General features: G+C 44.7%; 5 protein-coding genes across 10 annotated transcripts; 4 read left to right on the top strand and 1 right to left on the bottom strand.

Moving 5' to 3' along the window:
* Positions 1-11,563: 11,563 nt before the first annotated feature.
* LOC147432276 (histidine-containing phosphotransfer protein 1-like) lies at positions 11,564-18,164 on the top strand. 4 transcript variants are annotated; one of them, XM_086492236.1, is made up of 8 exons: positions 11,568-11,797; positions 12,132-12,296; positions 12,684-12,758; positions 12,868-12,998; positions 13,110-13,178; positions 16,582-16,653; positions 16,868-16,940; positions 17,707-18,164. In XM_086492236.1, the coding sequence occupies exons 3-8, from the start codon at positions 12,699-12,701 to the stop codon at positions 17,755-17,757; spliced, it is 456 nt and encodes a 151-aa protein (XP_086348362.1). In that variant the 5' UTR covers positions 11,568-11,797; positions 12,132-12,296; positions 12,684-12,698; the 3' UTR covers positions 17,758-18,164. The 4 variants fall into 4 exon arrangements, with proteins under 4 accessions (XP_086348361.1, XP_086348362.1, XP_086348364.1 ...); XM_086492237.1 differs by lacking the exon at positions 11,568-11,797 and adding an exon at positions 12,026-12,059; XM_086492235.1 differs by lacking the exon at positions 12,132-12,296 and having other exon boundaries at positions 11,564-11,797.
* A 17,199-nt stretch (positions 18,165-35,363) lies between these two features.
* LOC147432272 (uncharacterized) lies at positions 35,364-134,306 on the bottom strand. Of its 3 annotated transcripts, none has more exons than XM_086492232.1 (11): positions 134,094-134,306; positions 133,850-134,023; positions 114,527-114,611; positions 114,315-114,390; positions 92,586-92,759; positions 91,890-91,992; positions 91,300-91,368; positions 91,073-91,197; positions 90,922-91,002; positions 36,469-37,383; positions 35,364-36,295 (listed from the first exon to the last, which is right to left on the bottom strand). In XM_086492232.1, the coding sequence occupies exons 1-11, from the start codon at positions 134,284-134,286 to the stop codon at positions 36,203-36,205; spliced, it is 2,088 nt and encodes a 695-aa protein (XP_086348358.1). In that variant the 5' UTR covers positions 134,287-134,306; the 3' UTR covers positions 35,364-36,202. The 3 variants fall into 3 exon arrangements, with proteins under 3 accessions (XP_086348358.1, XP_086348357.1, XP_086348359.1); XM_086492231.1 differs by having other exon boundaries at positions 91,073-91,165; positions 91,259-91,368; positions 134,094-134,302; XM_086492233.1 differs by lacking the exons at positions 133,850-134,023; positions 134,094-134,306 and adding an exon at positions 116,096-116,237 and having other exon boundaries at positions 91,073-91,165; positions 91,259-91,368; positions 114,527-114,604.
* On the top strand, positions 108,759-109,256 carry LOC147432275 (uncharacterized). Its single transcript, XM_086491484.1, has one exon. It carries the CDS (start codon positions 108,759-108,761, stop codon positions 109,254-109,256), a length of 498 nt encoding a protein of 165 aa, XP_086347610.1.
* Positions 119,625-122,183, top strand: LOC147432274 (uncharacterized). The gene has a single exon (XM_086492229.1). It carries the CDS (start codon positions 119,625-119,627, stop codon positions 122,181-122,183), a length of 2,559 nt encoding a protein of 852 aa, XP_086348355.1.
* Positions 126,136-133,254, top strand: LOC147432273 (uncharacterized). Its single transcript, XM_086492234.1, has one exon. The coding sequence runs from the start codon at positions 126,138-126,140 to the stop codon at positions 127,779-127,781; it is 1,644 nt and encodes a 547-aa protein (XP_086348360.1). The 5' UTR covers positions 126,136-126,137; the 3' UTR covers positions 127,782-133,254.
* Positions 134,307-144,179: the final 9,873 nt, after the last annotated feature.

Raw genomic sequence — 144,179 nt, 5'->3', positions numbered from 1 at the left:
GAGTCTTCTACGTCCTTTTAAAGGACAATTGCCAGAGGATGAGATTGCTAACAAGCAATCTGAACTTGAGGAAACAGAGGAAATCCTTCAAACCCAAATGGATATTGGCACACAAGGAAAGAAAGATTAAAGGAAAGCTAATTTGAAAATATTTGGTCAAGTTTTGGAATTATCTAGCCTTCAATGCCAAATGGGTGGGGAAGGACTGTGCAATACTCATCAATTATTGGAGCTTTACCTTGAGGGTGGATTGGCTCCTACATTGCCACCAATAATCACAATGATTCAGTGGTTGAGAATGGTGCAAGACCTGGTGCATAGAGGAGAGCTACTACACTCTCTTGTCACATATCAACACAAATGATTGATAGTCATTTGTATTGATTGGTTGTTATCCTTTTAGAGGAGCTGTGTTGGGTGGGCATATGTCCTATGTGGGCCCGACCTAGATTATTAGATTGCAACATCTTCTAGATGTCGTAGCTTGTATGGCATGCTATCTAGAATGGTATCCGAGATATTGTGTGCACCTTATCCGATGATGTCATCCTATATGTAATCTCTTTAGTATGGCTAGTGTAAGGAGAGATGCCATGACTCCAACTCTATATAAATAAAGCCTATGTTGTACATATAGTTAGTGTGTTATTTTTGCTTTGTAACTTGAGCCTACTTTATTGGAAGTCATCTCTCTCTCTCTCTCTCTCTCTCTCTCTCTCTCTCTCTCTCTCTCTCTCTCTCTCTCTCTCTCTCTCTCTCTCTCTCTCTCTCTCTCTCTCTAACTATACAAGCTATGGCTGCCTTCACTTTAAAGCCTCCTCAAACACACACACACACACACACACACACACACACGCACGCACTCCCAACAACTAGTATCGGAGCATACAATTAGTAGTACCATTAGCTTAGCGATCTCGAGAGCACCACTAGGATCCCCTATTTGCCAAAGTTTCATCAAGATTACAAAGGATATTTCTACTCGAAGCCACTAATCTGCTTTTTTATTCAAAGAAATCGAGAGCTTTGTTTCAAATTGATTCAATCAGCCCTTATAAATGCTTTTTTGTGCCAGGGCAACTCCTCTCCCATGCTTTGTGCATGTTGTAGCTCAAGATTATCATTCCCTTGTAACTGAATGACTTTTGCTACTTTGGACACTTTCAACAGCTCTCTTCTCGACTTCAAGCACGTGACAATCGGGCTTCATGGATGATGATGCAAGGCCAAGGCGATCCCTTCTACACCCTCAGATCATAATAAAGCTGCAAATTGGCATCCCCCTTCATTTGGACTCAAAAGTTTGCGACATTTCTCTACTTTTAGCCCCTTTTCAAATTATAAGTGGTAACATTTTTAAAACTAGCCCTTTACTTGTATATCGCCTCTAAACAAGCATAGCTTCACACAAAGCATAGTATCAGTGGACATGTTCAACATCGTCAAGACCACTTATTTGGCCAACTGAATTGAGCAGGCCAAGCTCCCAAACTTCCAAGATTTTCCATAAGCAGATTTGGCCTTTATCATTTTGATCACAGTCTTCATTAAAGCAGCAGCCAAGTGGGCAATTCTCATAAACTCTTCATCCAAATGCTTCAAAGTAAAAGTCATTCACTCTGCAGGTGACTTGAAGCTTTCAAAATTATCTAAGTTTCAAGGTGAGATTCCAAGGCTTGTGGCAAATTAAGACTCTTAAGTAGAGCTTCAAATTGTGGCCGACTGTCAAATTGTTCAAGGTGGACTTTAAATTGCCAGTTGTGAAGAGGTGCTTCACGAATTATATGTGAAGAGTAGCTTCATGTTTGGCCATTTTTCTTTGTTCCTGCATTTGTGCACCCACATCTACACAATTTCTTGTAAAGAATGACCTTGGAACACCATCAAGTGTTAAGAACCCTCTCCCAATGCTATGGGAGAAAAGGGAATTGAAAAATTCAATGGCGAGGATCTCCATACGTGGCAAACCAAACTTCGAGGTTACCTCATGTCAAAACACGGGCAGTTGAACCATACATAGTTGAAAACACACTCAGCAAAGCCCAGATAACACAAATCCAAGCCAAAGATGAGCAGGCTCTTGGCATAATTATCACTTCACTACATGATTTTTATGTGCACTTCATTGATAATTGTACCACGGCCATCCAAGCATGCACCATTTTAGAGGAAAATTTTGGTGCCAAGCAGAAAATGAGCAAGATAAGCCTTAAAGCGAACCTCTACAAACTAACAATGAATCAAGAGGAGGAGATTTTCAAGCCTCATGAATAGGTTAATGAGTATCATCACTCAATTAACTTACATAGAATGTCAGATCCCCGAGGAAGATAAGGTTGATGTGCTCTTAAGTGTTGTTCCCAAAAATTTTGATAGCATTGTCACAGTGCTAGAACAAAAGAATCCTACGCCCACTTTCCAACATGCGATCAATGCATTAATTTAAGAGGAGAAAAAGCAAACAAAGAAGACCTTAGCCAATGGAGGGAATATCAGTGCATCATCATCATCTAGGACTACATCTTCATCAATTAGGACAAATAACAAAAAGTGCTATGAGTGCGGCAAATTAGGGAATTTTTCTAAAGATTGCTACAAGAATAAATTGTATAGCAAATGCGGCTCAAGGTCATCCATCGACAAAAGGACAAAATAACAACAATGATAGCAAAGACAAAATCAACTTTGCAGAGGAAGAAGACGAAGACAAAGATCAAGAGGAGGGGAACTTTCTCCATGTCTGTACCACCCTTGATCACTGTTGTGATTTTACTGATATAGTATATATGTGGATGGTCTTTTGACTTTATTGTTTGAGGGGAGGATTCTTTAATCTGTGTGACACCATATCAGATGAGACCTATTTTAAGTTTGTGTGACTACCTCGGTCTCTATGACTACTATAGTTTGTGTGACTACTAGTCAGTGTGGCGTTGAGTCTTGATCCAACTTACTTCAGTATAGTCCATGCCCAAGGGGAGGATTGTTGAATGGGCATGTCATATGCCCACCTAGATTGTTAATGTGCAACATCTCCTAGTTGTCAAAGTTTATGTGGAAGATAAATGCATGTGTGCATGCTATCTAAAATGGTATCCTAGATATTATGTGTACCTCACCAATGACGTCATCCTATATGTAAGCTTTTTAGTATGACTATGTGTAGGGAGATATGCCATCCAAATATATACTTCACTTGTATATAAATAAAGCCTATGTTGTACATATCTTATACTAGTGTGTTATTTGCACTTTGTAACTTGAACCTACTTTATTGAAATCCATGCATTTGTGTGTGTGTGTGTGTGTGTGTGTGTGTGTGTGTGTGTGTGTGTGTGTGTGCACGTGTGCGTGTGCGTGTGCGTGTGCGTGCAAGCTATGGCTACCTTCACTTTTAAGCCTCCTTGAACACGCGCATGCACACACGCACGCACAATTATTCCCAACATTGAGCTAACGACACTCTGCCATCACTATGTATTTTGATGAAAGTTGCAACAAGAATGATATACTATCTCATTTTGATTGATGTCTCACTACTTGATGAACAAGAATGATTTACTCCCTTATTTTGATTGATGTTTTACTATTTATTGAGTAAGATTGGATGAAATGACTATGGAATTTTATCTTATTCATTAAAGACATCGGTGGAGTTCAAGTTAGAAGTGGATGTGATGATTAATATGTATAATATTGCTACTTCAGGATTTTAAAAGTTCTGCTGTGAAGATGAGATTGCTGGATAGAATTCTGATTGATTCTAGTGCATATGGAGTATCTCAAAGTTCAAGATTGAACTAGGTAATTATGCCTAGACTTTTTCAAGACAGATACATGCGATGCACGCCATGTGGTTTGTACCATTGATGCATGGACTCTCACATAAAGCTTCAGTGATCTGTGAGCCAAATAGGAAATGGGGCTTGCATGGAGGAAGGAGGCAAGACGAGGTGCACAAAAACCTAGAAGAGTGGATCTGAACAGGATTTCCATGCCATTATGAGACTTTTTCACTTCATTATCAAGCCAAGCTGAGGTCCACAAATCACGTTGCGAGTCTTTCTCTCTCTCTTAGTGATGTGTGTGAACACACATAGGACCGCCGTGACATTTTTTCCCTCACTAGGAGGGTCCCCCCCCCCCCCCCCCCCCCCCCCCCCCCCCCCGTGAATTGTATATACTCCCATCACTCTAGGGCTAACTTATCTTTCCATCGCACACTATGTAATACACTCTCTGTTGTGTGCCTTGAGCTTCCTTCATATTCTCCATGCTGTGTGTGTTTTCCTGTAACCCTAATTCCAACAAGTGGTATCAGAGCAAGTTGCATCCTCTCGGGCTTAGTCGTCAGTAGCTCCTACTCACTTTCTCCAATTTCTGTGAGCTTTGGCAAGCGTCCGCAGGCTGACAAATATTTTGGGTGAGCTCGTAGACCTTAGTCTGCTCATATTTCTAATTTGGACTCATTTTGGCCTTCATTTCCACTACAGGTAGTACTGCACATGCAATTTTGTCATTTTGTGCAGAATTTATATCAATGCCGCTTTTTGCATAGCAAGTCCCTTACAGGCTTCTACGGTTTGTGCTATATAGCACATGTTGTTCCCACCTCGTTTCTCCTCTTTTTGGGCAGTTTTCACATTAGGTGCAGCATTCGCCATGGCTGACAACAACACAAATGTGTTCAAGATGTTTGCTATTGAGGATAGATTGGATGGGGACAATTACCCTATGTGAGCTTATATGATGCAGCATGTCCTTGTGTCAAAGGGTGTTTACAATATTGTACAAGGCATTGATGTACGTCTTGGTTATTTGGATATAGGTGATGTTGAGGATGCTGTTGGTTTTGCTACAAGGATTGCTGCTTTTATATTTGTTTTGCCTACCGGCTTAGCAAGCTCGTTGAGATGTAAGAGATGCGCATGCTCATACATTGATTGCATTGTTTGTGAAGTGCACTATTATTCCTCACATTCGTTCAATAAAATATGCAAAACAGGCTTGGGATATTATTGCTGGTCTTTATGCAAGTCGCAATGAGGCAAAAATTGATTGCTGCGTAAAGAGCTAGAGTCGAAGATTATGCATGAGGAAGATGAAATGGACACTTTTCTTACTGGTGTCAAGGATATAGATGAGCAACTTATTTCTGTAGACAAAGTCATTTCTGACAGTTCCCTTGTGCAAATTGTTCTTGATGCTTTACGAGATTCTTACCACACTTTGGAGACTTATGACCCAAGGAAATCGTGAAGTTGTCAAGTTCGATGCATTATGCATATTGCTATTGAAAAAGTCACTTTTGAGAAAAAAAACAAGGCTAAACAGCGTGCTATTGAACATGCTATTATTGCTGCTCAAAGAAAAGGTAGTAACAGTAATAACACTTCTCATGATTCTTTTGCGAGCGGAAAATCTTATGTTCCTAATGCTTCTACTGGCAACACTTCGTCTGGGAATTCTGGTGATAAGGGCAAAAAGAAGATGCGTTGCCTATGTGGGATTATATGATGCAGCATGTCCTTGTGTCAAACGGTGTCTGGAATATTGTGCAGGGCATTGATGTACGTCCTGGTTCTAAAGATGTAGGCGATGTTGAGGATGTTGCAGGTCTTGGTGGCAGGGTTGCTGCTACTAGAGCTGTTATGCCTATGGCTGAGTAAGCTCGTTGGGATGTAAAAGATGCGCAAGATCATGCATTGATTGCGTTGTCTATGAAGCGCACTATTACTTCCCCACATTAATTTAGCAAAATCTGCAAAATAGGCTTGGGATATTTTGGATGGTCTTTATGCAAGTCGCAATGAGGCAAAAATTGCATTGCTGCGTAAAGAGTTGGAGTCAAAGAGTATTCATGAGGAAGATGACATGGACACTTTCCTTGCTGGTGTCAAGGATATCAATGAGCAACTTATTTCTGTAGGTGAAGTCATTTCAGACAGTTCCCTTGTGCAGACTATTCTTGATGCCTTGTCAGATTCTTACCAGACTTATGCTAGCACTTGGAGACTTATGACCCAAGGAAATCCTGAAGTTGTCAAGTTCTATGCATTATGCACATTGGTGCAACAAGAGTCACTTTCTAGAAAAAACAGGATTAGATAGGGTGCAATTGAGCATGCCTTTATTGTTGCTCAAAGAAAAGGTGGTAACAGCAGTGTAGCCACTTCTCATGGTTCTTCTACGAGTGGTAAATCAATGTAGGAATCTATGCGGTGAGTGCAAGAGAGGAAGAAGAGAAGGGGGAAGGAGATGAGGAGCAGACACAGTCACTTAGGTGGAGCATGTGAGAATAAAGGTCTTACTCTCCTTATTAGCATTATATCCAAAGAACAATAATGGGCGGGTGCCTGGACACGACCACGTGACCTGAAACATTAAAATCTCCCACTTGAAGGATAACGTGGCCCAAGTGACTAAAGAATGTAGGGGCTATTATGTACAGCTGTACCAAACATGAAGCATGACTGTAGCTTCAACCTACGCCCATCATCTTTATGCAATGTGCAAACCGCTATGAGGCTAAGCTCGTTGTTAGAGCATCTGCTGGGTTTCCATCCATGTGAACTTTGACTAACTCAATCCGTTTGCTAGCCAAAATATCCCGTACCACATCATACTTGACCTCTATGTGTTTTGACTTGGAGTAAAACATGGGGTTCTTTGCTAACGCAATCGCACTCTGACTATCGCAATATAGCATTGGAGTTTAGTGTATACCAAGGTCTCCCACTAGGTGAGATAACCACACAGCTTCCTTACTGGAACTGGAAACTGCAACATACTTTGCCTCAGTGGTGGAAGACGAAGTGCAATTTTGGATACATGATCTCCAAGAAGCTGTCGCTCTAGCGAACAAGGAAACATAACTAGATGCGGATCGCCTAGTGTCCAGACAACCCGCATAATCCAAATCAGTGTATCTAGCTATGGATGCATCACCGTTCCCAAAGTGTAAGCACTTGCTAGCTGAGCCCTTGATGTATCTCAAGATCTGCTTCACTGCTTCCCAATGCTTTCTGCCTTGATTTACCATAAACCTGCTGACCACTCCCACTGCATATGCAATGTCTGACCATGTGCTAACCATGGCGAACATGAGACTGCCAACTACTGAAGAATACGCCACCTTTGCCATCTCTGTCTTTTCAACATCTGATTTGGGACAATCAAGCTTGCTAAGTTTTTCGTATGCAGCCATTGGGGTACTCAATGCTTTCCCCCCTTGCATATTAAAATGTTGCAAGACCTTGTGAATATACTCTTCCTATGAAAGTTCAAGTATATCACATTTGCGATCTCTCTTTATACGCATACTAAGAAAGTGATGTGCATCGCCCAAATCTTTTATAGCAAACTGCCTGCTTAAGGCATCCTTGAGAAGTCAAATGTCATCTTTTGACTTCTCGGCTATGAGAATATCATCCACGTACAAAATTAGAATGATGAGGGAACCATTATTCAACCTCCTTGTGTACAAGCAGTGATCCTCTTGGTTTCGTACGTAACCCTGGGATTGAATGTACTTATCAAACTTGATGTACCATTGCGTTGAGCCTTGCTTTAACCCATACAAAGCTTTCTTGAGTCTACACACCAGTTCTATCCGTGTTGGCTTCTTAGGCTTTATTGCAAGACCTTTTGGTTGTTTCACGTAGACATCCTCTTCAAAGATCCCCATGAAGAAACCCTGTCTTCACATCCCTTTGGACCAATTCCATGTCCTCGATGGCTACTAGACCAAGCACAAGACACAATGGAGTCATCTTGACCATCAGAGAAAAGATTTCATCGAAATCCACGCCTTTCGTTTGCTTGAACCCTTTAGCAACCAATCTAGCCTTATACTTAGGCTCATGATCATCTTCTTCTTGTAAACCCATTTGCATGGCAAAGCTTGTTTAATGCCATTCAAGTCTCTAGGGGGAGCATTATACTTCCTAAGATTTATAGATGAATCTTTTGAAGCAGAAGAGTGACGTCTTTAGTGTCTTTCAAAAGTTCTTAACATTGGTAGAGAACCAATCAAGTAGAAAGCTTAAAGCTTTGTGAAGTGACAATGGAGGCGAGCACATCTCCTCCGAGTTCAAGGACTTTTGGAGTAAACGAGGCACTAGAAGACAATTTACCACGCCTTAGACAACCACCTAAAATGGTGTGGCTGAGAGAATGAATAGAACCATTAGGAACGGGTCACTTCTATGTTGTCTACAACCAACTTACCTTAAGAATTTTGGGGAGAAGCTGTTACATGACTGCTTATTTGATCAATCGGTCACCTAGTACACCACTAAAGTACAAGGTTCCGCAAGAGATGTGGACGGGCAAAAAGCCCAATTATGATAGGTTACTTGTATTTGGGTGTGAGACATTCTCACATGTGCCAAAAGAGCTCAGACAAAAACTGAATCACACAAGTGCATCTTCATTGGATATGGTGTGGACCGAGGGATGGATATCGTCTTTGGCACCAAAAATCTAAGAAGGTTATAAGCAGCTCACCTGTGATATTCAATGAGTCTAAGATGCATAGAAAGCCAGTGAAAGACATTGAGTATCGCAGAGTACGGTTTGAGGATGTTGCCTCACCACCAGTTACACATAATGTTGGACATGCTAGTGATGCACCTTCCACTAGTACACACACATGTTGCTCCAGAGAGAGCGAAATCTAGCAGTCAGGCACTTTGAAGATCTACTCGTACATCTCATGCACCTAAGCATTTTGATCCAAGATTGGACTACTTGCTAGTCAATGATTGCGGTGAATCCACTTGCTACAAAGAGGCCATTCAAATGGATGATAGCATGAAGTGGGAAGAGGCTATGCAATCTGAGTATAACTCGATCTTAGCAAATGAAACTTGGGAATTGATAGAGTTACATGCATCGCATTCTGCACTTGTCTCACCTCAATCTCCATTGTCGTTGACTCTATAAGTGGCCATTTTTGGATGGGCCTTTAGATCTTCCACTCTTGTATTAGGCTCAATTAGGCGGACTTCAACTTCCTCAATGAGTCTTTTCTACTCACACAACTTAGTTTGCACTGCTACCTATTGGGTAAACCCTATTTGCTTCCATCTACAGTTGTCATCTTAAAATTTTCCTTGAATTAACATCCTTTTCTTATTGCTACTTCATCAAACATGACATGTGCCACCCCGGAGATGCAATAAGGTCTTTATTTGCATCCAAGCCCTTCAAGAGTCCACACCATAGACACTCTCTCAAGTCTGCATCAATGTAGTTGCTCAACTTGAATTCAAAAGCCACCCACACCATACTGAACGTACCATGTCAAATTGGCTAGGTCGAATCAATGATGCTGTTGCTTCATCCTGTGGCAAAAAACATCGCTCATGAACCGGGGCACATGTTAACTTAATTTCATGGGCTCAAATATGCAATGTTAGTGGGTTAGCATATGTGCTCAATTCTTGTATTAAGGTCAAGGTGTGGGGGTGGGGCATAATATTTTGCCTGCCAATCAACGTAAGTGCAGTAGGCCCCAGTTCGTCGACTAGTCTATCATGTTGCTTTACTCTCTATACAATGTCGATGCCATCCTGCACAAAACGCTTAGGGGATAGTTGGTCTTTTGAAAGTTATTTTGAATTCCCCAAGTAATAGCTAAGAGTCTATGTTGATTACACCAAAGGCCTCTCGGCTTTGAGGAAGGGGAGCAAGCCTTTTTGAGGGTTTGGACTAGCGCAATACTCAAATGGTGCCATGCCCAAAGCTTTACTAAAATAATTTGGATCTTTCAAAAGTAGAAGATATTTGGCTTACATACTTCTAATAGCGTTTTACAAGTGGAGCATATTCAAAATTTCATGTAAGTAGAGACAAAAGTGTTGATTCAATTTGATGATCTCACCAAGATGACAAGAAAATGCGGGAGTAGGGGTTTTGCATACGGCTTGGTGTGCTTGGCCTATGAGGATTAGAAACGCTCCAAGGGGTGGCCTATGACAGGAGGCACGACGATCGCTCTCAGTTTGAGGAGACTCTACAAAGCTGGCCACAATCGAAGGGATAGGGATCTGTCCTGGGGGGGCGCCCAACTACCCCTCCCACACGTGTTCTCTCTGCTCCGCCACCCTTATTTTTGCAGGTTAGAAAGGGCACCCTTTCCACCTCTCTTTGTGGAGGAAACGGTGGGTTGGTTCTTCTTGTATGCGGCTCGGCCCAAGATTATTGAGGGTGGTAGCCATGGCCCTGTTTTGGTGGCAATGAGAGGAATCTTTGGATGGTTCTTTTGTGATGGTGCAAGGCTCTCTAGCAAAAAGCCCATTCGTGCTCTAATTTGATGTGGTGTCGAGGACAGTGGATCCTTGAACCTCCATCACTGGTGATGGAGCGTTTGGGCTCCCATGTGTACGATGAATGGCTCTCTTAGTGTTTTTTTTATGATGCTTAATTCATGTGTGGTTCTCCTTCATGTATGTGTATCCTGGTAGTTTGGAAGGGTGGGGGTATTTAATCACTTGAAAAGATTGTGTCAATGGAGTTCAACATGAGAGCAATAAGCAAGATTAAGAGGATGAAGATACCTCTTAGGCTCACTTGCTGTGAATGTGCTCTTAATTATAGTAAGCTAGAGTGGTACATACATACATAGAAAGTTTGATCCTTATCGCTCCCACTCTATGTCTCTCTCATACACCTTGTTTGGAAGGAGATTTTTCTACCCCATGTCAAGGAGGGTTTTGCTTGAGCTAAGGTGTACCTAGCCAACTTAGGCTATGCGTGAAAAACATTGGCTTCCTATGAGTTAGAAAATCTCTTGAGCTCCTTGATGTCAAAAAGCTCAAGGAAGGAGTCATGCTTTCTGAATTGATGATAAATTCATATAGGCTTTTGCTGCTTTTATGAAACATCTTTACCACCCCTCTCGGTGTGTCTCTCGCTCTCTTCATTTCCTCTTCCTCTTCACAAAATGGGAGCCAACAAATGGAGCTACACAACGAAGAAATCATTTGTCGTTTGAGCATGAATGATTGGGCCGATAAACTTCTGCACATCTTGCCTCAACACTATCTAACATGGGGTCATTAAGACCCAAGGGCGGTGGGATCAACGGTTGCGGACGGGCTGGAGGGATCTCGAGGAGGACGAAATAAGGAGAAAAAAATGAACATTTTGACCCATGACCCCCTGATCGGAGACTTGAACCCGAGACCTCCTCGTTGGTAGGCTGACGCCCTAACCACGCGCCCGTGTTAAATAGTGTTGAGGCACATCCTGTGTGCTTTTTATTATGTAGTGTCCTATGTTGTTTCCAAGCTCTCGGACGCGCCTAGTTGCGTTTGGATAGTCTCCGTTCAATCTTGTATGTGACACAAGCCTTAGAACTCCAGGAGAAAAGTATATGTTGCTCTAGGTGAATGGAGGATGGAGGATGACGTAGTGGGATACGTAGGGGAAGATCGGATCTTGAATGGGGCCCAATCTGGTAGACACAAGAGCAACAGCACTAGGCTACGGCGAACAGATATGCTCCTTCAAAGTGCAAACCTTTTACATTATAGTAAGTTCTGAGTCCTGACTCTTGCTCCTTGGAGAACACTGGCCACTGGTGACTGCAGATGGGCTAGGTGTAGTAGTCGTGATTCGAGCTCAGATCGTGGACGTCGCCATGTGCCGGTCGCCTCTGGAACTCAGAACTGCAGAAGGAGTCGTCCAATTCAGGACTCTCATTCGGACCTCCAACAGAAAGTTTTGTGTGCCGCATGTTAGTTTCTGATTCGCTTTGAAGGGGGCGCACACACACTCTCTCTCCCGCATGGTAATTTCGTATTCGCGGTGAAAAGTGTGTGTGTGTGTCTCTCTCTCTCTCTCTTCACGCCCAAATACGTATTATGCCCATGTCGTTTTCCTGTGAATAATTTTGTTGCTCTTTTTATCCACAAGAGCATCCGGACTATTATTTAAGGAATTTTCCAATAAGGGCTTCTCATTTTCTGCATTTTCCCGATGTGGGTTCTCAAGATTTCTGCTTTTCTGATGTGGGGTTTTTTTTGGGGTCAAGGAGAGTTTCTGTTGCGCAGGTGCAGTCCTGATTGTCGTGAGTTTGTGTGCCTTTTTGGCCATCTTTAATAGATGCACATTTACTGCTACAGTGGAACAGCGCCCTCCTCCTCCTCCTCCTCCTCCTCCTTGCAGATTTACAAGTTTACTGTGCATTTGCTGCTTTCCTGTGTTGATGCTGGAGTGAAGCTGTTGTAATTTGTGGCCGCTCGAGAGCTTACAAAGCTTGCATTTTTCCCCAGACAAGCAGTACCCCCGTAGGTTCTTCTATCCCTTTCTCCTTGTGTTGCTCTCTGAAGTGGGTCTTAGTTGCTAGTGGACGGGATCGAGGCTTGTAGTTGTAGGACTTTAGGGACTGTGCCTTTGTAAGAGAGAGAGAGAGAGAGAGAGAGAGAGAGAGAGAGAGAGAGAGAGAGAGAGAGGCTTCACCTGTGTAAGTCCTGTTTCCGTACCTGAGAGGATTGATCAATTCTCTTTCTTCTCGTTGAGAGAGAGAGAGAGAGAGAGAGAGAGAGAGAGAGATTTTGCCTCTTTCTGTCTTTGTTACAAATGACCTTCTTATAAAGGCTGTAGTCTGTAAGTCATAGCCAAGCCCCTTACCCCAGTCACCAGCTGTTCTGTATTAGGCCTCTGCTGCGTTTCAGGTTGGTGCTGTGAAAATGGAGGTTGTCAGACTACAACAGCAGCTAATTGAGCTTACAAATTCCTTGTTTCAAGAGGTATTGTGTGTATTCTCTTCACGGTTGTGTATAACTTTGAATTACTTTTCAGCATGTCATGTGCTACAAGGGGACTATGAGCAAGAGTTTGCTGTTGTTATCTTGCTAGGGTTTTCTGGATGATCAATTTACACAGCTTCAAATGCTTCAAGACGCAAGCAACCCAGATTTTGTGCAAGAAGTTGTCAATCTCTTCGCAGAAGACTCAGAAAGGATTCTTGCAGAGCTCACCAAAGCTTTGTATATATCTGGCACTTTCACGCTCCATAAGCTGCATTACCTGCTCCTTTAACGTTTGTGAGTCTTTAGCTTTTTAAGGTTGTTGACTACGAAGTTTGTGCATTGTTGTAGAGAGATAGAACCTGTTGATTACAAGAAGGTTGATGCTTATGTGCATCAGTTCAAGGGTAGCAGCTCCAGGTGAAACATTTTATTAGTCTATCTTGCTCTTGGCAAACTTTATAGTACCATGTTGTGATGTGGGAGCAACTTTGGTCCTGCGTTTTAGACTTCAGTACTCTTCTGAGGAGCTAGTTTTGGTTTTTCTAGTGAAGGTTTGTGTGTTATGAACGTTTTTGTGTTACTGTGCATTTTCTCTGGTTGGAAAGCTTGCTTGTGGAGTCTTCTTCACCTTGTAAGGCCAAGGTGGCCTGCTCTCTTTGGCAATGAAAACTGAACAAGCTGGCTACATTGTCCTTACCTGTGGTTTGTACACTTTTGTTGATGTATTTATAGCCTACAAACTGTTATTGGCTGGATTACAGCTTGATTTCTTCAAGAGTCGTTTCTTGAAGAAAATCCAGATCTGCCTTAGTTTATTGCTCAGGCAAGTTTATAGTGCTACACCACCTAAATTTTGTCTCATTTCATACATAGAAAGCAACAAGGTTACTAACAGTTGGCTCAAATTGAAAGTCAAATTATTAGACTTTTGACTGCACACTGTTTAGCCAGCAACGCCAAGATCAACACCAAGATGGTGAGGGGTGAGGCTTGCTCCTTTGGGAGGGGTGTTGAGCTCAGTGAACCGACAAACCAGTTTGCACTAGGTAGACTTCTCTTTGGTGTGACTATGCTTGCTATTATCAGTCGAGATATATGCTTGCTATTATCAGTCAATTATATCTCGATGGTTTCTCTGGTCAGCTTTTTTGTGGAGACTTGTGTAAATTACTGTTTGTTATCCTTCTGTTAGGTATGCTTTCCCATCCTCATTTACGCCCAAAATACTACATACATCTGTACCGTAGCAAGGGTTGGCAGGTCCATTCTCACTGATTGTGAGATACTCTGGCCCAAGTAATGAATCTCAGCTTAAAAAAAGCTCACTTTTCTTGGCATTTATATGTAACTCAAGCTTTCGCCCTTCTTGAAACATTGTATCCAAGTGCTTCCAGTGTTCCTCTTCTGACTTAGAGGACTAGATTGCCATCAAAGCACACTCCAGTGAAATGCTGATAAGGTGTAAAGATTCTATCCATTATTCGGTCTATCCATCATTCGATTGAATGTGGCACAGGTGCTTTGGTCGAGCTTTTCTTTAGGTGGCGGGGCGAGGGTCTTTATACATTTTTCATTTATCCTTATTCGACTAGACCCCCAGCACCTAGGGAGGGGCTTTTGCCACTAGGTTCACCTACTCTGTCCGAATGTGAGTCTTAGGAGCTAGCTTTATTCCACTTTCATTTATCCTTATTCGGCTAGACCCCCGACACCTAGGGAGAGGCTTTTGCCACTAGCTTTACCTACTCTGTCCGAATGTTAGTCTTAAGAGCTATCTTTATTCGACTTCCTTAGGCACTGTCATCGAAGACCCTTACCGTATGCATGATTAGGGCGAGGCAGCGACTGAGACTTGAGTACCCCTTTGCGGTGACCGTGGTATTGTGGACTTGCTTCAGTCATACAAGCTTACACGTCAAATGTAACCTACGGCGCACCTCGTTGAATTGCCTTTCTCATCCGATGGGTTCTTGATTAGCCAAAGGAATGCGATACCCAAATAAGGGGCTTTGGTTAAACCAAATGGCTTTCCAAAAAATGCATTTAGTTTGAAGGTTGTGTGAAAAGCGTACTTACGCACGTCTTTCAGGAGCTATATGTATCTGATGTCATTCACTCTTAAGATCTATGCGGCTAGTGATTTTTTTATGTAGTCTATGCAACATACGAAACGTGCCATCCTTCTTTCTGCCTCAGAAGAACTGGAAAGCAATAAGGAGAAGTGCTCGGTTGTATCAGACTCTTCTGTAAGAGCTCTTTAACTTGCTTAAAAATCATCTCTTGTTGACTCGAGCTTTACTAGGCTTGGGGCTGGTTTGGAGGAGAACTGCCTGGTACAAGATCAATCCTATGATCTTTCATGCATTTATGAGGTAGCTTATTTGGAAGCGAGCTGTGACTCAGGGGAACAATCTTCACTCTTCAATAAATTGAAAACGACTCATTGAGACTCAAGAGTTAACTCTCTTTAGAGGTATCTCTCTTTTGTACGAAAATAAAAAAGCAGAAATGTATTTTATTTCGTTCTTACTAGAAATATGGCTTGCAACAGGGAACTTCCAATCCCGAGCACTGGTGTGATGTGGAACGTTTGTGGTTTTGTTTGTTTTGCGGTTTTGTGGTTTTGAAGTGTTTTGTTTCAGACAAGGAAAAAGTGAACGGATTTTGTAATAATATGTATATATTTATATATTTGTTCATATTTATTTTTATACACACACACACACACATATATGTGTGCACATATGTATGTATATGTGCTCTATGTGCGCATATGTATGTGTAGTACTCTATGTTCATAAGCACATACATCATGTATAAGTAACTATGGATACACACAAAGGTACTATACATTTATATATTTCTACACATGCACGCACTTTCAAATTATTGTTGAAATGTATTTAATTCAAAGAGACAAAGGAAGGTAGAGATAGAGAGATTGAGTGTCCATATGTCGGAAGCTTGAGAAAAAAGAAAAGGAAATCTCAATTTTCTTGCACGAGGAAAGCAAAATCTATTGTTTCATTCATTTCTACGAGAACTCTCTACTTTTGTATCATTATATCGCTAAATATGGTCCAATTCTAGTTGAATTTAAAGCTCTTGTTACAGAGGTTAAAACCTTAAAATTCAGTTGTTTCAATAGGTTTCTGGTTTTGCCAAAATGTTTCGAGGTTTCAAGGTCTCAGAGTTGTGAAACGTTTTGTATGTTTCGGGTTTTGAGGTTTCAGAGGTGCAAAATGGGTTTTCATGTCACACTGCTAGCGCCAGCATAATAAACCTTATTATATCACACTGCCCAGTGCCAGCATTAACCTTTATCTGCTTGCCCTCTACATTCAATGTGAGGGACTGCTCAACATAACCAGGGATCGGATGGATCCTGTAGTGCCATGGCATATCTAGGATAATTTCGTATCCTTCTATGGGTGCCTTCAACTTTGATTCTCGATCCTTGATTTGTGAAGCTTTGATTGAACATAAAGATATTTGTGCAAGTTTTGCTTAAATATTTTGGAAGCAGCACATTCTTGTTTTCCTTCTAGCAGTCACGACTCACGTGCATTGGGAAGTCCCTCATTTGGTTCGATTAGAATTGCTTCAAAGCTAGTTTTGCATGTATGTGGCTTCTTATATTCTGGGGCAATTCTCTGGCTGTAAAGTGCTTTATATCTATCAGGAAACAAATTTCTGTTTTTAATCTGGTCTGCTGTTGCTTGCCTATATGCTGGTGCAAATGGAATCATTTCATGGACATCGCACCGATTATCGATGGCTGAAGTTTGACGATTAAAACCTTTTTACATCATTTCTACAGCATAGGAGCTCAAAGGATCAAAGCTGTCTGTGTAGACTTTCGTGCTTATGCTGAAGCAGAGAACAGAGAAGGGTTGGTATTTTCAACTTGCAGGAGTTTTTTTAATCATTGTTTGCGTTAAGGATATTGCTTGATTCACCAAGGACTAAGGTTTCAAAGATCAGGCCAAGGCTTCCAAAAGATGTCATTCTTGAAAGATGACTTTATCTAGGTTGCTTGATTCTGAGAAAATCTTAAATTTGTGTGTTTTTTGCTGTTTCTGATGCTAAATCTGCCTTTCTAACAGATGCAGACAGGCTCTACAACAGATCAAACAGGAGTTTTTTTTGGTCAAGAACAAGCTGGAGGCTTTATTACAGGTGTTTAAGTAACCAACTAATTGTCTTAACTCGTCTCTTAGCTGACTGCCTGAACAAATAAAGTATTGAGAATGAATAAATGTTTCTGCTTTTATTTCAATCAGATAAAGTTGACTCTTTAGTGAATTGTAGTGAATATTAAGGCATGAAACTCCTCTCATGCGGTTATTTTTGTTTTTGCATTTCTACTGTTTATCTGTTTTGTCTTTTGTGCTTTTTGATCTTCTCATGTGTTTCGTTTTGTTTTTGCATTTCTGCTGTTTATTCGTTTTGCAGTTTGTCTTTTGTGTTTTTCTAAATCAATACACAGTAGAAAGGGATTTTTTCAAAAAGTGTGTGTTTTGTGTTTACATTACTAATTGTTTTGTTTTGATGATATGTGAAAAGGTTTGTAATTGTTGTGGATTGGGTTCTTTTCAGATGCATTTGATTTAGCATCTGAAAATCTGTTTTCTGTATCAAAAAGGGTGACGGTGATAATCTTGTCTAGGAGGGATCCTTGATTTCAGTATTGGTGGTTGTCTTTTGTTTGTTCGCCTTGTAGTTGTTGAAAGCATGTATGCTACTATGTCAGTTTTTGCATGTCGTATTCTCAAAGGACAAAATTCGTTCTTGGATGTTGTTGAACGATCGAAACTTGTTTGTTTTGGGCATCAATGTCTGCTGCGTTTTGTTTGTATCGGGTATCAATGTGTGCTGCATTTTTCTTTAAAGGGTAACTCAACATTTAAGTCATTAGTTTGATTCATTCATACTTATCGTGCAGCTTGAACAACAAATACTAGCAGCTGGAGGTTCCATTCCTATGATGGAGTAATTTCAGATGAAATTGTGCTTCCACTATGAAGGCATCATCTATGCTTGGAAGTGAGATCGCATTTATACAGTGGTTTCTAGACTTCAAAGAACTCAAGATATTCATCATGTAAAGGGAAAAGAGGGGATCTGAGAAGTTGATCCTGGGCTCAACGATGTGGGTTGGGAGTCATAAAATAATGCAAGTGTGGTGAATGGGTAGTTATGATGAGTACATAATGCAATTGAAGTTGGGTCAAATGTCTTTGAATCGTTTGCATGCAACATGAAGGGTGCGAGTCACTGCGACCGGTGGCGGTGTCTTGTTTTGTACACAGTTTGCTAGGGATACTTGTGTGGGCTTGTCAATACAATACTCAAGGGGGATTGTATGTATATTCTCAATGTGAAATTCAGGATTATCGTGCTTGTTGCTGTGTGCTCTACTCGTATGTTTGCAGATGCGATGCAATGTCAATGTCGTTGTGCTGAAGACCAAAGGCTGGTATAGTGTGATACAACTTTCGTCTTTTTTGCCTTGTGTTTTGGACAGTGTAGATTGCCTTGTTCTGCAAACTGTTGTTGTTTCTAAGCAGTTAGGGTGTGACCGGTTTCTCATTCGAGCAATTGGATGAAGCTTAAAACACTTCTGGTAGAAACAAGTAAGCAGTGAGAGATTGGTTTATGTCAGTTCCCTCTGGAGTATCACGTCTTGGGTTCAAGACTCGTCGGATAGATCTTTGAGGTATCTTGGGATTGTTCCTACAACGGTAAAATTTCTCCCCTCCTCTTTTGGTCTGTCTTTGAAAGTCGCGTGGACTTTGGAGTTAATGCTCTCTCTCTCTCTCATGGTGCCGCGTTCACCTCATTCAGCCAACAAGAATCCTGTCCCGTCATGCCCGAGTTTCCCAACGGGTGAGCTGCACAGTCGTACCATTAGCCCATATAGGTAGGGGTGTATGGATACATGATATTGAATGGAAGCAAGGTTAAGGCGAGGGTCAACTTGAGCTGCAGAATCAGAGCTAAAATAATTGAGAAAGAGAATACATAATGTATTGCGAGTTATCTTCACCCAGTAGTATATGCCATATGTTTCCGTATGGCTTAGACACCCTGTTACAAAGTTTGTGCCTTGCTCCGGAGAATCCAATCCCTCAGTTCGAACTTTTTCGGCGCCCCTCCCCCCTCCCCCGTTTTTTTTCACGTGAACATGAATTTGTATCACTTGCAGGAAGGAAGAAGGGCGGAGATGGTCTGCAAAAGCTGCAGCAGGCTGATGTAGCGAATACTGCAGTACCTTTCAACCTGTGGGCATGTTGTCAGCAGGACGTCAGCTGGGAACGAGCAGCAACCAACGCTAATTTCTGCAGCTCATGTGCGTGAGTAGGGGTCCGGTAGGATGCGTTCGTACTGCCATCAAACGCACGAATGACCGTGTCATGTGACTCTCTCTCTCTCTCTCTCTTTATCATGTGGCAGACAGGTTATATCCCAGTTGATTAACAGGTCTCGAGTGCGAAGACTCATCGGATAGATTTTTGAGGTTGCTTGGGTTGTTTCTACAATGTTACAAACCTCTCTCTCTCTCTCTCTCTCTCTCTCTCTCTCTCAGTGGTTAACCCATCTTCCATTAGTGTAGTTTATCTTGAGGTTAATCAATAGCCGTGAGGAGATGACATTGAAGGTTGTGCCTTCCAAGCTATACAAGCACATCTACATCCCATGACATGTTCTGTACTTTTGCAAATTACATAGATCTCATTAAATTCTCTGACGTGGCTCATTTGAGTGAACTCAGCAGAGTGCATTAGAAGCATATGCTCTATAAGCTAGAAGTCCTGTCAAGCTCTGGCAATCCTTGCCTGCAAACCTTATGTGTGCTAGTGTCTAGACTATTTGATTGATGTCAGGGAATAGGCTTTCGAGATGGGTCCTTGCTTCATAGATGAGGGATGCTCTATCATTGAAACATATCGAGGTGAAATTACAGTATGGAAGCTATGCAAGTTGTAGACGTTCACAGATTTTGCATGACTAGGCAGTCATTGTTGGATCCATAGCTACCAATTGGCTCACTTCTATTTGCACAGTACATCTCAAGCAAGACAGGCTTTATGGAATTTCATAAAAAAGATAGGATGCTTGGATGTTACTCACTTGGAGCTACCAGGTTTATGCTTTGACCACCTGTTGCTCATGCTTGGATGTTACTTGGAGCTACCAGGTTTAAGCTTCGACCACCTGTTGCTCGTTGTTTGCCATTCTTTTCATGAGGAATTGTCGTTGTGCAACTTTCTGGTCCCTATGTTCCTTCTGTGTGAATTAGGAGTTAACTCTATGCAAATTTACCAAGCTCTTGGTTAGTTTGTGTCAAGAGCTTGTATTTTATAGATATATTCAACTTTTATATGTTAAAATACATGCATGCATGTCGTCTCTTTACCTTGCACACAACACAAATTATCAAAAGCACACAAGAGTACATAAAAATGAAAAGGTGATACAAGCAATGAAACACGTTGAATCGACGCCATTGAACCAAGGCAGCTCTCACCAAAGAGTGCTCTCAACAAATGAGCTTGAGAGCCCTATTGTCTTTTACACACTACCTTATATACTTAGGGTAAAAATATGCAATGGGAGCAAGAATACCCACATAGGTATGTGGATAGGGCACTAGCCTACCACTGGCGAGGTCGAGGGTTTGAAATTGAGGTTGTGAGGGAGCTAGGCCAAGGTTGGCAATTTTTCGAGGCCAGTTGTTTGCCTCATGATTTGTGCGAACTATGGCCCACCATCGATCCCACCACTCGGGATTTATTTAAGACCCCTTGGTATATAGTGCAGTTGGGTGACACTTGACAAAAGGCTTTGATGCTTTAGTTTTTGCTATACTTGCTAAGAAGTTCCTCTAGAAACTTTAGTAACCAAAAATATATTGCATATGTTCATGATTGACATTTTTTACCCCAATGATAGACAATTTCTTTTCTTCTGTAGGGAGTCTCGTAATGTACATAATAGTTCTCATAATGTAAGGTCATTGCTTGCAAAGCAAACATGTGTCTCCCATACTGGCTCTTCTTTTAAAAAATTTATTAACGCCGAATATTCGGCTCCCCTCATGCCAGCCCATAAATGAAACTCCTTTGCCCCCCTCCCACCCCCAAAACCCCCATCGTCGCACTACCTTGACTCCACCCCTTTGCAGCAACTCACACCCTAGCTTCCATCACTCTCCTCCACACTTTCTCTGTGTAGCCTCACCTCCTATCATGTCTGCCCACATTTTTTGCATGCTTGCGATTGCTACACATATGGAATGATGGAGAGGCGAACAACCTCTATGTGCAAGATGAAAAAGAGGTGATCATCCTTTGCAATAGCAGGCCAAGAGAGGGGAGAGAGAGGGAGAAGGGGTTGCCGTCGCGTGGATGGGTGGGGTGGGGGGGGGGGGGGGGGGGGTTGTGAGAGATCAAATGGCAGGTGCTTGCCATTTCTACTTTGGCAAACCTCCACCTTTCACTAAAATGCGCCTTCCTCCCTTGGCCTGTCCTCCTCCCGTCGCCCGTCAACAATGAAACCCTCCCTCTCCCCAAGGCATTGTTGACACCCTCCATCCAAGAACTGTGAGAGAGCGAAAGAGCGTGTGTTGCAGCATTGCCTACAGATCTTGCAATAATGGCTAATTACTTTGTAGTGATCCAACAAGTGTGTCAATCTGTGGATATGTACCTAGGCTAGGCTTGGACAATTGTAGTTGATAACTCGTACACTGACTAGTAGTGGGATTATCCACCGGTAGAAGTTACAAACTATCACCGTTGTGGAACCTACATACACCCATGTGCAAAACATGTAGATCATTGCAATTACAAACCTTTAAACCTATGTAGCATCTATTTGATAATTCTTGTAATGTTTTTCTTAATATAAGGAGCCTAAAAATCACAGCCTAATGTTGACCACTTTAGGAAGGGGCATAGAAACATTTACTTTACATTCTTGGAATATGAGGGACATTGTGAAATTTTAAGGCTTTGGCAAAAATGCATCCATATTCTTCATTGAAATCAGCTGATAGGTGATTACAAAAAAAGGGAGGGATTTATAGACTAAGAAATATGAAGCTAGGGATAATGCAATTTGTAAGGACCAACGTCTCATAGTTACTAGCTAAGTGGAGCATGTCAAAGGTAGGACTTTATGGTTGATTCAACAAGATTTCATGGTTGTGTGAGATGTTACAAAAAATTTACGTAAGTCGACAAGGGGAAAAGAGTCTCCAGCCCCGTTGGCAAATTGGTGGGGACAAGAGGCAAGTTTCTCCCTTGAGGAAGCAAAAAATATTTTCATGCCATGTCATTTATTCTATTGCCCCTTGCTAGTCATACCATCCAAAGGTGACATGGAATCATTGTAGAGTCACCCCACACAATGATGCACTTAAGGACCAACACCAAGAGGGGCATCCCATTTTCATCCTAGTCCTCGTTGGATCTATCCCCATAATCCGGGATTCTCATCCGGTAGAAAAAAGTCCCCATCCATCGAATGTCAGAAAGAACTACCAAGCCCAAGGTGGGCGTCGGCTCGAATTACATAAGATTCTCCTTTACCAATGGGGAACCTCAAGAAAACAAGACCCATGCTACGATCTTAGTCAACATTTCGAGAGCAACTACAATCCGACACATGGATGTGACCAAGGAGACTAACATAGAAATAATGCCTATGTAGTAGCTATCAGAGGAATGCCCCAAAAATGGCGATCATTGCACAAGAAATTATAGGCCAGTAAGAAGATTTCACTTTCCAAAACCCCTAATCTTTTACCATGCTTTCATTGTGGAGGAGAGAATTTACGTAAAAGTGTGTACATTTTATCCAATTGTTGGCCATTAGTGATGTTTTTACCCGAGATGCCATGTCAAAACTTTGAGCAAAAGGCTTACAAAAAATCAAATCCATGGAAACCACAACCACACAAACAATGAGCAAAAGGCTTACAATATTCAATCCATGGAAACCACAACCACACCAACAATGAGTCTAGCTTTGTAGGAATCCTTTCATCCCCAAATAATGAGAAAATGGCATGAAGGTTACCGTATGGTAACACATGAATGTAACGAAGGACGTTTTTACAAGGGAGGAAAGGTGCATTTTACAAAGAGTGGTCTCGTGTATAAGGGTATAAAAGGGGTCATTTCATGCACGCAGGTGACATCCCCTTATCATTACTAGTGAATCCCTTAGGTCTAGTTGGGTAACACATTAGTGGAGACAAGGAACAATAAATGGTGCCAAAACCCAAGACTAATGAGAGGAAAGATATTTGCCCAATTCTACAGCAGAAAGAATCGGGTAAAACAAAAATTGACCCTTGAACTAAAGAATTTTAGTACCGTAAGAACACCGAAGAGATTGATGCCCTTACCTTGAGAAATTTATCTGACAATGTAGACAATTATTCCCATAATTCAAACGTTATGTCCAGTCTCCCATGACCCCGTGAACTCCAAAGAGAACTTGCACATGCCTTTTGGTTAATCAAATGCAATGATTAAACAAAAGATTTGGTTGAGAAGTGTTCGAACTCTGGATCTCTCAAACTTGAGGTAGTATTTGCTTGCACACAATGGACATTTAAACATATTTGTCTTTGAACATATCTTGTGTGTGCCATAAACAAGGGATAACATGCTTGAATAGTCTCTCCGACCTACATGTAGACTGAGTCGTTCAATATTTATCTATAGCTGTTGGGGACAATGCAAAATCATTTGGTACAATAGAAAGATCAGACTTTAGTATTATGAGCACAACTTTGCAATTGCAGACTTTGTCCAAAATAAAGGAGTGTTTAACAAAGCATAACTTTGGATATCAACTCACAAAAAGGCAACTAAATATGAGGAAATAAACGTAAATCAGTGATGTCTTATTTTGCATAGGCAAAGAAAAGCAAACAAGATAATAAGATAACTAAAGTGCACCATAACGGAGAGAACACTATAGGGTAAAGGGGCCAATATAAGGCCACTTAAAACATGGGGGCCAATAGAGGGACATTCAATCTTGAATGATATGAATTATTTAATAAGATTGGCAGTTTTCAATGAAATTGATACAAAAAGATAGCTCATATTAAGCTCTTGCCATTCCTAATGCCATCCCAATCATAATTCTCATATTTTTTGGTGGTATTTTCCATTTACTTTGACGGTGGCCTTGTTTTGGACCCCGGTTCGTTATTGACCCCTTTACCCTATACACTTTAAGCAGTGGCTTAGAAAGAAGCATATCAACAAAATGCGATTGGGAAAATAGGGTCAAAGGCAAGTGAGGAAAATCCCCATGGTGTTACATCCGGTGCGGGAAAAAACCTAGAGAACCTTAGGTGACTATTCATGAGACAAATCATGAAATTACGCAACTTATACTATATTTGCCTCTATCTTTGCCATAATGATGTCAAGATAAGTTTATAATCCATAACATCAAGAGATGACAAGCTTCTGGTAGTAGATTTGAGTCAAACCACAACCGTGGTCTTCACAGAGTCTAGGAAAGTTTATGGTAGGAAAAAAATTCAGTATTTGGAAGCTAAAGACTTGCAAACCATGTTGGATTTTTTGAAAACAAATCAAGCTACTCACAAATCTGATGAGCTTGCTCCAACTTTATAACGCTTTCATCGCAGCTTTTCCTTGTGATTATCTCAAATATGCATATCATTGCACCAACTAAACCTTAATTGCAACCATGTTAGGAGGCTATATTTGATGGTCTATAATGCAAAAGTTTTACCACCACCCTTACATATTCCCCTAATCAATAGGCTTCCCATATGCATCCTTCAATGTATTTTTCAATTATGCAAGGCCCATGAAAACTCAAGGTCAATGGTTTTGTGAACATGTGGCCTTTAGGAAGGGGGATTTGTACTATAATTTTCATGATGGGAAAAATAAAGCTAGGGTGCCGTAATGGAGTTCTTAATAAACAACAAGATTTGAGGCAATCTTCAAAACATCCATTGTGACATTTTTCATATCATATTTCCACTATTAGGCCCCCCAATCTCAGAAAAATAAAAATTCTTTCAAAAAATATTAAGTGCATGACTAGAGGGCGAGTTTAGGAAATGAAAAGACAAATGAAGGTGGAAAGTCAAAAGACCTTTTGTGTCCATATAAGAGGTGTTTCTCTTCTCCTTTATTTTTTTTTTAACGTTTTCTTCTCTTTAAAGTCTCTCGCTCTCAATGTTGTATCCGTCCTTCCCGGCTAATACTGTTGCAAATCTACGTGCTTTTTCATTGCCGGTTGCTACGTGCTATAAACTAGCACATCGTTTTTGTTGTTATTGGGAGAATCTTTGAATTAGGAACACCTTTTATTTATTTTTTGAAACCATATGGAATACCTTTTAATTTTAAGCTTTAGACACGTTACAAAGTCCAAAGTAGTGCCAATCAAGAAAATTATTTACTGCATGTATGAATTGATGGTTTCCTCAAGGCCTCAAAGCATTACTAAGTTGATACCGTTTGGAGTTAGATATTGCATATGTACGTAGACATTATTTGAATGCCTTACATGAAATGAACTAAAAACTTTGAATACAAAGGCAAGCTTAAAAGTGTGAACTTGCATTCTTATGTGACCTTAGAGATATGTGATTGGACTTCTTCCATTGAGAGGGTTGTGTGTAGTAGGGAAGCTATAAGATGCATTCATAGCTTTTGTAGGTGTCGAGCCAAGGAGTTTCAAGATGAGGTTAGATAAGTAGTGTCACCATGAGGCTAGATAAGGAGAGCTCCTTACTACCTTAGCTCCTTAAAGACTCCTTCACAGGTGAACTTTTCCGCTCTACACTTGAGCGTCTTGCTCCTCAAAGACTCCTTCAGAGGTGAACTTTCCCGCCCTATACTTGAGCGTCTTACTCATATGATGGTATGTATAATATCTAGATTTTGATGAGGGAGGGACTCAAAGAATAATGTCCTCATCTTGTAGTCATTGACTTCCAAAAGTGCAATGATTGGCCCAATCTATTGCATCCCTTCTTTGAAGATCTAGTATAGCCTCTCCCTGTCACAAACTGACGGCGTGGCATGATCACCCACCGCGGCAGAGACTGTACGGACATGCCGCAATTCGTGTTGAGAGGCTGTATGGACAATCGAAATTTGCACTAACATGTTAACGAGGAAGACAATGTGGATTTTCATGTTTTGCCCTAATATGTCACGTGGCAGGTTGTAATCTGTGCTGGCTGCTTTTTGGTAATTTTTGGGATAAGATGCTTTTGGGACAAGTTGCTTTTGAGTTTAACTGCTTTTGGCATCCCTTGTAAATTTATAAGAGCCCTCGGGGCCTCACTTTGTAGAGTATTTGGATGAAGAGGCTGAGAACAGAGGTCCCTTGCGAGTTGTACTTTGCAATGATTAATAAAAAATAATTACCGGTTTAGGGTTAGACTTTACCTATGGGCACAAAACTGTGCCGGGCCATGTCGACTCTCTCTCTCTCTCTCTCTCTCTCTCTCTCTCTCTCTCTATATATATATATATATATATATATATATATATGAAGTTTTTTTTCGTGTGATTATGAAGTTTTTGTTCGTGTGTTGCTATTGATTTATCGCTTGGAGTGTCCAACTTTTTGCAGCACACAAAGTTTTTTTGAAAGAATCATCGTGTCCCAACCCCGGACTTATTAGCCACTCCCACCCTTCGTACATCGCGCATTAGGCGTGCTCCCGTCTTCATCGCTCTGTCTTACAGAGTATAAGCCATAAAGAATCCCATATTACACATGGGTTCTCACGGAGAATCTGATAAAGATAACACTTCTTTGTGGGTAGACAGAGAAAAGTTGAAATCCGGCGTGGGAACTAAAGAAAAGCATGAAGATTTGGACAGATTCTTGGTGGAAAATTTTGCCAGAGCGGAGTAAAACGTCAACTGCTACTAGTGTGGATCAGTGCTACTAGTATTAAAGAAAAATGGATCTTGGAGAATGTGCATCGACTACAGAGCTCTCAATAAAACCACCATCAAAAGCAAATTACCTATTCCTAGGATAAATGATATACTCGACAGACTTTAGGGATCCATTTGTTTTGGTAGAATTGATCTGAAGAGTAGATATCATCATATCTGAATAACTCCTGGAGATGTCTGCAAGAAAACTTTTTAGGAAGACTTTTTGGCTTGTATGAATATTTGGTGATACCATTTGGTCGTACAAATGCACCAGCTACATTCAACTATATGATGCAAAGAATTGTCAAAGAGTATTGATTATTTATGGGCACTTTCTTTGACGATATTATCGTCTTCTACAAGAGTGTGAAAACATAGATTGGTTATAAATGCAAAAAAGACCGAGTTTTTCTTGCCAGAAATACACTTTTTTGGGACACATTGTCTTAGCACTAGGGGTAAAGATAAAGCGGCCAAAGTAGCGACCATTTCGTGATTGGCCTAATTTGGAAAAAAAAAAAAACATTTAGAGGTTCGACGTTTTCTCGGGTCGTGCTCATCGGTAGTTCATTCAGAAATTTGCAGAGAGAGTTTCTCCTTTGCATATGCTAGCTCAGAAAGGAGTTCCTTTACTTGGGACCGACAGAGATTTCAGCCTTTGAGACTCTCAAAGAAAAGTTGACTATTGAACTCATGTTGGCCTTAACTGACTTGCAAAAGCTATTCAAAGTTTACTATGATGTTTATAGTCACAGCTCGGAAGTGGTCTTGATGCAAGAAGGCCATGTAATTGCTTATGAGAGCAGGATGCTTTTACGTCCAAAAATGGTTGCACAGACTTATTGGCAGTGATCCATGCTCTTACTTAGTGGCGACACTATTTACTCGGAGCTGATTTTACAGTCTTTATGGATCATCAGAGTTTATGCTACTTCTTGTCACAGAAGCAGCTTTTGAAAAAGCAAATGAAATGGGATAACATCCTGTCACATTTTCACTTCTAGATTGTCCATCTTCAGGGACAAAAGAATTTAGTGACAGATGCATTGTCTCTGAAGCCCTTGGTTCTGGCTATTTCTACGATTCATCCTAGAAGCTTCGAGGATATGGTTAATCAGTATGCCACAAATCTTGACTTTTCTGATATTTTTACCAGGATTCAAGATGGGGAGAAAGTTTCAGGCTATTCCATACGGGATGGCTATTTGATGCGGAAAACGATGTTGTTTGTTACATAGCCTTTGACGGAAAAAGTTTGCCATTGTCCACCTTTTACTAGCCACCGCAGCATAGATACCACCTTGAAGGGTGTGGAGCGTTACTTCTATTGGCCGAGGCTTAAAAAGATGTGGATGACTTTGCTCGCAATTATTTAGTATGCCAAAAGGTCAAGTTTGATAGGCATAAGGCACAAGGACTCTTACAGCCTTTACCCTTTCCCACCCACCCTTGGGAAAGCCTTGCTATGGATTTCATCTTTGATCTCCCCAAGACTCAAAGCGGGCATGATGGCATTTGGACAGTCATCAAGAGATTTAGTAAGCACTTCTTTACGGTAAAGAAGACAGTTAAGCCCGATCATTTGGCGAAGCTGTTTGTCTCACAAATTTTCCGAATATATGGCATGCCTAAGTCCCTTGCTTTGGACAAAGATCCTCGCTTTACTAGTTTGTTTTGGAGGGAAATCTGGGAGAACCTTGGCAAACGGTTGTAGTTCTTGTCCTCGTTCCACCCGAAGACAGATGGGCAATTTAAGATAGCTAATTCAATGGTTTTGAATTTGTTGAAGTCTTATTTTTTGAAACAAAAGACTTAGTGGGAAAAAGTATTTGCCCTTGGTGAAGTTTTCCCACATTGGGAAGGCACTATTTGAACTATTCAAGGGTGCTAAGAAGGTTCCTTAATTTCTAAGCACCTAAGTCAAGATTCTTCTGAAGTGGATTTTTGGAAAAAAAAGTCCATAAGGCATGGAAGGCCATCTAGCCGTTCAAAGGAGGAGAGCTCGTCCTCTTTTGACAATGACCAGATCAACAAGGAAAACAAGGAATTCAAGGAAGGGAGTCAGGCAGTCAGGTTTGAGACGTTTTCACGCTACTAGGACACCCATCGAATCCTTGAATTTGTACAACAGTTTGACGTCGCCTTCTCTAAAGGACGGTTCTCAGAACATTCTAGGTGCGAAAGGCGGCATCTTACTTGAAAGGGACTATGCAAGCATGGTGATCTACTCTATTGTTACACAGAGAAACACATGCGACATGGTTAAAATTAATTTTCACGTCAACTTGGATATTAGATGAATATGCAAGACATGCCATAATGGCTTGGCAACACTTGAAAATGACTAAGAATGATACATTGAATGAATACTGCCATAGGTTTTGGGATACTTATTTGCTAGTATCTTTTTTTTCGGAAGATTACTTTGAAAGATACATTGAATGACTACTGCCAGAGATTTTGGGATACTTATTTGCTAGTGTCTTCGTCTCGGAAGATTACTTTGAAAGACCAGATTGAGCGGTTTTGTTGTGGCTTGCTAAAAGAGATTCGTTGTTTTCTAAATCAAAAGTCTGACTCTATTCAGAGACTTATACAACATGCTAAGGAACATTTTGAAACGCATGCCGGCTCATTGACTTATCTTACGAACAAGATAGTATCCACCTCAACAGGGCAAGAGTCCGCCAGATTGAAAAGAATGAACCACAAGAACCGGATGACAGCTCATCATAGGATTTTGGAGAATCGAAGGGTTCCAACGAACTAAGGGAACTAGATGCAGGTTCATTAAAGGAGTTCAGAGAAAGGGGATCAGATGATAATGCGTCTTAGGGTTCCAATGATTGAGACTGATGTGCCAATGGACAGGGGAAGCGACAGACGCTACCACAGGTCCCAGGACACAAGGAAAGAAAGAAAAAAGGGAATCAGCTGCTAGAACAAAGAATTCCCCAATCCTAGGATATGATTTTTGAAGCAGATTAGTATGATATAGATCTGGATACTGCTTTTGCCAAGGTGCACAAGGCTCTTGAGAAGTCTCAAGCACGACATCACAAGGCAGTCAACAAGATTTTTCACAGCTGAAGGAAGATGATTGGGTGCTTTTACGATTGGAGAAGGCACTCCTAAGGAAACAAAATGGAAAGGAGCGGCTTTTTCCAAAGCTAAGATACTATGGCTCTTTTCAGATTAAAGAGAAGATCAATGATGTAAGGCTTCAGACTGAAGTTGCCAGAAACTTAGAAGATGCATAATGCTTTTCATGTGAGTCTCTTGAAAAATTTCAAGGGTGAGGTGCTAGTCAACAGAGAGCCTGAGGTGCAACCTCGCATGGAAGAGAGCGAGGAGATTCTTGTTTTGGAACAGATACTAGCTCACCAAGAAAGAAAATAGAAAGGTAAAGTGAATGGTGGTTCTTAGTTAAGAACCATCTGGCATTGAATGTGAAATGGATGGAGGAGGAGGACCTAGAAGATACCCCTCAGATTTGGAACTTCACCTTGACACTTTTGGACTAGCTTTGGCTATTCCAAGAGTTCCCGGAGGTTAGTGGGTGGAATCTGTTAGGAAATAGGACGTAGCTAAGAAGATAATTGAGTAGATTACTGAATAGAGAGAGATAATTTTCACACATGAGAGAGAGAGAGAGAGAGAGAGAGAGAGAGAGAGAGAGATCACACACGATATATGTGGTTCACCGAATGTGGGCTACGTCCACAGGAAAGCAGCCACTCAATGGCTTTAGTACTTCAAACAAGAAGTAAGTTACAAAGGGATTATACCCCTTTTGGAGCTCCCGCCTGCTTCACTCTTACCACCTCACATCAACTTCACAATGCTTCACAAATCTGTTTTTATGTGTAGAAGAGGCCTCCTTTCATAGGCCAAAAAGGGCTGCCTCTCATGAGGCAGCCGTGTGTAGCCGCCCTTGTGTTGACAAGTCCAAATTGGACCCTCCAATCCGCCCATGTGTGGCCGCCCTTGAGAAGACAAGTCCGCCTTTGAAATCATCCATTGGCCATTGACTATGGACCAACCGATCGACCATTTTTCGATCACTTTTTCGGCCGCCGTCCAGCCATAATATTCCGAAGAAAAGGAATATTCCGGCCGTGAAAATTTTGGTTTTCGATGAGTGATTTTTCTTCACGCATAATGGCTTCTGCTCATAATGGGGGCCTTACAAATGTGCATTTTTAATACAAAAAATAACAGGGGTAAATCAGACTCCATACTTAATAGAATCCGGTGCAGGTGGGACTACACAAGAGGGGAGTTACTCTGCTCCTTTGTCACAGATTGCCTGGATGAATTAAACTCACTGATTTCTCTTTGGACTTCAGGGATACTGATGTGCTGATAGTATTGCTCGATGACTTTATGAAAGAAGTACTTCGACATGGGAATTCCCGGATCTGATTGTGATTGATGGACACTCTAACATGTGATTGTGTTTGAGTGCTAAAAGACAAAATGACTGCAGCATTTTAGTCTTGGAAATCTCTATAGACATGATCGCAATAAGAATTAGTTAATCTGACATCAATGAGGTCTGGGATGGATCTAGATGCGATTGCTAAATACGTTGTTGGCAGTCATGGTTTGAGATTTGGAATGAATTTTTATGTATTAATTTGATTTGAATGTGATGTCAACGTTCAATGACTGTTCTCTTTGTGCAAGTGATGGATTTGTGTTGATTAGTACGTCGGTACTTAGAGTCAATGTCTAGTGAATTGGTTTATGGCTTATGTCTGTTTTTGCAGGCGTAATTGAGGGAGACTACAATTATTTCAAGAGAAGGGTATGTCACAAACTGATGACGTGGCATGACCACCCGCGACAGAGACTGTACGGACATGCCGCAATTCGCGTTGACAGGTTGTATGGATGGCCGAAATTTTCAGTGCCATGCTAACATGGTAGACAGTACAGACTTTCGCGTTTTGCACTAACATGCCACTTGGCAAGCTGTACGGAATTCCGTAATCTGTGTTGGCTGCTTTTTGATAGTTTTTGGGATCAGATGCTTTTGGGCAAGTTACTTTTGAGTTTAACTGCTTTTGGGGCTCTGCTTTTGGCATCCCTTGTAAATTTATAAGAGCCCTTGGGGCCTCACTGTGTAGAGTATCTGGACGTAGAGTCTAAGAGCAGAGGTCCCTCGAGAGTTGTACTTTGCAATGATTAATGAAAAATAAATACCAAAAGGGACGCCAGACTTGGGGGCCAATACCTCTGGGCACGGAACTATGCTGGGCTCTCTCTCTCTCTCTCTCTCTCTCTCTCTCTCTCTCTCTCTCTCGTAAAGTTCAGTGATTTTGAAGTTACTGTCCGTGTGTTGCTATTGATTTCTCGCTTGGAGTGTCCAAGCCGGTTACACTCCCATGTTATTGTACAAGCCTTTTTGGTCCTCCCTTTGCATTCTTTTGGCTTGGATTTCCTTTTCTACCCTTGCAAATGTCGTTGTTAAGAAATTTCTCCATGAGTACAACTATTTCATCTTGGCATGTCAAACTTGTGGGTTCTTTCTCCAATGAAATAGTAATCTATAACATCCCATAGAAAGACCCTCTAACACTTCTTTAGCTACACCTTAAGTCTGCCTCAAAAAAATTTAGCATCCTTTGCTTTGAAATTTGTAAAAAAGGAGATACGAGTTCAAAATACAACTCTAGGACCAATGTGATTAAGGCAACGAAGAGCATGTAACTAATGGGGGAGGGATTGTTCAACATCTTATATATATGCAAGAGGGTTGACACATGTGGGTATAAGCTCAATTGAACTTCTTAGGTTGATTCAAGCTGCAAACTTGCCCATACACAATTTGAAGCATGAAGGGGAGTAAATAGGAGGAAAAGAGAAGATGTGTAAAATGACTATCCTTATAGAGACAATTTTTCTTTACTTGTTAAAATCGGATTTCACACAATAGTTTCTCTTACTTTCTCATCTAACATTGCCAAAATACTATGCTCTGGTTAAAGACTATTGCTAGTTTTCATGAGTCCATTTTTGCATTGTTGTTGTACACTTTTATGTAATAAGAGTAGTAAGAGAAATGAGTATTGGTAAGGACTTTTGTGTTCCTTTGGTTCTTTGTACTTCCATGTTGTTTGTGATGGTAATTATACCATGGAAGGTTTTCTATCTATGGCAATCAAAGGCATAAAGAGCAAAGCAAATACGGGTGAAAACGATTGAAATTTTGAAAGAGCGCAATGAAAGTCATGTTAGAAATACATTAAAAAAAAATGCCATACTTCAAGTAGAGCCAATAGCTGAATCATATCCATTTATATGGAAAACAAGTGACAAGCATTTGGGATTTGGGATTGTTCTTTGATAATGAATCAAAGATGACAGATGGTGGGATACTTGTAGATGGCACAAAATCTTATTTTGCATAAGAAATAAGGTAGCATTCTTTATTTGAGTGTCTTTGGATAGGCTAATTTTAGAGTGGTTACAAATTCTACTCGTGCAGCTAGAGCCATTCCACTTGTCATGATACTTTTAGGCAATGTCCTTCACTAAAATTTTTAGATTTTGTGAGACTTGACTAGGAAAAAATCATTGTAAGTGTGGTATCTTATTAATGATGAAAGAGTTTATGCATAAGCACTCAAAGTCGGTTCTGTTAGTCCTAAAGTACTAGAAAATATAAGAAAAAGTTAGCAAAAGATTGGAAATAATTAGAACTTTGTATGTACAAATAAAAATTTTATGAGAAAAGGATGAACAATAGAATATTAAAGTTCATACATGTTGCACATATATTAGATATAACATACCTTATTTAAGTGATGATGCGTGAGAACCTCTTCCAAACTGTTCCAATACATTTTGTTAGCTTAAGCACATTGTTTACCAACAAAGGTGCAAAATTGTAAGATCTTTATAGCACAACACCTAACTACAATGGTAGCAATTAGACATATATTGTCAATCCATGGATCAATGCCCCAATAAAGGCATGAAGGCCCTTTCCAAACAATAAGAATCCATAGAAAAACAAGAGGTGACTCTATGAAGTAGCTGAGTGGCAAAATAGACACAATGCCACATATTTGCAACCCTCCAACCTTACTCCATCCTACACATATGATAATAATAGTGCAAACCCATGCTACAAAGATATTTTCCTCGTATATCAAGGAGATTCTTGCAAAAATTAGAATGTGTCAAACAAAACTCGAGAGGGAGCATTCTTTGCAAGGTGCTATAAGATTGTTGGGTCTACATAATGCAAACAAGCCCACATTCACTTGGGGTGCCCGTTTGAAAATAACATCTGCATGAGTGCATAGTGTGGTGACCAGTATAGAAAAGATTTTAGACTATATATATATATATATATACCTTGAAAAGGTTGCAAGGGGACATTAGTCTCTAATCATATTCTTAGAAAATGGTGAAAGGAAACTCTTGCTATGAAGACTATGGGTGGGCATGCCATGAGTTTGAAAATTTGACATTCATTTTAAACTTTGATGTGGCATGCCTCACCCTTGAGCTTGAAACTTATGTTGGCTTGTGTAACGAAAAAGTACCACATTGAAGAGGATTATGGTGTAAAAGGCACTAGACTTGAAAATCATCAACATGTTTCAAAGGGGCATATAGCTATGTATTCCCATAAGAGACTATGGAAGGAGCTTTACCTCAATATATGCTGGATTTGAAAGCATCCATGATCAAGAAAGTGCTTTTTCTGGGCAATTCTCCTCTCAATTATATAGTAGTGTGAGCTAAGGTAAAGGAACCGATAGAGGGAAACTCAAATCAAAATGGCTCAATCTCTCACTACACTTCATGAATTTGAATTAGAATGATGTCAAAAGAAAGCTCATTCCAAGCTTTGGTCACAACAAAGGCTATTCCCATCACAAATCCCCAAGATTTGCATGATCAATTAGATCCCACTTAATGTTGGCCTTGTTTTGGACCATGTCATGTTGTTAGCTCCTTTACCCTATATAGTACACAATATTACTGACATATTTGCGACTAAAAAGCAATCCACAAGCAGCTACATACATATTATAACAGTAATGACTACCACCATTCTCCTCCCATATCAATCCTCATTATTAGCTGTGTAGAAAGATGCAAAGATTTACTTCATGAATTCGAGCATAAAGGTGTAAATGGAAAGGACCTTGGACTCTGGTATGCAATAAGCTAAAGTTTAGCGTCACATAGAGAATAAACTCAGCATGAACTGTACTTTGCGACGTAGGGCTCACCTCTTTTGCTTCATCTTAGGATTGCTTATTGTAACATCTAGTATTTTCACATTAATTGAGTGAATTTAAGCCTTACATTCCATCGGAAGGCTACCTATTACACTTTTTGCATATATATATATATATTATATATGACATTTTGTACACGAATTCCACGATACTCTAAATAAGCCTTTTCCACCTCAAAAATCTCCTAATTTCAAGTTGTTTTTATCTCATAACTACAATCCACATGAATGAGAGAGAGAGAGAGAGAGAAGAAGAAGAAGAAGAGTATTTTAACATCGTAGGAAACTATCCCAAGAGACCTTAAAGATCTATCCGACGAGGAGGATTGAACTCAAGACCTGTTATTTGAGAGAGAGAGAGAGAGAGAGAGAGAGAGAGAGAGAGAGAGACCATGAGGTAAAAACCGTGTACAAGGTGTCAATGTCATCCAAATGCCATAAGATACGGCAGCAAAGAAGTCTCCATTGTGATGTATCCTATGTCAGTGACTATGGGTGGATGTATGTGCCATATACAAGGCATAAAAACGGTGTGGAGGGGGCACATGAGGGCTGGATGGAGCTCTATTCACTACAGGGCTCAACAGCATACCCATATGCATGGGAGAGTATATCAGCATGAAGAAGTTGTGTTTGAGGAAGGCTCTTACCTCCATGTTGACGTATTTCTTGGTGCTTTGAAACTCCATCCTATGGGAGGGGGTGGGACAACCAGTGCCAACCCTTGAAGACCTTAGCAAAAGGAAGGACTCACAACAAAAAGGCATAATACCTTCTCTTGCTTGGTGTGAAGATGCAAGTTATCTTCCTTCCAAGATAGCCTTGGACGTTGATAACGTTGATAACGTTGAGAACCAGTCGCTTTGATGCACCCACATCTAAACAATCGCCATCTTACCCAAAAGGCTAAATGTCTCCTGGCCTTTAAAGGCGCCCAATGACTATTAACTCAGAAAGCATACAATTTCTGCTCCTTACCAATAAACACAAATGGCAAGCCCTCAAAACTTTGGCAGTTGGCAGTTGGCAGTTGGCAGCATGAAGCATGTCAAGATGGCAAATTGAACTCAACCGGTGTATGGCTCATGTTCTCATCAGCGTGTCATACTCCTAGAAATGAAGGAGACAATACTCGTTTGAGCCTGCGGCATTCGGTTCCTGGCAAGCCTCCAGCATCATCATAAACTCAAGCAGTCTCTACCCTTCTATAACCATGATGCAGTGCCGCCTCCGAGTGGCACTTTCGGACAAAATCTCGAGAAGACCCAAATATTGGGACAAAGGCTGAAACCCAGACTCTGTACAAACACATAAAAAGAAAATAGTAATTAATACAAGATTGCCATTTTAAACTAGCTGTTGAATTTCAGTGGGATGCTGCTTTAAAAGATTATGCTTGTTACTACTAATACCAATTTGAATTTATAACTTTATTATCTACTTCAAAACAAGGTGAGGAGAGGGAATGTACTGGGATGCTAATGAGCGCTCCTTGAGATGTGACAAAAACTGGTAGTCCACGCCTTACAGGAACAGGCATTCTCTTCAGCTTCGCAACTGCATCCTGCACTCGCTTTCCCCAGCAGCTGAAGCAGCAAGGAAGAGCATGTACTCTATGCTGAGTTTCATTCATTTTATAGCTCTCTGCATTCTGTTGAGTAAGATCTCTTCTTGAAGCTGCCCAAAAACTTGACTCTTTATAATTGCCTCCACTCGACAAATCACGTACGTTTTTCTTCTGCTCTATACATTGTGATAGAAAAATCCAGTCTTTTTCTTCCATGTACCTAATCCACAAGGGCCTCTCTGGCTGCATACACGAGCTTTCTTTTGAGACAAGTTCACACCCTTGAGCAAGCTGTTGGTTACATGGAGTTACTTGATGTTTTGTCCTGGTACCCCAAGCGATCCAAAAGCGGTTCATGAAATAGCAGGCATGTCCACAAGGAACCTCCAAGTCAACTGATCTTCTGCCCCCCATCCCAACATGCCTCTTCTGCAAATCCCCTTCCTCAAGGTTGTGGCTTGATTTAAGCGAGAGTTTATCCATAAGCTCGGATAATGCCACAAAGGACCTCTCTGAAAGCATACCGACCTCCCTCGCCTCAGTCAAAAATTGAAGTGGACTCTCCACCTTCATAAACCTTGCGGTTGAATCATTTCCCAATTTGTTGTCCATTATGCAAGTAGTGGCCACTGAGGTTTCCATTCGGTGAAGTCCAGGAGCACACAACTCACTGCAAGAGCCCGGATCCCAAGTCCAGACAACATTCATAGGTTGCCCACTAGCTGGCAATTTAGATTCACAAGATGCACAAATTATGATACGAGATTGTTTTGATCCAGGCTCCATGCAGACGTTGCAGCCGGCAAGAGTTAATGCTCCCTGTTACCAAGACCCACAAACACTCGTGTTAAATCACTCAATCAACATTGACAGTGTCCCAACGAGATGTCGTTGAGAGAGAGAGAGAGAGAGAGAGAGAGAGAGAGAGAGAGAGAGAGAGAGAGAAATGAAATGTTATATTAACGTCTTCAAAAAGGCCAGAATGACTTATGAGACCAAACTGATACAAAACTGGTGAATCTGTTACAAAGTCTGGGTACCTTAGTACTGAAGTACTAAGTGTGAAAAGTGTGAAAGTGTGAAAATAAATGTGAAAAACTAAATACAAAGTATTAAATAAACTTCTTAGGAGCATTCTGGGTGTCTGGCTAGAATGCTTCTAATCCTTTGTTGTAGTCTCCTCCGGTGAAGTGTGCTTCTGCATCTCGGTCGTGGTCGTCTCGATTTCCTAAGCTCAATCGCCCTGTCAATGAGGGTGCCTTTGGTATGGATGTGGGTACTCCTTTGTGCTGGCTGCTGGTCTCTTGCTTCTCCTTCCCCTCCTGCTTCTCTTGATCCATCTGTGATCTGCCTCTGAGGCTGTAGTGCTCTTTGTCTTCTCATTAGATTATCCCTGTACCGATGTATTTCCAGTAGGTACAAGCCTAAGCATCTTTGATCTTGGTATTGCATGACTCTATCTAGAGGTCCAAAGCCTTCTTTAAATAGGCAATGGAAACGCCCATGTATCTCATAGTATACGGTGCAATGGCATATGTAGTGTAATTCTGTCTCTGGCTCCATTCCGCATAACTTGCAAATTCTGCTCTCAGGTGGGATTCCCCTAAATCTGCCAAATTCAATTTCCAGCTGGTGTGAGGATGTACGAATCTGACCAATAGCACATCTCAAACCATGAGACAGGTGGGTATCCATGTAGCTCGGGCGAGTCACAAATCCATCTTTAGATAGCTGTAGGAAGTTTTCTTTGTAGTCGGCCATCTTCGTGCCCAATTCTTGTGTAGGGTCTACCCATGTCCTCTTAGTATCCAACTGTATAAGATCCTGACGGATGATTTTATTAATCTCCGTTCGTGTAATTGCCAGTGATGGAGCCTCAAGAGAGTATTGGTAGGGGGGTAATCTTTCCATACTGAACCCGTGTCTCTGAAACCACGAAGACAGTTGCGCATACCAACATGATGTATCCCCTTTCATTGCTAACTGTCGAGAGGATTCGAGGGCCAATCTAGTATAGCGGCAATTATTTGTATCCCATAAACCATGTATAAAGGACACTGATCTGGTAAGAGCTTCAATTTCTATCGGAGGGGCAGCTAGTTCCGCTCGGATAATCGCGTGTGGTACGAAGGCCTTGGCTCTAATCATTCGGGAAATCATAGATACCAAAGGTCTCTCCATTGGCTTCCAATTATCCTGATCCACAGATGGTCCCCAAATCTGGACCCCATAAAGCATAGCCGAAGCCACCACAGTATCAAAGAGCCAAAGTTTTGTTCGTGGTTCTTGAAATTGCACTTGTGAACACATCCTCTCCAACCCTCCCAAGAGCGCAGAGGCTCTGGACAATCTAGCCTCTGCTGCTTTCTTAAGAGTAAACTTCGGTCCTGCAAATACCACACCAAGGTATGTGTATGCATCTGTGTACTCTACTGTATCCTGGCCATATGCAAATGTAGGTGCCGATCTCCTAACCCACTGCGGTGTGGTGTTAAACACCATAACTTTGGTTTTACCCAAATTCACCGACAATCCGCTGTCCTCCGCGAATTTATGTAATGCATCTAACTGCCCCTGCATTCCATCTGGTGATTCTGCTATCAATACAATATCATCTGCATACAACAACAAAGGGATCCATGACCCTGCAAGTTGAGCACCTCTGTCACCCTCTATCAATGTAATCTGATGCCTCATCTATATACATACCAAATAAAGTAGGGGACAATGGGCATCCCTGCTTTACTCCAACGGTGGAATGAACAATGTCGAAATCCCCTTCTGGAGTACGTACATAACCAGTTACTGACCCATATAAGGCCATGATCCCCCAGATAATCTCTTTGGGGACCCCTAACTCTTGCATCCTGCGCATCAATCTGGCCCTTGGTACTGTATCAAAAGCTTTTCGAAAATCCACAAAGCAACAATACATCCTTCTCCTGCTTGCTCTTCCTTCCTCAATAATGGCTTTGAGCGTAAGAATATGATCTAGAGTGGAATAACCCCTCCTGAATCCAGCTTGTCCTGTTGCCCTTATGCCCTCATTCTCTGCCCATCTACTCAGTTTTTGTTCCAGAATGGATGCGTACAGTCGGGTCAATGTGTGACCCACCATAATGGTACGGTAGTTCCCGGGTATCATAGGATCCCCTGACTTGAAAATAGGTACGATAGTAGATAATTTCCAAGATTCAGGTAATCCTTCACACATGACCCGATTAAACAGACAAGCAAGGTCTTCTGAAAGTAGATCCCTTGCATGGATCAAATGTTCTGCTACTAGACCCTCATGATCATATGCTCTTCTTGTCTTCATCTTATCAATGGCTTTTTCCACCATTTCCGCAGTAAAGAAAGTACTAGTAGCTGGGCATGGCTCTAGTGGATCTGGTAGTGGAGGCTGTCCAGATACCATATATAATGATGTTACATATTGACCCCAAATCTTAGGAGAAGTAATCGTCGGAGGCGGTGAGTGTTCGTGAAATAAGCGCCAGGCCTCATGTGAGTCCTGACTCAAGAAGAGCTGATATAAATCCTTCTCCAATTTGGCTAAAAATGCCCTTTTCTTGCGACGTACTATACGCAGAAGAGCAATCCGAGATTGCTTATATGTGATGATCCCAAGTGTAAGCTCTTTCTGTACCTGGGTTCTCGTCTTCGAGAGAGAGAGAGAGAGAGAGAGAGAGAGAGAGAGAGAGAGAGAGAGAGAGAGAGAGAGAGAGAGAGAGAGAGAGAGAGAGATGAAATGTTATATTAAACGTCTTCAAAAGGCAAAATGACCTATGAGACCAAACTGATACAATCTTGGTGGATCTAATCCAATGTCTAGGTACAAAAATAAAAATAAAGTGAAGTAAAGTGAAGTGAAAGACTAAAATCATCATCATCATCATCAATGCCCGAGGATGCCTGGCATCAGGCGTTGTCCGAGAAAGTATTGCATTAGTCGCTGAAGAGCTTCGTCAATGTCCACCTCTGTAAATAGTTGTACTGGGCATCTCCCATGTCATGCTAGAATAGTTCTGATCCTCTGATGGAGCCTCCGTCGATGTCGTGGTTGTCCTCGTAGACATGGGCGTCTAGATCTCCCGAGCCCAATGGCTTTGTCAACTAATATACCTCTGGTATAAGTGGACTTTGAAGTCTACAATGAAGCATGCTAGAAATTTAGTTGAGTCGACACGGCCCAGCGTAGTTACGGGCCAAGAGAGATTGGCCCCAAAGACTGGCGCCCCTTTCGGTATTTCTTTTTGTATTAACAATTGAGCAAGTACAATTTGCCCTGGCTCCCTTCTGCTCTCTGGCTTGTCAGCTCTGAATGAGCCAGAGGGGAGCCTAGGGTCTTATTTAAAGGCCCTTGGCCTTGGAAAAGGAGTATACATGAAAAGCTTGACTTCCAAAAGCATTTGGTGCCAAAAGCCAACGCCCCAAGCAGCCAGCACAATTCGCGGAATTTTGTACGGATGCCAAGTCAGTAGCATGATTCGCAAACGTTCGTACAGCCAGCCACGTCAGCACTTATCCATAAGTTTGGGACAACTTATTAGGTGTCCCCTTGGCATTTGTCCATTAGTTGGCATGCCATGTCAACCGTTTGTGACATACCCCCTCTTGAAAGAATGGTAATCGTCCTCGATTACCCTTGCAAAACAGACATAGGCCATAAACCAATTTAGTAGACATTGACTCTTAAGTACCGACGCACTAGACAAGACACATCTAGCACTTGTACAAAGACGACAGTCACATCACATCACATGACAAATCAAAATCAATCACATAAAGATTCATTCCAAATCTCAGACCATGACTGCCAGCAACGTATTTAGTAATCGCATCTAGATCCATCCCAGATCTCTCTGATGTCGGATCAACTAATCCATATTGCGATCACTATAGAGATTTCCAAGACCGAAATGCTGCAGTCACTTCGTCTTTCAGTTCTTGCACTCAACCAAATCACATGAGAGAGCACACATCATTCAGGTTCAATTTCGGGAATTCCCATTTTCATCATTCATAAAGTCATACAACAGAATACTGTCAACACAGCAGTATCCCTGAAATCCAAAGGAAAATCAATGACTCTATTCCTTCCAGGTAATCTGTGACAAAGGAGAGAGTGACTCCTCTCTTGTGCAATCCCGTCTACACCAGATTCAACCCTGTTGATCCATGGGACCCTTCGGAGTAGATGCAGCTAAATCGAAAGCCTCAAGGTAAAGTTCCAAAATTTGAGAAGTATTTGCTAGGTCCTCCTCCATCCACTTTGCATCCAATGCTGGACAATTCTTAAATTTCACTAAAAACCGCCGAATCATTTTACCTTTCACTCTTCTTTCCTTATGTGCCAAAATCTGTTCTGGAACGAGTATCTCCTCACTCTCTTCCACTTCGGGTTGCTCATCAGGCTCCCCATCAACTACCTCACCCTTAAAGGGTTTCAATAGACTCACATGAAAAGCATTGTGAATCTTCGAAGTATCTGGCCACTTGAGTCTGAAGGATACATCATTTATCTTTTCTTTAATCTGCCAAGGCCATAATATCATGCTAAGCTATGGAAAAAGCCACTCCTTTCCCTTTCGTTTCCTTAGGCGTGCCTTCTCAAAACGTAAAAGCACCCAATCATCTCCCTTTAACTTCAAGTCGCGTTGATATCGATCCGCTGCCTTCTTGTGCCGTGCTTAAGACTTCTCTAGAGCCTCTCGAATCTTGGCAAAAGCAGTGTTCAATTCCCTTGTATACTAATCGGCTTCAAAAATCTTGTCTTTAGTGCTTAGAAAGGGAGGGACCTTCTTAGCTCCTTCGATTACCTCAAATGGCACCTTCCCTGTCGAAGAGTGAACCGTGTTATTGTAGGATAATTCCACCAAAGGGAAGTATTTTTCCCATTGAGTCTTCTGATCAGAAATGTAAGACTTCAATAAATCCAAAACCACTAAATTGGCTATCTCAGATTGCCCATCTGTTTGCGGGTGGAATGATGATGAGAACTGCAACCGTGTGCCAATGTTCTCCCAAATAGCCTTCCAAAATAAACTCGTGAATCGGGGGTCTCTGTCGGAGACTATGGTCTCATGCATACCACGTAACCGAAATATTTGAGCAATAAACAGTCTCGCTAAAATGATCCGGCTTGATTGTTTTCTTTACTGAAATGAAGTGAGCTTGCTTGCTAAATCTATCAATGGCAGTCCAAATGCAATCGTGCCCACTTTGAGTCTTCAAGAGATCAAAGATGAAATCCATAGCAATTCTTTCCTAGGGGCGGGTGGGAATGGGTAAAGGCTATAGTAATCCCTGTGCCTTATGCCTGTCAAACTTGACCTTTTGGCATACTAAACAACTGCGAACAAAGTCGTCCACATTCTTTTTGAGTCTCAACGAATAGAAGTAACACTTGACACCCTTCAAGGTGGTATCGATGCCGCGGTGACCCGTAAAAGGTGGACAATGGCACTCGGTCAAGACCTTTTCTCTCAAAGGTTGTGTAACACATAACATCGTTTTCTTCATCAAGTAGCCATCCCGTATGGAATACCCCGGAACTGTCTCCCCATTCTGTATCCGAGTAAAAATGTCCGCAAAGTTAGGATCTATAGCGTATTGGTCAACCATATTCTCAAAGCTTTTGTGATGAATCGCGGAAATAGCCAAGACTAGGGGCTTCTGAGACAATGCATCTGCCACTACATTTTTCTGTCCCTGAACATAGACAATCTGGAAGTGAAATTATGACAAGATATTAGCCCATTACATCTGCTTTTCCGAAAGCTGCTTCTGTGACAAGAAGTAGCGTAAACTCTAATGATCTGTAAAAATTGTGCAATCGGCTCCAAGTAGATAGTGTCGCCACAGTGTAAGAGCGTGGATCACTGCCAATAGCTCTTTGTAACAAACTGCTGACGTGTCAAAGCCCTGAAGAATGGAGTCAACTTGCAGATGTCAGTTGAGGGGCCTAAACCCTAAGAAGAACAAGTAACAGAAGAAGTCCTACCAACTTATGGGGACCCCGTTCGATGGGGCCCCAAGTGACATAAAGGATTAAAATAAAGCAAGACCGCACACACGCAAAAACTGATGAGCAGATTTTCGAAAATTGCGTTGGCATGATGATGTGGCAGGCTGTACGGATTTTCGTGATTTTTGCTGGCAGCTTTTTGGCTTTGCTTTTGGACCAAAAGCTTTTGAGTTTGAAGGCTTTTCACTGTAATTGCTTTTTAGGCCAAGGGTCTTTAAATATGAGGTTAGGGCTTACTCTCTGGCATGCTTCCTAGAGAAGGTGCAGAGTCTGGAGTACCGGCTTGTACTGTGTTGATGCAATATAAAGAAATACCGAAAGGGGCGCCAAGGTTTGGGGCCAATACTCTCTGGGGTGGAATTCTGCCACTCCGTGTCGTGTGTCGTTTCTCTCTTTCAGTTCAGTTGTTATTGAAGTGTTAAAAGTCTGTTCAGTCTATTCTTTTCTATTGGCACATGGTGCCCGTCTTGTGACACTCTTTCTCATAGATCTGTGCTACTAATTATGGCCTTGAAAACATTCTGCTTTCATAAGCAATCACATAACCTTCTTGCATCAAGATCGCTCCCAGACTACGACCACAAGCATCACAATAAACTTCGAATAGCTTTTGCAAATCTGGCAAAGCCACACTCGTCCAATAGTCAATTTTTCTTTAAGTGTCTGAAAAGCAGTCATCTCTGTCGGTCCCCACAAGAAAGGGACTCCTTTCTAAGTCAATAAGTGCAAAGGTGAAGCTATCTTTGCAAACTTCCGAATAAACCGATGATAATAAGAGCACAATCCGAAAAAGCTTCGAACTTCATGAACATTCTTCAAGTCAGGCCAATCGCGGATAGTCTCAATTTTGGCCGGGTCCATTTGTATTCCTGCTGCTGAGAAGATGTGTCCCAAGAAATGTATCTCTGGCAAGAAAAACTCGCTCTTTTTGACATTAATAACCAATCTATGATTGCGCAATGCCTGAAAGACCTGTAGCACAGATGGTGTCGGTGCTCTGCTTCATTCTTGGAGAAAACTATAATGTCATCCAAGAAAGTACCCACAAAAGATCGATACTCTCGGAAAATCCTATGCATCGTTCGATTGAAAGTTGCTGGAGCATTTGTAAGTCCAAAGGGCATCACCAAAAATTCGTATAAACCAAAACTTGTCTAAAAGGCTGTCTTGTAGACATCTCCCGAAGCGATTCCGATCTGATGATATCCGCTTTTCAAATCAATCCTGCTGAAAGAAGAGGATCCAAGAGGACATAAAGGGCAAGAAGCGAAGCAAAAATCAAAGTTTTGGCAAGAACAAGAAAAAGGCAAAGAAGATCAGATTCCGACCCGTTTCTGACAGTTCTATTAATAAATCATCCTCTGATAGCTCGGACTCCAATGATCACATGTTTTATGCAAAGAAGAAACACTTTTACAGAGCCAACCAGTATGATTTTCTCGAAGACAAGAGCAAAAAAATTAAGGAATTTAAAGAGGTGGATAGTTAGTGAAATTTGAATCCTTTTCTGGATTCCGAGATGCTCCCAAGGCTTTGGCTTTTATTCAGCATTTTGATATAGCATTCTCTAGAGGACACTACTTAGAGCACTCCAAGATCAGGAGGGTAGCATCGTTCTTGAAGAGAAATGCACGAACATGGTGGTCCACTCTTCTTTTGAAGAGAGAAGCCCGACCAAGTGTGTTAAAGTTCAAATGGCTCTTTATTTCTTCTTGGTTGACTCAGGAGTACGAACGAGATGTGAGAACCGCTTGGAACTATCTTCGGATGACGAAGGGTGACACTTTGGATGCATATTGTGAAAGATTTTGGGATTCTTTTCTACCAACCTCTTCGTTTAAGAAGGTCACTTTCAAAGAGAAGTTTGAGCGGTTTTGCTGCCGAACTCCTCAAAGAGATCCGAGATTACTGCCTTGAGCAGAAGTCCGAGTCCATACACATCTGATGGGACATGCTACGCGGGGATTCTTGATACATTCGGGTAACTTGACCTACTCCACTGATGAAGTTTTGACACAAAGGACCGGACAGAACTCAACAAATGACAATAGAAAGAAGTACCAGAAAAAGAAGGATACACGACCTTGATTGGCTGAGGAACAAAGAGCTGACTTCTCAAAGAGGGGAAGTGTTTTGGCTGCGGGGAACAAGGACACATCTCCGCAAAGTGCCCCAAGAAGGCACAACGAGGACAACCAGAAGAAAGGCCAGAGAGTTCCAGAGCAGCAAAAGAACGTGGCAGAAAAGGCAAGATGAAAGCAGGACTGGTACCGGATTGCACGGGACCGCGGACCCGAGTCAGATGGACGAAAGTACAGAACTTTGCCGCACATGGGGCAAAGTAAAAGATCAGGAATCCCTCATTTTCTTTGATGGAGGAGCCAAGGCCAACTTCATTTCACCTAAATTGGTGGCTCAACTTGAAATTACGCTCGATAGGATGGGGCCACCAGCGGAGGTAGTTCAAGCGGCGCCCGACGGGATGCTGCTATTACACTTGTCATTGGCAAACTTCGTTTGCATTGTCAGGGGTATTTAGGGCACAACTTTTACATCATGCCGTTGGAAGGATGTGACGTCCTCCTAGGAATCCCTAGGTACCACAAGAACAACGCCGTGGTCGACTATCGGGCCAAGAAAGAGACTTTGACGGATGAGAAGGCCAAGAAAATTGTACTTGACGTAAAATTGAAGGGCGCGTCCATCCCTGTTGTATCAGCTTCGACCATTTCGAAATTAATGAAATCCAGTCTTTTTGTTTACTCAATATACTTGAAAGAATTGAATGATGAACAATGAACCAACATGTCTGAATTGGATAAAGAACGACAAGAATTTTTGCACACACATGTTGACTGTTTCTTAGAAGGCCTACCAGGTGAGTTATCTCCAACTCGTCCTGAGGACCACACCATTGACGTGATTCCTAGAAGCACACCACCGAACCGACCACCTTATCGAGTTAGCCGAGCCCAGAATGAAGAAATCATGAACCAAGTGAAATAACTTTTAGAAAAGGGTCTCATCCAACCTAGTACATCACCTTACTGTTCTCTGGTTTTATTAGTACTAAAGAAAGACGGATCTTGGAGAATGTGCATTGATTATAGAGCTCTCAATAAATTCACCATCAAGAACAGATTCTCGATTTCAAGGATCGATGGTATTCTTGACAGGCTTCATTACTGGAGTCGGAAGAGGAAGAGCTAGAAGAACTGTCAGAAGATGAAGAAGAAGAACTGGGTAGTCCTTCGAAAGGTACATGCTTCTTCTGTTTTCATGCAGTTGCAAAAGAAGATTGACGGCCCAAGTAACCGGCGTAGTCAGTCTCCTTATTGCGCTTCTTCAATTGCTTCTTCGATGGATTCTTTGCGTCCAAAAGTTGATTAATTAGGTTTTCCACAACATCGTGGAGTTCTTCATCCTTGGAGTAGGAGGTTTCTTGATTGCCGGTTTTATTGGTGACTCAATGGCCTTCTGCTAATGAGTGTGCACTTCATCCATCGGGTGCTGGGTCAAAAATTTGGCATACTGTGGATCCTTGGCAAACTGAAGCATCTGCTTGGCACACTCATCGACCTGCTGTTGACGTTGCATCTCCATGAGCTGATACTATGTAGGCCGAGGTGGCCCGTACTCGGTTCTCTGCTAATCCACATGAATTTTCCGTACCACCTCCCGTTTCTGAGGTGGCAAGAGTAGTCGTCGTCTGATTCTTGCCTGAATCCATGGGTGTCGCGAGAAAAGGGATCGAATTTCCCAGTAGAAGAGAAATCGACTGAGCTCTGATACCATTGTAACAAACTTGGACACCCCAAGTCTAGAATCTGTTGTGACACGAGAGAGAGAGAGAGATTTAAAACACTTCAAAAATTCAATCACAGTTTAGTTGAGTCGACATGGCCCAACATAGTTCCATGCAAAGAGGGATTGGCCCCAAAGACTGGCGCCCCTTTCGGTATTTCTTTTTGTATTAACAATTGAGCAAGTACAATTTGCCCTGGCTCCCTTCTACTCTTCGGCTCGTCAGCTCTAAATGAGCCAGAGAAGAGACTAGGGTCTTATTTAAAGGCCCTTGGCCTAGGAAAAGCAGTTTATATGAAAAGATTGACTTCCAAAAGCATCTGGTGCCAAAAGCCAGTGCCTAAAGCAACCAGCGCAATTCGCGCAATCCCGTACGAATGCCACGTCAACAACGTGATTCACAGACGTCTGTACAGCGAGCCATGTCAGCAATTCACTCACACTTTTTTTTAATGGCTAGTATCCCTTTGGGCCTCTCGGCACTTACCCATAAGTTTGGGACAACTTATTAGGTGTCCCCTCAACATTTGTCCATTAGTTGGCATTCCACGTCAGCAGTTTGTGACACCCAATTCCTGTGTCGGTTGTATCCATGTGCTCCTAGTATCTAGCTAAATCAAATCTTGCGTATGAGTCTAGTGATCTCTATTCGTGTGAGAGATAGGGAGGGTGCATCCAAGGAGTACTGAAATGGAGGCAATCTATCCATGCTAAAGCAATGTGATTGAAACCATAATGTCATCTGTCCATACCAGCATGTTGTGTACCCCTGTAGCGCTAGCTGTCGAGATGGCTCAAGAGCTAGCCGAGCATATCTATCTCTGGAAAGGTCCCATAAATTATGCATGAAGGATATTGATCTAGTAAGGGCCTCGACCACGAGAGGGGGGGTAGCTAGCTCGGCTCATATTATCTCATGTGGCACTGAGGCCCTAGCCCGAATCATCCGAGATATCATAGAGACTAGAGGCCTCTACATACATCTCCATCCATCCGTGCTACCAGATCTGCCATGGTGGTCCACTGAGGGTCCTCAAATTTGAACCCCATAGAGCATAGCTGAAGCCACTAGAGTGTCAAAAAGCCACAGTTTTGTTCGAGGTTCCTGAAACTAAACCTGCGAACACATCTTCGCTAGTCCTCCCAGGGCTGGATAAGCTCTCATCAATCTAGTTTTCGCTGCTCTCCTCAATGAAAACACCGGTCCACTGAAGACTACCCCAAGATAGGCGTATGCATCTGTATATTCCACCGTCTCCACGCCGTATGTAAAAGTGGGTGATGATCTCCTGACCCACTGTGGTGTGGTGTTAAACACCGGAACCTTGGTTTTCCCCAGGTTAATAGACAATCCACTCTCGTGGGCTAATGTGTACAAAGCATCTAAGTGACGCTGGCCTAAAAGAACCATGAGACCAATAAATTACATCATAGTCATAAGATACAATGTGTAATACATCTCCCAAAGCCTGATCTCTTGCATAGGTTGTCAATGCAATGCCCTCACATAAACTCTTTGAAGGACCATGTTAGGTGCAGCGGAATGATTGTTTGCGCTTTGCTCAAGATGAGTGCTCCGAACTGTGCTCAAGCTTCCTTTTGTTCTTATGGAAGGTAGAGCCTTCCGTTCTTAATGAGAGAATGCTATGATCACAAACAAAGTGAATGGACACTGTGCGTGCAAGTGTATGAGACTGAGAGATAGAGAGAGAAGAGAGCTACGACACCAGAGACGTTGTAAAACCCTCCTCCGAAGGCCCCACTCTCGTCGGCGAGAGTGGTCTACTTATTGATTGCACAAAGTGGTACAATGACGATGCATGGACTGATGCAATCTGGGACTATGCCGATGATGATGACGGTGATGACGACGACGACTTTAGGGCTAAAATCTGCAATCTTTCTACTGCTGCCCAAAAACACTATGGGCTGAAATCTGCAAATCTTGTATCTGCTGAATTCTGACTCTATGTCGATGACGATGTCGATGACGACGATGCGACGACGATGCGCTGAAAACGCAGATGCTGAAATCTGCGTTTTCCGGGCTGAAACTGTAAACCTTGCAGAAACTGACCGTGCGACGAGGAATTGCTACGGGAAGGTGAGATCTGCGAGGTTCGGGACTTGATCTGCGAAGTCTAACTGCTGAAAACTGAAAACGCTGATGGTTCTGGAGTTTCCGTCGTGATGATGGTGCAAAACGCCGGGGCTGATCTGCAACCAAAAACGCTAGGGCTGAATTTTGGTGTTTCTGTCGCCGGGATTCAGCAGATGCAAAAACGCTAGGCTGATCTGCTGGGTCTTGTCGCCGTGGCTCTGCAAATGCAAAACGCTGGCTGATGGGTTCTTGCTGAGAAGGTGCCTGTTGAGCATGTGCTCCTGCTGCCTCTTCTGCCAGAAAGTGCTAACTTGGGTTTGCTTATATATTTTCTTAGCAAAATTGCCCTACCTACTTTTGTTGGAAAGTCACTTAAAAATAATAAGTAAAAAATGTCAAAAATAGGGAAAATAGGCTAAATGCACTGGAAAATTCCCCTAACTGATTCTAATGGATTCTGATGGGAATACTGATGATCATGTTGTGTGCAACCAGAGGATATGCATCTATGCTAAGTGACTGGGCATGCACGGTCTAGGAATAGACTCACAAGAAGTGCCAGATCACTGCTAAATCTAGACTGATTGAACCCTCATCATGCTGTAGCTTGTCCACGGACACATAGGGTTGGATGTGGCACGTGACATCCCCTCCTTTTCAAAGTGAGGTACTGGTACCGAACTGTATGGCGTCGAGGGAGATCGCCAATAGCATCCAGAATCCTGGAAGGGACTCTTCGCCGGTCCACTCTGATGTGTGGGTCGTGCGGTACTTGAACTTCATAAAGGTCTGCAACGCTTGCTTCTTTGGGCCGCGTAGAAAGCAAGACAAAGTATTCTGTGGCTCCTTCGATGCTTCAACTTCGTCGAGAGTCGTGCTTCCTTCTTCTTTCAAGAATCTCCATGGCTGAAAATTCCTGAAACCACTTCCAACACAAAACCATGAACATACCTATTCCATGTAAATTGAGTGGAAAAAATCTCGTCTTCCTCAAAGACTGTGCATGCAATGTAGATGAACAAAGAGACGGAGTGCCAAACCATTCACCACACACACGCAAACAATGAGATCAAATCTTTCTCTTTTGATCTAAATCAATCAACTGTGGCAATTCACAACGGAAATGCCCATGCTTGGTGCTCATACTTTCATGTGCTCTGTCTACAAGTGTGTCATGCCAAGGAAGAGACATGGAATGTGACTTCCTTACATACATACTTTTCAGCTTTTCATGAAAAATCCGCATTTATTCGTGCTCATCCATGAGAGAAACGTGCTCAACATACAATATGTCATGCCTAGGAAAAGGGATCACATAACGATGTTGACTAAAATACAGGAAACCGTCACGAATGAAACACTCAATCAATGCGTGCGTATCAATCATGCGAACACATAATACTTCCTGTGAGGGTTCTTTGGACCAAGGCTCGAGAGCCAAGATCGGTTCTTCCTGAATGATCGAATCGTCCTGTGGGGGTTCTTTGGACCTCGACTCGAAAGCCAAGATCGGTTCTTCATGATTGATCGAATCTACAACGAGGTTAGCTTCGCTAGAAAAAGCATCCACTAACACATCATCCTTGTGAACAATCACATCATCTTCATGCAACTCATCATGCTTGTGAGAAATCACATCTTGATCATGCAAAACATCATGCTTAGCAATATCATTCAAATCATCATGCTTATCTTTGTCATCCAAATCATCATCATGCTTCACACGATCATGCAAATCCTGTGTGTCATGCTTTGGAGAAGAAGAGTCTGAGAGAGTCTCCTTTTCCCGATCCTGTTGAATCTGTGCCTGCATTTGAGAAAAGAGTCGCAGCATCTCTTGCATTCTTGCTTTGGTCTCGTGGTCATATTCTGCTTGTCTTGCTTTGGCTTCCAAGCGTGCTTGCTTGCTCTCACGCGCTATGGCTGCCATTCTTTCTTGGTGCTGACGCTCGATGGCCGCAATCTTTTCTTCGTGGTCATGCTCTATTTCTGCTTTTCGTTCTGCATCTCTTGCTTTGTCTTCTAACTTCTTGTCCATCATCCTCTTGTCGAAAGCCTCCATAGGAGTTAGTGCAATCCGTGTCGTGGATGGGAAAGGGTCAGAAAAACCTCATGGTGGGGAAAATTCTTCTCCTCCTCTCTCATGCTCATCACCTCCAAGCGAAGTATCCATTCCGCTTCGAGTGATGATCATTCTAAAGTCGTGGGTTCTTGTGGTCTTGGGTTCTTAAGTTCACGAGGAACTTGGGTTCTGGGGTTCTTGAGGATCTTGAGGTTCTTGAGGTTTTCTTTCGCTTGCTAATCGTGTTTGAGAAGGATCTTCTCTTCACCCGAGTTCCACTCCTTTCTGCGGGCGCACCCCTTGGCGGCCTTGCGCTCACACCAAGGTTGCTTTTTCCCACCTCCCGTCGATTGGCCGGCCGCTAAGTGCAAGTCCCGCTCTCAATGAGTGAAAAGAGACACAAGGGGAGGCTGGACAAGCCCTTCTTTCTTGGATTCCCGTCACTCTTCAAAAACACGATTAGGAATTGACACGCCCAAGCGAACTTAGGTTCGTGCGACCGCAACAAGCAAAAAAATTCTTGTGATTCTTGTGGTTCTTTCCTTCAGTGATACAGAACACTGCCAAAGCTCTAATACCAATGTTAGGTGCAGCGGAATGATTGTTTGCGCTTTGCTCAAGATGAGTGCTCCGAACTGTGCTCAAGGTTCTTTTTGTTCTTATGGAAGGTAGAGCCTTCCGTTCTTAATGAGAGAATGCTATGATCACAAACAAAGTGAATGGACACTGTGCGTGCAAGCGTATGAGACTGAGAGATAGAGAGAGAAGAGAGATACGACACCAGAGATGTTGTAAAACCCTCCTCCGAAGGCCCCACTCTCGTCGGCGAGAGTGGTCTACTTATTGATTGCACAAAGTGGTACAATGACGATGCATGGACTGATGCAATCTAGGACTATGCCGATGATGACGACGGTGATGACGACGACGACTTTAGGGCTGAAATCTGCAATCTTTCTATTGCTATCCAAAAACGCTATGGGCTGAAATCTGCAAATCTTGTATCTGCTGAATTCTGACTCTATGTCGATGACGACGATGCGACGACGACGCGCTGAAAACGCAGATGCTGAAATCTGCGTTTTCCGGGCTGAAACTGTAAACCTTGCGGAAACTGACCGTGCGGCGAGGAACTGTTGCGGGAAGGTGAGATCTGCGAGGTTCGGGACTTGATCTGCGAAGTCTAACTCCTGAAAACTGAAAACGCTGATGGTTCTAGAGTTTCCGTCGCGATGATGGTGCAAAACGCAGGGGCTGATCTGCAACCAAAAACGCTAGGGCTGAATTCTGGTGTTTCTGTCGCCGGGATTCAGCAGATGCAAAAACGCTAGGCTGATTTGCTGGGGTCTTGTCGTCGTGGCTCTGCAAATGCAAAACGCTGGCTGATGGGTTCTTGCTGAGAAGGTGCCTGTTGAGCATGTGCTCCTGCTGCCTCTTCTGCCAGAAAGTGCTAACTTGGGTTTGCTTATATATATTCTTAGCAAAATTGCCCTACCTACTTTTGTTGGAAAGTCACTTAAAAATAATAAGTGAAAAATGTCAAAAATAGGGAAAATAGGCTAAATGCACTGGAAAATTTCCCTAACTGATTCTAATGGATTCTGATGGGAATCTGATGATCATGCTGTGTGCAACCAGAGGATATGTATCTATGCTAAGTGATTGGGCATGCACGGTCTACGAATAGACTCACAAAAAGTGCCAGATCACTGCTAAATCTAGACTGGCTGGACTGACTGAACCCTGATCATGCTGTAGCTTGTCCACGGACACATAGGGTTGGATGTGTCACGTGACAGACCACTGTATCATGGCATCGATCTCCTCTGAGAAGAACCTCGTAGGAGCTGCACTATGCCTCTCAATAACAACCTGGATGTAGCGATGGTATATATATCATTGACATGATCTGTGAGAGGGACGAGGGTAGATCTGAGAGGGACGAGGGTGTCTAGATCTACTCTCTCTGTAGCTCTATCCCCCTATATTGGAAGTGTCGTGTCCACTAACGTCTACTCAAGGCTGAAGTCGGCCTGTGAAATAAATCAACAATAGGCAATAAGATAGCTGTCACTATCCTTTGGGTTTCAAGGAAATAAAAATGAGAGGTTTGAAATCTTGCAACTTCATAAATCTCTCCAAAGGCACATTTCCACTAGTATACAATTCTTGTCATGCATCCTATAACGATTGCAAAAAGGTGTCAATCATTCAATAAACCTTCATATCCATTTATGCTTGCTACATTTCCTTGGAAATATTTCCTATTTCGTTCTTGAAGTCCCTGATTCTATCTTGTACATCAAAACGTAGGGGCCAAGTCAACATGTTGACGCTTGGATGAAGAACCTACAAACTGAGTGCTTCATCCTCAGTGATCTGTGTTGACACTCTTGCCACTTTGTTGGAAATCCCTTGCTTATGTGTTGCCACATGACTAACTGAGGTCTCAACCATCAATGCCTAAGCAACCTGGTATTTTATGGATGGAGCTCTATCTCTAGGGGCTCAAAATGCAGTGCTTTATGCATCAGGTGTACACTTGTCAAATGCAACGGAAATGAATGATTAGAAAGAATCAAGCAATCACAATCCTTTTTGTTAACTTTGTGTTAGTGAATGACACTTTGCGTTATTGATAGTTCCTTTCTCAGAATGAATAATGAAATATATTGAGAGATAGATCTCTCAATGTAGATAGGCAGATCAATGCAAGAGATGGAGACCTATAATAGAGAATGATAGATCTAATAGAAAGAGTCAAAGAAATGTGGTATAGAGAGAGAGAGAGAGAGAGAGAGAGAGAGAGAGAGAGAGAGAGAGAGAGAGAAATGAAATGAGATTAAATGTTATATTAACGTCTTCAATAGGCCAAAGTGACCTATGAGACCAGAAAGTTACAATGCGGTGTCTCTGATACAAAGTCAGATTGACAAAAAATACATTAAACTAGGATAACAAAATATAAATACTGCGGAATCCTAAACTAAGCTGATAGGTGTGGAAGGTGAAAGGCGTGAAATGTGTGAACTAAGCAGTACAATGTGTAGACAATATGGGAGGGAAGTAGAGATCCATCTTCATAGAGATTCATCTTCATCTGCGCTCGGGTCGACGAAAAAGTATGGCTCGAATCCTTTGTTGTAGCCTCCTGTAGCTCCTCTTCTCCATCGGGGTCGTCTAGATCTCCCTAGCTCCAATGCTCGGTCTATGAGAATGCCAATAGTGCGGGCAAACCTCTCCACTGTTGGCTGCTCCTCTGTCTGTTCTTCTGGGTGTACATTATCCAGTGTAAAGAAACCTGTGATCTGTCTCTGGGGTTGTCTCTCTTCAGCTCTCCTCAGTAAAGTTTCCCTATGCCTGTGTAACTCGAGTAGATATAGCCCAAGACATCTCTGATCCTCATAACTCATGACCCTAGATAGAGGTCCAAAACCTTCTCTGAATAGACAATGAAAGCGGCCTCGTGTTGATATCTGATTCACCAGAAGGTATGCAACGACATTTGGATGCACTACACAGTTTTGCAGAGGATAGTGGATTGTGTGTAAACCTAGGTAAAACCAAGGTTATGGTGTTTAACACCACGCCGCAATGGGTCAGGAGATCAGTACCTACTTTCAAATATGGTCAGGAGATTGTGGAGTATACAGATGCAAACACTTACTTGGGGTAGTCTTTACTGGGCCGAGATTTTCTTTGAGAAGAGCAACAGAGACTAGACTAACTAGAGCTGGTGCGGCTCTAGGAGGAATGGAGAGGACGTGTTCGCAGGTTCAGTTCCAGGAACCTAGGACAAAATTATGGCTCTTTGATACTTTGGTTGCTTCTACTATGTTATATGGGGTGCAGATTTTGGGGACCTTCTGTAGGCCAGGATGGTTGGAGGCGTATGGAGAAGCCCCTGGCCTGGCGCTCACTCCAATGTGCAGTAGACATAGACTAGAGTCAATTGAGAGCTTGATGATTAGTATGAACAATAAAATCTCTACCATACAAAAAATGATTCCAATGCTTTAGAAATGAATGACAGAGAGAAGGTCCTTATCATACACTAAGTGATGCTTTCTGCACTGTTTAACTTTCTATTGAGAAATGCAGCTGGACGGCCATGCTATTGCAGCACAGCTCCTATGGTGTCGTTGCTCGCATCCATCCATACCTCGAAGGGGTCATCCCAAGAGGTGAGGATGAGACACAGAGCTTCAGCCACTGCCACCTTGAGAGCTTCGAGAGCCTCAACGACTACTTCAAGCAAGGTAACGTGCAGTCTGCGAGTTTTAACCCCTTTTAAAAAATCAGTCATTGGTGCGGCAATGCATGCAAAATCCTTTATATGCAGACTATATGCCTGACACAGACCTAAAAATAAATGCACATCATATGCTGTTTTTGGGCAAATCCCAATTACGAACTTGTTCTACCTTTGCGGGGTCCAGCTTGACACCGTTTACAGAGATGATATAGCCCAATAAGTGACCTCAGTGAGAAAAACTTCCGACTTCTTAGCTACAATATACAACCTTCTCTACATCCCATTCATGTTGTCCCCATGATACAGAAAAATGAGAATACCATCAAGGAAAATAAACACACATATGCGATCATGTCACCAACATGATCTACCATGCAACGATTGAAAGTACCCACGGTGCCTGCCACTCCAAAAGGCATAACAACATACTTCCATTGCCCTCGCTCTTTCGCTCCTGAAGGCAGTCTTGTAGATATCAACTTTGAATACCCTTACTTGATGGTACCCACTCTTGAGATCAACCTTGCTGAAAACGTTTGCCTAATAGAGCCTATCGAGGATATACTCAATGCGAGGCCTAGGGAACTTGTTCTTGATTGTCATCTTGTTGAGTGTCCTGTAATCTGCACAAAAGTGAGAAGACCCATCTTTCTTGCGAACAAACAAAATAGGAGCAGCAAATGGACTTACACTAGGTCGTATGAACCCCCTAACCACCAACTCAGTTAGCTGCTACCCTGATTCCTCTTCTTGAGGTTTGTTCAAGCGGTAGGGAGCCTTGCTGACGAGCTGCGCTCCTTCCATGAGTTCGATGCGATGATCCTCCAAACGAACGAGAGGGAGACACGGTGGGAGATCATCTTGCAAGAATAGATGCTAATACTTCTTAAACAGGCTTGAGTACTGTTCTGTGGTCTTGAGGTCCTGAGCCATGGGATTGGCATAAATGAATGTTGCATGAGCTCCTCGATGTAGCTCGCACTTAGCCTGCACATGAGAGATTAGAGGCAAAGAATGGATGCCTTGCTCGCCGCAAATGACCATGGGAGAGGCACCCTCGATAGAGAGAGTGAGCATGCTTTCTTTCCAATTAACTCGTAGATCGAGTTCACGAATCCACTTAATGCCTAAAATCATATCACATCCAACTAGAGGAGACACAACAAACTTGCAACGAAAAAATGCTTAATGAACAGTGACTAGCACAATAGGACATTCATGCATGATTGAAGAGTCAATGCCACGAGCGAATCCAAAAACCGCAATGGCAATTGCTGGGATAGCTTTTAAGCATGCCCTCCTCACAAGAGATCCACTAATCACATCATGCACACTACCTATCACAAGATTTATTTGAAAGTAACCTAAGCACATGTATCTCGTCTCTACATCTCTGTGGACCATTGGCACTACATCACGGGGCCCCTCTTTGAAAAGGATAGCTACTCCACCAGATCCTCTCGTCCCGCCAGGTCATCTTGCCTGAGGTCCATGAGTACTTTCCCATCTGTATCCAAGTACATCCGGTAAATTATTGGCAGCACATTGATGAATCTCTGTGTACATAGCAATATCCAAGCCCTTGAATGTGTGTGTGTGTGTGTGTGTGTGTGTGAGAGAGAGAGAGAGAGAGAGAGAGAGAGAGAGAGCAACCTGAGCTTGGAGCCCTTGTACATGTGTTTTGATTTGTGCGGCTCCTTGAGAACAGGCTGAACTGAGCATCCTCAAGGACCCACGGTACTCAGTAACACAAACTTGTCGTTTCTCCGAGAAAATGAAATGAAATGAAATGTTATATTAACGTCTTCAAAAGGCCAAAGTGACCTATGAGACCAGAAAGTTACAATGCGGTGTATCTGATACAAAGTCGGATTAACAAAATAAATTAAACTAGGATAACAAAATATAAATACTGCGGGACCCTAAACTAAGCAGTACAATGTGAAGACAATATGGGAGGGGAGTAGAGATCCATCTTCATCTGCACTCTGGACGACGAAAGAGTATGGCTTGAATCCTTTGCTGTAGCCTCCTTCGAAACTGTGTAGCTCCTCTTCTCCATCGGGGTCGTCTAGATCTCCCCAGCTCCAATGCTCGATCTATGAGAATGCCAGTAGTGGGGGTAGACCTCTCCACCGTTGGCTGCTCCTCTGTTTGTTCTTCTGGGTGTACAATATCTAGTGTAAAGAAATCTGTGATCTCTCTCTTGGGATGTCTCTCTTCAGCTCTCCTCAGTAAAGTTTCTCTATGCCTGTGTAACTCAAGTAGATATAGCCCAAGACATCTTTGATCCTCATAATTCATGACCCTAGATAGAGGCCCAAAACCTTCTCTGAATAGACAATGAAAACGGCCTCGTATCTCATAGTACACTGTGCAATGACATATGTAATGTACTTCTGTCTCCGGTTCTAGATGGCATAAGCGGCATATCCTGCTATCTGCTGGTGTCCCTCTGAATCTGCCAGTCTCAATCTCGAGCTGATGTGAGGACGTGCGTATCTAGCCAATGGCACAATGCAAACCATGCGAAAGATGCGTGTCCATATAGCTAGGTCAAATCACAAACCCATCCCCCGTGAGGTGGAGAAGATGCTCTCTATAGAAAGCCATCTTCGTGCCCAACTCCTGTAACGGCTCTATCCATGTCCTCCTCGTGTCCAGCTGGATCAGATCCTGACGAATGAGTCTATTAATCTCTACCCGTGTCAGAGACCTCAAGGGTGCTTGTAGAGAGTATTGAAAAGGAGGCAGCCTGTCCATGGTGAAACCATGTGTCTGAAACCATGATGCCATCTGTGCATACCAGCATGATGTATCCCCATTAAGAGCTAATCGTTTGGAGGACTCTAGAGCCACCCTGGCATATCTGTCTCTGGTAGTATCCCACAGACTGTGTACAAAGGAGATTGATCTGGTAAGCGCCTCAATCTCCATAGGGGGGGCAGCTAATTCCGAATGATATCATGCGGTACGGAAACCTTGGCTCTAATCAGCCGAGAGATCATAGATACCAGGGGCTTCTCCATACGCCTCCAACCATCCTGGCCTACAGAAGGTCCCCAAACTTGCACCCCATATAACAAAGTAGAGGCAACCAAAGTATCAAAGAGCCATAATTTTGTCCTAGGTTCCTGGAACTAAACCTGCGAACACATCCTCTCCATTCCTCCCAGAGCTGCACCAGCTCTAGTTAGTCTAGTCTCTGCTGCTCCTCTCAAAGAAAATCTCGGCCCAGTAAAGACTACCCCCAGGTAGGTGTATGCATCTGTATACTCCACAATCTCTTGACCATATTTGAAAGTAGGTACTGATCTCCTGACCCATTGCGGTGTGGTGTTAAACACCATAACCTTGGTTTTACCTAGGTTTACACACAGTCCACTATCCTCTGCAAAACTGCGTAGTGCATCCAAATGTCGTTGCATACCTTCTGGTGAGTCAGATATCAGCACAATATCTTCAGCATATAGCAACAATGGGATCCACGTCCCTGCTAGCTGAGCACCCCTGTCACCCTCTCTGTCAATGTAATCGGACACCTCATCAACATACATACCAAATAGAGTAGGAGACAATGGGCAGCCCTATTTCACTCCAATAGTAGAGTGAACTAAATCAGATACCCCTTCCGGAGTGTGTACATGTCCCACCATTGATCTGTACAAAGCCATAATCCCCCAAATCACCTCTATGGGCACCCCCATCTCCTGCAGTCTGCGCATCAATCGAGCTCTTGGTACCATGTCAAATGCTTTGCGAAAATCCACAAAGCTACAATAGATCCGTCTCCCATGTGCTCTGCCCTCCTCAATGATGGCCCTGAGTGTCAGAATATGATCAAGGGTGGAGAAACCCCTCCTGAAGCCGGCCTGACCCTTTGCTCGTACACCCTCGCCCCTCTGCCCAACTACTCAAGTGTTGCTCCAGAATAGATGCATACAACCGTGCCAATGTGTGTCCAACCATAATAGTGCGGTAGTTCCCAGGCTCTGTAGGGTCACCAGCCTTGAAGATGGGCACAATATTAGACAACCTCCAAGTCTCAGGTAATCCCTCACACATGGCACGATTGAACACTGCGAGAACCTCCATCAGCATATCCCTGGCATGTATAAAGTGCTCCGCTACTAGACCGTCATGATCATATGCCTTCCTGGAGAGAGAGAGAGAGAGAGAGAGAGAGAGAGAGAGAGAGAGGGGGGGGGGGGGGGAGAAGAAGAAGAAGAAGAAGAAGAAGAAAGAAAGATCTATTACCGTCTACATAAGGCCAATGTGACCTATAAGACAAATACCAAAGTACATCCATGTCAGATGTCATCTCATCAGCAAAAACTGAAAATAACATCCTAAATTAACGATAAGAACTGGAAACTTGAAGGGCCAAATTCCAGAAGAGGGGGAGATCCAGAATATCTCTCCATAGGTCTCTAGATCTGTCCATGAAATCAGCTATGAGATGGGCCATGGCCGTCCTACTGAGGTGTCTAGTGCTGTGTCTCTAGTGTCTCGCCAGCAAAGCTTTGATCTAACCATAATATGGGCCTCTAGGGTGCCGCCCTAGTAGACATGGTCATCGAGCTCGGCAAAATGCAATGTCTCTGTCAAGTGTGAGTCAACAACAGGGGGTGTAAGGTCTGCTGTGGAGTGGCTCTGTTGCTGTTGATCTGGTGAGTGTGGGGTCTGGTCTATAGAAGAAATTTGTCATTGCTCTTTGTCTGGGTGTCTACTCGTGGAGGTGGTCTCATGTCTCGTAGTAGTGCTATGTAGCGCCTCTAGAGCTCCAAAATGAAGAGCCCTAGGCATTTCTGGCCCCTCCATGACACGACTGAGGGGCCAGAAACCCTTCCAAAAGGGTAGTGATACCTCCCTCGTATGTCATAGTATACTGTGCATTTGCATATGTAGCCTTTGTCTCCGGCTCTTGACCACAAAGCTCACAAACCCTGTCCTCCATTAGGGTGGTTGTCCATCTACCTGCCTGTCCTTAGTCTGTGTGAAGAGGTGCGAATCTATCCAATGGCAGCTAGCATACTGTGGGAAAGGTGGATGTCTATGTACTCTGGTCTAATAAAGAAACCATCTTCACAAAGGTGTAGGAAGTGGTTCTTATAGAACTCCATCTTTGACCCCATGGGAATCGGCGGTCAGGTCTGTCCTGTTTGTTTCAATCCTCAGAATATCTGTTCTAGACTATAGTCAAAGGGTGGGGCAGTCTAGACTATAGTCAAAGGGTGGGAGTCCATCAATCTCCAACCCATGCAAACTCATCCAAGTGGTCATCTGTGAGTACCAACAATCTCTATCTCCCTCTAATTATAATTGCCTTGAGGAGGTCAAAGCTAACCTGAGGTATTCTCTGGTGTGGGCTCCCAAACTCTTCGTAGGAAGGTCACTGCCTTCAGCATCGCCTCCACTACAATAGGTGCTGCCCCAAATTCTGGTATGACAATCAAGTGTGGTGTAGAGGATTTGCTTCTGATTATGTGTGACAGCATCATGATTAGTGGCCATGCTATCACAACCATCATAGTGATCCCTCTCAGGGGCGGTTTATTCATCAAGCAGGCTCTTCATCTATGGTACATGCTGCATCCCCAAACCTAAGCTCCATATAGTATGGTAGGTGTGACTAGGGCAACAAAAAGCCAAAGCTTAGTGCGAGGCTCCTGGAACTGTACATGGTCACATTGACTTTCAAGCTTTTTTAGTATTGCATACCCTCTCGTCAAACGGCTTTTGCTGCCTTCTTCAGTGTGAATCTCGGACTAGAGAATGTGACTTGTCACAAATCAGCCCTAAAAATGGTGTGCCCTTCTATTTATATGCCATGGGATTGCATAATTGAAAAGCCAAAGGTCACCGGACAATAGAAAGCCAAGGGTCAAGGGCACCCAAAAGGCTAGGCTAGTACCTATATAAAGTCCTCTCAGGGGCATTTGTAACTATCATCAGTTTTTGGGCGATCTCTCTCTTTGAGCATTTGTGAAGACGACCAAGGCTTGAGCACTTGTGAAAATCAAGAGGGCCTTGAGCACTTGTGACAACAACTTGAATTGGCCATCGTTTGCAATATAAAAGAAATACCCTTCGGCGGCACTCGTCTTAAGGGCCAACGCTTGTAGGAAAGGAACTCTACCTTCACGTGTCTCTTGTGTTTGGTCCCCCCCCCCCCCGCCCGGTCACGTGCACATCTAACCCTGTGTGCATGTGGACAAGCTACTTCATGTCTAGGGTTCAATTCAACTTAGGAAGTGTTCTGGCACCTTTGTGAGTCTATTCGCAGACCGTGCATGTCCAAACACTTAGAGTAGTTGCATTTCCTCTGGTTGCACACAACATGATCATCAAATTACAGTCAATACCCATCAGGAGTATTTTACAGTGCATAGAACCCAATTTCCCTATTCTAGCCATTTTTCACTTATTATTATTAAGTGACTTTGTTGGGAAACTGTTAGGGCAATTCTGGTAAGTCAGTATGTAAGAAAAGCTAGCGCTAGCACTCTCTGGCAGAAGAGGCAGCAGGGACCAAGTGTCTGGCAGTGCACCTTCTCAACAAGACCCCCCACGGAACAACCTAGCGTTTTCAGCATTTGCAGATCAGCCCCGGTGTTTTGCAGATTGCAAATCATCCTGGCGTTAGCAGATTGCAACAGACTCCCTAGCGTTTTTACAACAAACAACAGATCAGCCTAGCGTTTGCAGATTCCCGGCGACAAAACATCCATTTGCATCAGCGTTTTACATTTTCAGCAGTTAGATTCCGTACCGCAGCCCCCAAACCTCGCAGATCTCACCTTCCCGCAGCAGATCCTCGCCGCACGGTCAGACCAGCCATCGTTTGCAGATTCAGCCCGTTATTCGCAGATTTCAGCATCTGCGTTTTTAGCGCATCGTCGTCGCGTCGTCATCACCGGCATAGAGTTAGAATTCAGCAGATACAAGATTTGTAGACTTTAGCGTTTTCACTTTTCAGTGTCTCGTCGTCGTCGACATCGTCGGCAAGTCCATTGTATTTAGACCATTGTACGAGAATTGTGCAATTAATAGCATAGACCTCTCTCGCCATAGAGAGTGGGGCCCTTGGAGGAGGGTTTGACAACCTTTCTGGTGTTGTATTCTTCTCTCTCTATCTCTCAGTCTCAGTACCTTCATTCACATTGTTTTTCCACTTTATCTATGATCATTTGCACTCTCACTAAAGGAACGGAAGGCTCTCCCTTTCGTAAGTAAAAGGAACCTGTAGCGCGGATAATGTGTCGTGCTCTCTACAGTGGGTGGTCCTCGGTGCAATGTGCATGACAATCTCACTCAAACAGACTGAACAAAAAGGAAACAATAGACGTCAACAGAGCTCACAAAGACACAACAGCAGACTAGAACATATGACTCAACTATCTCAAAGACTGATACAGACTCTGGCGTGGCAACACACTCAGCTCCAGCCCAGGACTCACAGGTACAATGGGGGTGTCGAGGCTCAGATGTGCAGGGATGGTGAAGACGTGCTCTGTGTATAGACTCACTCACTCTAGACGACTACGTTGCTCGACCAAAGGTGAAGAAGACGTGCTCTGTGTATAGACTCACTCTAGACGACTACGATGCTGGACCAAAGGTGAAGAAGATACCGCTGATGACCAACCGCTACTACTCATATGTACCACCATAAAGAGCCACCAACGGCTCATAAATGTCAGCCATGTGGTGACCTGGCCACGATGTCCACTAGAACACCGTCGGTACCCTGCCACGTGTCACTCCCATCCCAGAGGGTCAGTCCAGTGTGAACCAGCCTAGACCAACTGTACTAACTATGTCCTGTGAAAGTGACACTGTAGCCTGCTACTCCAGGTTGCCCGCCACAAGACTGCTCACCGTCTCGGTGAGAGGAAATACTGAAAAAACTGTGAAAGAAAACCATTACATACTGCATCTGTACATCTTTCTTGAAGAAGGTTCTAGGCCCAAAAGTGGAGTTTAAACACACTGCACTGCTTGCAAACTTTTTAAGCCTTTGAATAAGCGCGACTCAGTATGATTGCCTAATCCAAGAATCCCAATTGGCAAAACAGAATAAGCTCCATAGCAAAAGATATGCTCGGTTTGGATCCAGCGCATCTTTATCCTCCATAACCTTAGTGAGACGAAAATGAACTGGTCCATCCTTGCAGATGAACCTTGCAACACTTTATGAACAGCATTCCTCTTTAATGAGAGATGCCCATAAGGTGGAGTTACACCGCAAATAAGATTAAGCTCCATAGTGATGGTAGAACGAAAAGCATTAAGAGCAACAGGATGGCAACGAAAAGCATTAAGGATGGCAACCATGTGAATTCTTGAAAGCCACATGGAAACAGCCAAAAGCTCTGCTGTGATCCGATTACAGGAAGCTGCTTGCTCTCCCCTTTGTGTCGCTAGCCATCACCTGTGAATCAAGGAAACAAGGCCCGAGGCCCGCTTGATTGATAAATTACAGGAGTCTGCGTCTTGAGGTGGCCCTGGTGAGAAAAGGGAGCGAGCCCTCGGCAGGAGGGCGAGGGTTAAGGGGAGTAGGGCGAGGGGGACTAGGACGAGTGGTGGTGGGGGGGGCGGAGGGGAGGGACTAGAGACGAGGGGTGGGTAGGTTTTGAGGGAATGCGAGGGGCTGGGTAGGAACGAGGGGAAGGTGAGGGGCTGGATAGGGGCGAGGGGAAGGTGAGGGGACTAGGTAGGGGCGAGGGAAGGTGAGGGGGAGGGTAGGGGCGAGGGAGGCTGGTTAGGGGCGAGGGGAAAGGAGGGTGGGTAGTGGCGAGGGGGGAGGGGAGGGTAGGGGTGAGGGGGTGGGTAGGTGCGAGAGGGGGAGGGTAGGGGCGAGGGGAAGGTGAGGGGGTGGGTAGGGGTGAGAGGGGGAGGGTAGGGGCGAGGGGACTCGGTAGGGGCGAGGGGAGGGTAAGGGCGAGGGGAAGGTGAGGGGTGGGTAGGGGCGAGAGGGGGAGGGTAGGGGCGAGGGGAAGGTGAGGGGGCGAGAGGGTGAGGGGGTAGAGGCGAGGGAGAGAGAGGGGAGAGGGGGAGGGACAAGGGCGATGCGAGGGGGAAAGGGGGTAGGGGGCGAGGGACTATGTAACCGGCCTGTATGATCCAAAAAGGGCGGTAGACTTTACTTTAAACCTTGATTTAGCTTTCACCCATTATTAGTCGTCTATTTTACCTGTACTTTCAAGACACATCAAAGGGGAGAGGGATACAGGCTGCTAGATTGCACCTGTATGAGTAGACGGACACCAGATTGGCCCCTAACTTAGGCGCCCCTTTCGGTATTTCTTTATTATTCAAAAGAGGGAATAAACGCTGTGGTTCCTACAAGCTGCCCCGCACAAACTCGGCTGAATTTCCACTGTTCCAGCCCGATTTCGGCAGCATAACTGTACTAGAACCCTTCACGGTCAGTATTCCCACGCATTGACTGACTTTCCCGACGCATACGGGCACTTTGCAAAACCTGGCGAGAATCTGCAGCACGCTGAATTCTCTGTTTTCAGCCCTGAAAATGCGCCAGATTGCCTGTACAGCGGTCCCCTTGCGTCCCCGAACCTCCTGGGGGTATTAGGGTCCGTTTAGGGCCAAAACCCTAAACCTGCAAAAATACACAGCAGGCTGTAATTCACTGTTTCGGGCTCCGTTTCGCGTGCCGGTCGCATCCCTAGCAAGTCCTCGAGCTCCCGCACCTGTAGGGCTACTTGCCCTTTGAATCGGACGAGATTTCTGGCGTGAAACCTCTCCGAATTCACCTGTACCTGCGGGGGGATTAGCCGCTAGCTAATCCAGTACCTGTGCAAGAGGCTCTTGCCTCGGCAATCGCGCATGAACCCACACAACTGTACATTGGTCAAATGAAGAGCCCACTAGAGGGGCATAACATACTGCCAAAGGGGAGAGAGAGGGCAGTGCGTAGCGTGCAGGGCATCACTCCTGGCACCGCACTGTGCATAAGAGGGAAAGCAAGCACTCCATAGCTCTTAACCTGTGACAAAAGCTGCAAATGAGCCTCTCCCAGCTTAAAATTCAGCGCCAACTCTCTCTTGCATTAGAAACTGCACCAGAATGTGCCACTTGGCACATTTACAAGCATTTTCCCGTTTCGGGGTTGCCGCCTAAAAATATCCCAACCGGTTGCCCAGTTGACTTCACGGCAGAGTAAGAAAATGTTCCCTTTGTCATTCCGAAGGTAATGACGCCAACACATTTTCAGGTCCCAAAATAGCAGTTCCCTAAATTTTAGGAGATGCTGCCATTGTATCTTTCTAGGTCATCCGACCCTCTTTGTACACTGCGGCCACATCCAGAACTGAAATGTAGCCTCTGTAGCAAAGGATTCCACTTTGGCTAGTCAATGACCCCACTTGGCTAACCATAGTCCTTGTCCAACCTTAGTGCTCTCTTGCCCTCAGGCCTGGACTCCCTTTGTACAGTTCCACACTAGCTATGCAATGCAGGGCAGTTAGATTTCCTGAGGGGTGTTTCCAAAAGTGAAAGTAAATAGATAATAAGAAAGAAATCAACAAAAAGGATAGATAGTAGTCACACGCTGGTGACATACCCCCCTCCTGAAATCTCAAACGTCCTCGTTTGCATCTATGTCGTACATGCTTACTGTCAACACTGATGTATTCAACACCTGTCGACACATATACGACACATACATGCTCATTGTCAACCCTGGTGTATTCAACACCTCGTCGACTCATGTATTGCCTGCGTGTGAACCCTGTCCCAATGACATAGTGGTAGCTTCGCACTCTGCCATTGCTTTGAGTCACTAACTTTCCAATGACAAAATGGTAGCTGCACATTTTGCCACTGTCTTATAGTACACGTTGGATCCCGTAACACTTTCGAGCATACCCAAACCGACAGTTTAAGAATGCAGTTACACATGTACTCTTTAATAGAAGCAATCACTGTATCCTTGACAAACTGACAAGAAATACTCACTTCTATAGCACTAATCAAACTTTTGGACATTCCATAAGAGCAATTGCCAAACTGACAATCTGTACAGCTCTAACATTCATGTAACAGGTATTTGATTTGAGCTCACTTTAAATACCTTGTACATCATTTGTTTCAGAAGCCATTGTCACACTGACAATCCATGTAGCTTTGAAACTCAAGGGGTCAAGGTAGGTTGCAAATCGAAGGCTTCCAGGTAAAGTGATAACACAGTTGGTGACTCTGCAAGTTCACCTTCTTCCATCCACTTAGCATCCATTGGTGGATAGTTTCTGAACTTTACCAAGTAACGCCTAGCAACCTTGCCTTTCACTTTCCTTTCTTTGTGTGCCAAAATCTGTTCAGGGACCAAGATCTCGTCAAGTTCCTCGACTTCCGGCTGATCTTCAGCTGGCATATCTTCTGGCACATCACCCACATAGGGTCTGAGAAGACTCACATGAAACGCATTGTGAATCTTCCAACTGTCAGGCAATTTCAGCCTATATGCAACATCACTGATTATGTCGCATACTTGAAAAGGCCCATAGTAACGCATGCTGAGCTTTGGAAAGAGTCTTTCCTTGCCCTTCATCTTCTTTAACCTTGCCTTTTCAAACCGTAGAAGCACCCAATCACCAAGTGAATATACCACTTCACGACGGTGACGATCAGCTGCTTTCTTTTGCTTTGCCTGAGTCCTTTCTAAGGCCACTTTGACCTTCTTGTACATTTCATCCATGTCCTGAACATACTTATCTGCTTCAAATATCTTGTCCTTTGTATGCAGTATGGGAGGAACTTTCTTGCCACCTTCAACTATCTCAAAAGGTGCCTTGCCAGTTGATGAATGCACTGTATTATTGTATGCATACTCCACCAATGGCAAATACTGCTCCCACTTTCCTTTATGCTCTGACACATAACACTTCAGCAGATCTAGGACAGTAGAATTTGCCTCTTCTGACTGCCCATCTGTTTGAGGATGAAATGACGAAGAGAATTTGAGCGTGGTACCCATATTCTCAAACAAGCCTCTCCAGAACAAACTTGTCATGCGTGGATCACGGTCGCTAACAATCGACTGTGGCATGCCATGATACTTGAAAATATTGCTCATAAACAAGCGTGCCATCTGATCTGGCTTTATCTTCTTCCTGACAGGAATAAAATGAGCCTGTTTGCTGAATCTGCAAATAATGGTCCAAATACCATCATTTCCTGTCTGGGTTCTTGGAAGATCAAAGATAAAATCCATAGCAATACTTTCCCATGGTGTATCTGGAATAGGTAGTGGTTGCAATAACCCTGGTGCCTTTTGCCTGTCAAACTTGACCTTTTGGCATATTAGGCATTCTCGCACAAAGGCATCCACATCCCTTCTCAATGTAGGCCAATAGAAGAATGTCTCTACCGCTTTAACTGTAGCATCGATACCACGATGCCCTGCATACGGTGGGACATGACTCTCTTCCATAACTTTGCGTCGCAATGGCTTTGTGACACACAATCTGCCATGCATCATCATGAACCCGTCTTTAAGAAGATAGTGTTCATGACGTTGTCCATCCATTAGTTGCTCGAAGACCCTTGCAAAATCTTCATCATTTGCATACTGTTCTCTCATATCATCAAGTTCATGATGATAAGGAATCGACACAGCTGAAATTTGTGGCTTCCTTGACAAGGCATCAGCCACAACGTTCTTCTTGCCTTCCACATGCACAATCTGAAAATGGAACATGGACAAGATATTTGCCCATCGCATATGCTTCTCAGATAACTTTGTCTGTGTCAAGAAGTATCGCAAGGTCTGATGATCCGTTTGGACAACGAAATCTGCACCTAGCAGGTAGTGTTTCCAACTTAAGAGCGCATGAATCACAGCCAGTAATTCTTTCTCATAGACCTGCATGGTCATCTCTGGCCCTTGCAAAATTCTGCTCTCATAGGCTACTACCCTACCATCTTGCATTAGCACAGCACCAATGCTACTACCGCAGGCATCACACTGGACCACAAATGACTTCCTAAGATCTGGCAACACAATGACTGGATCTGAAGTCATCTTTTCCTTTAAGAGATTAAAAGCTGAAATCTCTTTTTGTGTCCATCTAAAGGTGACTGCCTTCTTTTGAAGAGCATGTAAAGGTGAAGCAATCTCAGCAAAATTTCGGATAAACCTTCTGTAATAGGAGCATAGTCCCAAAAAGCTTCGGACATCATGCACCGTCTTCAAATTTGGCCATGACTTGATCACTTCGACTTTTGCAGGATCCATTCTGACACCATCCTTTGAGACAATGTGTCCCAGAAAGTGAATCTCTTCCAGAAAAAACTCACTTTTCTTTGCATTGATGAGCAACCTATGACTGCGTAGCTCTTTGAACACAATGGCCAAGTGATGCCTATGCTCCTCTTCATTCTTTGAGTAGACTATCATGTCATCAAAGAATGTACCAACAAACTGCTGGTGTGGACGGAAAATTCTGTCCATCATCCTATTGAACGTAGCAGGAGCATTTGTGAGACCAAAGGGCATCACTAAAAATTCGTAAAGGCCAAACGTCGTTCTAAAAGCAGTCTTGTGTCACCAGCGTGTGACTACTATCTATCCTTTTTGTTGATTTCTTTCTTATTATCTATTTACTTTCACTTTTTGGAAACACCCCTCGGGAAATCTAACTGCCCTGCATTGCATAGCTAGTGTGGAACTGTCCAGAGGGAGTCCAGGCCTGAGGGCAAGAGAGCACTAAGGTTGGACAAGGACTATGGTTAGCCAAGTGGGGTCATTGACTAGCCAAAGTGGAATCCTTTGCTACAGAGGCTACATTTCAGTTTTGGATGTGGCCACAGTGTACAAAGAGGGTCGGATGACCTAGAAAGATATAATGGCAGCATCTCCTAAAATTTAGGGAACTGCTATTTTGGGACCTGAAAATGTCTTCGCGTCATTACGTGCAGTTTGACATGGGGATCATTTTGTTACTCTGTGGCCAAGTCAACAGAGGCTGCAGGTGAGATATTTTTAGACCCGAGGGTCTAAAGCGGGAAAATGCACAAATGAGTGACACTTGGCACTCTGAGGCCAGTTTACTACTTATAGAGAAGGCAAAAACGTGATTTATAGCTGGGAGGCTCATTTTGCAAGTCTCTGTCACAGGTTAAGAGCTATGGAGTGCTTGCTTTCCCTCTTATGCACAGTGCGGTGCCAGGAGTGATGCCCTGCACGCTACGCACTGCCCTCTCTCTCCCCTTTGGCAGTATGTTATGCCCCTCTAGTGGGCTCTTCATTTGACCAATGTACAGTTGTGTGGGTTCATGCGCGATTGCCGAGGCAAGAGCCTCTTGCACAGGTACTGGATTAGCTAGCGGCTAATCCCCCCGCAGGTACAGATGAATTCGGAGAGGTTTCACGCCAGAAATCTCGTCCGATCCAAAGGGCAAGTAGCCCTACAGGTGCGGGAGCTCGAGGACTTGCTAGGGATGCGACCGGCACGCGGAACGGAGCCCGAAACAGTGAATTACAGCCTGCTGTGTATTTTTGCAGGTTTAGGGTTTTGGCCCTAAACGGACCCTAATACCCCCAGGAGGTTCGGGGACGCAAGGGGACCGCTGTACAGGTGATCTGGCGCATTTTCAGGACTGAAAACAGAGAATTCAGCGTGCTGCAGATTCTCGCCAGGTTTTGCAAAGTGCCCGTAGGCGTCGGGAAAGTCAGTCAATGCGTGGGAATACTGACCGTGAAGGGTTCTAGTACAGTTATGCTGCCGAAATCGGGCTGGAACAGTGAAAATTCAGCCGAGTTTGTGCGGGGCAGCTTGTAGGAACCACAGCGTTTATTCCCTCTTTTGAATAATAAAGAAATACCGAAAGGGGCGCCTAAGTTAGGGGCCAATCTGGTGTCCGTCTACTCATACAGGTGCAATCTAGCAGCCTGTATCCCTCTCCCCTTGGTTGTGTCTTGAAAGTACAGGTAAAATAGACGACTAATAATGGGTGAAAGCTAAATCAAGGTTTAAAGTAAAGTCTACCGCCCTTTTTGGATTGAACAGGCCGGTTTCATGGTTCCATCGACGGGATTAAATCACTTTTTCCCATAGAAGTGAGCCTTGGTCAGTTTTGGACTTGAAGACACAGGGGATCATAGACCAGACACAGGGAATTGTAATTATGGCTGACAGACCAGATGATGTGACTGAAGAGGTTTCCTCTTCACAGGGTCAACAGACACATGAAGTGGGTGAGTCCTCAAGACCACCACAGACTGATGATGATATATTCAGGACCCAGTTGGCTACTGCTGTGGCTATGTTCACACAAGTAATGCAGAACCCAAGGTTTTTAGCCTTTCTGCAACCTCCTGTTCCGTCTCAGCAAGTTGGGTCACTGGATCATATTCAAAAGCCTGTTAAGGCTCGAACACAGGTGATTCATACCGCACAGTCAATGGAAACACCGGTACACTTGACGGAGAACATGCAGTCTCCACAACCTGTGCCTAAGGTGCAAGAACAGGTGGCTGAGATGCCAGTTTTTCAAGCTGTACCAATTCAGCCCGCCACCTTTCAGCAGCCTATAGCTGGTTCTAATGGGCAGGGAAGCAACTTACAGGCTATGCAACAGGTCTTCCCACCACCTTCAGTACACCCTGGCTATTTTGGAGGTGGATCCGTATTCCAAAGCATGGCTGGTCATGCACCTGGAAATCAGTTTTATACGCCAGGAACAGTGTTTGGGGGTGCTCAAACGATGATGCCTAACCCCATGTACAGTGTCATGGGTATGCAACCAGGGTTTCAAAGCACTCAGGGACAATTTGGGATGCCACAAGCAAATTTTGGTATGGCTGGAATTACAAATCAGCAGCCAAATATGGCATTTCCAGGTCAAGTTAATAGCGGCCAAGGAACACAGATGAACCCTATTAGTGTTCCCATGTTTCAGTCACTTCCATATGACAATTTAACGCCGCTGGAGAGGCCAACTCCGTACAAAGAAGGTGGCAAAGGAGTGTCATTCACGACCTTTACAGGGTTTGATGACAGGAAGAAGGCTCTTTCATTCCTCCAGCAGTTTGACAAGGCCTATGCAGGGGGAAACTTTACAGAGGCTTCAAAGGTCCGCAAGGCAGCCACTTTCTTGACAGGGAATGCGGGACAATGGTGGACAACTTTATTGCTTCAAGGGCAAGCTCCGTCCACATGGATTTACTTCAAGCAGATTTTTGCAGCAGCATGGTTATCTGATGATTTCGAAGCAGATGTCATGACAGAATGGCACCAGCTTAATGCTGCCACTTGCAGAAATCTGGATGATTACAATCGGAAGTTTTGGAAAGCTCTACTTCCAGTAACTTCCTATAGGTTTGTGCCATTGACAGAACAGATTGAAAAATACTGTTGTGGCCTACCCAAAGGATTGAGAAAATACTGCACAAAGACCAAAGTCACTACTTTGACGCAGCTCATCGAGGTAGCAAACACTGGCAATGGTTTGCTCAAGGGAGAAGATTGTGAATTTAACACTGGCGTCAAGGCAGGATCAGGCAAGAAAAATTCAGCCAAGAAGCACGTTCCCAATGAGGCTCCTAAAGGGACTCAGGAGTCAGCCAACGCAGGGAAAGACAAAGCTACGGCTGAATCAGAAAAAGGACCAGCAAAGAAATGGAAAAGACGTTTTCCTCGCAAGTCAGAAGAGCAAAAGAAGGTCCTGAGGACAGAGAACAAATGCTTTATATGTGAGCAGCCTGGCCACATTGCTTACAACTGTCCTACAAAGAAAAGGCCAGCTGATTCTGAAGACAAGGAGGACAGGAAAGGAAAGAAGCCCATGGCTGGTCTAGTGCCAGATATGGTGGGCGACAAGCCAAATTCAGATGCAAGTGAGCTTTGCAGAGCATGGGGAAAGGTTAGGGATCAAACAGTGCTTATCTTCTTTGATCCAGGTGCCAAAGCCAACTTTATTTCCCCAGAATTGGCTTCAAAGTTGGGAATCAGACCTGAAGAGATGGGGTATACAGCAGAGGCAGGTTTGGCATGTCCTGGCCATACAGAGGCTGTGACACCCATCATTGGAAAGTTGCGTCTACATATCCAGTCCTATGTAGATGCTGAAGAATTTTACATCATGCCACTGGACGGATGTGATGTGTTGTTAGGTATTCCTTGGTTATTTCGTGTACAGGGAATCATGGATGCCTACAACAAAAAGATCACTGTACAGAGCAGGGGAAAGACTCACATTCTGGATGTAAAGCTTAAAGGGGAGTCTATTCCTACTGTATCAGCTTCTGCTATTACTTCTGTAATGAAAAAGCATCTTTCTGCGTACTTGATTTTTGCACGTGAAGTGTCAGATTGTGATGAATCAAATTTATCTGTGCTAGATAAAGAAAGGTCAATGTTTTTACAACAGTATAGTGACTGTTTTTCCGATTCATTACCGTCTCAATTACCGCCAGAGAGACCCGAGGACCATGCGATAGATTTGGTGCCAGGCAGTAGCCCACCAAATAAGCCTCCATACAAGGTTAGTGCGGCTCAGCAGAAAGAGATAATGGGCCAAGTACAGGAGCTGTTAGAAAAGGGGCTGATTCAGCCCAGTTCATCTCCATTCTGTTCTCCAGTGTTGTTGGTGCAGAAAAAGGATGGCTCATGGCGTATGTGCATCGACTACCGTGCACTGAACAAGAATACCATCAAGAATAGGTTTCCTATACCTAGAATTGATGATATTATGGACAAATTAGAAGGAGCAGCTATGTTTAGCAGGATAGATCTAAAGAGTGGGTATCATCAGATCCGCATTAGATCAGAGGATGTGCACAAGACTGCTTTTAGAACGACGTTTGGCCTTTACGAATTTTTAGTGATGCCCTTTGGTCTCACAAATGCTCCTGCTACGTTCAATAGGATGATGGACAGAATTTTCCGTCCACACCAGCAGTTTGTTGGTACATTCTTTGATGACATGATAGTCTACTCAAAGAATGAAGAGGAGCATAGGCATCACTTGGCCATTGTGTTCAAAGAGCTACGCAGTCATAGGTTGCTCATCAATGCAAAGAAAAGTGAGTTTTTTTTTTGAAAGAGATTCACTTTCTGGGACACATTGTCTCAAAGGATGGTGTCAGAATGGATCCTGCAAAAGTCGAAGCGATCAAGTCATGGCCAAATTTGAAGACGGTGCATGATGTCCGAAGCTTCTTGGGACTATGCTCCTATTACAGAAGGTTTATCCGAAATTTCGCTGAGATTGCTTCACCTTTACATGCTCTTCAAAAGAAGGCAGTCACCTTCAGATGGACACAGAAAGAGATTTCAGCTTTTAATCTCTTAAAGGAAAAGATGACTTCAGATCCAGTCATTGTGTTGCCGGATCTTAGGAAGTCATTTGTGGTCCAGTGTGATGCCTGCGGTAGTAGCATTGGTGCAGTGCTAATGCAAGATGGCAGGGTAGTAGCCTATGAGAGCAGAATTTTGCAAGGGCCAGAGATGACCATGCAGGTCTATGAGAAAGAGTTACTGGCTGTGATTCATGCGCTCTTAAGTTGGAAACACTACCTGCTAGGTGCAGATTTCGTTGTCCAAACGGACCATCAGACCTTGCGATACTTCTTGACACAGACAAAGTTATCTGAGAAGCATATGCGATGGGCAAATATCTTGTCCATGTTCCATTTTCAGATTGTGCATGTGGAAGGCAAGAAGAACGTTGTGGCTGATGCCTTGTCAAGGAAGCCACAAATTTCAGCTGTGTCGATTCCTTATCATCATGAACTTGATGATATGAGAGAACAGTATGCAAATGATGAAGATTTTGCAAGGGTCTTCGAGCAACTAATGGATGGACAACATCATGAACACTATCTTCTTAAAGACGGGTTCATGATGATGCATGGCAGATTGTGTGTCACAAAGCCATTGCGACGCAAAGTTATGGAAGAGAGTCATGTCCCACCGTATGCAGGGCATCGTGGTATCGATGCTACAGTTAAAGCGGTAGAGACATTCTTCTATTGGCCTACATTGAGAAGGGATGTGGATGCCTTTGTGCGAGAATGCCTAATATGCCAAAAGGTCAAGTTTGACAGGCAAAAGGCACCAGGGTTATTGCAACCACTACCTATTCCAGATAAACCATGGGAAAGTATTGCTATGGATTTTATCTTTGATCTTCCAAGAACGCAGACAGGAAATGATGGTATTTGGACCATTATTTGCAGATTCAGCAAACAGGCTCATTTTATTCCTGTCAGGAAGAAGATAAAGCCAGATCAGATGGCACGCTTGTTTATGAGCAATATTTTCAAGTATCATGGCATGCCACAGTCGATTGTTAGCGACCGTGATCCACGCATGACAAGTTTGTTCTGGAGAGGCTTGTTTGAGAATATGGGTACCACGCTCAAATTCTCTTCGTCATTTCATCCTCAAACAGATGGGCAGTCAGAAGAGGCAAATTCTACTGTCCTAGATCTGCTGAAGTGCTATGTGTCAGAGCATAAAGGAAAGTGGGAGCAGTATTTGCCATTGGTGGAGTATGCATACAATAATACAGTGCATTCATCAACTGGCAAGGCACCCTTTGAGATAGTTGAAGGTGGCAAGAAAGTTCCTCCCATACTGCATACAAAGGACAAGATATTTGAAGCAGATAAGTATGTTCAAGACATGGATGAAATGTACAAGAAGGTCAAAGTGGCCTTAGAAAGGACTCAGGCAAAGCAAAAGAAAGCAGCTGATCGTCACCGTCGTGAAGTGGTATATTCACTTGGTGATTGGGTGCTTTTACGTTTTGAAAAGGCAAGGTTAAAGAAGATGAAGGGCAAGGAAAGACTGTTTCCAAAGCTCAGCATGCGTTACTATGGGCCTTTTCAGGTATGCGACATAATCAGTGATGTTGCATATAGGCTGAAATTGCCTGACAGTTGGAAGATTCACAATGCGTTTCATGTGAGTCTTCTCAGACCCTATGTGGGTGATGTGCCAGAAGATATGCCAGCTGAAGATCAGCCGGAAGTCGAGGAACTTGACGAGATCTTGCTCCCTGAACAGATTTTGGCACACAAAGAAAGGAAAGTGAAAGGCAAGGTTGCGAGGCGTTACTTGGTAAAGTTCAGAAACTATCCAACAATGGATGCTAAGTGGATGGAAGAAGGTGAACTTGCAGAGTCACCAACTGTGTTATCACTCTACCTGGAAGCCTTCGATTTGCAACCTACCTTGACCCCTTGAGTTTCAAAGCTAAATGGATTGTCAGTGTGACAATGGCTTTTGAAACAAATGATGTACATGGTATTTAAAGTGAGCTCAAATCAAATACCTGTTACATGAATGTTAGAGCTGTACAGATTGTCAGTTTGGCAATTGCTCTTATGGAATGTCCAAAAGTTTGGTTAGTGCTATAGAAGTGAGTATTTCTTGTCAGTCTGTCAAGGATACAGTGATTGCTTCTATTAAAGAGTACATGTGTAACTGCATTCTTAAACTGTCGGTTTGGGTATGCTCGAAAGTGTTACGGGATCCAACGTGTACTATAAGACAGTGGCAAAATGTGCAGCTACCATTTTGTCATTGGAAAGTTAGTGACTCAAAGCAATGGCAGAGTGCGAAGCTACCACTATGTCATTGGGACAGGGTTCACACGCAGGCAATACATGAGTCGACGAGGTGTTGAATACACCAGGGTTGACAATGAGCATGTATGTGTCGTACATGTGTCAACAGGTGTTGAATACATCAGTGTTGACTAGGAGCATGAACGACATAGATGCAAACGAGGACGTTTGAGATTTCAAGAGGGGGGTATGTCACCAGCGTGTGACTACTATCTATCCTTTTTGTTGATTTCTTTCTTATTATCTATTTACTTTCACTTTTTGGAAACACCCCTCGGGAAATCTAACTGCCCTGCATTGCATAGCTAGTGTGGAACTGTCCAGAGGGAGTCCAGGCCTGAGGGCAAGAGAGCACTAAGGTTGGACAAGGACTATGGTTAGCCAAGTGGGGTCATTGACTAGCCAAAGTGGAATCCTTTGCTACAGAGGCTACATTTCAGTTTTGGATGTGGCCACAGTGTACAAAGAGGGTCGGATGACCTAGAAAGATATAATGGCAGCATCTCCTAAAATTTAGGGAACTGCTATTTTGGGACCTGAAAATGTCTTCGCGTCATTACGTGCAGTTTGACATGGGGATCATTTTGTTACTCTGTGGCCAAGTCAACAGAGGCTGCAGGTGAGATATTTTTAGACCCGAGGGTCTAAAGCGGGAAAATGCACAAATGAGTGACACTTGGCACTCTGAGGCCAGTTTACTACTTATAGAGAAGGCAAAAACGTGATTTATAGCTGGGAGGCTCATTTTGCAAGTCTCTGTCACAGGTTAAGAGCTATGGAGTGCTTGCTTTCCCTCTTATGCACAGTGCGGTGCCAGGAGTGATGCCCTGCACGCTACGCACTGCCCTCTCTCTCCCCTTTGGCAGTATGTTATGCCCCTCTAGTGGGCTCTTCATTTGACCAATGTACAGTTGTGTGGGTTCATGCGCGATTGCCGAGGCAAGAGCCTCTTGCACAGGTACTGGATTAGCTAGCGGCTAATCCCCCCGCAGGTACAGATGAATTCGGAGAGGTTTCACGCCAGAAATCTCGTCCGATCCAAAGGGCAAGTAGCCCTACAGGTGCGGGAGCTCGAGGACTTGCTAGGGATGCGACCGGCACGCGGAACGGAGCCCGAAACAGTGAATTACAGCCTGCTGTGTATTTTTGCAGGTTTAGGGTTTTGGCCCTAAACGGACCCTAATACCCCCAGGAGGTTCGGGGACGCAAGGGGACCGCTGTACAGGTGATCTGGCGCATTTTCAGGACTGAAAACAGAGAATTCAGCGTGCTGCAGATTCTCGCCAGGTTTTGCAAAGTGCCCGTAGGCGTCGGGAAAGTCAGTCAATGCGTGGGAATACTGACCGTGAAGGGTTCTAGTACAGTTATGCTGCCGAAATCGGGCTGGAACAGTGAAAATTCAGCCGAGTTTGTGCGGGGCAGCTTGTAGGAACCACAGCGTTTATTCCCTCTTTTGAATAATAAAGAAATACCGAAAGGGGCGCCTAAGTTAGGGGCCAATCTGGTGTCCGTCTACTCATACAGGTGCAATCTAGCAGCCTGTATCCCTCTCCCCTTGGTTGTGTCTTGAAAGTACAGGTAAAATAGACGACTAATAATGGGTGAAAGCTAAATCAAGGTTTAAAGTAAAGTCTACCGCCCTTTTTGGATTGAACAGGCCGGTTTCACTTGTGCACATCCTCTGATCTAATGCGGATCTGATGGTACCCACTCTTTAGATCTATCCTGCTAAACATAGCTGCTCCTTCTAATTTGTCCATAATATCATCAATTCTAGGTATAGGAAACCTATTCTTGATGGTATTCTTGTTCAGTGCACGGTAGTCGATGCACATACGCCATGAGCCATCCTTTTTCTGCACCAACAACACTGGAGAACAGAATGGAGATGAACTGGGCTGAATCAGCCCCTTTTCTAACAACTCCTGTACTTGGCCCATTATCTCTTTCTGCTGAGCCGCACTAACCCTGGACGGAGGCTTATTTGGTGGGCTACAGCCTGGCACCAAATCTATCGCATGGTCCTCGGGTCTCTCTGGCGGTAATTGAGACGGTAATGAATCGGAAAAACAGTCACTATACTGTTGTAAAAACATTGACCTTTCTTTATCTAGCACAGATAAATTTGATTCATCACAATCTGACACTTCACGTGCAAAAACCAAGTACGCAGAAAGATGCTTTTTCATTACAGAAGTAATAGCAGAAGCTGATACAGTAGGAATAGACTCCCCTTTAAGCTTTACATCCAGAATGTGAGTCTTTCCCCTGCTCTGTACAGTGATCTTTTTGTTGTAGGCATCCATGATTCCCTGTACACGAAACAACCAAGGAATACCTAACAACACATCACATCCGTCCAGTGGCATGATGTAAAATTCTTCAGCATCTACATAGGACTGGATATGTAGACGCAACTTTCCAATGATGGGTGTCACAGCCTCTGTATGGCCAGGACATGCCAAACCTGCCTCTGCTGTATACCCCATCTCTTCAGGTCTGATTCCCAACTTTGAAGCCAATTCTGGGGAAATGAAGTTGGCTTTGGCACCTGGATCAAAGAAGATAAGCACTGTTTGATCCCTGACCTTTCCCCATGCTCTGCAAAGTTCATTTGCATCTGAATTTGGCTTGTCGCCCACCATATCTGGCACTAGACCAGCCATGGGCTTCTTTCCCTTCCTGTCCTCCTTGTCTTCAGAATCAGCTGGCCTTTTCTTTGTAGGACAGTTGTAAGCAATGTGACCAGGCTGCTCACATATAAAGCATTTGTTCTCTGTCCTCAGGACCTTCTTTTGCTCTTCTGACTTGCGAGGAAAACGTCTTTTCCATTTCTTTGCTGGTCCTTTTTCTGATTCAGCCGTAGCTTTGTCTTTCCCTGTGTTGGCCGACTCCTGAGTCCCTTTAGGAGCCTCATTGGGAACGTGCTTCTTGGCTGAATTTTTCTTGCCTGATCCTGCCTTGACGCCAGTGTTAAATTCACAATCTTCTCCCTTGAGCAAACCATTGCCAGTGTTTGCTACCTCGATGAGCTGCGTCAAAGTAGTGACTTTGGTCTTTGTGCAGTATTTTCTCAATCCTTTGGGTAGGCCACAACAGTATTTTTCAATCTGTTCTGTCAATGGCACAAACCTATAGGAAGTTACTGGAAGTAGAGCTTTCCAAAACTTCCGATTGTAATCATCCAGATTTCTGCAAGTGGCAGCATTTAGCTGGTGCCATTCTGTCATGACATCTGCTTCAAAGTCATCAGATAACCATGCTGCTGCAAAAATCTGCTTGAAGTAAATCCATGTGGACGGAGCTTGCCCTTGAAGCAATAAAGTTGTCCACCATTGTCCCGCATTCCCTGTCAAGAAAGTGGCTGCCTTGCGGACCTTTGAAGCCTCTGTAAAGTTTCCCCCTGCATAGGCCTTGTCAAACTGCTGGAGGAATGAAAGAGCCTTCTTCCTGTCATCAAACCCTGTAAAGGTCGTGAATGACACACCTTTGCCACCTTCTTTGTATGGAGTTGGCCTCTCCAGCGGCGTTAAATTGTCATATGGAAGTGACTGAAACATGGGAACACTAATAGGGTTCATCTGTGTTCCTTGGCCGCTATTAACTTGACCTGGAAATGCCATATTTGGCTGCTGATTTGTAATTCCAGCCATACCAAAATTTGCTTGTGGCATCCCAAATTGTCCCTGAGTGCTTTGAAACCCTGGTTGCATACCCATGACACTGTACATGGGGTTAGGCATCATCGTTTGAGCACCCGCAAACACTGTTCCTGGCGTATAAAACTGATTTCCAGGTGCATGACCAGCCATGCTCTGAAATACCGATCCACCTCCAAAATAGCCAGGGTGTACTGAAGGTGGTGGGAAGACCTGTTGCATAGCCTGTAAGTTGCTTCCCTGCCCATTAGAACCAGCTATAGGCTGTTGAAAGGTGGCGGGCTGAACTGGTACAGCTTGAAAGACTGGCATCTCAGCCACCTGTTCTTGCACCTTAGGCATACGTTGTGGAGACTGCATGTTCTCCGTCAAGTGTACAGGTGTTTCCATTGACTGTGCGGTATGAATCACCTGTGCTTGAGCCTTAACAGGCTTTTGAATATGATCCAGTGACCCAACTTGCTGAGACGGAACAGGAGGTTGCAGAAAGGCTAAAAACCTCGGATTCTGCATTACTTGTGTGAACATAGCCACAACAGTAACCAACTGGGTCCTGAATATATCATCATCAGTCTGTGGTGGTCTTGAGGACTCACCCACTTCATGTGTCTGTTGACCCTGTGAAGAGGAAACCTCTTCAGTCACATCATCTGGTCTGTCAGCCATAATTGCAATTCCCTGTGTCTGGTCTATGATCCCCTGTGTCTTCAAGTCCAAAACTGACCAAGGCTCACTTCTATGGGAAAAAGTGATTTAATCCCGTCGATGGAACCATGTAACCGGCCTGTATGATCCAAAAAGGGCGGTAGACTTTACTTTAAACCTTGATTTAGCTTTCACCCATTATTAGTCGTCTATTTTACCTGTACTTTCAAGACACATCAAAGGGGAGAGGGATACAGGCTGCTAGATTGCACCTGTATGAGTAGACGGACACCAGATTGGCCCCTAACTTAGGCGCCCCTTTCGGTATTTCTTTATTATTCAAAAGAGGGAATAAACGCTGTGGTTCCTACAAGCTGCCCCGCACAAACTCGGCTGAATTTCCACTGTTCCAGCCCGATTTCGGCAGCATAACTGTACTAGAACCCTTCACGGTCAGTATTCCCACGCATTGACTGACTTTCCCGACGCATACGGGCACTTTGCAAAACCTGGCGAGAATCTGCAGCACGCTGAATTCTCTGTTTTCAGCCCTGAAAATGCGCCAGATTGCCTGTACAGCGGTCCCCTTGCGTCCCCGAACCTCCTGGGGGTATTAGGGTCCGTTTAGGGCCAAAACCCTAAACCTGCAAAAATACACAGCAGGCTGTAATTCACTGTTTCGGGCTCCGTTTCGCGTGCCGGTCGCATCCCTAGCAAGTCCTCGAGCTCCCGCACCTGTAGGGCTACTTGCCCTTTGAATCGGACGAGATTTCTGGCGTGAAACCTCTCCGAATTCACCTGTACCTGCGGGGGGATTAGCCGCTAGCTAATCCAGTACCTGTGCAAGAGGCTCTTGCCTCGGCAATCGCGCATGAACCCACACAACTGTACATTGGTCAAATGAAGAGCCCACTAGAGGGGCATAACATACTGCCAAAGGGGAGAGAGAGGGCAGTGCGTAGCGTGCAGGGCATCACTCCTGGCACCGCACTGTGCATAAGAGGGAAAGCAAGCACTCCATAGCTCTTAACCTGTGACAAAAGCTGCAAATGAGCCTCTCCCAGCTTAAAATTCAGCGCCAACTCTCTCTTGCATTAGAAACTGCACCAGAATGTGCCACTTGGCACATTTACAAGCATTTTCCCGTTTCGGGGTTGCCGCCTAAAAATATCCCAACCGGTTGCCCAGTTGACTTCACGGCAGAGTAAGAAAATGTTCCCTTTGTCATTCCGAAGGTAATGACGCCAACACATTTTCAGGTCCCAAAATAGCAGTTCCCTAAATTTTAGGAGATGCTGCCATTGTATCTTTCTAGGTCATCCGACCCTCTTTGTACACTGCGGCCACATCCAGAACTGAAATGTAGCCTCTGTAGCAAAGGATTCCACTTTGGCTAGTCAATGACCCCACTTGGCTAACCATAGTCCTTGTCCAACCTTAGTGCTCTCTTGCCCTCAGGCCTGGACTCCCTTTGTACAGTTCCACACTAGCTATGCAATGCAGGGCAGTTAGATTTCCTGAGGGGTGTTTCCAAAAGTGAAAGTAAATAGATAATAAGAAAGAAATCAACAAAAAGGATAGATAGTAGTCACACGCTGGTGACAGACTAGGACTAGGGTGAGGGTAGTGAGGGGGCGAGGGGGAGGGTAGGGCGAGGACGAGGGGATGAGGGGGAGGGTAGGGCGAGGGGAGGGGGAGGGACTAGGACTAGGGCGAGGGCGAGGGGGTGAGGTTAGGGCTAGGGATAGTGAGGGGGCGAGGGCGAGTGGGAGAGGGGGAGGGTAGGGCGAGGGGTAGGGGGCGAGGGGATGAGGGGGACTAGGGGCAAATAAGAAGCACCCAACTATCATGACCAAGACAGATATCATGATCTTGGAATTCATCTTGCAGGACAGGCTCTGTGAAGGGAGTTTGCTAGACGCAGAGGAGAGCTTTGTTCTGGTCGGAGAAGCAGACACCACAGGGGTTGATGTTTGAGGGGTGGTGAACTCCTGTAGGGGAGATTTCTTCCCGCTTATATACTTTTCCATAGGCTTTCCAAATTCAACGGGTTTCATCAAGAGGGCTTTCACCGAGAGCACATCAGGAGTATCTTCTGTGACCTTCAACTCTTGAGCTGGCACATTAGGTTTAGTGACTGTGGAAACATTTGAAGAGGTGTATCTTCAGGCCAAGAGTGAATAGAGACTCCATAACAAGGCATAGATTTGGTAGCCTCCAACCACTCGAGCAGATCTTCATCTGACCCTTCAGGTGTAGTAGGCTGTTCTTGTTCAGGTTTGGTTTCCATTGACAAAGAAACTTGCTGCACCACGGGATCCATACCACCTTCTAAGAGAATGGGTTGCATGGAGGAGCCAGAAGTATGTATCCACATTGCGTCGTTTCCCCAATCATGAAGTGCTTTAGTGTGTCGCAGCCATGGTCTTCCAATGAGCAAAGGAAATCCACCCTCAACCTGGGGAAGACGAACCACAACAAAATCCAAGTTAAAAGTAAAGTCTTGTACCTGCAGAGGCACATTGTCCACTATGCCCACTGGGTAGACTGTCCGCTGGTCGGCCAATGTGACTGTGAAGGGAGCAAGGCGAGTAGGTTGTAGACCTAGAGCTAACATAGTGAACTCGGGCATCAAGTTGATGCCAGATCCACCATCCACTATCACTCCTGAGAATTGCCGACCCAACACGGACACTGTCAGTCGAGGGCTTCTATAATCAGTGAGTGGAGCAGCGGGATTGGATATCATATAGGACTCTAATGGTCGCACTGGGAGGTGCCCACCACTAGGACTTATTCCGGGGTAAAGTGACTGAATAACAGCAAGGGTGTCACTTCTAAAATTCGCATCTAGTCGCAGCATGTCATAGAGGGACACTTGTTGGAAAGTGTTCTTCAAGACTGTCTCTGTTGTAAGCTTCTCTTTTTCTACCTGTTGTTCCTCTGATACCTTGATCTTCTGTAGATCGGAAACTACTTCCAAGAAAGCTTCATCAATATCAGAGAGCAAAGATTTGGATTCTTTCATGGCATTGGGGGATGGCTTGTTAACAGCTGCAGGCAGGGTATCCACTGGTGTGAGACTGTGTAGGGGAGTTGAACTTGTTGAAATGCTAAGACCGAGAGCGGCTCTCTGGGCCCGGGTGAGGACGCCAAGTGGATCCTCTACCAACTGTGGCGGCTTATTTTGAGGTGTAACCACGTGGGTAGAAGGGGGCGGCTGAGAAACGGTGCTAACTGCTATCAAATTGAGCTTGGGAAAGGCAAACTCATTCTGGCTTTGACTTGGGTTCGAAGTCGTGGATGCACGAATTTTAGGGCAATCCTTACTGTAGTGATCCTTCGTTTCGGGGCAATGACGGCAGGGAGGGGACCCTTCTGGCAGGGGGCATTTGCTTTGGTAATGCCCATATTCCCCGCATCTGTAGCACAAAATGGGCCAATTCAAAGGGCGAGTCGAAGGGCGAGGTGGTCCTTGCTCCTGGTGCATGGAGTTGGAGGTGGAGGCATAGAAGTTTTGAGGGGATGAGGGAGCATGGGTATGATAAAAGCTCTGAGACGGAAAAGTACTTTGCATACCTTGCATAGGAGGGGCTGTCAGCAATGGTGGCATATGGTGTGGATGGCCACAGGGAGAAACCAGGTTGGATGCCGGAGCTGTCCCTTGTTAAAGAGTATGACCAAGGCTTTGCTGTATTTGTCGCAATCCCTTGAGGTAGTAGCAATCCTTGTCCTCATGACCAGACTTCTCACAGAAGTGGCAGTAGACCCGAAGGGGACAGTCCTGTGGAGGGTGTCCTGGAGAGCAGCATGAGCTGCACCATACCATAGCCTTAGTCTCCTGCTGAGACCTAAGCTCTTCTAGCTCTCTCTTTATTTGATCCAAAGCGTCGTGATGTGGGGGCTTCTCCTGTCTAAGGGAGATTGACTTTTCCTCTATAAGAGCTCTCTGTAACTTTAGGGCTTCCAGTTCCCTGCGTAAAGAAGTTATCGGATCAGAAGGACTTTCCGAAAACACTGAGGTGGTCTCTACCTGAGGGGAGTTGGTGAACAGCTTCCTAGCCCCCTCTATCCTAGTAGCAACTGCAATGAATTCCTCTAGAGTGGCGTCGGGTCGGAGGCTCTCTCGTAGTTAAACAAAATGACAATGTGACAAAATAAAATACTATGGAATCCTGAACTACTAGATGTGAACTAAGCAGCTAAACAGCTAGCTGGGATAGCTAGATCACAGGAGATCCAACATCGGTCGCTGGCGGATCTCATCAATCTCCTCCATGGTCAGTAGTCTGACAGGCGTCATGCATGTCGAGCCAAAGTGATCCCAATCCTCTGATGCAGCCTCCGTCGATGCTGTGTAGTCCTCCGCAGTCGTGGGCGTCTGAATCTCCCCAGCTCAGTCGCTCGGTCGATCAGTGTGCCTCTGGTGTGAGGCGACGAGCTCTACTGTGGTAGTAACTCCTCCGGGTGTCCAGTGGCAGCTCTAAAGAAGTCTGTGATCTGTCTTTGAGATTGGCTAGCCTCTCCTCTCATCAGGCTCTCTCTGTGTCTGCGTAGCTCGAGCAAAAACAAACCCAGGCATCTCTGATCCTCGTACCGCATGACTCTAGAGAATGGTCCAAAGCCCTCTCTGAACAAGCAATGGAAGCGGCCTCGTATCTCGTAGTAGACGGGGCAGTGGCATGTGTAGTGCAACTCTGTCTCGGGCTCGATGTCACACAGGGGGCATGTCCTGGCCTCTGCTGGTACTCCGCTGTATCTCTCGGTCTCGATCCGCAGCTGGTGTGAGGATGTGCGTATCTGGCCAATAGCACATCGTATCCCATGAGACAAGTGGGTGTCCATGTATCTGGGCCTCGTCACAAAACCATCCTCCGTAAGCTGGAAGAGATGCTCTCTGTAGAAAGCCATCTTCGTGCCCGGCTCCTGCGCTGGCTGTATCCATGTCCTCTTGGTGTCTAGCTGAGTCAAGTCCTGGCGAATGAGCCTGGTGATCTCCGACTTTGTAAGAGTCAGAGAGGGTGCATCCAGTGAGTACTGGAAGGGAGGCAATCTGTCTATGCTGAACCCATGTGCCTGAAACCATGATGTCATCTCCCCATACCAGCATGCTGTATCTCCCTGCATGGCTAACTGTCGAGAGGAGTCAAGTGCAAGGCGTGCATATCTGTCTCTGGGAAGTTCCCACATGCGGTGTATGAAGGAGACAGATCCGGTGAGCGCCTCAACCACTAGTGGGGGGGCAGCTAGCTCTGCTCGTACAATAGCACGTGGTACTGAAGCCTTGGCTCTAATGAGCCGCGAGATCATAGAGACCAGAGGCTTCTCCATGTCCCCCCATCCATCACTACGGCCTGTCCTCCCGTGATGATCCAGTGAAGGTCCCCAAATCTCAACTCCATAAAGCAATGCAAAAGCCACCAAAGTCTCAAAGAGTCAGAGCTTCGTCCGAGGCTCCTAAAACTGAACCTGTGAACACATCCTTTCCAATCTACCCAATGCTGCATGGGCTCTGGTCAATCTAGTCTCTGCTGCCCTTTTCAATGAAAATGCTGGCCCACTAAATACCACTCCAAGGTAAGTGTAAGCATCTGTATACTCCACCTTCTGCTGGCCATATGTGAATGCTGGCGCTGACCTCCTGATCCACTGTGGGGTGGTATTAAACACCATGACCTTGGTTTTACCAAGGTTGACGGACAAACCACTTTCCTGGGCAAACCTATGCAAAGCATCCAAGTGACGTTGCATCCCATCCGGAGAGTCGGAGATCAACACAATATCATCAGCATATAACAATAGTGGAATCCATGTCCCTGTCAGCTGTGCACCTCTATCACCATCTCTCTCAATGTAGTCAGAAACCTCATCCACATACCTACCAAATTGAGTAGGAGAGAGCGGGCAGCCCTGCTTCACCCCAATAGTGGAGTACACCAGGGTGGATAGACCCTCTGGGGTGCGTACATGCCCTACTACTGACCTGTATAATGCCATGACCCCCCAAATGAGCTCTGTGGGTACTCCCATCTGCTGTAATATGCGCATCAATCTAGCTCTGGGCACTGTGTCAAATGCTTTGCGGAAATCCACAAAGCTACAATAGATCTGTCTCCCACGCGATCTGCCCTCCTCAATGATGGCTCTGAGTGTCAAGATATGGTCAAGAGTAGAAAAACCCCTCCTGAAACCTGCCTGCCCGGCTGCCCGTATCCCCTCCCTCTCTGCCCATCTACTCAGCTGCTGCTCAAGAATAGATGCGTACAACCGTGCCAATGTGTGTCCAATCATGATAGTGCGATTATTCCCAGGCTCCATAGGGTCTCCTGCCTTGAAGATAGGTACAATAGTACATAGGCTCCAAGTATCAGGCAAGCCCTCACACATGGCACGGTTAAACATAACTGCTAGAAGCTCTGCTAGTAAATCTCTGGCATGCGTGAAATGCTCAGCCACTAAGCCATCATGATCATATGCTCTCCCAGTCCTCATCCTGTCAATGGCCTTCCTCACCATCTCAACGGTGAAAAAAGCACATGTGTGTGGGCATGGATCGGAGGGGTCGGGAAGGGGGGACTGCTCAGGAACTATGTACAAAGATGATGCATACTGGCCCCAGGCCTCTGTAGAAGTGATGGCAGGGGGAGGGGGGGGGCTCATGAAAGAGCCGCCGTGCCTCACGTGAGTCCTGACTCAAGAATAGCTGGTATAGATCCAATTCTAGGCGAGCCAAAAATGCCCTCTTCTTCCGCCGCACTAGGCGTCGGAAGTCAATCTGTGACTATCTGTGAGTGATGTCCCCCAAAAGCACCTCCCTCTGAAGTCTAGCTCTAGTGTCCCGGCATTTCTCATCATACCAACTGTTCTGGGGCATGCTCCCCGAACAACGTCTTTGCTCAGGCTGGGTATGTGGGTATGCCTCTGCTGCTGCATCATGTAGTGTCTGTGTCAGTATAGTAGTAAGCTCCTCCAGAGGTCGCCCTGGCTCCTCTGTGCACAAGCGTCTGTAGATCCCATCTATGTATACAGAGTCCGTCTCCCGCGTGAAGGTGTAGCAAGTAGGGGCTGCTGCCCGTATCCTGTGCGCTACACTAAACTGAAAAGAGATGGTCAACGACACAAGAGCATGGTCCACTGCCACACCAACAAGTCTGGGTCCAACCGTGAGATCTTGGATACTGGAGATGAGGCTCGGCTGTGCCATGACACAATCCACTGTGCTGGCTCCATGTCTGTGTGGAAAGCATGTAAAACCCCCCGCAACGGGAAATCTACGTAGGCCATTCAAGATGGCCAATCCATGTGCAGTCCCCATGTCTATCAAGTGTCGTCCATACTCAGTGTGTTCTCCATCCTGTGATAGTCTGGATAGGCCCGTCTCTGCAACATCCAACTCTCTCAGCATCTCCTCTGAAGTATCATAAAATACTTTTTGATGATGGGCATTCCTAGCATTGAAATCCCCTAGAATGATGATGTCACCATCTCTAGAGAACTCCCATATGTCATCATCCAAAATAGAGAAGGGGGACTGTCCTCTGGTTGGTGCATAAACTGACGTACTCGGGGGAAAGTAGCAAATAGCAATGTAAAGGTATCTGCCTGTCTCTGCTCTCAATCTGACCCACATGTACCTAGCTTGCTCATCCCTGCGGGCTATATGTATCAATGGCTACAACTCCTCCCTGAATAACACTGCCACTCCTCCTGAGACCCGCCCTCTGTGCTCTGATCGTGTTTCCTGTCTACAGGCTGTCTCCCATCTATATCCATTAATGTGAGGCATAGATTGCCCCGGGGCCTGATGTGTCTCAGAGTAGAAGACGATGTCTCTTCCCGTAAAACTATCCTCAAAAGCACCCACATCAAGGCGCATAGATCCATTACAATTCCAGGTGGCAACTTTGAGTGTGGTCCCATAGGTCTCGCACCGTCATGTGGAGCGCCGCTCTACAATCACCACCCGGCCATCTCTGTAGAAGGCCGTCTTTCCCTTCTCCCTTGCCGCTTGAATCTCTGGCATTACCTCCCTCATATGCCCAATCTGTGTGAGAGTGAGGTCATCTTCAAGGAATATGCCCGTTTTCTTTAGTGTAGGGCGCTTCTTCAAGAAATCCTTCTTTGCCTCCATGGATGGGAAACGGATGATTAAAGCTCTCCCTTTTGAAGTCTCCCCATTGCCTTGTCTCTTCTTCCCTACCCTCCATGCCTTTGTATGAGTAGCCTCACTACCCATCATGCGGAGAAGTTCTTCGACTTTCCCTTCCACATCATCTCGGTCTTTTAGACCGGTTACTCTTATATGCAAGGCTCTAGTTTTCCTTCGCTACTCTTCTTCTAGAGTCATGTTGATGATTGTAGGAGTGGGGACGGATGTGGTTTCTTTCCCTTTCCCTTTCTTAGAGACTTCTATCCATTTCTCGGCCTCATCCGCCTTCTTCTACGTCTTCGTGATCACATCAATCCACGAAGACGTCTTTATCACCTTCTGTTTCTCCTCCTCTGTGATCATCGTACCTGCTCCTTGATGACCTTGATCTCCTCTATCACCGAGGGCTTGAATTCCCCTTCTTCCAGTCCACTGCTTACTCTATCCGCAAGCTCTCGCTTGAGGGCTGTGACCTCTTCTCTAAGTGCTTGTGAATCCGCCTTAAGTGCTTGTAGCTCTGCGTGCAAGTCCTCTTTCTCCTTCTTCCATTGCGCGCCTTCGTTGAGGAACATTTGAAGAAGGTTGGCCTTCTCTTTCCGCCATCCCTCCGTCTCTGCTTTCCATTCTTTCATCTCCCTTTCCATTTGTGTTATCCGCTTGTTTGTAAGCACAAAGGTTGTCTTCGTATGGGGCTTACATACTGGCGAAACGTTCATGGCCTCCACTGGCGAAGCGCTCATGGCCTCCATTGGCGATGCCGGTATAGCTCGACGCTCTGGCTCAGCTAAGTCCAGGCGGAGAAGTAATAACCACAACCCGAATGCAGTATATGCACTACCACAGCCCACTGCGGGACACTCAGTCTGCTCTGCCAAATATCCAGAGGCTCAGCCCCATTTTTGTTTATTCACGATACCTGCACCATGTGAATATATTTGTTGTCCTCAATTATGCATACATAATATAGCTGAAAATCTGTCTGCTGAGAGAGAGGCAATTCTGGAAATTCTATGCCTTTGAGAAAATTGCAGAACCAGTAACCTTGTAGCTGACGGGCTGTGTAGAGGGCTTCGCGGCAACAGCCAGCGAATGTAGAAAGCAGGTGGAGTGCAGCCCTGGGTGAAAGAACAGGTCGCGGAAGCAACTTGCAGGTTTTGCTTCAGTGAGGAGTTCGCGCGCTTCGGGAGTGCACTTGGCGTTGTTGGCTCCAACCTCGACGCAAAGCTTAGGCGCTCGCTGCTCAGAGAGAGAGAGAGAGAGAGAGAGAGCTGATTGCTTGCATGTTTGGTCAGAGAGATGCTCATCTTGATACCTTCCCTTGGCTTTTGTAGTGAAGGACCAGTGGGTTCCTCCTACGGTTAGGTTGTGCAGGACATCTACATCCTATTTTGAAGTACCATATCCAGAGATGATGAAATGGATGCGGATGATTTTTGGAGGCACAGCACAGGGGTTTTTCAGTCCCATGGCTGCTACAGGAGGTACTTTATGCCATTTTGGTACAACGCAGATTTGTGTAGGCTTTCAGCTAGAGCTTCTTAACAACTTTCATTAGGAGTGTATCTGTATCCTATGGCGAGAAGAAGAAGAAGAAGAGAATTTTAACGTCGTAGGAAACTATCCCAAGAGACCTTAAAGATCTATCCGACAAGGAGAGTTGAACTCAAGACCTGTTATTCAATAGGGAAATGACATAACCAATCTACCACTCCTGGGTGATAGAAAGGTTATACCATTTTCCACACACACACTTGGGTGAGAGAAATGAAAATGAAATGAAATGTAATATTGAGAGTGAGAGAGAGAGAGAGAGAGAGAGAGAGAGAGAGAGAGATTTCACATCTATTAGAGGCCAAAGTCGGCCTTAGAGACAAATCAAATGTACATGGATGTATGTCCTCCATCTATCGAGAAAGGACAAAAGGTACAAAATATACACATAAGTAGCTGTGAGTGCTATCTCTAGGGGTCTAAGAGCTTGACCAACAATATCAAGTAGAGGCAATATTTCTGTAATTTTCCAAAAAAAAAAACATATATAGAGCAGAAGCACCTTTAAAGGGTTGCTGTTTATGTGGGCAACGAGACTTTGCACGATGTTGCCTCGAGGGGGTTTCTCCTTTTGTGCCACAAACTGACAAATGAAATGTGTTAAGACAGGAGTAAGCAAGTGTGCTTAAGGCATCAGTAAGAATGAAGTTCACCTGCAGTACTGCAACAAGCATCCTCTTGATTGACTGCTCACTAGCCCTAGCATGCTTGAGCTTTTCAAGATCTAGAATTACATAACCAAAAACCTGCAAGATGATGCTTTCAGCTGGTGAGAGCCCTGTGTAACAAACGGTAACAAATAACACTCAGATTGTTCACACCCATTAATTATTACGTACTTCATCTATCGACACAGCTTCACGCAGCAAGAAATCTCTACCCTTATCAAAGAGAGTGCGTAAGTTCCCACAAAGTATGATCAATGGTGGAAGCTCCTTTCTCAACATACCTATCCACCGAAAACAATTAGGTAGCTTGACAACATATCAGCCATTTCGTAAAGAGAAACTAATTTGTTGCTACATGAAAATGCAACAAAGACCCTCATTATTTTGTTATGGGTTCCTATCATGTGCATTACAACCAACACCAAAAACCTACTACTCATTAAGTACACTACAGCTTCTTCTTGGTAACTTTAGTTTAACCATATGCCTTAACAAACCAGTATCAAGGCCAAATTCACCTTTTTTATACATAGAAAATAGAAAGACGATTAGTCATTGTAAGGCAACATAAGCAACAACTTCAGAATGCATAATAATGACTAAACATGAAGATATCTAACTATATACGATCATTTGGAATCTTAACTTTGTCAGGCCCTTGCTTGATAAACACATTAAGATTATCATAAATCAATTGGGCAAGCACTCTACTGAGCATACACTTTAAACATCAAAAGGGACTCACAAAATAAATACATTAAAAGAAGCTGTTATTGCTGGTAATATGAAAAGAGGTACTCACAAAAATCTGGCTTGGTTAAAATGCTTCGCACCACATTCCTTAAGAATATAGGCTTCTTATTTGTTGGGTCCTCCACCCATAACTGATCATGGATTTTGCATACCTGCATAGTGTACCAGGAGACAGAAAATAGTAGAAGATGATGCCATGGTCTCAAATTGAGACAACGTTGCTGAGTCAATTTATCCATTTGGCTAAACTTCAAATAGAAGTGAAAAGTTTAAATACTCCTCCCTTCAAGCGAAATCCTTGTCAGACATGCAATGGAAACAAAATTCCTCGTAGAAATGTAGACCTTCAAGGAGTTTTGCTTTATTAACTTCACTACAATAATTTTCATCACCTAGCTGAAAATTCTACTGCTGCGCTTCTCTTAGATGAGTCCTGGGCATTGAGTGCTCCCATCTGGCATCTCTTTTGTGCACATATTGAGGATGTGTCATCCTTTGTACACCAATCAGGTGTTTGAAGTTTGGAGGTTTGAGAAGATTTGTACAGTTCAAGGCCTCCTCACAAGAATCTTTATACACCAGACTTTACATGACTTTCTTTCATTGCAGCAGCAGAAAATGAAGATATATGCATGACTTTTGTTTTGCAGCCCACTAATTCAAACGAAACGATATAATAACTTACCACTCTAGAAACCTAGGTAAATGGATTGAACCGAGAAAAAAATTTGTGATAGTTGCACACCTTATATAGATCATTCTTGCTCAAACCCAGCAATGGCCGCACTAATAACAGGGCATGAATCACATCTTTTCCACCGTACTCAGGGATGCATCTGTGTAGTTTTGATATGAATGGCATCCCAGCAAGTCCAGCTAGGCCACTATGTCGAGTAGATCTGATAATGAACAACTCTATCTACAAGAGAAAAAAAAGACAAGAAACTCATAAAAATGGTATCTATTCATCAACATGTTAACAAACCTTTTTAAGAAATTAAGATTCGTCCCCCTTATACAGTCAGGCCATTCACAATAGAGTCCAGAACAATTGTACACAGCAAAATTACAAAAACTATAACCTACATGAGTTCAGAAAGATTAAGTTTACAAACTAGAAGAAGGGCTAGAATATTTGCACAAAAACAAAATGGATTAAACAAAATATACTTATGAAATGAAGAACAAGCAAGCTTAAAGCCATTTTTTCGACTTTGAAAACACCTAAGACAGAGTTGACTGGGACTTCCTTTAGGGCACTATGCGCAGGATGGGTTTTCAAATGTATGGATCAGAGGGGTGTCCTCTCTACAGATGCACTCACAATCAGGTGTTGCTAGTAGGCGGTCGAGGGGAGCAGTTCATGCTTACGCGCTCAGTACGGCAAGGCTGCCCTCTTGCCCCCTTCCTGTTTCTTTTCTATGCAGAGGCGATGAGCAGATTTCTGGCCTCACAGGAGGTTGGTTTGGGTGGCCTATGACACTAAGTTTGCTGATGACTCAGGCATGTTTTTGGAGAACTATGACACCAATTTGCACACGTGTGAGCAACCACTGTAGGTGTTCTACTGTGCATCGGGAGCATTGATCAACTGGCGAAAGACATTGGCCTTTTGGGTTGGTGATGCTCCCACGCCTAACTAGTCGCCTGGAGAGGGTTTTCGTTGGATCCCTTCACGGATGCCAGTTCGCTACTTGGGCAGCCAGGTTGGCTTGGACTTGTCACCAGAGCAACAGACTGCTCCCCTCCTCCCAGCCATCAAGAGGAAGTTGTTGCATTGGAGCTCAACACGGTTATCTCTTGCTGGCAGGGCTGTTGTGGCCAACCAAGTGCTCTTGGCAACCATGTGGTACATCGCTTCCTGCTGGATTTTCTGGAGTTCTTGCATCAGCCAGCAGCTCGGATTTTGCAGCTGATGCCAACCTTGTCATCAGCTAGGCAATACACTTGGGGTGCTATTGCCTGGTCCACCCTCACGGGCCCAGCACTTCGTTTTGAGCTATCTTCAGCTAGCAAGATGATTGTGATACAGGAGGGCTGGCCTAAACTCGAGCCTGCCACAGCTTACGCCTCAGGAGTGGAGCAGTGATAGAGAGCTCTGTTGGGAGCTCATAGGCAGCCTGACTCTTTGGTTCATTTGGAGAGTCCGTTGCTTCCGCAGCTTCGAGGCTCGCCACGTTCCTGTTAAAGTTTAGGCATCTCAAGTGAACTGCCCAGTGTGAACCCGGTATTTATTTTGGCTTTTAGGGATTTATTTCACTTATTTGTCAAAGTCTGGATAGGGCAATTTACTGAGGTCTCTATATAAGAAACCCTCAGCCCCCATTGTATTATCATCTGTTATCTCATTGCCTTGGTTGATTGGTTCAGTGCATCTCTCTCTCTCTCTCTCTCTCTCTCTCTCTCTCTCTCTCTCTCTCTCTCTCTCTCTCTCTCTCTCACCAAGAGGACATGGATACAGCCAGCACAGGAGCTGGGCACGAAGATGGCTTTCTACAGAGAGCATCTCCTCCAGCTTACGGAGGATGGTTTTGTGACGAGGCCCAAATACATGGACACCCACTTGTCTCATAGGATACGATGTGCTATTGGCCAGATACGCACATCTTCACACCAGCTGCGGATCGAGACTGGGAGATACAGCGGAGTACCAGCAGAGGCCAAGACATGCCCCCTGTGTGACATCGAGCCTGAGACAGAGTTGCACTACACATGCCACTGTCCCGTCTACTACGAGATACGAGGCCGCTTCCATCGCTTGTTCAGAGAGGGCTTTGGACCATTCTCTAGAGTCATGCGGTACGAGGATCAGAGATGCCTGGGTTTCTTTTTGCTCGAGCTACGCAGACACAGAGAGAGCCTGATGAGAGGAGAGGCTAGCCAGTCTCAGAGACAGATCACAAAATTCTTTAGAGCTGCCACTGGACACCCAGAGGAGTTACTACCATAGGAGAGCTTGTCGCTTTACACCAAAGGCATAGTGATCGACCGAGCGATTGAGCTAGGGAGATCCAGACACCCACGACTGCGGATGACTACACAACATCGACGGAGGCTGCATCAGAGATTCGGATCACTTTGGCTCGACATGCACGACGCCCGATTATGCACGACGCCCGATTAGACTACTGACTGTGGAGGAGATTGATGAGATCCGCCAACGACCGATGCTGGATCTCCTGTGATCTAGCTATCCCAGCTAGCTATTTAGCTGCTTAGTTCACACCTAGCAGTTTAGGATTCCATAGTATTTTATTTTGTCATTTTGTCATCTTGTTACTCTGACTTTGTATCAGATCCATCACATTGTAACTTTCTGGTCTCATAGGTCACTTTGGCCTTTTGAAGACGTTAATATAACATTTCATTTCATTTCTCTCTCTCTCTCTCTCTCTCTCTCTCTCTCTCTCTCTCTCTCTCTCTCTCTCTCTCTCTCTCTCTCTCTCTCTCTCTCTCTCTCTCTCTCTCTCTCTCTCTCTCTCTCGTGCTTTCTCACCTTGGTCTACACGCTTCCGCATTGCCGACTTTGACATGGTATCAGAGCATCATACGGCATAGACCTTGGCGGAGCGAGGCGTCCCAGAGGAGAAGACGAAGAAGTACTTGCCCACAGATTTATGCCCTGCTGGCTGCCTGTGTTTTTTATCACCTGGCATTTTTTTCCATCTGCTGCCCACCAACGCTGAATTCTGCCCAGCAGTGCCTGGCGTTTTCACCTGCCCTCTTCTCAGCGCGAAAAAAAAAACCGTCTACACAACCTGCTGGCCCTGGCGTTTTTCCACCTGCTGCCAAACAGCCCGCCCTGCCCTGCCCTATTCCCTGCGTGGAAACGCCCGCAGTCCAGCGTTTTGAAAACGCAACCTGTTTGCCCTGCTGCCCAGCAACCGTAAATTGACCTGCTGTCCAGCGTTTTGAGAGGCAACCTGCAGCCCCGTTTTGAGTTTTTTTGCCTGTTCTGCCCGCCTGCTCACCCTGCTGCCCCGCGTTTTGAGAGGCAAAGGTGGCCCGGTTCTGGCCTGTGGGGACCGGTAAGGGTTCGTGGCATGGTAGTGTTTTCCACACGAGAAGGGCATCGGCGGGGAGCCCCAGGAGATTCCATTGGAGGAGTTGTCCTTTTGCAGCGGTCGTTGTGCAGCAAAGAGGGATCTGCTGGAGCGGTTTGGGAGCGGTAAGAGAGCGAAGACCTTGTGCGGCTTGGGATTTGTGCGGCCAGATTTTGGAGTGCGAGACGGTACAAGTACCAAGCCTTCCGAACTTCACGATGGCTCCCCCTTGCTCGAGCGCAAGCGACAAATTGAATGGCAACAACTATGCTCATCGGAATTTGATTATGCGGCTTTGGTTTACTCGAAAAGGGTTATGGGATATTGTCGACGGCACAGAGCCTCATCCCACGAAGGATTCCAACAACAGGTACACCCACCTTCAAGATGAAGAGCACCTCCAATCGTGTGTCGATTGGGAAGCGTCCAATGCGAAGGCGATGTCAGCCATTGCGGAATCTCTTACGAAGGACTTACCTCCAACCATTCAAACCTTGAAGACTACCAGCGAAATGTGGTTCAAGCTTGTTGGAATGTTTGATCCAGATTCCACAATGCGAGCAGTCACCCTTTTTGGACAGTTATTTGAAATCCATTTCCCTCGAGGAAGTTCCATGCAATCATTTCTGATGAAGATTAAAGTTGTGCATGATTAACTGGCAACTATGAAGAGTGCACTTACTAGTACCCAGTTAGTTGCTTTGGTCCTTACGAAGTTGCCTACAGAGTATGAAACGGTGGCTAGAATCCTACGGCCACAAGTCACGAACGAAAACAGCTCTTGTCTCATTGAGGAGGAAGCCATGTTGGTTACTCAAGGCAAAATTCGGATTTCTGAGATGGTGGACACACATGGCAAGGCACATGCTGCTTCGGATTCCAGAAAAAGGACAAAGTACCGTTGTTACAAGTGCGGAAAGCGAGGTCATTTGGCCAAGGATTGCAGATCCAAAGGCAAAGACACAGATTCTGCAAAGGACAAAGGTAAAAGCAAGCTACAGGAGGACAACAATGACAGTGACTCAGGGAAGGACAGCAGAGAGGTTGCTGGTGTGGTAACAACCACACTGGAACCGATTCCCGCCTTCTAGTCACATACAGATCGGTGTCACCACTAGCTTCAGCCAGAGAGAGGCTTGTGAGTGGCAGAGAGGGGCAGACAGTGCTCCCTATGATTGATTTGGACCCTTGTGTAGGAGTTCAAGTTATTGGTGTTTTGACCCATAGGTCGGAGTTCAAGGCACATGCATCTGGCAGGGAACCAATCCGGCGTATCAAAGACACTATGGATTGTGTTGGTCGGATCATGGACAGGATGTGTTCTAGAGTTCATTATCTTGGAGTGTTATATTTTGCACGTGATATATTCACAGTTCACGAATGGGGATTATTGGACGTAGTCTTGTCTAAAGTTCAGATTTTCTACAGAGGCAACTGATGCTCAAGATGGCATTTCTTTCAGGTACAAAGTTGAGGCGAGCAACACCGAGGTGTATTCAGTAGTCTGCAGCCGCAAGGGTGTCCATGGTAGCTTCTTCATCGACTTGGTTTCACTATTGATGTCCACTATGAGCTACAAAGAGGGTGTTAAAGTTTAGGCATCTCAAGTGAACTACCCAGTGTGAACCCAATATTTATTTTGGCTTTTAGGGATTTATTTCACTTATTTGTCAAAGTCTGGGTAGGGCAATTTACTGAGGTTTCTATATAAGAAACCCTCAGCCCCCATTGTATTATCATCATTTATCTCATTGCCTTGGTTGATTGGTTCAGTGCATCTCTCTCTCTCTCTCTCTCTCTCTCTCTCTCTCTCTCTCTCTCTCTCTCTCTCTCTCTCTCTCTCTCTCTCTCTCTCTCTCTCTCTCTCTCTCTCTCTCTCTCGCGCTCGCTTTCTCACCTTGGTCTGCACGCTTCCGCATTGCCGACTTTGACAATTCCACCAATGGAGACTATACGAGATATCTGGCTAGATCTGATCCATACACTTTGAGGACAATTCGAGAGGCTTCTGGGCAGCTCCAACCATATGTCGGGGCGCCACGAGACCTTCCTTCTACTTTGGGGTCTTAGGCCTTTCTACACCATGGTCCATGGGGCTCCTAGATGGCACTACTGGCCACCTGTGTGGTTGTTTCCTCCTTCGAAGTCCTGATTTAGCCGTCATTGTACATGTCATTTTTTCATTGGGAGAGTCTCCCCTCATGCTGATATAGCCCCCTCTTGTCGAGGCAGTTTGTAGCCCGTTGGGCAGTTTCATAAACTAATAGAAGAATCTTTTTCTTGAAAAAAAAAAAAAAGAGCAAAGGCCTTCATCCCTAGTAGACAGTCAACAATAAAATAGACATAAAAGTGAAATTTCTTACTCTTTACACTTAAATGTTCAGGAGGTTTAAGGAGATTCTACCTCCGACCGGTGTGATTAAAACCTAGAAACAGGGCTGAAACACTTGCACAAAACAGCCAATCAAGAGAAACAAATATAGAATAAGGTTCAAATTTACATTATCTATGAGACTTTTTCTTGAGAAATAGACATCGTGTGCTTCAAATAATTTGACAAACAAGATAACCAAAATAAACAAGAGAAATCGATTTGCATTAAAATCGTCTATTCTTTACAAATAGGGCCCTTCACATGAAGGAGATGATGAGAGAACCTTATTTTATGTGAAGGAGATGATGATAGAAGCTTATTTGTAAAAAATAGACGGGACAAGAGCCCTTCATATCAAGGACAAGAGAAAGAAAGAAAGATATATTGATGTGTAAGTTGGTTGGGTTAGGATTTTAATCCTAACCCCTCTTAATCTCGGCCATCTTTAATAAGTTGATAAAATCTTCTGTGTCTTCTTCTTCTGCTAGGGTTTAGGCCCCTCGGCCGAAATCTATTCTATTGGTCAAAACTTGGTGGTGCCACGTCACTCTCTCGTCTCTCTCTCTCTCTCTCTCTCTCTCTCTCTCTCTCTCTCTCTCTCTCTCTCTCTCTCTCTCTCATACTAGACTTGCCCTCGAATATACTAGACTGGCCCTCGAATCCTCTCGACAATTAGCAATGAAAGGGGATACATCATGCTGGTATGCACAACTGTCCTCGTGGTTTCAGAGACACGGGTTCAGTATGGAAAGATTACCCCCCTTCCAATACTCTCTTGAGGCTCCATTACAGGCAATTACACGAACGGAGATTAATAAAATCATCCGTCAGGATCTTATACAATTGGATACTAAGAGGACATGGGTAGACCCTACACAAGAATTGGGCACGAAGATGGCCGACTACAAAGAAAACTTCCTACAGCTATCTGAAGATGGATTTGTGATTCGCCCGAGCTACATGGATACCCACCTATCTCATGGTTTGAGATGTGCTATTGGTCAGATTCGTACATCCTCACACCAGCTGGAAATTGAATTTGGCAGATTTAGGGGAATCCCACCTGAGAGCAGAATTTGCAAGTTATGCGGAATGGAGCCGGAGACAGAATTACACTACATATGCCATTGCACCGTATACTATGAGATACGTGGGCGTTTCCATTGCCTATTTAAAGAAGGCTTTGGACCTCTAGATAGAGTCATGCAATACCAAGATCAAAGATGCTTAGGCTTGTACCTACTGGAACTACATCGGCACAGGGATAATCTAATGAGAAGACAAAGAGCACTACAGACTCAGAGGCAGATCACAGATTTCTTTAGATCGAGAGAAGCAGGAGTGGAAGGAGAAGCAAGAGGCCAGCAGCCAGCACAAAGGAGTACCCACATTCATACCAAAGGCACCCTCATTGACAGGGCGATTGAGCTTAGGAAATCAAGACGACCACGACCGAGATGCAAAAGCACACTTCACCGGAGGAGACTACAACCAAGGATTAGAAGCATTCCAGCCAGACACCCAGAATGCTCCTAAGAAGTTTATTTAATACTTTGTATTTGGTTTTTCACATTCACATTTATTTTCACACTTTCACACTTTTCACACTTAGTACTTTAGTACTAAGGTACCCAGACATTGTAATAGATTCACCACTTTTGTATCAGTTTGGTCTCATAGGTCATTCTGGCCTTTTGAAGACGTTAATATAACATTTCATTTCATTCCATTCTCTCTCTCTCTCTCTCTCTCTCTCTCTCTCTCTCTCTCTCTCTCTCTCTCTCTCTCTCTCTCTCTCTCTCTCTCTCTCTCTCTCTCTCTCTCTCTCTCTCTCGTTTCTCTCTCCTCTGTCTATCTTTCTTTCTCTTGCGAGGGCAATAAGGAGCTCTGTTGCTAGGACAGCAGTGAATCTGACAGTGGTACCTGATCAGGGAGCTTAGCGTGGTTCCGGTGAGTCGCGAAGGCCTCTCTCTCTAGCATCCTTCTCTAGGGGCAGTTGCGCACAGGCAAAGGCAGCAAACCAGGCAAGCGCACAGTGAAGGGGCAGTGAGCAGGGTCATCCAGCAAGGCAGCAGGCTCCTGAAATGCAGCTCATGCAGGCTGCGATCTGAGGGCAGGCGTGCAGGGGCCATAGAGCAGTTGACAGAACAGGGCTCGACCTCCTCCTGCTCCTCCTCTCTATCTCTCCCAGCCCCAGCACCACCATCCTGACTCTCCTTTCTACTTCGTCAACCTTCCCTCAGAGGACATTGCGCGCTCTATTCTCTCCAGACGTTTCTTGGTCAAAGGCATATATGAAGTTTGGGGAGTAGGAAGCTCTTATGATGAATTGCGCAAAGCAATTGAAAGCTATCCAGATGATAGAAAAGCTCCTTATTTGACTGCAGATAGCACCTTCAAAGTGGTGGTCAACTGCTTTAGAAGGGGTTTGAGCCTTCAGGAGCAGACACAACGCATCAATAGTTTGCATTATGATCCTTTTCAGCTCTCTCTCTCTCTCTCTCTCTCTCTCTCTCTCTCTCTCTCTCTCTCTCTCTCTCTCTCTCTCTCTCTCTCTCTCTCTCTCTCTCTCTCTCTCTCTCTCTCACAGCCTCCTATCCCACAGCCACACGAGCCACGCCCCACGTGCTCCTCCTTCTTTACAGCAGAGATGGTAGAGAGGGCCATACGCCGCATGCAGCACAGACGATCAGCTGACCATACTGGATTACAGAGTGAGCACATCATTTATGCGGCCTCCACTATAGCCCCATTGATTGCACATGTCTTCAACCGGGCTATAGGGGAGGGCTTCCCAGAGGAGTGGACACAGCACACCATAGTGCCTATCCACAAATCTGGCGACACCCTGGACCCAGGGAACTACAGGACTATCATGATTGGCCACACGATGGCCAAGCTATATGGAGCAGTACTTGAGGCACAGCTCAGCTGCTACGCAGAGATCGAGGGTTTACGAGCTCCAGGCCAGGCACGTTTCAGACGAGCTTTCTCCACCACTGATCACATCTTCGTTCTGCGCTGCCTCATTGATGGGGCAAAGGCGCGGAAGAAGAGGCTTTACTGCTGCTTTGTGGATTTCCGCAAGGCCTTTGACACAGTCCCACGCGAGAGACTCTTCTAGCGCCTTCACAGCATTGGGGTACCAACAGAGATGATTTGGGCCATATATGCTCTCTACGAGAGGGTGACGGGTCGAGTTCGTTGCCCAGGCGGTTTTTCAGAGACCATTGCTAGCACCATTGGTGTTAAGCAAGGATGCCCACTCTCCCCGACACTCTTTGGGCTCTACATCGACGAGATCTCCGACTACATACTGCGAGCAGGAGGAGAGGGGAGCGACTTGGCAGGTACTCCGGTCCACATCATGTTATATGCTGATGATATTGTGTTGATTTCAGAGTCACCCGAGGGCTTGCAACGCCATCTTGAGGCCTTGGACGAATTCAGCACACACAAGGGGTTGACTGTGAACCTTGGCAAAACCAAGGTTATGATCTTTCACACATCAAGTGCAGTGAGGAGCGCTGCCACCTTCACAGCAGCAGGAGGACAGGTTGATGTAGTCACCTCCTATGTCTACCTTGGCATCACATTCACCAGCCTACCAGGACCCTTCACTATGAGGCAGGCTGCTGCTGACAGGCTCACCCGAGGATATGCAGCTCTGGCCATGCTAGAGCGGAGATGCCACCAGGCACACTTTCAGGAGCCCCGCACGAAGGGGTGGCTTTTCGACACCTTAGTCACCCCGGCCTTGATGTACTCGGCGGCAGTATGGGCACCAGGATTGACAGCTGACCAGTGGACACAGCTTGAGAGGCCACAGGTATGTATGATCTCACGCTTGCTCCGCAGCAAGAAGACAGTGCCACATGACATTATTAGAGCCGAGCTCGCCACACCACCTATGGTTGTAGAGGCACTATTCCAGACAGTCTGCTTCATCCAGAGGATGAGAGAGCTACCTCCTGACAGACTTACTCGTAGAGCATTTGAGGCAGCTATACAGCTATCAGAGAGTGGGCATGAGAGAGCATGGTACTCACAGGTCAGAGCATGGTTTGAGGGACACGGTCTTGACATGGAGAGCCTACCACCATTCCAGTACGACCCCCACTCACCATATGTTCACCTCTCTCGCAGTGAGAGGAACTTGGTATTGAGACAGGATCTGTGGCAGCTATACACTAGGAGAGTCTGGGAGTCACCTGGCTTGGGGACGAGGATGTCAGATTACAGAGACCAGTTTCTCACCATATTGTCTGGGGGGTTCATACAGAGACCACGCTACATGGACACATATATGCCACATAGCTCACGGGTGGCGATTGGTCAGCTGAGAGTGGCTTCACACAGGTTAGAGATTGAGATCGGGAGACATACTGGTGTTCCCAGGGAGGAGCGAGTCTGCAGAGCCTGCACAGAGGAGGTGGAGAGTGAGGAGCACTTTGTATGTAGATGCAGAGCATACACTGAGATCAGAGGCAGGTATGAGGCCTTATTCAGAGGACAGCCCACTCTCCGAGAGATAATGGACTCTCGAGATCAGAGACAGCTCGGACGTTTCTTACTAGAGATACAGAGCCATCGGGACACACTACTACAGCCACACACAGCTACACAGACAGAGGGGAGACAGTCGCAGCTCACAGACTTCTTTCAGAGGATTGCCGCCCCTCCCTCACCAGACACTCAGAGGGGAGTGACACTCCCACAGGCGGAGGTGAGCCGAGCTAGACGACGACCACGAGTCACAGGCTACAGGGGCGCGAGCTCCCACCACCGACAAATCGAGGAGATCCGAGCCCGGGAGCGCCGTGCCACTGAGGAGCGAGTGGCTCAGATGAGGGCCGACCCGACAGCTTTCATCCGGGTAGCCTTGGCACCAGACCCGCCCATGTACCACATCTTACATCCCCCCATTAGTACAGGATGGAGCTAGATAGCTTGATGCATTCTCATGATTGTACTACCCTGAGCATATAGACATGCATATACCCCTAGAGATAGAGCTCCATCCCTCCTCAGATACTCCACTACCTACATTCAGTTCAGTTTTGTATCAGTTTTGTTTCATTTGTCTTTCCGATAGACGGATGACATACACACCATGTACATTTGATTTGTCTCATAGGCCGATTTCGGCCTGACATAGACGTTAAAAATCTTTCTTTCTTTCTTTCTTTTCTCTCTCTCTCTCTCTCTGGAAGTGAAACAAACAAGCAAGAAAGATGGCGGCGCACTTCATGGTCACAAGCAAGAGGATGACAGCCATTGAAAGAGAGTTGAAAGAATGCAAAGTTCACATGGATGAGTGGAAGAAAGAGAAGAGCTCACTTCTTGAATGGAAAAAGAGGGAGGAAAAGGCGAGGGAACTAGAGCGCAAAGAGTTCCGAGCTGAAATGCAAGCTCTATAAAGGTAACATCTCAGCCCTTCAGAAGGAACTTGCCGAAACTAAAGAGAGAGGACACCTTGAAGATGGAGAAATTCAGCCATCAATGATAGATGAGCTGAATATTATACGAGCGCAAGTCAAAGAGATAAAGGAGGAAGGAGAAAAGAAGACCTCATGGGTGGAGGTTCTCTCCAAAACGCAAAAGAAGGTGGAAGAGGCTGAAAAGTGGATTGAAGTTGTCAAGGGGAAGGGCAAGGACATTCCGGCTACACCCGACATCATCAACAAGACAATTGAAGAGGAACGATGAAGAAGGGTACGCGCTCTACACGTGAGAGTGACCGGCCTAAAAGATTCAAATAAGGTGGACCAAGAGGTGAAGAGCCTCATGTCAATGATGGGGGTGGAGAAGCCCTCGCACACACAAGCTTGGAGAGTGGGCAAGAAGAATGAAGGTAATGGGGAGAGTTCAAAAGAACGGGCTCTCATTTTGCGCTTTCCCTCCATGGAAGAAAAGAAAGAATTTTTAAAGAAGAGGCCAACCCTCAAGAAAACAGGTATCTTTTAGGAGATGACCTTACCCTCTCACAGCTTGCACATATGAGAGAGGTCATGCCGGAGATTATAGCAGCAAGGGAGAAGGGAAAGTTGGCCTTTTACAGAGATGGGCGAGTAGTGATTACAGAGCGCCGCTCTACATGACAGTGCAAGACCTATGGAACCACTCTCAGGATGGCGGTTTGGAACTGTAATGGTTCGTATAGACTTAATGTGGGGGCCTTTGAGGACAACTTCAGAGACAGAGACATTGTTTTCTACTCAGAGACTCATCAGGCTCCACGACAGTTGATGCCGCATATATCAGGATACAGATGGGAGACAGCTTGCCAAACATGCACCAGAACTGAGCATGGGACTAGAGGATCAGGAGGTGTAGCAGTTCTTTTTAGAGAGGAGTTCCAACCACTACTGCACATAGTTCGGAGAGATGATCAGGCCAGATACATGTGGGTGAGGCTAAGGGCAGAGACTGGACGTTTCTTGTACATCGCCATATGCTATTTTCCTCCCAGCACTTCAGTATATGCTTCACCCAAAGGACAGTCTCCTTACTCTGTACTTGATGATGATATTTGGGAGTTCTCCAGGGATGGAGACATCATAATATTGGGGGATTTCAATGCCCGTACAGGCCGTTCACAGACGGTTTTCTATGACACCTCAGTGGAGATGCTCAAAGAGCTAGAGCCAGAGGAGATGGGGCTTGAGAGATGCTCACACGACAGAGAGCATATAGAGTATGGGAGATACCTCAGGGAGATGACGACTACTCACAGTTTAGCCATACTGAATGGCTTACGACCTTGCCATCATCTACAGGTTTTACTTGTTTTCCACACGGACATGGGGCCAGTACTGTAGACTATGTTCTGACACATCCGAGCTTTATAGACTATGTTCTGACACATCCGAGCTTTATCTCTCACATTCATGATTTTACAGTGGGGCCAGGCCTGTTGGGATAGCAGTAGATCATGCACTTTTGACATTATCAGTCTCCTTTGAGTAGAATACATCTCACGCCTCACGGGGTGGTAGACATCCACGCTATACTTTTACACCAGAGACTGACTCAGTCTATGCAGAGGAGATACATAGACTTTTATGCACATCAGAGCCAGTATACACAGTGGAGGAAATCACATCTATGCTGACAGTGACATTACATGGGGCAGCGACAGAGGCATACCCACACACTCAGCCTGGTCAGAGACGTCGTTCTGGGCACATGCCTCAGAACAGCTGGTATGATGAGGAGTGTCGACAGAGGAGAGCTCAGATCCAGCAAGAGCTTGCATTGGGAGTGATCACCTATAGACAGTCTCGTAATGCTACACGACGACTAGTACGACGGAAGAAGCGAGCTTTCTGAGTCCAGATGGAGCAGGATTTATATCAGCTCTTCCTTAGTAGAGATTCAGGAGAGGCTTGGCGTCTATTCCATGAGCAGTCTCCCCCACCAGTGATTACTTCTACGGAGATATGGGGGCCGTATGCAGCATCATTATACACTATACCTGGACAGCCACCACTACCAGATCCACCACAGCCATGTCCGGCTACGAGCACCTTCTTTACCACTAAGATGATAAAGGAGGCCATGGACAGGATGAAGACCAGACGGGCACAGGATCATGAGGGTTTGGTAGCAGAGCACATTATACATGCTGGGGACTTGTTGGCAGAGATGCTTGCACGGTTGTTCAACCGTGTCATGTGTGAGGGCTTTCCTGAGTCTTGGAGATTGTCTACTATTGTACCTACCTTCAAGACAGGAGACCCCACAGTGCCGGGGAATTACCGTACTATCATGGTAGGACACACATTGGCATGGTTGTATGCATCCATCCTTGAGCATAGGCTGAGCAGTTGGGCAAAGACTATGGGCATACGGGCACCTGGACAAGCCAGTTTCAGGAGGGGTTTCTCCACACTAGATCATGTCTTTACACTCATAGCTATCATTGAGGAGGGTCGAGCACATGGTAGACGGATATATTGCAGCTTTGTGGACTTCCGCAAAGCTTTTGACACAGTACCAAGGGCCAGATTGATGCGCCGACTTATGGAATTGGGGGTACCCATAGAGCTGATATGGGGGATTATGGCATTGTACAGTTCAGTGATAGGTCATGTACGCACACCAAAGGGGATATCTGACATACTTCACTCCACTATCAGAGTGAAACAGGGATGCCCATTGTCCTCTACTTTATTTGGTATGTATGTTGACGAGGTCTCTGATTATATTGACAAAGGAAGAGATAGAGGTGCTCAGCTTGCAGGGACATGGATCCCTCTTTTATTGTATGCTGACGATATCGTGTTGATATCAGACTCACCAGAGGGTATGCAGAGACATTTGGACGCATTGCATAGTTTTGCAGGGGATAGTGGATTGTCTGTCAACCTTGGTAAAACCAAGATCATGGTATTTGATACCACGCCACAGTGGGTCAGGAGATCAGCACCTACATTCACATATGGTCAGGACAGTATGGAGTACACTGATGCATACACATATCTTGGGGTGGTCTTTAGTGGACCGAGGTTCACACTTCAAGTGGCAGCAAACACTAGATTGACTCGTGTCTATGCAGCCCTAGGCGGTTTAGAGAGGATTTGTTCGCAGGTTCAGTTCCAGGAACCTCGAACAAAGCTCTGGCTCTTCGACACTTTGGTCGCTTCAGTTATGCACTACGGGGTTCAGGTTTGGGGACCATCTGTTGACAGTTGGGCCTCTCCATATTACTGGATGGAGTAATATGGAGAGGCCCTCGGTATCTATGATTTCTAGGTTGATTAGAGCCAAGGCCTCAGTTCCACATGACATCATACGAGCGGAGCTGGCTGCCCCACCTATGGAGATTGAGGCACTTACCATATCAATATCATTTGTACACAGTTTATGGGACACCACCAGGGACAGATATGCTAGGCTTGCTCTTGAGTCATCCAAACAACTGGCATTATAGGGAGATACATCATGTTCGTATGCACAGATGAGCTCATGCTTTCAGAGGCATGGTTTCAGCATGGACAGGCTGCCCCCTTTCTAGTATTCTCTTGATGCACCATCTTTGGCTCTTACACGGATTGAGATTACTAGACTCATTCGTCATGATCTTATCCAGCTTGTAGCCAGGAGGACATGGATAGAGCCATCACGGAAGTTGGGTACGAAGAGAGCTTTCTATAGAGAGCATCTTCTCTAACTCACGACAGACAGATTTGTCACACGGCCTAGCTATATGGACACACATCTATCTCATGGGTTACGATACGCACATCTTCACACCAGCTTGGGATTGAGACAGGTAGATTCAGAGGCATACCAGCAGACAGTAGGATATGTCAGTTATGCCATGCAGAGCCAGAGACAGAGTTTCACTACATATGTCATTGCACAGTCTACTATGAGATACGCGGACACTTTCACTGTTTATTCAATGATGGTTTTGACTCGTCAGATAGAGTCATGAGATATCAGGATCAGAGATGTCTCGGATTATTTCTACTTGAGATACAGAGACATAGAGACTCTCTATTGAGAGGGCATAGACAGAGAGAGTCCCAGAGACGCATCTCAGATTTCTTCAGTCTGAGTACCACAAAGGCACCACCACAGAGCTCGGTTCCCACCCATACACACACCAGTGGTACTCTCATTGACCGAGCTATAGAGTTGGGGAGATCGAGACGACCACAACTGAGGAGGGGAGCCACGCAGCACCAACGGAGATTGCGGCAGAGGATCCACAGGATTCTAGCACGACACCTAGAGTGTCGATTAGGATAGGCTTCATGCTACTGCCATATTGTATCATGGTGACATTTATCCCCACTTTGTACCTTTGTGGCATTATACCATTGCTCAGCTTACCAGACACCCATAGGAGTCAATAGCACTCCTATCTCAGTTTCTAGTTTGTAGTTTTCTTTGTTTGTACCCAGACTTGGTACTAGACTCACCATTGTAATCAATTTGGTCTCATAGGTCATTTTGGCCTTTTGTAGATGTTAATATATCATTTCATTTCATTCATCACGTGCAAAAAGCAAATGTATGCCATGTAGGCTTATTGTGGAAACACATGTATGCATAATGCGGTGCGTGTAGGTTGGTCTCTCCTCTCTCTTAGAAAGTGAAACAAATAAGGCAAGACAGATGGAGGCGCACTACATGGTCACAAGCAAGAGGATGACAGCCATTGAAAGGGAGTTGAAAGAATGCAAAGCTCACATGGATGAGTGGAAGAAAGAGAAAAACTTAATTCTTGAATGGAAAAAGAGGGAGGAAAAGGCGAGGGAACTAGAGCGCAAGGAGTTCCGGGATGAAATTCAAGCTCTATAAAGGTAGCATCTCAGCCCTTCGGAAGGAACTCGACGAAACCAAAGAGGGAGGACGCCTTGAAGATGGAGAAATTCAGCCATCAATGATAGATGAGTTGAATAGTATACGAGCACAAGTCAAAGAAATAAAGGAGGAAGGAGAAAAGAAGACCTCATGGGTGGAGGTTCTCTCCAAAACGCAAAAGAAGATGGAAGAGGCTGAAAAGTGGATTGAAGTTGTCAAGAAGGGAAAGGGCAAGGACATTCCGACTACACCCGACATCATCAACAAGACACTAGAAGAGGAACAACGAAGAAGGGTACGCACTCTACACGTGAGAGTGACCGGCCTAAAAGATTCAAATAAGGTGGACCAAGAGGTGAAGAGCCTCATGTCAATGATGGGGGTGGAGAAGCCCTCGCACACACAAGCTTGGAGAGTGGGCAAGAAGAGTGAAGGTAATGGGGAGAGTTCAAAAGAACGGGCTCTCATTTTGCGCTTTCCCTCCATGGAAGAAAAGAAAGACTTTTTAAAGAGGAGGCCAACCCTCAAGAAAACAGGTATCTTTTTAGGAGATGATCTTACGCTCTCACAGCTTTCACATATGAGAGAGGTCATGCCGGAGATCATAGCAGCAAGGGATAAGGGAAAGTTAGCCTTCTACAGAAATGGACGAGTAGTGATTACAGAGCACCGCTCTACATGACAGTGCGAGACCTATGGGACCACTCTCAGGATGGCGGTTTGGAACTGTAATGGTTCGTATAGACTTGATGTGGGGGCCTTTGAGGACAGCTTCAGAGACGGAGACATTGTTTTCTACTCAGAGACTCATCAACCTGCACGACAGTTGATGCCGCGCATATCAGGATACAGATGGGAGACAGCTTGCCGGACATGCACCAGATCTACGCATGGGACTAGAGGATCAGGAGGTGTAGCAGTTCTTTTCAGAGAAGAGCTCCAACCACTACTGCACATAGTTCGGAGCTGATCACTCAGTCTATGCAGAGGAGATACATAGGCTTTTATGCGCATCAGAGCCAGTATACACAGTGGAGGAGATCACATCTATGCTAACAGTGACATTACATGGGGCAGCGACAGAGGCATACCCACACACTCAGCCTGGTCAGCGACGTCGTTCTGGGCACATGTCTCAGAACAGCTGGTATGATGAGGAGTGTCGACAGAGGAGAGCTCAGATACAGCGGGAGCTTGCATTGGGAGAGATCACCTATAGACAGTCTCGTATTGCTACACAACGACTAGTGCGACGGAAGAAGCGAGCTTTCTTGGTCCAGATGGAGCAAAATTTATATGAGCTTTTCCTTAGTAGAGATTCAGGAGAGGCTTGGCGTCTATTCCATGAGCAGTCTCCCCCACCAGTGATTACTTCTATAGAGATATGGGGGCAGTATGCAGCATCTTTATACACTGTACCTGGATAGCCACCACTACTAGATCCACCACAGCCATGTCTGGCTACGAGCACCTTCTTTACCACTCAGATCGTAAAGGAGGCCATTGACAGGATGAAGACCAGACGGGCACAGGATCATGAGGGTTTGGTAGCAGAGCACATTATACATGCTGGGGATTTGTTGGCAGAGATGCTTGCACGGTTATTCAACAGTGTCGTGTGTGAGGGCTTTCCCGAGTCTTGGAGATTATCTACTATTGTACCTATCTTCAAGACAAGAGACCCCACAGTGCCGGGGAATTACCGTACTATCATGGTAGGACACACATTGGCACGGTTGTATGCATCCATCCTTGAGCATAGGCTGAGCAGTTGGGCAAAGATTATGGGCATACGGGCACCTGGGCAGGCTGGTTTCAGGAGGGGTTTCTCCACACTAGATCATGTCTTTACACTCATAGCTATCATTGAGGAGGGTTGAGCACATGGTAGACGGACATATTGCAGCTTTGTGGACTTCCACAAAGCTTTTGACACAGTACCGAGGGCCAGATTGATGCGCCGACTTATGGAATTGGGGGTACCCACAGAGCTGATATGGGGAATTATGGCATTGTACAGTTCAGTGATGGGTCATGTACGCACATCAGAGGGGATATCTGACATAGTTCACTCCACTATCGGAGTGAAACAGGGATGCCCATTGTCCTCTACTTTATTTGGTATGTATGTTGATGAGGTCTCTGATTATATTGACAGAGGAGGAGATAGAGGAGCTCAGCTTGCGGAGACAAGGATCCCTCTTTTATTGTATGCTGACGATATCGTGTTGATATCAAACTCAACAGAGGGTATGCAGAGACATTTGGACGTCATTTGCATAGTTTTGCAGGGGATAGTGGATTGTCTGTCAACCTTGGTAAAACCAAGGTCATGGTATTTAATACCACGCCACAGTGGGTTAGGAGATCAGCACCTACATTCACATATGGGCAGGACAGTATGGAGTACACTAATGCATACACATATCTTGGGGTGGTCTTTAGTGGACCGAGGTTCACACTGAAAGTGGCAGCAGACACTGGATTGACTCGTGCCTATGCAACCCTAGGCGGTTTAGAGAGGATTTGTTTGCAGGTTCAGTTCTAGGAACCTCGAACAAAGCTCTGGCTTTTCGACACTTTGGTCGCTTCAGTTATGCACTACGGGGTTCAGGTTTGGGGACCGTCTGTTGACAGTGCTGGATGGAGTAATATGGAGAGACCCTTGATATCTATGATTTCTAGGCTGATTAGAGCCAAGGCCTCAGTCCCACATGACATCATACGAGCGGAGCTGGCTGCCCCACCTATGGAGGTTGAGGCACTCACCAGATCAGTATCATTTGTACACAGCTTATGGGACTCCACCAGGGACAGGTATGCTAGGCTTGCTCTTGAGTCATCCAAACAACTAGCATTACAGGGAGATACATCATGTTGGTATGCACAAATGAGCTCTTGGTTTCAGAGGCATGGTTTCAGCATGGACAGGCTGCCCCCTTTCCAGTATTCTCTTGATGCACCATCTTTGGCTCTTACACGGATGGAGACTACTAGGCTCATTCGGCAGGATCTTATCCAACTTGATAGCAAGAGGACATGGATAGAGCCATCACGTGAGTTGGGTACGAAGAGGGCTTTCTATAGAGAGCATCTTCTCCAACTCACGACAGACGGATTTGTCACACGGCCCAGCTACATGGACACACATCTATCTCATGGGTTACAATGTGCCATAGGCCAGATTCGCACGTCTTCACACCAGCTTGGGGTTGAGACAGGTAGATTTAGAGGCATACCAACAGACAGTAGGATATGTCAGTTATGCCATGCAGAGCCAGAGACAGAGTTTCACTACATATGTCATTGCACAGTCTACTATGAGATACGGGAACGCTTTCATTGTCTATTCAGAGATGGTTTTGACTCGCTAGATAGAGTCATGAGATATCAGGATCAAAGATGTCTCGGATTATTTCTACTTGAGATACAGAGACATAGAGACGCTCTATTGAGAGGGCAAAGACAGAGACAGCCCCAGAGACGCATCTCAGATTTCTTCAGTTTGCAGTACCACAGAGGCAGAGGGGACACCACCATCACAGAGCTCGACTCCCACCCATACACACACCAGTGGTACTCTCATTGACCGGGCTATAGAGTTGGGGAGATCGAGACAACCGCGACTGAGGAGGGGAGCCACGCAGCACCAGCAGAGATTGCGGCAGAGGATCCACAGGATCCTAGCACGAGACCCAGAGTGTCGATCAGGATAGGCTTCATGCTACTGCTATATTATATCATGGTGACACTTATCCCCACTTTGTACCTTTGTGGCATGATACCATTGCTCAGCCTACCAGCCACCCATAGGAGCCGGTAGCACTCCTATCTCAGTTTGTTGTTTGTAGTTTTCTTTGTTTGTACCCAGACTTGGTACTAGACTCATCATTGTAATCAGTTGGTCTCATAGGTCATTTTGGCCTTTTGTAGACGTTAATATATCATTTCATTTCTCTCTCTCTCTCTCTCTCTCTCTCTCTCTCTCTCTCTCTCTCTCTCTCTCTCTCTCTCTCTCTCTCTCTCTCTCTCTCTCTCTCTCTCTCTCTCTCTCTCTCTAGTTCTTTTCTAGTTCTTTTGTACCCAGACATGGTATTAGATTCACTATTTTGTAACTGATTGGTCTCATAGGTCATTTTGGCCTTTTGAAGACGTTAATATAACATTTCATTTCATTTCTCTCTCTCTCTCTCTTGCCCGTGTAACATCATGTCACCATTGCTAAAGGGAATGTACGCGTTTGAAAAAGTAAGTCCTTAATTAGAGCTTGCTTTATGAAACCATCTAATTGGGTTTGTCTCATATACTAAACTTGATGGGCAAAGTTTGCACTTGCAAAGTAAGAGCAAATGTCCTGATAACCAAATCCAACAAAGAGAGTTGAATTGCAAATGAGCTCCCCACTTCATAAAATTTATCACTCTAAATGTTTCAAATAAAATGGAAATCAAAAGATGAAATTAGAGAATAATAAATACACACACACTATCCATTCAAGGCTGGAACAATGCTTATCATAGTTTTTCCATTCGCGAACCACATGGCACTACCACACAAGTACAGAAGTACGGTTAGAGTATGGCTCGTTTGGCCCTTCTTGCCGAGTCGTATGGGATCCTAATTTTATAGGCAAATATGCACAAACTAATGCACTACTAAACATTGAAAAAATCTTTCTTGAAAGAGACTTTAGACTTCAGAACTAAACTCGACACTTCAAAATTGGAACTTGAAAGCTTTAAGAGTTCGCATATCTCACTATCAAGTATGACTTGTGAGTAGATAGGAAACTCCATAGACCAAAGGTAATAGGAAATTGATGCAAGCCAGAAGTGCGTGTTATAACAAACCTAAAGTAGCATGAAAGAAAGCAAGGTGAAACCAAGGAATCAAGACTACATGCATGAGAGTCGAGAATAAACCATCAATGACCAAAGCTAGCTACAACTATGAGCCTACATCAATGAGAGTCGAGAATAAACCATCAAAGACCAAAGCTAGCTACAACTACAAGCCTATCTATAGGTTGGAATGAAAATTGCAAACTATCAAGCCCGTTATAAAACTTTAGAAGAAAGACCCTTCAAAAGTCAAGTATGGTTTACTTTTTCACGTAGGTATGGAACCCTTTTTCACACGGGTACGAGATCGAACCATACAGGTACAAATCCAATACTGGTGCTTATATAGAATCTTTCACAAACAAGATGAAAAGGGTATCTTTCACAAGCAAGATGAAAAGAGTACTTAAAGCACACATGAAAAATAAACTAATGCAAGGTGAAAATTGAAAGTGCTACAAACAAACTGAATGCTGAAAAGACTACATGAGTAAATGAGTAATGGATCCAACTCTAGAGGTCAAGACTATATGCTCGAGAAGTATACCCATAAGATGCATATTCTACCTAGCTCAATCAAGTAATAAAGTGTGTGCGTGCAAAAGAAAGAAAGAATGCCAAAAGCAGACTTGCACTTATGGGATGCTTGCACAGAGGTGCAATGCCAGTTTATTAGACATGAACATGTCAAGATCCCAAATCATTCGATATGGAAAATAAAAGAAAGCAGCTGGCAGCCCCAAAATCAATGATTCATTGCTAAGTTATTGCAATAAAGCACAATAGCTTGCAAAAGGCAAAGTATATGCACCTAGATGAATTTAGGAAAAGCTATATAGGAAGGTGCAATAAAATTTTGAGTAAAGATTGGAATGGTCAACTAGGGACTAACATCAAACCTGATCATCTAAATGATGTGCAGTGAGAAGAACGTCCATATTGTTTCTTTTGCATGCCTTTTGTATGAGATCATACCTGGATCAGAAAGACAAAAACGGGTATGTAATTTTTACCATGAACCAACAAACTTATGAAATAATCCACTTTCTAGGTGGCAATTGGGCATGCCATCTTTTTCCTTGTTACAAAATGATAGGTCAATTGCTATCACCTTGCGTTTCGAGCAGCTTCTTGCAGGTGGCCATGCGCAGGTACACCAACTGGCCAAAAGCACTTCAGAATTTCACACCTGATTCCTTGAAAAACACAAAGCTCCTCCTTTAACATCCGGCAGCAATACAAACTTCAAGTTTCAAAACCAATTGGCAAGTACCATAAGCCAAACTTGGAAGTAAAAATTTATCAAAACTCAATTAAGAACTGTCCTCCATCTTTGCAATCATTTCATGAATAACACTGTTAACATTTTCACCTATGCTGCCACTAATAGTGCTAATTAAACACAAATACTTCACATTCAGCTTCCTTTATCCAGAAATTGTTTTGTTTTCAGAAAGTGAAGCCTTGTTCTGTCAAGTATGGACCACATTCATCATTTCCTGAATTACAAATGAAGCACATTGTGCCAACGAAAAATCATTCATACAAACTTTGTACAACTGGAAGCAGAATAATAACACTTCACACTCGATAGATTTGAGACGACAAACAAGGGGCAAAGTTCCCCTTCACAGATTGTTGGTCACCAAATAAGCACCCCTGGCAATATTTCTTTATCATATTATTAAACTGTTGCGATTACAAATGTTCTGTGTGAACCAACTCACCAGATCCATATACAAGTGGCACCTTGGGCATCGATTTATAGGCACCTGGCCCAAAAGTAGCTCTAAAATAATCTGCTATTAACAGCTTGTGCTAAAAAGCACACAGAGCATGCGTTTTTGACATTGACTGGCCAATAGCAACTCTAGCGTAAAATCTGCCACATCATCAGCCTGTCAGACCCCCTCAAATTGCAACGCAATTCAAGGCTGAACGGAAGTCTTTCGGATCTCTCTCTCCTTGACTCGAGGCAGCACTAACATAGCTAACCGTAACATTATTAGCATGCAAACATGCCCATGATAATACTCAATGATATGCTGCACACAGATGCCACGCAATCCAGAGATCGCGAGTCTATGCAATCATTGAACAAAGAAATATGGAGTGTCAGTAGTCACATAGACTGTGTAAAGCAAGCCCTGAACATGTTTCCAACCATAAACCGTTATAACGGGTCTGGACATGTGTCCAACTGTTGTAGTTTATTGTGGAACAGGTCCTAGACTTGCACCCAACCATTCAAAGTAACTGTCGTAATGGATCCACGACACTATCCAACCGTTTTGTCAAGTCTATCATTGTACCAGTCATTGACTATGCGTAATCGCACAAATAACTGTTGGACTCAGTCCAACCATTATACCTGGTAGATTGGTTATGCCATTTCCCTCTTGAATAACAGGTCTTGAGTTCAGCTCTCCTCGTCGAATAGATCTTTAAGGTCTCTTGGGATAGTTTCCTACGACGTTAAAATTCTCTTCTTCTTCTTCTTCTTCTTCTCTCTCTCTCTCTCTCTCTCTGCCTAAACCACTCAAAGCAAGTCTCATAAATGAAACAAGCCCAAACAAGTTCAAACAAATTCAAACAGTAACTCCAAATAGATTCTCAATCAGGTATTCAACTAGTTGCCAAACAAATACTTCCCTACTTACTTGTAGTAGTGGATGCCTACCTCCACATACTTTCAAATGCTTGTAAGTCCACCTTCTTTGGTCCAAAGCAATTCTCTTGACCTATTCGCTATCAACAAATAACAAGAGTGTCTAGAATATCAATCAAACACATGCATCAATTTTTTCCAAAAACCCTAATTTTTGGAGGTGATCAAAATCAAAATGCCGGCCTCTCCAAGAAGGTTATCCTTTACGGGAATCCAACCCGTTTCTTCAACATGAAAAGAGGATGTCCTTACCACTAGATGAAAGGGACTTGGCAGGAATGAATATGTTCATGCCAATGTGTAGGGCTCGTCAAGGGAATCCACCTTGACTAGTGCAACAATTTCAAATTCTCAACAGTTGGAGAGAGATTTAGAATTGTCGAAAAGATGAAATCGGAAGGGCACCACGTGCCTGCAGAAAATAACAATTGGAACAAGCTTTAGTGCTTTAAGCACTTGAATCGAAAAGAACTTCACACTAGTGATGAGACACAAAGTGGCAGAGTTCCACTCCCAAGTGCATAGCCCCTCAACTATGCGCCTCTTGCAGTATTTCTTATTATTTATCTTCTAAAATACAATTGTTAGTGCTAAAGTCTGCATTAAGGTTTTGCATCATGTACATTCCTTTTACGCATATTAAATCAAATACTACATCGGTAACAGTGTGTGGGGCCCTTGAGCAGGTTGTTGGGACCCCTTCAATGCATCTTTCTCGTCTCTTGCTCTCTCTCTACATCTCTACCTCATCTCTCTAACCCTCTCTTAAGGAGAGTGGAAGTGTGAATTCTCGATTCTACCTATTTTTTCAATTCCATTGCATCTGACAATACTGTGACCAAGGGAGTCCCCCCCCCCCCCCTTTTGCGGGGCTCCCTACTGCAACTATACTTTTCACAGGTGTGGCAGGGGGACTGCCTATATGGGTGTTCGTCCCCACGTCGGCCACCCACCAGCAAGACCCCACAATACCTGAAAAGAAAAATACGGCAACATATAATATAACCCTAAGAGGGCACCTGAGGACCATGTCCGACAGGCCAGAGTGGCCAGACCTAGACCTACTGCAGCCTCAGTATGCCAATGCACGTGGGTGGCCAGCTTAGGAGTTCACTCGCCATACAAGCATAGTTGAAGCAACAGAGCGGTGTAAATCTTACACCCCCTCTCACAACCTATGCTAAACAACTCACCAAAAGCCAAAGTTGTGAGACCTTGAGTGAAGATGTTGCTACGATGTTGTCCAGAAGAGGACAATACTCCACGAGCGTAGTAGCAATCTGGGAGACTCCACCCGTCAAGAAATCTCCAAGTAGATGCCATCATGAGCAGTGTAAGAGACCTTGTTGTACTCCATCACTGCTAAGTGTGTGTACTACTCCAAGAAAGATGTCCCGAATGTAGCCTGCTACAGTGTCACTTCACAGGACAGGCAGTTGGACAGTTAGCTACAGTTGGTCTGGTTCACACTGAACGGACCCTTTGGCTGGGAGTGACACGTGGCAGGGTACCTACGGTGGTCTAGTGGACGTCGTGGCCAGGTCACCACCACCACTCAGTTTGGAGATAGACTTAGCTGGCTGGACATTTATGGGCCGTTGGTGGCTCCTATGGTTGTACATATCAATAGTCGTTTTGGGACAGTTCCATATTATCTTGCACGTAGTCGTCTAGAGAGTCTTACACAGAGCACTGCTACACCATCCATGCACATCTGAGCCTCGACACCCTATTTTGTACCTGTGAGTCTTGGGCTGGAGTTGAGTGTGCTGTCACTCCAGAGTCTGTACATGGTCCTTTGAGTTAGTCGAGTCCACATGTGGCTGTGTCTCTGTTATTATCCATTGTTTCTTGTATTTCATTCTGTTGAGAGAGTTTCTGTTTGTTGAGTGAGATTGTCACGCACATTGCACTGGGGGACACCCACACTGTAGAGAGCACGACACATTATCCGCGCTACAGGTGCTCTCATTTTGGCGATCACGGTGGGACCTCAACTGAAGTCTCACTCTGTTGAGTAGCTGGTTTCTTCGCTTCGCCTGTGCAGCCTGTTGGTCTGGTCCAGTTTCACCCTTGATAGCTTAATCTAGCTGGTCTAGTCTCTCGCCTTGCTGGCCTGGTCCCCTCTCGCCCTGGTCCAACTTGCCTCGTCTCTGGTCTAGACCCCTCGACCCTGGTCTAGTCCTCCTCGTCCCTCGTCCCTGGTCCAGCTAGTCTAGTCACTCGTCTGGTCTAGTAGAGTCTAGACCAGTCTTCAGCCAGTTCAAGGTTCTCTTGCCCAAAGCTTGGTTGGATTGGAGGTCACTGCATGACACATACAAGGAGGTCAGTTGAGCGTCAAAGCCCACTACTGAGCCCTCTGAAGTACTATCACAGAAGACGACCTTTGACACCTTGTAGAAATCCTTCAACCTCATCACCTATACCTCCACATATCACATCACCCATTCCTTCATCAGGTTCCCCATCTTCGCGATCACCTTCTCCAGAAAAGCTCTCTCCTATTCTTCTACAACAAGCTATTGTGCAACAGACTCAGCAAGGAATCATGGAGCCACTAGCTAGTGTTTTGGCCAAGGTGAACATCAAGTTCCCTACATTCAAAGGGCTGTCTTCAGAAGATGCTGACGACCATGCAAGGAGATTTGTATCTCTCTGTAGGGGACGTGGGCTGAACAGAGAAGATGCTTACTTGGTACTATTTCCATCCACCCTGGATGGCCTAGCAGATAAATGGTACAGCCAATTTGCAGAGAACCATTTTGCAACTTGGGCAGCCTTAAGACAGCAGTTCTGTGCAGCTTTCAGGCCAGGTGACTACCAGGAGAAGGTGTTGGATGAGTTGGCCAACATGGTGCTCAAACCTGAGGAGACTTTTGCGGAGCTTATGACGAAAACTAAGTCGCTGGTGGCCAAGCTTCCCCAACAACCCGGTGAATGCATGGTTAAAAAGTGGGTGGAGAAGGCGCTTCCCAAAACTTCTCAGCAAAAACTCCGAGAGAGTCTCCGACCCGACGCCACTCTCGACGAGTTCATCGCAGCTGCTACTAGAATAGAGGGAGCTAGGAAGCTCTTCAACAACTCTCCTCAAATAGATACTCCCTCTGTGTTCTCGGAAGGTAGTCCTACTGATCCTTTAACTTCTTTACGTAGGGAACTGGAAGCCCTAAAGCTACAACGAGCTCTTCAAGAGGAGAGGTCCTTCTCTCTTAGACAAGAAAAGCCTACACATAATGAGGCATTGGAACAGATTAAGCGCGAGTTAGAAGAGCTCAAGTGTCAGCAAGAGACTAAGGCTATGGTTTGGTGTAGCTCATGCCGCTCTCCAGGGCACCCACCACAGGAATGCCCCCTTCGGTTTTACTGCCACTTCTGTGAAAAAGCTGGACATGAGGATAAGGATTGTTACTACCTCAAGGGATTGCGTCAAATACAACAAAATCTTGGTCCTTCTCTCCAACAAGGGCTAGCACCTGCATCCAACATGGTCTCACCCTACGGCCATTAAAACCAGTTGCCTCCTCTGCTGACAACACCCCCTATGCAGCAAGGTATGCACAACAACTTTGCACCCCACAGTTTTTATCATGCCAGTACTCCCTCAGTTCCCCAAAGTTTCTACACCTCAGCCTCAAATTCCATGCAGCAACCACCTCGTCCCCCGTTTTGTCCTTCCAATCGGCCCATACTCTGCTACAGATGCGGAGAATATGGGCATTATCAAAGCAAGTATCCTTCACCCGAGGGGTCCCCTCCTTGTCGTCATTGCCCTGATTCGAAGGATCACTACAGTAAAGATTGTCCCAAGCAAAGGGCATCCACGTCTTCAGGCTCAACTCAGAACCAGCCCGAATTCACCTTTCCGAAGATAAATTTGATTACTGTGAACACTGTGCCTCAACCTTCACCTGCTGCTCATGTGGTTAAGCCTCTGCAAGTGGAGGAGCCTGCTGGTGTCCTTACTCGGGCACAAAGAGCAGCTCTTGGTCTCAGTCTACCCACAGGTCCACCTCGCCAGTCTCCACTTCCTCACTCTGGTCTACCTGACCCAAAGGACAAGTCCTTCCCAATTGCTCAGAGCAAACCAACTTCCTTGTTATCTGACATTGATGGAGCCTTCTTAGAAGCAGTGGCTGACTTGGAACAAATTAAGGTCACAAAAGGAGCCCAGTTCGAAGGCGCCAAGCCCACAGCAGAAGCCATCTTGAAAAATACTTTTCAGCAGGTGTCACTATACGACATGCTAAGGCTTGATGCAACACTTAGAAGTGACACCCTGTTAGTCATTCAGTCTCTGTACCCGGGGGCTGGGCCTAGTGGCGGGCACCTCCCTGTACAGCCCTCAGAGTCCTATTTGATTTCCTATCCATCTGCTTCCCTCACCGATTATAAAAGTCCTCGCCTCACTGTATCTATTCTTGGGCACCAGCTATCCGGCGTCATCGTTGATGGAGGATCTGGAATCAATTTGATGCCCGAATTCACTATGATGGCCTTAGGTCTAAAGCCTACCCGACCTGCTCCTTTCACTGTTACATTGGCTGATCAGAGAACAGTCTACCCAGTGGGCATAGTCGACAAGGTGCCTCTGAAGGTACAAGATTTCACTTTTAACTTGGATTTTGTGGTAGTTAATCTTCCCCTGGTAGAGGGAGGTTATCCCTTGCTGATTGGTAGGCCATGGCTGCGACATACGAAAGCACTTCACGACTGGGGAACCGACGCCATGTGGATACATACTCCTGGCTCTCCAATGCAACAAATTCGTCTCGAAGGAGGTATGGATCCGGTCGTTCACAATAGCTCTTTGTCAGTAGAGTCCAACCCTGACTTGGACCAGCCGGTCCCTCCCGATGGGTCCGATGAAGACTTACTGCAGTGGTTAGAAGCCACCTCTTCGATGCAATGCTATGTAGTCTCTCTTCAACCTTTGCCAACAAATTCACCCTATCCCCCTGATCCTACATCTGAAGCTACACCTGAGACCAAGAATCCCAGTCAGCCAAGTGAGCCAGAACCAAGTGGACCAGTCTCAAGTGAGTCAGAACCAAGTGGACCGGTCTCTGGTGCCCATCCTTCAGAGGGTCCCTTGATGGAAACCGTCGGCCTGGGTGAGCCTATAACCCACCATAGAAGGGGAAAAAAGTCTCCCTTGCAAGAGTTGGCCAACACCCCAGCTCCCTCCTTAGCCTCTACTCCATCTGACTCTCCACCCATGCCGGAGCACTTTGAGGTATCTGAGGATTTACCATTTGCAGAGCTTCCATCAGGTTGGTTGCAGGAAGAGTATGCTGATTTCAACATTGATCAGACGCCAGCTCATAATGTCCAAAGGCTAACAGAGGCGGCACAATCTTCTCCACCTGACGCAGCCTCGACCACTGCAGCGCCTGACCCAGTCAGAGAGGTCAACCTAGGAGGCCCTGACAGCCATCAGCCCATCTTATTAGCCACTTGGTTATGGGATCACCCCGCTCTACTCGACTTGGTAATCTCCTTCGTGCGCTCTTTCAAAGATGTGTTTGCCTGGTCTTACCACGATTTAGAAGGAATCCCAGCAGAGCTAGGAGTCCACACAATTCCTCTGGTTGAGGGGGCTAAGCCGATCAGAGGACGTGCTTACAAACTGAATCCCAAGTATGCAGAAGCAGTCAAAATCGAGTTGGAAAAAATGCAAGAAGCAGGTATTATTGTACCAGTAGAGCACTCAGAATGGTTGTCTCCTATGGTTATTGCCCCAAAGAAGCAGTCCAACAAAATTCGAGTTTGTGTCGACTATCGGGCTCTGAATAAGGTCACAATCCCGGATGGATTTCCGACACCTTTTACTGAGAGAGTCCTCGAAGATATCGCTGGCCATGTACTGTATAGTTTTATGGACAGGTTCAACGGCTACAATCAGTTAGGAATACATCCTGACGACCAAATCAAAACAGCTTTTGTGACTCCCTGGGGTATTTTCATCTACACTAGAATGTCTTTTGGGCTTAAAAATGCACCGCCTTCTTTCAATCGCATAGTATATCTCATCTTTTGTCCTCTGCTTACTGATCACCTTCGCATATTCATGGATGACTTTTCCACCTTCTCGAGTGCTTAATGTTCGACCCCAGTAGAAAATCTAAAGGAGCATCTTGCTCAGCTCTCTGCAGTCTTCCTCAGGTGCAGAGAGGCATGTTTGAAGCTCAATCCGAACAAATGTCATTTTTTGGTCACAGAGGGCACACTGTTGGGCCATGTGGTGTCTGCTCAAGGTTTGGCACCGGACCCAGAGAAGATAGTGGCCATCTTGAAGTTACCTCCTCCCATAAATCCCAAAGGTGTTCAGAGCTTTGTGGGCCACACCGGCTATCATCGCAGGTTTAACGTATGTATGCACAGGTGGCTCAACCATTGACCCGGCTCACCAGTGCTGCTGTTCCCTTCCGGTGGTCAACACCTGAGGCCGAAGCATTTGCATACCTCAAAAAACGTCTCACTGAAGCGCCTATTCTAGTTGCCCCGGATTGGGCCCTACCTTTTCATGTGCATACAGATGCCAATCTGCTGGCTGTGGGTGCTGTGCTGACTCAGCCTAGCAAAGAGTTCAACTTGGATCGCCCTGTACATTATGCAAGTCGCCTGCTCACCAAAGCAGAGCGAAACTATAGCACCACAGAGAGGGAAGGATTGGCTATAGTGTATGCTCTACACAAATTTCGTCACTATTTGCTAGGGGTCCACTTCACAGTTATCACTGATCACCATGCCTTGCGCTATCTGCTTAATAAGCCACAGGTTGCAGGTCGAGTATGGCGATGGCTCCTCCTATTCCAGGAGTTTGATTTTGAAGTGGTACTCCGTCCTGGTAAGCATCATGTAATGGCTGACCACCTCTCTCGCATTTACACAGGCGAAGAAGCTATCGGGATTGCGGATGACTTTCCAGATAGCAGTCTTTTTAAAATAGATACAACACCGGAATGGTACGGCGAGGTCCTACATTTTCTATCTACTGGGCTGTACCCAGAGAGGGCATCCCCACTGCAAAAGAGGAGATTGCTGTTGAAGTCCAGGCCTTTCACTCTGATCGGGGGCCAGCTCTACAAAGCGGGACCAGATGGTGTTCTGAAGCGTTGTGTCTCGCCTCATGAGGTGGAGCATATTCTGGAGGATGCCCACAATGGTCCCACTGGTGGCCATTACCCTGGTCACATCACTGCTCAGAAGATACTACAGAGTGGTCTGTGGTGGCCCTACATTTTTAAGGATGCAATAGCATATTCTAAGGTTTGTGATGTGTGCCAGAGATGTGGGCCGAAGCCGAGTAAGCAATCCAACCATCCTTTGCAGGTCTCGATGGCGTGGCTACCTTTTGAGAGATGGGGTTTGGACTTTGTGGGACCAATATACCCCCCGGCTCAACCAGGTAATCGCAAATATCTGCTAGTGGCTACAGACTATGCAACAAAGTGGGCAGAGGTACTAGCGACAGTAGATTGCACCGGCAATACAGTGGCCAAATTTTTATATGAAAATATTTTATGCAGATTTGGATGTCCCTTAGAGATCACCAGTGATAGAGGCAGTCATTTTGTCAATGACATGATCTCAAATTTGCTGGCCAATTACAAGATTTTTCATCGCAAGTCGTGCTCTTATTACCCTAGAGCCAATGGACAGGCCGAAGCACCAACAAGGTTCTGATCGCTCTACTGAGAAAAGCATGTCATCTCCATCCAGCATCGTGGGCTCAGGCTGTGCACGGCACTCTTTGGGCATACCGCACATCTTTCAAAGCAACAACGAATCAAACGCCTTTTCAACTCGCTTTCGGTTTGGAAGCCATAGCTCCATTTGAGTTCAACTCCGGTTCCCCTAGGGTGGGCAGTCTGCGTGCAAGTTGGGGCATGGAATCTGCCTCTATCTCCCGTCTCACCTTATTGGATGAAAGCCGCCTTTTAGCTTCTCGTGCTCTACAAGCGGAACAACTTCGTCGCAAAGCGTGGCCTGATCGCCACCTCAGAAAGCCAAAAATAACGCAAGGCACATTGGTGCTACTCTATCAGGCAAAATATTTCAAAAAAGCAAAGAAGCTGGTTCCAGCTTGGCAAGGGCACTTTAGAGTACAGGAGGTTTTGCCACAGGGGGCTGCCCAGTTAGTCACTTTGGAAGGCGTCCCTTTGCCACTGGTAAATGGCTCCAGAATCAAGTGCTATTACTCCTCTGAGTAAAGGGTATGCAACTTTCCGCCATCTGTAGGTTCTATGGCCCATCTCTCTCCTCCCCTCGAGCTTTCCACCAGAATAGATGTTCTGTTACTGTCTCAGTTTTTGCTATGTTTGTAAGTTTCCACCTTTTCTCTAAGATATCTTTTCTCCACTAAGTCCTCCTGGTAATTGGGTATTATCGGAACTTCAACAGTTCAGTCACTCCTCTAATTGTTTCTATCCTAAGTGTTATTTGCAGTTACGTATTAAGGTCCTTCCAAACTGCTATCAGTCAAGCTTCTAGTCAGAGTGTTTTTTGTTAAGTTTGAAAAAGTGGAATCTGCTTGGGGATTCTGCTTAGACGACGATTGAGGCCGTCTATATAAAGAATATGGCAGAGTTTATGTCAAAGAACTTTTTGATTCCAATACCAGCAAAAAACCTTTGGTGCAAATAAACTTTCAGCTTTGCTGCAGAAAGAAAGAAAGGGGGAAAGTACTCTTTGGTGCTCCAAAGCTGGCTACTAATAATCATTGCAAGCCTTAATACCCTTCTTTATCTGAGTCCTCTCTTCGTACCTGCTCAAAATTATCCTATCTTTGTATCTGATAGCACTTTGCTACTGTTGTGCTCACTCTCATTAGGCCTTAATAAACCCTAGTCTCCCAACCCCTCGCCCCTACCTACCCTACTGCCTCCTACCCTTACTTAAACCCCTCTAGCCCCTACCCTCTCCCAGCTTCCCCTCTCGCCCCTACCCTATACCCTCGCCCCCTACCCTCCCCTCTCGCCCCTATCCTCTCCCACACCCCCTCTCGCCCCTACCCACCCCCTCTCGCCCCTATCCTAAAACTCGCCCCCTACCCTCTCCTACACCCCCTCTCGCCCCTATCCCCCCTCTCGTCCCTACCCTCACCTCTCGCCCCCTACCCTCTCCTATCCTCCCCTCTCGCCCCTATCCAAACCTCTCGCCCCCTACCCTCTCCCACACCCCCTCTCGCCCCTATCCCCCCCCTCTTCCTTATCCTCACCTCTCGCCCCCTACCCTCTCCTCTCCTCCCCTCTCGCCCCCTACCCTCTCCCACACCCCCTCTCGCCCCTATCCTCCCCTCTCGCCCCTACCCTCTCCCACACCCCCTCTCGCCCCTATCCTCCCCTCTCACCCCTACCCTCTCCCAGCACCCTCTCGCCCTAACCGCCCACTTTCGCCTGGTTCGAATTTACCCTACCTTAAATTACTCGCCCAGCCTAACGATTTAGTAGAAGAAATCTAACTTGTCTGCATCCTACTACTTTTCCATTGGCTACTCAGCGGCTTTGTTTGTCATCAGACCTCACCATGGCAGGGGTAGCAAGAAGGAAGTAGCAAGAAAAAGGTAGAGATGAAGAGGAGAAAAGCTCGGGTTGAACAATCAGAGAGCGAAGCAGATGAAGTATCTGCAAGCGGTAGCAGCCATGACATAGATGACTTTACCTCCAGTGACCCAAGTGATGAAAGCTACAAAGCAGACTCAGCAGCATCTGAGGATTCAGATGTAAATTCAGAGTCAGGTGCTTCCAGTGATCCAGAGGAACAATCAAAGGTGGCTCAGAAAAAAGAAAAGCCGCAAATTATCACTCATGAAATCAAGAGGCCTGCTTCTTCAAAAAATCGCACAGCATTTTCATTACATTTTCATATGTAGCAACCTCGACCATCTCTCAGTGAGGTGCTTTCGACTGCTCAGCTACGGACTCTGGGTCTCACAGAATTGGCTGATGCAAATTTACCTGATACTATTCCAGCAGAACTGATACATCAACTGCTGAAAAACTTTCCAAAGGTCCAGGGCCACAAGCTAACAGCTACAAGGCTTGGCCATGCCATGGGTATGACCAACTTTCCAGCTCTGAAGTCTACTACTCGCACTTTCTCTTTGTTGTCCAAGGACGCGACAATTCAAGCATGTAAAGAGCTATTGAGCTCGGATCACCCAAATTATGAGCGAAACAGACGGCTTCTCGCAATCTTCAGGTATTACTTTCTGGCTCGGGATGCCAAAGAAGACAAGGTACAAACAGATATTCTCACTACATTCTCCCACTGCGACGGGCTATACTGTTTAATCCACACTATCCCATGTGGATTCCACCAAATTCTCTTCAGCTCTCTGCAGTCTAGGGCTAAAAGATTTCGGGCCCAAGTGCAGTCTGTGCAGTTAACTTTTAGATGTTTTGCGGCGCCTCTCTTGGCATGGATCATAAACATACCTATCAACATAAATGAAGTGGATGAGGAACAGGGAACCTCGAAAGGGAAAAGGAAACCCGTGAGCATGCAAGTAGACCCCACAGTCACCAAGAAAAAGAAGATCAAGGCAAAAGTGATGAAGGATACAGTGAAGTCTCTACTCTCCTTGCCAGTTTCTGAGAAACAGCAGACTAGGGTACATCTTCAGCGTCATACGTCTACTGCTACACCTAGTTCTGCTGTGCAGACACCAGTGTCTACTGCCGCTCCTCAGGACAGGATGGTCACTTCACCCATACAGGATCCTCTTCCTTCTTCTCCCATCTTCACTCATACACCGGTCAACATATCACTCACTGCACCTACAACAACAATCTCTGAAGCACCTTCTACACCGAGTGTCCCTACTTCTAGCTCGCCGGTTGTGCCACCATCTGCACCTACTTTTAGCTCGCCGGCAATGCCACATGTGCGCCCTCCAGCATCACATCCATCTGAGGGATCTTCAGGTAGGACCGACTCCACTTCTCTGTTTCAGCTTTCAGAGAAGTTGCTTCAGGACTCCAGAGCTGCTATTGCCACCATCGAGCTAGGCGTGGAGCAGCTAGCTGCAACCCACCAGCATCACTCCGCCACATACGCAGCTATGGAGGGATCCCTGCGAGTTGCCGAGAGTGCCATCGCAGATCGAGATGCAACGATTTTTGCACTACAGTTGGCATTGAAGATAAAGTCGAGAATTATTGATGACCTCAAAGCACAGGTGCAAGGATTTCAAGAAATGCTTATGTATGATAACAGGCCTACCCAGGCTACTGTGGGATATGGATGCACTAGGCCAGGGATACAGGTCCAGAGTCCAGCCACCTTTGCAGCGCCAGCAGGTCCCTCTCAGCCCTCTCAGCAGTTCATGGGACACTACCCAGCAGGTCCCTCTCAGCCCTCTCAACAGTTCATGGGACACTACCCACAGCCCCAGGTCCAGTACTTCACTCAGCAAGAGTCTCAGATCCAGATGCCACACATGCAGAGCCAGAGTGTTCCTTGCTGTGACGGTGTTACTGGTGCACACCGCCATGGTTGCATTACTAGGCGTCCGGAGTTCACTTCAGGGCAGGTACTCCCATCCGCTGTGCAGCAGATGGCTGCTACAACCACAGGAAATCAAGGTATGCAAAGCACAGGACAGCAACCGCATGGTTACACTATTGATCTGATGGCTCCTCCCGATCCGGAAGCTTCTGGAGCAGCAGTGGGGACGACCCTTTCCCTTGGGTGACAAGACTGTGCTCTTACCTCATCTTTCATGGTACATATAGTTACTTTTGCAGTTTCATTCAGTTTTGGCTCACCGAGACGTTGACCAGTCTTGTGGCGGGCAACCTGTAGCCTGCTACAGTGTCACTTCACAGGACACGCAGTTGGACAGTTAGCTACAGTTGGTCTGGTTCACACTGAACGGACCCTTTGGCTGGGAGTGACACGTGGCAGGGTACCTACGGTGGTCTAGTGGACGTCGTGGCCAGGTCACCACCACCACTCAGTTTGGAGATAGACTTAGCTGGCTGGACATTTATGGGCCGTTGGTGGCTCCTATGGTTGTACATATCAGTAGTCGTTTCGGGACAGTTCCATATTATCTTGCACGTAGTCGTCTAGAGAGTCTTACACAGAGCACTGCTACACCATCCATGCACATCTGAGCCTCGACACCCTATTTTGTACCTGTGAGTCTTGGGCTGGAGCTGAGTGTGCTGCCACTCCAGAGTCTGTACATGGTCCTTTGAGTTAGTCGAGTCCACATGTGGCTGTGTCTCTGTTATTATCCATTGTTTCTTGTATTTCATTCTGTTGAGAGAGTTTCTGTTTGTTGAGTGAGATTGTCACGCACATTGCACTGGGGGACACCCACACTGTAGAGAGCACGACACATTATCCACGCTACACCGAACTGTGTGTAGAAACAAATCCCAAGGTAGACTCAACAGTCGTTAAGGAGTGCGATTGGCTTGCAAGAGTCCAATTCTGCTGATGAAAATTTGCGGTCAATTACCTGAAGAAAAGAGGAAGCTATTGCAACCCAATGTGCCCGAGCAACCGATTCACAAAAACTCTAGGAACCGCAGTCTCTCCACTGTGTGTGGCAACAATTACAGCTAGACTGCAGAAACCACCACCAAATGGTTTCCTATTTACAGGTAGAGTGTCCTCCAAGCGAGACTAAGCAGTCTCCGCTGAGGTCATCCTCTAAGAAGAGGGATAGCCACACCAAGTTGTTTGCATTGTAGTCATTCTAAGAAGGTTGGCCAAACCAAGATGTCTACATTGTCAAGCAGTATCTCCTACCTCCAATCTTCCAGTGTCAACCAAAGCGCGATCCATGACGACAATGCCAAGAGACTGCAAGTCAGAGTGACTATCCTCTTGTCAAGCTGGGAGTCTGGGAGATCATATCTGACCTGGTCGAGGGATGTGCATGCTATAAGGTTACCGAGGTTGAGTCTAGACCACTCTAACGGTAGGAATCCAAATAATTAGGAGAGAAATGTACTGCCAACCAAGCCAAGCTTTAAACAACTCCAAATGCAGTCGAAACCTATATGATTCCCCACATCTCGCAAGTGAACTCGCCAAGTCCAAAGTGTAACACACTTGGACACCCCAAGTCGGAAATCTGGCACGACACACGAGAGAATCACTTAAAAACACTTCACAAACTTAGTTACAATTCACTTGAGTTGACATGGCCCGACATAGTTCCGTGCCTAGAGGTATTGGCCCCAAAATCTGGCGCCCCTTTCGGTATTTATATTAATGTTTGAGCAAAGTACAAAGACCGAGGTTCCTCTCTGCTCAACTTTTCATCAACAAGTGTGAGGGGGGAGAATGGCCCTCGGTTCATATTTAGAGGCGCATGGCCTTCAAACTCAAAAGCAATTACATGAAAAGCTGCAAACTCAAAATCTTCACGTCCCAAAAGCAGCCAGCGTGAAACGTGGAAATCTGTACAGCCGGCCACGTGGCACAGCCAGCACAAAACATGGGATTTTCCGTACTGCTGCCACGTCAGCTTATCAGCACAATTTGCGGGATTTTCCGTACTGCTCTGCCATGCCAGCCTTCCAATGTGAGACTGCCACGTCATCAGTTTGTGACATACCCCCCTCTTGTAAGAATTGTAATCGCTCTCACTTACGCCTGCAAAATCATACATAAGCCATACACCAGTTCAGTAGACACCGACTCTAGGTACGGACGCACTAGACGACACAAATCCAGCACTTGCACAAAGACGACAGTTACTATTAGAAAAATGTTTTTTCCACCAGACAGGGATGGAGTTCTTGGGCTATATCATCTCTCAGAATGGAATTTCAATGGATCCAAAGAAGATTAACATCATTCTCCATTAGAAAACTCTCACCTCAATACAAAATGTTTCAATGCTTCTTGTGTGTTGCCAAGTTTTATCGGATCTTTATCAAAGGCTACTTCAAGATTGCTTGCTTCTTTAACAAGCATGACTGGGAAAGGTAAGGTCGTGTGGAATTTGGAAGTTGAACGGACTTTTCAAGCACTTAAGAAGGCCTTCACAAGAGCACCAATCCTAATACATGCAGATCCAACAAAACCATTCTGCTTGGAGACAATGCCTCAAATTTTGCACTTGGTGCTATATTATCTCAAATTAGCAATGATGAACAAGAGCATCCTCTTGCTTTTCACTCTCGAGAGTTCTCCACAACTGAACTTAATTATGAAATTCATGACAAGGAGCTTTTGGCTATTGTTGACACTTTTGAGATGCGGCAACATCTTCTTGAAGGAGCACCCCACAAAGTCACGTATATATAGATCACAAGAACTTGGAGTACTTCATTACATCTCGAGTCCTCAATCGCCATCAAGCTAGATGGAGTAATTTCATATCCAGATTTGACTTCGTCATTAGTTCTCGGCCTGGCTATAAACAAGGTAAATCAAATGCTTTATTATGAAGATCTTATCTTGCACCTAAGCAGGGAGGCCCCGCCTATGGTCAACAAGAATCAATACTTTTAAGGCCAGAACAGCTCAAGCTTTTACGGTGGCTAACATGGGCCCAACTAACTGCTTTCCTTCTCAAGGTGAAGAAAAAAATCGCAATGACCCCCTTGCTCCCGACATCAATCTCAAACTCCAACAAGGGAAAGAAAGCACTTTACAAGACTTTGAAGGAGTTGAAGGATTGTTGTACTATAAGGGACTTCTATGTATACCATCAACAGCCCTTAGATTCCAAATACTTCAAGAGCGACACAAATTCCCCAACAGCAGGTCATTTTGGATTAAACACGACGATTGAGCTTATCACACGAGATTTTCGGGGGCCTCAAATGTGGAAGCTTGTCAAAGAATATATACGCACATGTGACAATTGCCTTTAGGTTTTTGCTCCTTTTTAGACATGTTGAAGCACCAAGAGAAGATCCGCAACAAAGACACCAAGATCTAACCAAAACACAAAGCGTGAAAGGGTTGAAAATCTGAGTGTACCTCAAAGAGAGTGCTGCTACTGAGCACTGAGTAGAGCCAATGGGGTCTGCAAAATTCAGCAAACCAATTGCAGTCGGTGGTCACTTTGGACGAGGATCAGCCTCCAAAGGGATGAAAATATAAAATCCTAGCGTGATGTTGTGAGATGAGGACCTTGTGACACCAACTAGGAGTTGCTTTCACTGAAGCAAGCCGATAGGAGATCTGAAAAAGAAAAAAACCGTTGGGGCTGATTGCAGATCCGAGATGGCGAACACCAGCTAGGGGTCACTTTCACTGAGGAGAGATTGCAGAGGGTTGCAGATATATAACGGCTAATCTACCAAAACATTGTAGCAACTCCCAAATCGAGACTGGATTTGAACCACAAAGGGGTCGCTAGGTGAAAGGAGGGGCAGATCTGAGGGCCACCCTGTAAAATTCAACAACCTAGCTTGATTTCCCACCACGACATAAGGGTCTCCAAATGGCCGCAAAATGCAGCTGCATAGAGGCTGAGAACAAAACACCGATTTGACACAATTTCTCGTGACAAATCTCCACAAAACACAACTCCAATGAAGAGGGTTGCAAGTAGAGGTGAGATCCATCATCCCATAAAAAAGGTGCTGGGAGAACAACTCCGATATCCCTCACCACGGAACCCGAAAGCTATTCTAGATATTTACTCGCATACACCCACCCATGGAAGCTGAAAGACACTATCCTGGCACTAAATTACAGCCACATGCCAACCACTGCACTTAAGCTAAAAGGATGTCGCTTCCACTATTTAAGTCACAGAAACCACAATATTAAGCATACATCCCCCAATTTCCATACATTAGAACACCACACCTGTTTGCCACAATCCTGTTCAAGCTGCCATAAAAAAAACCATGCTGAAAATTGCCTATAACTCGCACTTTAAAGCTCCAAATAGATACCTTTCTTGGAAGAAAACTCAAGACATGTACAAAAGACCTCTATGTATGCTCTTTACTGATTCCATATGAAGATATATACAAAATCTGCAGAAAACAAGGGTTGTCCCAACAAGGCTAGACAGGTCGAGACAAGGCTGTTGCACGATCACTAAAGAGAGAAACCCATCAAAGCTCCACGAACGAACGCTCGAAATTTCTGAGATTTTCTGATTATAAGCACACCCCCTTCTTGCTTGTTTCGAAAAGTCACACATATACAAGTAACAGCACATAAAACTCTAACTAGCTCGTGTTAAAACTAGCCCGCTAGTTTAGGCGACTTGCCTTGTGTATCCATGTGCTTGATACACCAAGATAAAAAGCTCGCAAAACAAAAGCATACACATAGCATATCCATATGTACAATGTTAGCAAAAAAAGGGTCTTCAAAATGCACGCAACGGTTTTTTGCGACAAAATTCCTCACTTTGCAAATGATAGCTTTCCTTCACAATGGATTATAGGAGTTCCGGCTCTTGATCGTGTTTGCTTGGTGTGAGCTATATGAAAATCAATTTTGGAAAGCCTTATTTGTTTGTCGTTGAGCTGGGGTATGAAATACGTGAAACTTTGATGGTCCGTTCCGATAATAAAGGAATCCCAAGAAGATGGTGCTTCCATGTGTCCAAGACAACTAAAAGCTCTGCCAAGGGGCATCTCGTCAGATTGCAACGGTGACCTTCAAAGGCATGCCCTTCGTGAAGATGAACCGTCCCAAGACCAATCACCGCAAGCATCACAATGAGTTTATCTATCAAATATTCTATGACACCACAAATTTTCTTAGCCAAAAATTGCAAGAAGAGAATGAAATGGGTGTTTTCCTCACTCCATTATTGCATTTCAATGGTAGTAATGAGGGGTTACACAAAGAGATAATGTCAATGATTACAAAAACGGGATTTTCATTTCTCTTTGAAGGCACTTGGCCACAAAGCACTTTAATACTCACTTGTTACTTTTAATAGTGCTCAAAAGTACTGTTATCATTTGATATCACTAACTGATGCCCAAAAAAATAAAAAATCAGCATACACAGTACCACATCAGAAAAATCCATACAACCGCCCAGATTTCCCACAGCATTTTGCAAGCTATGGCGCTCAAAGATGAGCAGTGTGATTTTGCTTCCAGACGACTATTACATGTCCACTGGAGTACAGCATACCATATCAATGTCAGCACTTCCATGTCCAGTCGGGTACGACATGCTAAGTCAGCATATTGTGACACAAGGTATACTTGAATAACCTATTGCACAAACTCAATAAATTAAGACATCCCCAGCATTATTGATCCACATAGAAGACCAAAAACTTCGTGGAGTCTCTTGGATCTTCTCATATCACATTCAAAGATGATAAAGTCAAGGTATGCTTCAATAGCCTAGCACACGAACTCAGTAAATTGAGACATTGCTAGCTTTATGTAAGCCATTCCTAAGAAGAAGTTGAAATTGTTTAGTGATGAATCACAAATTGGATTGGGCCATTGACGTCGCTCAATGTGTCCACGTGGATATGCTATACCTACTTCAGCCTAGCTGAAATAGGTATTTCCGGCAACCTGGCTGGCCTCTGCCATCAATAGAGGAAAAGCTTCATAACTATCAACCCTAGCTTGTAAATGTCTCTTCTCTACTTTCTTAAGTATCCAATGCAATTGTTTTCTCTACTTTTTTGAATATCTAGCGCAATTGTGGAGCTAATTGGTAGTGTTAATGCCAGTAGTCTATGGCTATGACATGGATAATATGAGCATCACAACAAGGCAAGTAAATAAAAAACAGTAGTGATAGTCAATTTGATGTATGAACAAGAACTATGAGACTAAATTGCAGATTCACCCAATGAAGCAATCCGGCTTTGAGCGGCAAGAGCTTCAGATGCACTCTCGATGCGCAGGCCATGATCAACAATCAAACCCAGCAAATTGGCAGAGGATCCACCATTCTGCAGAATCCATCGGCTCGCTAGGATACAAAGAGCTGTGCTATCAGCACCCCCAGATACTGCAATACCTGCAAAACGGAACCTTGGATCAGCTACAACTAGTTATGGGCATGTGATTTGGAGGCGAGTGTCTCTCACCAATGCGGGTTGTGGAAGAGAGGCCGGCTCCGGCCATCCTGCTTGCAAACAAAATGTCGTACTCGCGCTTCTGCCCAGCCTCTGAGGTTTCCATGCTCGTGAATTGGAGGCGCTGGCAAGCTTGAGCTCCAGACTCTAGCAAGGCAAGGCACAAAATTAGAGCGCGCGTAAATTGATTGTGACTGGACCACATGGCATGAAATCACCAACGGGATTCGCTTTATGTTTGTAGGACCCTAGACTCGAACCTAACGAGTGAATGTGTTCAAAGCATTGTGGGATGCATGCTATTCACATCACATCGTTGGATGAATATGGGTTATTGTTCCCTGGTAACCCTTGAGGTGTCAATTAAGAGTGCATCCACGGAGTGAGCCAAGAGCACAACCTAAGAGCAAGATTTATATATTGTCATTGCGGATGGAGCAATGGAGAGCGAGCATGTGGAGTACTTTTGAGATATGCAACGAGCATGATCATACTCAATTCGGATGAAAAATATAAATGAACAAAAGATTTAGTTCATATATGAAATCAATGTAACATATGAAATGGACACATAGATATCCTTCATAATTGGTATGTGTGTTACGAACGTGTCGCAAAAAATGGCCTTATTATCCTCGTTTAAAACCCACACAAGTGGGGTTCTCTCAGCTTTTGTAAGCATGTCTTTCACAATGGCCTTGGGAAGCTTTGGTTGTTGGATGTGCATTTTGTTGTTGTTGGCATCCTGGCCAAGAACAATCAAGTAGACTAAAAAATATGTACATAATGCTTTCTTCCTCGCTCTTTTTTAAAAATTTTCGCAAGAACTGGAGAGGATTCTTTTTATTGTAGCGTAGTGCTTTTGGGTCAATGGTGAAAATTTCCTTCTCTCCCTCTGCTACAACATGGATGCCAATGAGCTTTGCAAACACTTTTAAGGCTGCATTGACCTGAGTCGTTGATACCCCTAGCGAAAAGGATAATGTCTCCCCCCTCTTCAATTCTTTGTGGAGGTGATGCTGAAACTTCTTTAGGAAAAATTTCCTTAATGGACCCCCTTTGTTGAGCCCGGCTCTTACCAGGGCACACGCTTCTTTCTGCAAGGAGATTGGTTCCCTTTGCAATTGTATTCTCTAGTGGATGAAGGATGCACTTAACTATTCTCCTTGTATGCCTCACATTTGTGTTGCAAAAGTAATAGAATTTCTCCTTCTACTAAGAGAACAATTGACAATCACTATGGGGCATTATATCTCCTAACCTTAATCTTTGTGCACATTTCTTGCCCTTGAGGAATTCACTGGTAGTACTAGAGAGACGTCACCTGCGTGCACCAAAATTGCCCCTATGTACAAGACTTCCCTTTGAAAAAACTATTTTTTCCCTTACAATATCCCCCCTCGGGGGATTCACTGTGTTTTTTTGTAAAAAAACTCCAACAGTGGCATCCTGTGGGGAAAGCTAGCCTGCTAGTGTGAACCTAGAATCTCCAATTAGACCGGTGTCTTATCCATTGGGCTTCTCTTTCTCCTTCCATTTAAATTTTACCCTTTTTCTATTACTTTCTCTCTTCCCTTTAGCTTTCCATAACCCCCTTGGATGGGAAACAAACTTACTTTTTGGCACATGCGGTATCCTATGTGGTATACACACAGTGTTATCTCTAAAAGAAGGTAACTGATTATCTTGCAAAACTCCAAAAGGACTAGTTGATGTTGGGGTAAGGAGCGGTGGAATAGGAACCATAGGAGCACTCACTAGAGAAGTTGAATAAGCCTCTCTCTTGTATCTCTCAGCTTCAAAGGTAATTTTGGACTGGGTTGCTAGTACGGTGGCTGTAAAGGCCTCCCCCACAACCTTAGCTCGTGCATATGCATCCTCAAGTGTCTTTGGATCCGACAACCTCACATGGAGTTGAATATCCCTCAAAATACCCTTAAGAAAACATGCCAATAAAACCCTTTCATCAAAACAGTAGGGGTCACAATGCTTCCTTTTGAATCCTTGAAAACGACTAATATAGTTAGCAATTGATTTACCCTCCCCTTGGAAGAAGTCTAACAGGTTCCCAAAGGCTAAATTTAGAAGGTAAAATAGGAGAAAATCTAGCATCAAAAGCTCGACCCATTCCATCCCAAGTCTGCATCAAATGTGGAGAATGTCGTAGCATACTATGGTACCATTGGATAGCTACCCCAGTTAAAAAGACAGGAAAGAACTGCATGAGGTCTTTAGGCTTGTCATAACCCTCAATCCAACAAGCTTGCACAAATTGCAGCAAATGGGAAACAGCAGCATCAACTCCAACTCCATCATAGGGTGTCAATTGGACAATCCATTGAGCAATAGGTCTCTCCCTAGCTTGGAGAACAATAGGAGGGTTAACTACATGAACATCAGTAACCACGGGATCTGCCACTAGAGGATCAAGCTTCTCTTTTTTAAGAACATTATCAATGATAACCATATCATCATCAGAAACATCAAGAGAACTAAAACTAGAAGCATCAAGAACATCTTTAATAAGAACATCTTCTTCAAAAGGCGTGACTGCAACAAATGGCCTAACTGCTAGCACAAGCATTGTCCCTTCTAAAGGTTCCATCTCATCATCAATATGGTCAAAAGAAGCGGTAAACCCCACTCTAGATTGCACCTCTCGAACAAGGGTGGGAGGGTGGGAAAGAACAAGAGATAGGTCGACATTGTCCTCCTCAAGAAGACATTGGTCATAAGTGGCATCATCAACTAAATTTGCTAAAAAGCCATTCCAAATCTCTCGTCAAGAGTCTCTCTCACTATACTCTTCGCTCAAAGCAATCACCTCAAGGAAAATTCCTTCATCTTCATCAACTTCATCACTCACATGGGCTAAAAACTCATCCCATTTTCTATAAAAACCTAAAGGTTTGCCAGCATCATTATCAACACTCAAGGCATCACCCTCGTCAACATCATTCAAAGTCTGGGTAGCAATAGACACTAAAATAATCCTCTTTTTGGAATCCCTCCTCCTGGATATGCAAGCATCCCAAATGGCCGCAAGAAAGGAAACCAATCTAAAAGTCAAGTACAAGAAAAAAGGAAAAACTAGCTCCATCTCTGGGAATTGCAGGTACTTCACTGAAGCCAAGCTGCTAGAAGCTGCATCCCACCGGGCGTGCCACTGATGGATATTTTTCTATGCTTGGGCCATGGAGCAGACCCAGATAAGAAAAACCAAGCAGACGATAATGATGCTCAAACTCTCAAACCCAAGCCCACCAACAAGGAACTATGGCTAGAAAGTGCTACTAAATCTGCTGCCAAGGAATGTGCATGCAACCACAATATCATATCTCATAAATGAATATTTACAAAGCGATCATTTCTTCATTCAACAAAAATAGAGAGAGAGGAATATATGTATTATTTCAAAAGAGAGAGAAAGGGGAGAAACACGATATATTATGTGAAATTATCATGCATTTATGAATTTTGAAAATATATTTTTTACAACAGCTTAACAAAACTTATCTTTTGTCTTCAAGAAATTTTATCGAGGCCGCTTCGTAGGCTTCAAGAACTATTCAATAATAGATGTCGATAACCCAAGCAACTCAAGGATTACACCCTATAGGGCAGCGCATCGATTCGGCTTACACCCCGTAGGGCAGTGCTATATGTTTGGCTTACACCGCATAGGGCAGCATGTCAATTCGGCTTACACCCCGTAGGGCAGTGCTCTTGTCATATTCGATACCACCGAACATTTTCTCTCTCTCACAGTAAGCTCTCTTCTCTCTCTATCAAACATGGCCCATAAGACCCCTCTCTCTCTATTTGCCTTTGTCCCTCTCAAACACAAAGAAGATAGGCAGCAATATTCTCTCCCTCTCTCTGTCGTTCTACAATGAGGATGGTGCCCCCCCTTGACTCTTTCAATTTGCACCAAGGGAGGACGGCACCCTCCCTTGACTCTTTCAATTTGCACCAGGGGCTCTCTCTCGCTCTTTGGATATCACAGAAAGGAGTTTACCCCTCTCTCTTTCTCATACTCTCTCTCTCATCTCCCATAATGCAACAGAGTCTCTCTCTCTCTCTCTCTCTCTCTCTCTCTCTCTCTCTCTCTCTCTCTCTCTCTCTCTCTCTCTCTCTCTCTCTCTCTCTCTCTCTCTCTCCCCCCTTTCCCTCTATATGACTCTATGGGAGCCCACCCCTTCTCGCGACCTAGCGGCCTTGCGCTCTCTCTGTCCCATTCTCTGAATTTTGTGCTGCAGGCAACCAAACCTCTGTCTCTCTACTCATTTCCGGTAGTTCTGAGCACTCACGAGACGAGCAGAGGGTAGACCTCATGGCTCCTTCACTCTCACTCATGCCTCTCACATGGGCTTTCCTCCGTGTGCCTCGGACTGGCTCACCCCCTTCATGCTCCGATTCCCTACAAATGGTGGCTCTCCTTGCTACAGCCAGAAGACTGGCTACCCTGCATTATATTCGAAATAGCACACTGCAAACCATAAAGCATACTAATCAACATACCTGGTAGATCTCGTAGCACAGAATCGAAGCCATAAGCGAACAGAGAGAGAGAGAGAGCAAGAGCGAGACAACACAACAACACATGTGCAGGCGCACCTCCTAGAGCGGAGTGCTACGTGGGCACACACACACACACACACACACACACACACACACACACACACACACACACAGAGAGAGAGAGAGAGAGAGGAGAGGAGAATAACACAGACACTGGGTACAATCTCCCCCCATGCAAGAGTGACAATTTCCCTCTTGCATGTATTTGATTTATAGATTTCTTGAATGGTCAAAAGTGAGTACAAACTAGCCGGTCGGTCATAAATGGCCAAAGCTCATAAAAGAGCACTTGAATAATAAAATGTACATAATATACATATCTGTTCGCATAGGCCTAGATCGGTCAAGACTTTTCCATCTGTCAGCTGCAATAAATAGTAGAATATCAATTCCATAACATACCTCTCCATTAGAAAGCAATTGTCCTCAGTTGCAAAGATAAGAATCTGCAAACAATACTTGTCAAAAAATAGTGATTAGTATTCTGTGTTAGAAACATGTCATAATAAAAGGAAGAAATTATTAAATTAAACAACATTGTTTATGCTTGTTGTCATCCACATACTACCTATTCTAGTGTCCCATACCACTAGAAGAAGCAGTATATGTCATACCTTGATGAATCAGGATATCATTGGTCACACTCATCATTCAATAATCGATTCTCATCAATATCGAGCAACACTATCGTGATAGAAAATCATCATATATCCATTTCAAATCCAAATCCAAACATTTGCCAACATGTACCCATTCCAAATCCAAATATCCTTCATTTTGTATACTTGGGGAACACAATCATACCAGTTACAGTGGTGGCCAGCCATTGCAGCATGATTTCATGATTGGTGTTGCCTAAATCAACGAATCTACACCAATAAGACGTGCTGCCTAAATCGGCGAATCTACACTAACGTTGCCTAAATCGACGAATCTGCATTTGATATTGTTTAAAAATAATGAATCTGCAATTTATCAATGTGCTGCCTAAATCGGCGGATCTACACGAAGATGAGTATCTACACACTGCCTAAATCGGCGAATCTCTGTGTCCATGACCAATGGACTAGGCTAGGCATAAAAAATAAAAAATATAACATCTATCTCATGTGTGAGACCGATTTGGAGCATGTTTGAGTAGGAGGGTACTTACAAACTGTTGTTCACTGTCCCAGAGCACTTTAGCTCACATGAGTAGCTGTATAGCTTAATGACAAATGATCGTAATGAAAAATCCTTTAAATTAATGGGAAACCAAAGACAAAGTAGTGTGTGCATGCATAGAGAGCTATAATTGAAAGAATGACCATTCGGATTAGGGGGGCGCACAAAAAATAGAATGCTCGTACAAGCTTGAGAGGGTTGTAATTGTGTTGTTCTCTTTTGGAATGGGCGCAATAGACACATCCAGAGTTGTACACAAGAGAGTTAGCATACTTAACAAATGAAATACTGAGTAAGAGATTAGGTTAGACAGTGGACCGGTATACAAAGAATGCCAGCTGAGAATCTTTTAGAATAGTGTTAGTAAAATATGACCTGAATGTGTAAAAATAAAAGAAGGGGATTTACGGTGTGATTAGTGAGCTTCATGACAACGTAATATTACGTACCTGGAGGCGGTTTTGAAGAAGTGACTAGTATCCAAATTGTCAAATACTAAACAAGTTCTTGAAAATAAAGGGCAACAGCAAAATTCATCAGTTGAATAATGTCATGCAAGATAGAACAAACCAAAGTACAGATGCCATAAAGTTCCAAGTTGTACAGATGGGTGTCAGATATCGGTGAGGTGGACTGTATATGTGAGTAAGTTTTAAAACCATTGATTTTTGTCTTGCAAGAAAATGAGAAGCTAGTAAAATTCACTAGTGTTATTGAAACTAGCTAAAATAGCAAAACGTCGACTAAGTTCCATGCTTTCCTTCAAGTAAATCGGCAAAGTTTGACAAGTTTTAGTGTGAATACCTGAAAATCTTTCAAAAGTGCTTTAGGTGTACCCTTATTTTCTTCGATTAGGGAAAAAAAATTGTTTTTGGCAAGCCCTAACTCAATCAAACAAACATTGCTATGATTACTCTGATCCAAAGTTTGATTTCCACCATTGCTCTCTCAAAGAGAATTTCACGTGAATTTTTTTTGTAGGAACTACTGTCGATGGCCATCGTTGAACGGATACAACAAACACTGAAATACCAAGAGACATAGCAACGCTTATCTCCACCTTTAATATAGACACACAAATCTCACACCGCGTAGCCACGAACATTAACTCCAAGCTATGGAAGACTATATAGAACACTTACAGTATGTGTGTGTGTGTGTGTGTTTGTGTGAGTGTGTATGCGTATATCATCGGAATTGACGAGTGAGTGTGTGTGGAGGGCAAGAGATCATCGACTTGCGAGGTTGGGGACAATCAAATACAAAGGCAGGGTCCACAACGTGGCTACAGTATTGATAACAATCACGGTCCAAAAGGGAAGGGGGAGAGGGGGGAAGAGAGATAGAAATGTAATGAGATATATATGAAACGTCTTCAAAAGGCCTATGGGAACTGATACAACCCTTATGAATCTAATACAATGTCTGGGTGTAAACTTAAAATGAAGTATAGTGAAGCACTAAAAAAAACTAAAATTAAAAGGGCAAAATTGTCTGAGTAAAATAATCATCATCGTCGTCGTGCCGAGGATGCGCGACAGCGGCCGTTGTCTGCGAAAGGATTGTAGCCGTCCTTGAAAAGCTTTGTCAATGTCTGTCTCTGCAAATAGTCGTACTGGGATGAGAATGAGAGAGAGAGAGAGAGAGAGAGAGAGAGAGAGAGAGAGAGAGAGAGAGAGAGAGAGAGAGAGAGAGAGAGAGAGAGAGAGAGAGAGAGAGAGAGACCCGAGGAGCCCTTTACTTCGACTTTGAGGGCAAGCTCGGCCTCTGTGGGTCGAAACTCCGGCGCACATGGCAGTGACTTGAGCCAAGCTGCCACTACAAAAGCTTCCGCCATGAGCTGCAACCTTAGCAGGCAGCAACGATGGGGCTAGTGGATGAGAAGAAGCAGGCATGGAGTTAGCGGACAAAGATCAGTAGTGTTCCAACCTTTATCTCTATCTCCCTCGATCTTTGCCTGATTTCTTGAGTCGTGGTATTTCAAAAACGAAAGGACCATCCTCTGCAGGATGTCTTCTCATTTCCTACTCACGTACATACCTGCACCTAATTCAACCTGGGTAGCAGGGATCCCTCCTAGTGAAGAGAAACCGTGAACCGGTATTCCAAGAAAGGAAATTCCCTGGAGATCTTGAATGCAATGCATAAATATGGCTCAAAGGAGAAGCTAAAAATTCAAAGAGCTGACCGAATGTTCCACGGTAATAGCCGAAAACAAGGCCCAACCCATGACCAGTATAGTGACGCGTGCATGCATGCGTGTGTGTGTGTGTGTGTGTGCGCCGGCACGCATAGTATTCGATTGGTGGTTGTGGGTGCCATGGAGACGAGGGAGAGTGCTACAATTTGCATCGATTGAACTGAGCAAAGCCGCCCCTTTTTTTGTGGTGTGTATGGCCCATGATAGGCAGCTGGTAGGGAGTGAGCGCAGAGAGAAAACTGGTTCTCCACAATTTTCTAGCGGCTGCATGGGGGATCGAGAGAGAGGGTACTTCACAGTGACTACATATGTTGAGAGAGAGAGAGAGAGAGAGAGAGAGAGAGAGAGAGAGAGAGAGAGAGAGAGAGAGAGAGAGAGAGAGAGAGAGAGAGAGAGAGAGAGAGAGAGGGTGTGGTTGGTGGTTAAAGGGGGAGGGTGGCTGCCAGTAGCCGCATGGGGAGGTGGTCACAAGGGAGAGAGAGAAAGAGAGGTTGCCCTACAAAAACCTGAGGTAAGGATAATACCAATACCGGCCAATACCAGGAAAGTCCTCTTTCAAGGAATTCTACATATGCTTGAACTCGGCTCCTTTCCAACCATAGATTGTCTACGAAAGCAAAGAAAGGAACATCCTATCATTTGCGGACTCCTAGCAATGTGCAAATTTTAGTCGGCTCTTCTCTGCCATGGACAAGAGCACCAGCTCATATCTAGAGCAGAGGAAAGGAAATTGTATCGACCAGTTTTAAATGCTAACTACATCTAGGTAATTAGCTGCACTCTCCGCAAGCGTTACAGAATGATAATATGCACATCCAAGTTCTAGCCTAAGCTCGTTTCTGCACCAATTCATATCTGAGACAGAGGAATGAGTAGGGACTAGAAAGCAAAGCTCAGGAAACCAAGGCCTGCTCAAATTTCCACCAAGGAGGAGGTTCGAGGAAATTTTTTCTCAAATTTTACCTACATGTACTCATAGCTTTTCTAATGCTTCTACGACTTGCCTTATAGTGATAGAAGAGAATTTTATCGTATTCCTTCTTCTCTATTTCTTGCTTCTTACTCTGTCTGCTAAATCATACTCTTTAATTGTTATTAGCTATTAATTATGGTACGTATATAAAGACCTCAATTAATCAAATTTGTGTTTTGTTTCTCTTGAAACAAATGCTTCCTATACTCAACTTTTAGACTTAAGTATCTTCTTCAAAACAATCGTGCAGACATAGTAGATTCAATTAATAAAAGCATCAAAAATGAAATATAATAAAATACTTAGCTCATCTCCATAGCTACATCCAAACTGCATCACAAGGAGCATAATTGATTTTAATGCCTTGGCTTTTGTTGGGCTACCGATTTCCTAAGCCTCTCGGCATGATCGTTCTATGCCCAAGAGCATAACCACAGCTCTGATACCACTGCTACAGCCGGAAGCCTGGCTGCCCTGCATAATATCCAAAATAGCACATTGCAAACCATAAAACAGACTAATGGACATACCTGGCAGATCTCGTAGCACAGAATCAAAGCCGTAAGCGAACAAAGAGAGAGCAAGATCGAGACAGCGCAACAGCGCACGTGCAGGTGCACCTCTTAGAGTGGAGTGCTACGCTGGCATGGGGAGAGAGAGAGAGAGAGAGAGAGAGAGAGAGAGAGAGAGAGAGAGAGAGAGAGAGAGAGAGAGAGAGAGAGAGAGAGAGAGAGAAGAGAGGAGAATAACACAGACACTAGGTGCAATCTCTCCCCGTGCAAGAGTGACTATTTCCCTCTTACACGTATTCGATTTCTAGATTTCTTGAATGGTCAAAAGTGAGTACAAACTAGTCGACTGGTCATAAATGGCCGAAGCTCATAAAAGAGCACTTGAATAATAAAATGTACATAATATACATATATGTTCGCATTGGCCTAGATCGGTCAAGCCTTTTCCACGTGTCAACTGCAATAAATAGTAGAATATCAATTCCATAACACTCCTTCCCACCAATCGACACTCCCCATCCTCGTTTCATCACCCTATTGTTAGCTCGTAAAAAGAAACCTATTAAAAACACCCCTTTTTTCCATTTAAGCAAAGCCTCTTTAAGCTCCCATTCACACCCTCCCAACTCCGATTCTTACACAAGTAACTTCACGGACACCTTCTCAAG

Source organism: Adiantum capillus-veneris, chromosome 20, assembly GCF_014529385.1.
Source record: "Adiantum capillus-veneris isolate H3 chromosome 20, ASM1452938v2, whole genome shotgun sequence".
Lineage (NCBI taxonomy): Eukaryota > Viridiplantae > Streptophyta > Polypodiopsida > Polypodiales > Pteridaceae > Adiantum > Adiantum capillus-veneris.
The sequence above is the reverse complement of the archived record's forward strand: the minus strand, read 5'-3'. Positions and strand labels throughout refer to the sequence as shown.

Excerpts from the sequence above, each read along its gene's own strand:
- LOC147432272 (XM_086492231.1), bottom strand. The coding sequence starts at position 134,286 with ATGTGGTCCAGTCACAATCAATTTACGCGCGCTCTAATTTTGTGCCTT. Across the intron at positions 92,760-114,314 it reads CACATCATTTAGATGATCAG|ATAGAGTTGTTCATTATCAG; the intron begins GTTTGATGTTAG and ends TTTCTCTTGTAG. Across the intron at positions 91,993-92,585 it reads GCAAGAATGATCTATATAAG|GTATGCAAAATCCATGATCA; the intron begins GTGTGCAACTAT and ends TACACTATGCAG.
- LOC147432274 (XM_086492229.1), top strand. The coding sequence starts at position 119,625 with ATGCAGCAAGGTATGCACAACAACTTTGCACCCCACAGTTTTTATCAT.
- LOC147432275 (XM_086491484.1), top strand. The coding sequence starts at position 108,759 with ATGGAAGAGGCTGAAAAGTGGATTGAAGTTGTCAAGAAGGGAAAGGGC.
- LOC147432273 (XM_086492234.1), top strand. The coding sequence starts at position 126,138 with ATGGGTATGACCAACTTTCCAGCTCTGAAGTCTACTACTCGCACTTTC.
- LOC147432276 (XM_086492235.1), top strand. Across the intron at positions 12,999-13,109 it reads GCAGAGCTCACCAAAGCTTT|AGAGATAGAACCTGTTGATT; the intron begins GTATATATCTGG and ends GCATTGTTGTAG. Across the intron at positions 16,654-16,867 it reads GAAGCAGAGAACAGAGAAGG|ATGCAGACAGGCTCTACAAC; the intron begins GTTGGTATTTTC and ends CCTTTCTAACAG.